This window comes from Acomys russatus, chromosome 8 (assembly GCF_903995435.1).
Source record: "Acomys russatus chromosome 8, mAcoRus1.1, whole genome shotgun sequence".
NCBI classification, from domain to species: Eukaryota; Metazoa; Chordata; class Mammalia; order Rodentia; family Muridae; genus Acomys; species Acomys russatus.
This window is the reverse complement of record NC_067144.1, coordinates 51,835,149-51,979,327: the sequence shown is the minus strand read 5'-3', so window position 1 is coordinate 51,979,327 and position 144,179 is coordinate 51,835,149. Positions and strand designations below refer to the sequence as shown.

Genomic DNA, 144,179 nt, shown 5'->3' with positions numbered 1-144,179 from the left:
AAGAAAATAAAAGAAAAATATAATTTCATAAGGCAAAGCTCCATGAATTTCAAACTGAGTCGTTTCTAGGCTAGTGTCCCTCAGGACTTTTCAAGAGCTTGCAGGTACAAAAGAATAATTCCACCCTGAGTTATTATCATTATGGAGAGGCTGTTAAATCCTAGAGGATCAATTGTGTCTCTCTGGTGTACATGGATGTTTTGTGTGTGCGTGCATGCATACGTGTGTGTGCGCACATATATGTGTGTGTCTACACAGAGGAAGGCTGTATTTTGAACATATATATATATTCAATCTACAAGTATAGCATTATGTATATATATATATATATATATATATATATATATATATATAACATTAGTCATATTTTCACTATCTGCTATTAATGGCCAACTGTCCATAAACTCTAATGTAGGCTGAATGTATTTCATAGTGAAAGAAAAGTTATTACCTCCAAATGCATATTAGAAACAAGATCTCAGTGTCAGAATTTCACCTCAAAAAAAAAAAAAAAAAAAAAAAAAAAAAAAAAAAAAAAAAAAAAAAGGAAAAAAAAAAAAAAGCCGCCTGCCAATGGGGAACTATCATTTGAATAAGGATGTGAGATATAGCTCAGATAACACCTGAAGAATTCAAAATTACTCCTACAAATTTTGTTTCACCATTTCCCCAGCACATCTTTCAGGCAGGACAAATTGTAGGTCAAAGGTGTTGTGGGTTAGGCCCTGTCTCAGTGCCTTGACTGGCTACAGAAGATACCCTGCTCTGGCGAACCAATGACTGGTCCACCTTGAGACGCATGCCACGAGAGAGATCGCTGAAGGGCTAGAAACCAGAAGCTAGATATCCCAGAGACCTGTGATAGACTCAACCACAACTAGCTTAAACAAAGAAGTCAATGAGATGATTCCTAATGGTACTCGGCTATACTTGTAGACTGTAGCCTATATTATCGTCATCAGAGAGGCTTCATCCAGCAACTGGTAGGAGCAGATGCAGAGACTCAAAGTCAAATATTAGGCGAGCTCGGGGAATCTTATAGAAGGGAGAAAATACTGTAGGAAACAAAGGGTTCAGGAACACTACAAGAAAACCTACAGAATCAAATAACCTGGGTTCATGGGGGCTCATAGAGACTGAACTGACAACCAGGAACCTGTATGAGTCTGCCCTAGGTCCTCTGCATATATGTTGTGGTTGTGTAGCTGTTCTTACGGGACTTTAACCAGTGGGATCAGAGCTGTCTCTGACTCTCTTGTATACTTTTGGGACCATGTTTTCCTACTGCGCTTCCTTGTCCAGCCTTGATAATAGGGGAAGTATTTAGTATTATGGTTAAATTTACATATCACTAAGTATGAGTTTTATCTCAAAACCTACACTCTGCCATGGAGATTCCCTGCCTAGAAGGTTTTGTTGTTGTTATTTTTACCCTGCATTGTGGTGTATGGAAATCCCTATCAGGCTATTTAAATTCCCCATATGAGGTAAAAAGCAAAGGGCTGAGCTTCAATTAAGACTTGTTACTGCACAGCTACTTGACAGAAATACTCTTTCTCAAGGAAAAATGCATTATTAGTTTGAAAGGAATTGTTCTCAATTGTACAGAGGACTGTATTTCATCAAAATGAGGACAAATTTAGGAGTCGCTTTTGTGTTAACATTCACACACACTCTATTTCTCTCATTTCTAATTGTCCAACATTTTTACTCATAATTTCTCCTTCATTTTGTGCTGAACCATTGTTAAAATTATGTCAAGTTTTATTATATGAAGTAAGTAGATGAGAAGAGCAAAGTACACATGCACACTGTCTGCCACTAGAAATGAATGGGTGGCATTTGGCTCTCTGCTAACTAATTAAATGTCAGAGTCCAGAGGCTAAATATGCATCAGTTGATGATTTGGGAGATTTCACTGCTGCATATGTAGATTTAATTATAGAGCAATAGAAATTAATAAAGTAGCAGACCATCCCAGAAACATATTTTATGGCCTATGATTTCTCTATGAAAGAACATGCTAACCATTGCCCTTTGTACAATGTTATACTTTGCCAAGTTCATTTGAAAGACCATGTTATAGCAAATTCAAAAGGATTCACCTGAGTATTAACCACATGCACAATCCTTTAGGAGACGCAAAGTTAGCATTTTGTTTCCTTACCTAACCAGTGTCAAGTATGTTTCTATAACTAGGTGGTCCTGAAGATTCTCCATTGTGGGGACCTCCGCCTTCTCTAAGGAGATGGAGAGGGGGGAATAAGGAGGAGGTGTGTGCAAAGGGGGACTGGAAGGAAGTGGAGCTGCAAACTGGATATAAAGTGAATAAATTAATAAAATTTAAAATGTAGAAAATAAGTTATCATACTAACTCTAGTCTTAAGAGTTTGAGTATCCACTTATGAAGAGAGTAAATTTGATTTGGAGAGTATATCTTATTCTTTTCTTTTATTGTTTAATTTTTTATTGGACATGATATTTAAGAATCAGCTGCAGTGTCCCACGAAAGTCTTCACTTACCAGGAAATTTAGATAGATGTGAGGACATCTTACTGAAGTTCTAGGTAAGAGAAATATAGGATATTGGGAAATAGAAGGACCCAGAGGGTTCTAGAAACCCCTACTCTGATGTAGTCAATGAACAGGACATTCTCCACAGTTATGTGGAGAGCGGGGACCAACTTTGACATGAACTCTGGTGCTCCATATTTGACCACCTCACTTTGGTGGGGAGGCCTGACAGCAACTAAAGAAAGAATAAGTAGGCTACCAAGATGAAACTTGATAGCCTATGACTATATAGTAGGGAAGGAGGTCCCCATCGGTTTTAGACCTAGGGGAGGGGAATAGGGTGAAAGAGAGAGGGAAGGAGGAATGGGAGGATACAAGTGATGGATAACAATTGAGCTGTAATCTGAATAAATTATTAAAATTAAAAAAAAAGAATCAGCTGCAGAAGACAAATATTCAAAATTGAAACTAAACACATCATTGAAATATAAATGTTACATATTGCATATATATAAACTGAAAAACATGGCATAGCTGTTAATTCTTCTACTTCAAATTATTTTAAAGAAACTTTGCAATACAATGCCACAGAATTTTCTTAGGCAAACACAAAACACAGAAGAGGATTTAGAAAATTCTTCTAAAGATGTACATTTCAAACCAAAGACTTCTTTCTTTCCATTTTCAATCAAATATATATATTTTTAAAAATTAACTCTTAGGACTTGAAAGCTCCAAATCTATCAGTCTCCATATTTATGTTCTCTAGATGCTATAAAAATGTGCAAATATGATTTGAACATTTATTGAATGGAAGACATGGCTCCTCAGTAAAACTGAATTTACCTCCCTCAGAAGACCAGTGCTTGGTTCCCTGTATTTATGACAGATAGTTCATTGCTGCCTGTAACAAGCTCGGGAGGATTGGGCAGCCTAGTCTGGCTTTTGGTCTCTGTGGGAACGTCCACTCACAAGGCATATACCACCAACCCATAATTGAAATAATTAAATGAATATTATAAATACAACTGGCTCCTCCATTCAAGATCCAATGGCCACTCTAGAATGCTTTGGATATTTCATATTTTGATAACACTTGGTATAATCTCTGACTTTTCTGATGCAATGTTTGCCTATCATATTTCTCCTATGTTTCTCTAATCATCATTTGAAACTTGATATTCCACTTCTCTCATGGCAAATAGTCAGGACTGAAAGCATACATAAAAGTAACATCACACAGACTAAGCATGTTATGTTTAGGAATATATTTGTATATAAACATACGCATGTAGAGAATGCATACTAGTAAAAAAGGAGGGCACAAATTAAAAGAAGAGTAGAGGATTAATATATAGAAGTGTTGGAGGAATAAATGTAATTATATTATAATCTCAGAAAGAGAAAGGTAGTCCAAGACCACCCTTGTGCCTTTGTATTTTATTTCAATCTTGAATAACCCTCTCTGTTAGTGCTACCATTTCTCTGCTTTAAAGAACATCTACATGGACGACACCCAATCTGTTTTGTTTCCCACATCTCATGGAGTTTCAGACATCAAACCACCTTTATTTTACAGAGCCAACCTATAATTAATAACACAACAGCAGCCCTCAAGAAACCAAGCACACCAAGAGATGTGTTTGTACTTTTCCAGGTAAGGCACATTCCATTGTGTTGCTTGACTCGAACAGCTGAGGCATTATCCTTGAGCATTTCTGCACACCCAGTTCAGTCAGTCTGTAAGAGGCTACAGCTCACATTTAATAGAGTATGGACACATTTCTTCAAATTTCCATTAAGTCCAATTTCCATTACCCGGGCCTATATTATTTTAACATCATCATTATTTTCTTACTATCTCTGATTCTTAATAACTGGACACTAATAAAAAGTTGACCTTACAAACATTTATTCTCATTTCTACTTCTGTAGGTCTTTATTTATCAAAGGTATAGGATGACCCTGTTTCTGCTAAGGATAAAGAGTCACCTTATGTGAACTCCGTACTCATCTCTTCCCAGTTTAATCTGTTGCACTGCCATTTCTTTCTGCTGAAGGGACGCTAAAATGAATCAGAAATGTTAAGTGCCATATATTTATTTCTTTATCTCTGAGCATCCTTTTATAGATTCCTTCTGTCTTCATGAGCTGTTTTTAATTCATTTTTTTTCCAGAAACATTTCTTGATCAAAGAGTGATAGAGCAGATGTGGCTTTGGTGCACTGTCATAGTCTCTGTACCTACTCTGTCATATTACTGTCACATTGGTTTGTGTGTCTCTGCAGGTTTTTTCCCTGTACTTTCCATTTACTCCACATTCCCATTAATATCATACATAATTCATGTCTATGTTGTCACACATATCCAATTATACCCCTTTCTCTCCATATAAAACACCATTTATGAAAAAGTCCTCCTTATCACTATCATTTAATGCTGCCTTTTGTAGTTGACTCTCTTTTTTTATAATTTTTACTTAGGCTAAAAACAGTCACTAGCCTCTCCTGTGTATTCATTCAATCTTTCACTTATTTATTAGGCATATGTGCTTGTGTGGTGTATGTATGGGGGGAGTATACATGTGGTGAGAGGGGCGAGTAAAGTGTCTTTTTCTACTGCACTGTGTTTTATCATCTTGACGGGAGTTATCTCATTGAACCTGGATTTAGGCTGATAACCAGCCTCACGCATGTTATAGTATCACCAGTGTCCCAGCACATGCATCCACTGCAGCTTTTACACAGGTGCTAAGGTTGCACTGAGGTCCTCATGCTCACACAGTAAGCGGTGGTGCCCACTGAACCATCTCCCACAATCTCACTAGTCTCTCCGACGTAAACTTAATACAAAGAGAATCATACATACAATTCCATGGCTGCGCTGCAAAACAACCTACCTTCTTAAGAATTGGATCTCACTAAACATCTACACCATTTTACTTATTTCCTTTTGTCTTCTCTTACTTTTACTACTTCTTGCGTTCCAACTCTGCTACAAACCAGTGCAACTTCAGCATTGCCAAATGTAATGGGCATTTATCTTCACTGTTTGGCCTATGTTTTCTAAAGCTCTTCCTTAGATAGTTCTGAGAATGTGCACTGGATTACTATTTTCCTGTTCACTAAGCTTAGAAAATAAGACTATACAAATGAATAGACTAGTTTACATTTACTATTACTATATATTAATAATATAGTACATATATTATTATTACCATTATTATTAATGTGAATCGATACCATGTAGGGATTTTTATATTTAATTAAGTCTGGGCTAGATCCTTAACAACCTGCTGTAACATCAATATTGCTGGCCTGTCAATTACACATAGAATAGCATGCTTCTGCTACTATGAACACAATAAACTAACTCAGATGTTTGGAATAGCTATCACTAGGCATCTGAGGACTGGTTAAGCCAGTTTTGTGTGTAGAATGGTTTGGGGGATTTTTAAAGTTTACCAGAAGACTCTAAAGTGCAGCAAAATTCAAAAATCATTGTTGTAAGATAATGTGACCTGTTCTTTCACTACAGTCATGCTTCCAGTCATGCAGAATGGTTTACGTGATTAGAAATATAAATTCGTTTCATCTGGGAGATGTTTCTCAGAACATATCTCCATCTCCTGCCTCACTGGGAAGAAGGCACGCTTGGACAGCTTTGGGAGGCCTGGGTACACACATTCAGGCTGTGAAGTACATTTAGGAATATAAAATCTCAAGTTACACTAACCAGGTACTGAGTGAGGAATTCTTTGGTTAATTTCATTTAGAATAAAACAACTCTCTGCTAATTACAAATTTTCCTAATTTCAATACATGCTGATTCTTATTTAAATGAATGTCTGGTTGGAAGCATGGTGGCGCAGACACAGAATGAAAAGTATTCCAGTGAGGCAAACAGACAATGGCGCCAAATTATTCCTCTTTTATTCTAAGGAAGTCCTTAGCTAAACCCCTGTATATTCTTTTCCTTGTGTTCATTTCTTTTTCTTCAAAAACAAAACAAACAAACAAACCCAACATTTTTGCTGAGTTCTCTATTCTGGCCTCAGCCTCCTGTGTGAACAGCTTATAGGCATGCACTGCCATACACAGCTTTTACATCTTATTGCCTTTGTGTATAAAGTAAATATAATTCTTGAGGACACACATGTTGCCAATTTATACACTAATTTTAATAAAAATATGCAATCAGTCCTCAAACTGGTCATCCAGAGTCCTCTATTGGCTCATCCTACAATTATTTATAGAGCACTTAATACTAAAATAATGTGAATAAGAAATAGTAAAAGAATATGATTTAATTGGAACAACATTCCCATTCAAGTGTATGAGTGTGTGCCTGTGTGTGCATGGGTAAAATCAGTAAATGGAATAATGTGAGTAAGCGAGCTCAGGCGCTGGATCAGCGATGCCTTCTTTCTGAACTGCATGATGGGAGAGTTCTCCCAAGAACATGTGGAAAGCACCATTCTAGGAGTACAAGGCTGAGTATTTCCAAGAGACGGGAAACAGGTGTCTGAGAATGAAACATAATGAGAAGACAGACTGGTGGGGATGAAGCCAGCAGGCCTAGGAGTGCTGTGCTTTCTTTGAAAGACAATAGTAAAATGTGTGCATTTTATCCTGAAGGTAGAGAAGATAGGTGAGAATTTCCAACTGTGCTTAGCAATTGATCTAGTCCACTTGATGATACTGTTTACATTCTAGAGTGGGAATTTACTATCAAGTGAAAGAATCTACTTGAGGGAAACTAGCAGTCTTTGATTTAAATAAGTCTATGCGCTATTAATTGGTAAGTCATTAAAGATGAGTTCCAAGTGGTTCCTTAAATGCGTAGCTTTGTCTTTGTGCCTAATTATATTTAGGTAAATTACTATATCTGTATTAATTTTGTTTTCTGATGATTTGTAGACATAATCTTTATTTAATAATTACTTCTGGTAGTAGTTTCCATTACATTTCTGCTCATAGTGACTACCACAAGCTTTAATTACAATCAATATTATATAGATTAAACAGGTTGTATTTTAAAATATATGTGTGTACATATACAATTTATATGTGCAATAACTTGGAAAAAAGAGACTATGTCTCTGAAGGGGAGTAGGAAACATTACATGGGGCTATCTGAAAGGAGGAAAGGGATGGAAAAACTCTATGTATTATTTCAAATGTAAAATAAAAAAAAATTGTTTTCCTGGTCATTGAAGCAACATCCTAACGAAAATTCAGTGGCCAGGACACATGGTGATCACTGTCATTGGATTTACTTTCACTGTGAGACAATAACCAGGATATAGATGACGCCAGCAAATGATGGAATGGAGTGAATGCCTTGCGAACAAGAGGAAACAGAAGTTCAAGTGTTCTCTTAATTTCCTTTCCTGTTGCTGTTACAAAAGATCATAATGAACGATCCACAAGAGAGAGGTTTTACTCAGTGCACAAGTCCGGGTTAGAGTCTGTAATTGCGCAGAAGTCTAGAGAACAATGTGTTCGCTCAGCTCTGGGCTCAGGCCCTGAAGTGCTGCTCTCTTCAGCCCTACCACTCCCACCATGAGTAACAACATTAAGACAATTCCTCACAGCTGTACCCTTAAGTCAACTCATGCTAGACATTCCTCAGTGAGACTTCCTTCTCAGGGGATTCGATATTATATCAACCGGACAAGCAAATCTACCCATCACAGTTTCCTATAGACAAAGAAAAATAATCTAAGTATGCACAGATCATCAGGAAGAGAAGAAATGACAGGATCCACAATTACAAGGAGCCAGGGCATCCATGATACTAAATGCACGTATAGCTATCTCTACAGCTTAAATGGCTGATACTCAATCTCTGTCTTGTAATAACGCAGGGCAGACAAAATTAATTTGCCCATATCTCCTTTCAGCAATTGTGATTGAGTGCCAGCAACAAAATTAGCACTTAATAATAGGAAACAAGGCCGTGAAAAATAGGAAGCCAATTTCCTTGCACTTACGTTTTAGTGGCAACAGACACATAGGATGCCTTTATTTTCCCAACTCACTTTTTAAAAATAAGAAGTATGAATGATAACAGATGTTCTTTGTTCTATTAAAAAATTCCCACCTGTGGGATGCCCTACAGTTTTTTTTTTAACAGTTCTGTCAGAAAGTAAGTGATTCATAAAATCACCTGGCAGAGCTAAGCACGTGAACCATTTGACAAGCCTGTCAGACTTTCCAGTTTACCAAATGATGAATGCCATAAGGAATAAATCTGCTTCAATTATTTCTCTCCGGCATCTTGGTTTAATAAACAACAAAAAAATCCTCATCTCTTTCAGCATTTGATTTTCATTAATTATTCCTTTTGTCATCCATCTTGTTTCCTCCAACTCCCATATTCCCCCTGGAAAGTAGCCTCTTCGCCACTTGGTTCATTGTTTTCATTTCTGCAAAGATGCTGCGGGGTACTGTTTATGCTTCAGAATACACATAAGTTTAATACAACTGATATCATCCTATCAGAAGAATCTCTAGAATAATAGAGTAAATTTAACACTAATACAGGATTAGTTTTGCATTCAATTCAGCAGTGTGCTCTCTCAAAATAAAAAACAAACAAACAAACAAAAACCACAATAAAAGACTCTCTGGCAAGTAAAGAAACAACTTACTGATTTTTAAAGAGAATGTGAGGAAAAGAGCCCAGAAATTCATTAAAAATTAACCAGTGGTTTAAAAATCACAAACAGAAGTGCCAAAATAAAATCTGAATTTTCCCAGGCACGATACAGATGTGATGCAAATCAATGGTGCACAAGAGATCTTTAATATCCTCACCACTTTAGCCTGCAGATCCAATTATCTACCAACATTTTCTGTTCAACCATGCTGAGCTTATTCACTAGCCCTCCGGTTAGAAAATAATAAAAGGTCTGCAGGTGCATCAATACTCATAGAGAACGGTATAGGTGTGAGAAATGTAATCATTTTCTCCCAGGTTAAAAAAATAAAGTATTCGGGAGTAGACTATCTATTCACAGGAAGTTTGACTTATTTCTATTATGTCATTTTTAGTTAACATATGGATTGATATTTTCCAATGGAGTTTTGTAATAAAACATTTAAGGCAATTGTACTAGGTGATGACATTTAGAATTTTCATTCGTATAATTCATTTGCTAGGACATAATCCTCTGCACACTATATTCTGAGACATCAGTTCACTGACCATTAGTTACTCACACTCTACTGGAAAAGAGACTTCCAAAATAAGGGGAATACAATGTGGCCTAAGATATTACTTTATACCACTTTTCCTACTGGAAATGAAAGGGAAATGCTTAATTTATTCAGGATTTCTGTGTGAGTGAAGTGGAAATTACAAAAATATCATGTCATAATGACAATGATAAGCAAAAAACACCACTTCTCATTTTCTCAGAGTCCTTTAGAGTGTAAAGGAGAGACATACACAGAGTCTTGTTTGGTAACAGTATGCATTAGTACTCGAGGTTCATAGAACTGAAGTAGAAAATATAAGGTCTTATTAAAGACATAAACACCGTTCATTTCCTCATGCTTTTCCATTAAGATTACTGGCTTCTTCTACACCTTCAAGACCTGAGATAAAACATGGTAGCTTAAAACAAAGGCCTTGTGGGCCTATTCTCACAGAGTAAGGCCTCCCTTATGATGATGAGGTTGAGGATAAGGATAAGGATGATGATGATGATGATGATGACGACGACGACGATGATGATGATGATGTTGACAGACTACAAAAATTTCTAGATCAGGACATGTTTACAGTTCTAGACCAATCATCCATCTTGTCTTTTTTCAAACTGACCAACCCTACATTAGGGAAGGAGGTCCTTTAAACACATACACCCTCAAGGAGAGACTAGAGTTCCCCCTCTGCTTTGTTAGGGGCATTTATCCTTGTATGCTTGCTGTATGTATTTTCTCACGACTAAAAAAAGCCTTTCCTCAACTGAGGGGGAGGGCAATAGGAAATCCTAGAAAGCAAACCACTTAACAGTGCTGCTCCCTGATTTCTGCTTCAGTTCAGGCCTGCAGATTTGAGTCTTGGCTCCTACTCATGATGGCCTGTAAGCTGTAAATCGAAACAAATCTTGTCTTTCTAAGTTGTTTTTGGTCATGGTGTTCTGTCATGGGGATAGAAACCTCACTAAGACAAGTATCATGTTAGACATTGAAAATTACAACATCAAAATGCCAATCAATTCTGGAAAACAATGAGTACACTCTGTGTTTGGCATCATCAAATATTCAGCTCTGTTTTTTTATGTTTGTATATGAATAAACAATTACATCCATTTTGGTAGTGTGCAAATTCATGTTTGTTATTAATAAATGTCTTTAAAATTCTGTCCATACCAAGTTGTTTCAAAATAAATTTCCAAACTATTATTAGCCTTGTATACCTACAATCCCTGCCTATGTGCCTGGGGACATGAACTGATTGTTCAAACAAACAGGGTTAAAATGGAGTAATCTGAAGACTCACTGTCTCAGATAAGCACTTGTCAATGTAGTATTTCTAGTAGTATCAGATGCACTTCATTGTAATATTGGTAAAACCTTTAGTGAAGTGATCTTATGGGATTATTTTCTTCCTTGTATTTCACTTTTCATATCTTCTTGTATTTGGGTTACATCGTTCTGTAGCTCTAATTTGAAATATTATGAATGGACATTTTTTTCTATATTTAATCAAAGTGTTAGACAATTCTAAAGATGTTTCAAAACTTGCAATTATTATATTATTTCCTATTTTCTTCTTTATTTATTGTTGCACTTGTAAAAAATTTTAAGGAATTTACCTCTAACATAGACATATTGGTTAAATATTCTCTTCACTGGACATTAATAATAAAACACAAACTGAAGTCTTGCCAGAGGAGTGGTTAATTTCTTAAACAGTCACATGGCCTACTCAGACAATATCATATTTTTACACACCACTAGAGCTGCAGACTATGCTCTTACCTTCTATAGCCAATATTTTCATTTATTCTAGCCAATAAATTCCTTAAAACTTACTTTATCTTTTTGCAAAAGAATCTTGTATGTTTATGGCATCTATGTGCTCATTTATTTGTTAAAGGTAAAATCTTTCTTTTGAATCAATCAGAATAACAAGACTTATTTTTAAAATATATTTAAACAAGGCATGATATGGCACAGCCTTAATTCCAGCACTGAGGGATACAGAGACAGGTGAATCACTATGAGTTCCAGGCCAGGCTAGTCTACAAAGCAAGTTCAGGACAGCCAAGGCTACACAGAGAAACCCTGTCTCCAAAGAAGCTTTAAAATTTTTTATATTTCCACCATGAAAGCAGAAGTTTTATTTATTTACTATTCAGAATATAATTCAGTTTTTAAGAAGCGTATGTTGATCTTGTTCTTCAACATTTGGTAAAGTGTGTACTTAATGTGTAACAGCACCTTTTGGTGTTCAGGTATTAAATGAATCACAAAATTGCATCAATGGATTACTTTCTTGCCATCTTCTCCTGTTTTGTTCCAAACTCATCGATAATAACTTGTATAATTAAAAAATATTTTTTTTAAAATACATTTATTTTTAACAAAATATACAAAATGCTCAAAGTATTTAGGACTGGGATGCTGGGTATTCAAGGAATAATAAGAAAACTGCTTAGACCAAGTGTTTGCATTGTAAATTCACATGGTGAAACCATAACCCCAATGCATTGGTAATTGGACATCCAGTCTTTAGAAGAGAGTGGGGTCTTGATAGTAAAAGCCTTATAGATGAGATTCATAAACACATAACAAAAAAATCTAGGAAGCACTTACGTCCACAGGTGCCAGATGGCTGCCTACAAATTAGGAGGATTGCCTCCACCACAAGGCTGGCCCTGCTAGATCCTGACTTCAGATTTCAGACTCCATGACTGGGTAAAAGAAATATTGCCTAATGTACCAGTTTATTTCATTTAGTTATGACAATTAAAGATGACTATGAAGCATTTCTCAATGATAACTCATATTTTTCATCTCTTCCCCCTAACATAAAGAAATAAAAAAAGAACAAGTAACATGTGGATAAGAAATAATTAGCAAAGGGCCTTCCATCAAAACTCACAAGATTATGACATCATGAATCTTGTGGCTTCTGAAATAATGGGAGAAGGAAAATCACAGTATGGAGAACACACCCACATATTTATCCACAGACATATCTGAATTAAATTGCTTTAAATACCTGTACTTTTGTTATCCTGGATATAAGTTTTACATAATAATTGTTTCTCAGGTCTCAGCCTCCCTGAGTGCTGGGATTACAGTCATAAGCCACCTGCAGCTAAGCCTTTGTTTCTTTATATTTCAGAGTGGATGTAAGAATATTTATCCTTGTAGGTTTCTAGGACCCTCTGAATCCTTCTATTTCCCCATTCTCCCATGCTTCTCTCACCCAGAGTCCCAATAGTATGTCCTCCCTTCTGTACCATTATGATGGGCAGATCTGGGCCCAGGGGTCCTGCTCAAACTAGGGCACCAGCCAAGGACTATACATGCAGTAAACATTTAACCCCTACACAGATGTAGCCAATGGACAGGACATTCTTCACAGTTGAGTGGAAAATGGGGACTGACTTTCACACAAACTCTGGTGCCCCATATTTGACCACGTCCCCTGGATGGGGAGGCCTGGTGGCACTCAGAGGAAGGATAGCAGGCTACCAAGAAGAGACTTGATACCCTATGAGCATATACAGGGGGAGGAGGTCCCCCTCAGTCACAGTTATAGGGTAGGGGAGTAAGGGGAAAGTGGGAGGGAGGGAAGAATGGGAGGATACAAGGGATGGGATAACAATTGAGATGTAATATGAATAAATTAATAAAATATATTTTAAAAAAGAACCATAAGCCATGTACCTAAAAAAAAAAAAAAAGAATTTTTTTGTCTTAAATATAATGAGTGAAAGTTAAAAATGATGTTATAATTGCTACTGTCAAAAAAAAAAAAAAAAAACACAAAAGCAACAACAAAAAGAATATTTATCCTGCATCCTCGATGAAAGAATACATGAAGCACTAGAAAAATCAACAGACCTCATGATCCTCCTCTTCCTTCGTAACAAATGTATGGATGTAGTTTTGATAATTTCATAATGATAAGGAAAATAATTAGTCCCCTAAGGTTTAATTGAATATGAATGTAATTGTGTTAGGATGAAATTAGTTTATTGTTTAATGCACAATTTATCCTTCTACCTACTTTACAGTGATGCTGCTTATAAATCCGGGGTTTTTGTATCAACCATAGGTTTTTTCACCCCTTAGAATTTACACAAAGGGCTAATTCTTTCAATAACGTTAGTTGTCTGACAGATGCACTGGTCACCGGACATCAAAACGTACTTGAGGAAATGACGACAGCCGTCAAAGAACAGAAAAGCAATCATGTGAGTGGATATCGAGTGTGGGCCATGCTAGAGCTGGCATAGACCTGTTCTGTGGAAATATTTTAATTGGTCGGTATTCACTCAACCATTCATCAACTTACCTGTGAATAAAATTCTTTAATTCGTAAATGGGGATATGATACACATGCCTTCCCCAGGGTTTAAAAACACTGGTATTGGAGTGATAATGTGTTAGAAATACTTATGTTACTTTCAGGAAAGAATAAAATGGATCCATAGGAGACGGCAGAGTTATGAGTTATAAATAACTAACCTGCTGCGCAGATGTCATATTCATCAAATTCTGGTGAGTTTAGTGCTTAAGTTCGGAAGCTTCACGGCCTGTTTTATTTCTAATTTGGAATTCTAAAATTTTCAAAATGCACTTTAATCAAAGATCTTTTAAAATGTAATTTCGTGTGTGAAAGGTAAAATTTTTAATGGACTTATGCTTACGTTCACTGATTTTCTCTGTCTTTCCTTACTATTTTTTGCTTCATCTTTCTTCCTTTGATGCCAGTTCCCACTTCTGAGTCTCTGATTTGTAAAAATGTTCTGAACTAAAATGGTAGTAGAGATATACTCTGGTATCTTTTCTTTCTTAATAGTTAGGATTTTGTAGCTAATATTTCTTTACTAATATTCAACAAAATTCAGAATACATCTAGGGCTCAGATTTCCCTGAGATAGGTAAGGCAGCCATTTCAGCAGATACACCATTTTTTATAATAGTTACATCATTACATTATAGCATCATTGCTGATAGGCATCATGCAGACCCTAGATTGTATTGTACCATTTTTAATATATTTTTTTTATTTTTTGAAGTTACAGTGTAATTACATTATTCCCCTTTCTCTTGTTTCTCTCTAAATATATCTTATACCTTTTCTTGTTATCTTTCAAATTCCTGGCTTCTTTTTAATCTTGCTTGTGTATGTGGGGGTGGCAGCTTGAAAAAACCCTATACTAACCCTAATCCTAACCCAAACCTAACCCTAACCTAACCCTAACCCTAACCCTAACCCTAACCCTTTTAGGGTTGATCATTTGGTATTCGATAATCAACTATTGTGCACCAGAAAAGGTTATTTATTCTGTTCTTAGCATTCAATCGCTGCCTGCATTTCTTTCTGTTTGGAGGAAATCTTGTGAAGTGGCCTATTCCACATAAGCATGTCTATTGGTGTAGTCATTCTCCGTCTCATGTTTAACCAGCCATATGTGTAAGCCTCTGTGGGTATAGGTTCTCTGATACTTCTAAGAGACATTTTCTCTCAGGTAAGAGCCTGTTGCCTTGGGCTTCCAATGTTTCCACCAGCTCTTGCACAGTGATCCCTGAATCTTAGATGCCTGTGTTATGTTGTAGATGTAGCCACTGTGACCAGGCTCTACAGCTGCATTTGGACATTTGTGGTTTTCGGTAGTAGTCTTTGTTCATTGCGAAGTAAAGTGTCCACAAAAGAGGCGATTCTTATCGCTGGGTATAACACTAAATATAAAGAATTTAGTCATGGGCTATGTTGGTTTAGTAAAGTTGCAGTTGTAAGTTCTCCTTTAAGGTCCATGACTTCACAAGATCCAGGGAGTTGCCTATGTTTCCATTACTAGGCTTGAGTCCCCTCATGTTGAATGGGCATGAATCCACCTGAAGAGTGTAAATGGACTGTTTAATGGGGAACAATAGAGAGGGGAAGAGCAGGAAACATGGGTCTTGAAAGGGGAGATGGAGAAAATCAGGGAGTCTTTAATTATTGTTCTGCCTGCATATACACCTGCAAGCCAGAAGAGGGTATCCAATCACATTATAGATGGTTGTAAACCACCAAGTGGTTGCTGGGAACTGAACTCAGGACCTCTGGAAGAGCAGTCAGTGCTCTTAACCTCTGAGCCATCTCTCCAGAAATCAAATACTGATTTAAAAAGCGTATTGGACTAATAAGTTTAGAGACATTAGGATATAACATAATAGAACCATGTAAATCATCTATAGGTGAATGTAACACTTCTAAACAAGTGTGTAATGGAAGAAACAAATAGTGAAGTAGAAATTTTGTATAGTAAATGTAACAAAGGTATAATTTAGTGACTTATAGGTTATGGTAGAAACAGACAACAGAGTAGGCACACGTCACACCCTATATCCTATCACTCAGGATGCAGAGGGAGGAGGCTCTCAGAACTAGGGCTGGAGAAATTGCTCAGCAGTTAAGACTATGTACTGCTCTTGCAGAAAACCCAAGATCAATCAGTTTCTAGCACTTTCAAAGGGGGATCAAACTTTAGGGATCCCATGCTACCTTCTAAATACCCAAGAACCTTTACAAAAATCTGTGTGTGTGTGTGTGTACATATATATGTACACACACACACACACACACACACACACACACACATATATATATATATATATATATATATGAAAGTCTTTAAAAGATGGATCCCAATTTGTTCTATGATGGACAACAGAATACAGAGTCCTCTGAGAAGGATATTTTACATATTCCTCAGATATCAAACTTTCAATTATTTATAGCTACTGTGTGATCAAAAGTGCACCTAACTTAAATTGAGAATGGTAAAAATGACTCGCTGTGAACTGGGATTAAGATTTGAAAAATATGTAAGACAGATATTAGTATGATTCAATAAAAATGCCTGTATATATGAAAAAGATCCCTATGACACATAATTGAGATCCATATATGTATATATACACAAATATATGTGTACACACACACACACATGTAACAGCAAGGAATGGTAAGATGGATCAACAGCTAAAATTTTCTATACAGATTTCAAGTATATATGGAGTAGAAAACAGACTTCACAATATGTCCTTGATCTACACACACACACACACACACACACACTTTTTAACTGAGGACAGAAATTGTACTTCATTAAGAATCAAAATTATATACAGTAACATTTGAATTATTAATTTAAATAAACATCTGAACATAAAATATTGATAAAATTGTTAGAAAATGTAATTTTCCTTTATATGATTGTTTGTGCTTCTAATTGTTCATAAAACATATAGCCATTGACTAAATATTACAGAATTTCTTATATTCAAGCATACTTGAATTTCTAATTCTAAGACATTTTATGAATTCTTGTCAAACAAACACACACACACATACACACACACACACACACCACATATACCTGCATGCCTCCGTGTATGTATATATGTGGATTATATATATATATATATATATATATATATATATATATATATATATATATAACAAAAAGTAAGTTGAATAGAGTAAAATTTTCTGTAGATTCCCATAATGAAAATGAACGACGAGCTAACTAATTAACTGACTACCGGGGAAATATGATCTTGTATAATACCATTTGAAGTACTCAGATACTGAGATTTAGAATTAATAGCACATATGTCTTAACTGACATTTATGTAAGTATAAACACCTTAAATATTTTTAAAATAACTGAGTTATAGAAAAACATTTTACTACATTAAAGTAGATGAAAGACATTGACCATCTTATATTTGTGGTTTATTCATCATCACATCAATAGTAATTATATTGCATACATGTATATTTTCTTTCAACATTATATGGTTTATTCCAAATTTCTCATTTAAAGTAATGAATATGCATGCCTTTAATTCCAGCTCTTAGAAGGCAAAGACACATAGCTCTTTGTGGGTGCAAGGGCAGTCTTTTCTATATAGTAGGTCAGATCCAGTCAGGGCTACATTATGAGGCTCTGTCTCAAAAAGAAGAAGAAGAAGAAGAAGAAGAAGAAGAAGAAGAAGAAGAAGAAGAAGAAGAAGAAGAGAAAGAAGAAGAAGAAGAAGAAGAAGAAGAAGAAGAAGAAGAAGAAGAAGAGAAGAGAAGAAGAAGAAGAAGAAGAAGAAGAAGAAGAAGAAGAGAAGGAACAGGAGCAGGAGGGTGAGGAGGAGGAGGACAAGGATGAGGAGCAGGAGAAGGAAGAAACTAAATGGCACTTTGGAACGATTAAAATACAAATACAGTGAACTATTTATATACTTAATAAAAGTAATATGACTAAAGTCAATCATCTGTATTTTCAATATACTTAGTTCAACAGTTCACTATGAAGCAAACTGTATAGAGACATAAATTGTCATAAAGTTCCAACCTATCTGTTTACTTTAAACTTGCTGAACAGTAGCTAGGGGATATATTCACTCTTATAACAGAAAACAGCAGCTAGTAGCACGGTGAACACAGCTGTGGGGATAGCCTCTTTCTTCATGCCCCAAAGGAAGAGTAAACAAAATACAGTCTTGTCGGAGACAGCGTGCCAGCCTTATAATTGTGAGGCTCACATAAGAACAGGTTTTTGTTGTTGTTTTTTGCTGTACATCTCAGTATTTTATTGTCCTTCAGGTATTTATTCTTTTTGTTTTGTTTTTTTGTTTTGTTTTTGGAGACAGGCAGGTATTTATTCTTTATCATAAACCTCAGTACACAGGAAAATCTGAATCAATCATTAGTTTTCTGTACTTAAATAGAAATTTCATATGCTATTCATGATTTCATTGATTATCATTCTTAAGTAGAAGAGTTATTATGCTATGTTGGAACAATTCACTATTAGGGTAAAGACATTTCATGTCAAATGTATAATAATCTTTTAGTGCAACCATCTACATATAGGGCACTCGTATTAATTAGTATAAAACTAAAAGGTCAATTTTTAAGTTCATCTTATTCAAAGATAAGAAATAATGTCGATAAAATTTAACAGGTAAAATTGATTTTTATGGTTGAATATTTAGCTAAGTATTATAGTGTAGGCAATCTATAAATTATAACAAGGGTTTGAAACGCATATGAGCAAGGTAGACTGTAAAGTGAAAATACTTTGGGCCCAAATGAATATTTACTGCAATCTACCTCTCCCCTCACTCTTTCCCTTCCCCTTCCGAAACCAGACTGATTACTCTCATTCGGGTTCCCATCTGCCGTCAGTCCACCTGCAAACTTTACTCTATTTCCCCTTCCCAGAGAGGCCCAGTCATACCCCCTAGAGCCGTCCTCTTTGCCTAACTGATGGGATTGGTTATCATTTATTTAACAGCTAATTTATGCTTAGAAGTGAATACGTATTGTATTTGAAGAACCAACAGTCAGAGACTTGATAGCCCAGAGACAAAGAGAAGAACCAAACATGACTAGCAAAATTAGATAAATAAGTAAACAAACCAAGCAAATACATAAACAGACATCAGTGAAACAATTCCTAGCAATACTCTTCTGTACTCATAGATGTGTGCGTTGTCCAGTCATCATCAGAGAGGCTTCCTCTGATAGTAAACAGGAGCCGACACGGAGACCAACAACTACTCATGTGGAGAGAGAGTCTAAATTGGACTTCTTCACCAGGTCCCTCTATGTAGGAGATCAGGGAAGCCTTGAAGAAGAGGAAGAGGAAAGGGTGTAGCAATCAGAGGGGATGGAGGGCACCTGGGAAACATGGCCCAGAGGAGTCAACTAAGCAGGGATCCATGGGCTCATAGAGACTGAAGCAGCAAGCACTGGGCCTGCTTAGGTCTGCACCAGGTGCTCTGCAATATAGGTCATGGCTCTTATCTCGGTGGTTTGTGCTATCGTTAACAGTGGAAGTGGGTATATCTGTACTCTTCAGTCGGCTCTTGGGACTCTTCTCATCCTATTGGGGTTCTGTCTTGTCTTATTGTTTGACCCTGTTCTCTTGGAGACCTGACCTTTTCTGAAAAGGAAACAGAAGGTGGAGTATCTCGGGGAAAAGGGAGGTGTAGAGTACCTGGGAGGAGAAGAGGGAGAAAAACTGTGGTATGGATGTAGTAATTATTATTGAACCAAGTATGAATATGAAAAGTAGACTAAGACGTGTATAGGACTATCGCACCCAAATGTATAAGTGAAGGATACATATCATTTTTTTCTCAGTAGATAAGGCAGAGAAAATTAAAATTATTTCTTATATTTGGGGAATTTTTAACATAATCATGTAAGTTTAACTTTTGCTTTCCTCCCGGAAAACCTTCTCCTACACTTTGTCCTGCTGTCTTTTAAATCCATGATCTTTATTGTCATCATCTATAGCAGTGTAGTGATTGTACTGCATTTTTGTCTGTTGTTTTTTACAGCAATGTGGATGAGGTTTTCTTTTTGTTTTTTTTTTTTTGTTTGTTTGTTTTTTGGGGGTTTTTTTTCCGCTGAAAATTTGATTATCCAGCTTTCAAAGTACCTTTTTCCCTTTACTCCTGGGGTCACTACAGTCTTCCAGAGATTTAGACTCCATTGTATTTTCCCTTTTATTTTTTCCCAGAAGAAAGCTACACAGCCTCACTGTTAGAATATAGTATCTGTAATATTGGCCACAGTGCTTGAAACATTCAATAATACAGGAAACCAGTCATCCATTCAAACAAAGATAAGAATTTAATTATCACCTGTGTGCCAGACAGTGTCCTATGTGCAGAGGTTACAAATAGAAATGATCCGTGCTTCCTATTTTCCAGTAAGTAGTCTTAGCTCTAGGGGAAGTCAATAATTTCTTATTTGGTATAAATTCTTTGGCTGTATAAACAACATGTTGAGAAACCCTGGATTCCGTTTTGGTCTGGCAAAGTACAGAAAAACTTGATATGCATGCCTCACATTAAATGTATTAGCTTTCCAAGAAAAATGGGAATCAATGGGTATCTGGTTACTCTATTCTGAGGGAAAAATACGAAATGACATAGTAGTGGGAAAATATATATACATATATATTCCACCACATAATCATTCAACACTGTAAATCACTCTGCTAACAACAGGAAGAAACTGAACAAGATAGCATTTTTTTCCCTTGGGTATTAGCAGCTCACTAATGAGACAAATATAGAAAAAAATATGTTGAGTCTTTTCTCAGAAGGAGAGAGAGAGAGAGAGGGAAAGAGAGAGAGAGAGAGAGAGAGAGAGAGAGAGAGAGAGAGAGAGAGAGAGAGAGAGAGAGAGACTAAAAAACTAGTACCAGGGCCTTGGAGGGATGTGCACAGTGTTTCACAATACAGAGAGATTCAGCCAAGTCGGGAAATGGGATGAGAAGCAAATCTGGGTTCAAGAGTTGGAAAAACTAAAACAGTTTATTAAATTGTTCAAGACAAGCCCCCAAATTACAGAAATGAGGGTATTGACATAAAAGGACAAGTCAGGGTTAAAGGAATTTGTAGAGCTTGCTTCCAGACATTTAAAAGAATACGGAGAATATTAAAGAAACTGTGGTACATATACACTATGGAATACTACTCAACTATTAAAAACAAGGAATTCCCGAAATTTGTGGATAAATGGATTGAGCTAGAAATTATCATAATGAGTGAGTTAACCCAGAAGCAGAAAGACTTAAATGGTATATACTCACTTATATCTGCATACTAGCCCAAGGGGCATGTCCCTCGAAAGCCTTCACTTACCAGGAAACTGGGACAGAGGGGAGGACATCCTATTGGGACTCTAGATGAGAGAAGCATGGGAGAATGGCAAAGTAGAAGGATCCAGAGGGTCCTAGAAACCTATAAGTAGAACATTATGATAGGCAGATTTGGGCCCAGGGGTCCCGCTCAAACTAAGGCACCAGCCAAGGACATTACAGGCGGTAAACTTTAAACCCCTACCCAGATCTAGCCAATGGTCAGAACAGTCTCCACACTTGAGTGGAGAGTGGGATATGACTTTCTCACGTACTCTGGTGCCTCATATTTGACCATGTCCCCTGGAGGGGGAGACCTGGTGGCACTCAGAGGAAGGACAGCAGGTTACCGAGAAGAGACTTGATACCCTATGAGCATATACAGGGGGAGGTAATCATCCTCAGGAACAGTCATAGGGGAATAAGGGGAAAAGGGGAGGGAGGGAAGAATGGGAGGACACAAGGGATGGGATAACCATTGAGATGTAACAAGAATAAATTAATAATGATAAAAAATAATTTGGTGACAATAAAATTTATATTAATAATAATAATAAAAAAGAAACAGGTCTCTGATACAATTTTGAAAATTTTATAGATTGCCAAACATGAGGGAGTGAAAGTCTCCCAAATATAGGTGTGGTTCTGCATGCTTAGCTTACAAGATGGGAGGTGGGAGAGCAGGAAAAGGCTCAGATAACATGGAGCATTGACCACTCCTCAGGCCCTTTGGCTAAGATCAAGTGTAAAACTGATGATTGGTACTAATGTATACCAAAACAAAGTGATCAGGAAATAGGACATTTTCAATAGACTGCCTTATTAAATGCAGACTGAAGAACTCTTTTGTTCAAATTTTTTGTTGAATAAATATATTCAATAGAGCACAAATATACCAAGGATCCACATGATTTCTTCATTCACTGGCCAGTCAGTAATTATGAATTTCCTTTATGAACTTGATGGTAGTCTAGTGACAAACACATTAAATTCCAAAGCTTTAAGAAAACCTAACCAGGGAGAGCTGCTTAGGAGTGAGTTTACTTGGGATGTTTCATTACAACCTGCTGCTGTTGTTTATATGCCTACTTGGAAAACCATGGGTTTGTTGCATACAACTCACCTCCCTTGTGTGTTGCGCTTGTGGTTGTGTGTTGTGCTCATGTGACTATTCAACCCTCAGAGGAGAAACCGTCTGATGCTTTGAGTAAAGCTTGCTTTTGCATCAGAGTTTAGTCAGCCTCATTTATTGAGAGGTATCTCACCCGCTCTCTTTCCTCATGCTGGCCTGTGATTAGTACTATTCTTGTGTCGTGCACTAAGGACAATAGATCTCAAGGAATTTTAAATCAATTATCTGTGAAGGAAAGTGTCTGTAAAGGTTCAATGGCACTTGCAGTAGAAGGGTGAAGTAGAGCAATGTCGTGAAATGCGAATGATTAAACCAAGGGGAAAAGGGAGAAGAGAAGAATAGATGTGATTGCAGCATTTAAATCTCCAGCACCAAGTATGGAGTTATTATGTTTACATACAATCCCTGCTTGTCATGTCCCACTCCCACCACCCCAGAGGTGAGCAGAGGAGCAGATGCGCCATAATCTGCAATTCCCGATATCCGCATACATTTGTGTCAGTGCAGTAATCCCATTAGATTACAGTCATCTTTGATCTGCCAGCTTTCTTGGGCAGGTGGCTAAGGCATTCCCTTATGGGCTACTTTGTGTCAGACCCAACAAGAAGTTCTCCTGGGGTCTCAGGGCTACTTCTCTATCTTTAACTTTGCATTTCGCTTGTTCCCAGACATCTTGCTTATTCCTAAAACCCCCATCTGACTTTAGCAGTTCCTGCATGCAGAAGAACACTCTTGCTTCAATTCATCCCTTCTACTGGATGGCTTGTTTAGCCCTGTCTATTTCAAAGAGCAGATTTTATGTGATTCAATTTTCATAAAAAACCATTATTGACTTAATGCATTCATCTTAATATTAGTAGGCAGAGTGATTATGGTGCTCTCTTTAAAATTAACATTTTAAAAGGCCTCGAGGGGATGTACTAAAATAGAAATTTTCCTAAAGGAAAAAGAGCACCTAGTAAGTTTTTGAGAAAGTTGGTTCTGTTCTAGAAAAGTATATAATAGCATGAAACTCATTCTTGTTAATTGCTGATATTAACCGCACTTATGTGGTTGTATAGTCGCCATCATATTTTTCTTCATCATCCCAAGCCAAAAGTCTATATATGTTATATAATAATCCTCTGGAATCCTCATCCATCTACTCTCATCAATTTATTGTAATTTGTGAGTTTTATTATTCTAAATATTTTACCAAATAGAACCACACAACATCTGTCTGTAGTGTAATATTTACATGTTATAACAAGTATCAGAATTTCACTCCATTTTAAGACTGAATAAAATTTTCTGGCATGTAATATACCCTGTTTTATTTATATGCACAACATGAGTAGACATCGGTTCTGCCTATGGACTGTTATGATTAATATGCCAAGAGTGTCGGTACATTTCTGTGCTTCCAGCCTCTCAGGATACTGCAGCAGGACAGTGTCAATTATAAAGAGAGAATGCCAACATAGGTAGGCTTTATTTCTTATAAGAATACATGAAGGTTGCAGCATAGCTCAGTACCACAGTGTATGTTCCAGGCCATGATGTTGACAAAAGAAAAATAAAAATGGCAAATATTTATGAGTCATGTTTTAAAATTTTAAAGAAATAGCTTGTTTAGTGCCTATTAATGTCAAATAAAATTTAGATTTTGAAAAAGTGAGTGAATTTGGTGCTTTGTCTAACTGTATCTTTGACGAACCTGATATCACTGGTAGAATCTTATTTATTGCATACTTTTGTCTTAAAAGATGATGTAAGTTATCCTCTAATTTTGGTAAGTGTAGATGACTCATCGATAATACACTTTCAAGGGAACCTAGTAGGCCGCCTGCAGATCTATACCTCCCCTCCTCCCTTCCAAATCCAATTCCCAGCCTCATTCCTAGCTGTGTAGCAAAGTATCTGTTGTGGCTGCTTCTCACTCTCTGCCCCCATTCCTAGAGGACTTACCAGATGCTGGTGGAACACCCCGTATTCCTCTCTCCATTGGACCCACTTACACACACACACACACAAACACAGCACACACACACAAACACACACCCTCTACCCAGCCCGTCTTGGTCCCTAAGACTCAGCTCCCTAAAATTTCCAGCAGGATTATCACTAAATTTTTTTTTTTTTTTTTTTTTTTTTTTTTTTAACCATGAAACACAGCCAAAATACCCCTCTTAGAACCAGAGAGGGTAACAGAAACCAAGGGAGAAAACACCAAACAAACACCAGCCTGGATACCAGCATGTAGAATTACAATCTTCCCAAACACAGATGCCTAGAAGCCAGCATGAAATGAGAATCAAAAGCGCCCAGGGCAATAGTCTTCACTAGAGCCTGGCAAATCTACCACAGCAGGCAATGAGAGCTGCAGCAAGCTGAAGCACAGGACCAATATACATAGCATTAGAATAGCACGTTCAGGTGTTCTCAGCAACAGCAGCGCCGCCTCTTGCTTGCCGAGTTCCAGCCGAGGGAGAAGGGGGTTAAGTGAGGAGGTGCCTTTACCATGCTCCTACAAAGCAGACTGCCCGCAAATGCACCTGTGGTAAAGCACCCAGGAAACAACCGGCTACAAAAGCCGCTCGCAAGAGTGCGCCCTCTACTGGAGAGGTGAAGAAACCTCATCATTAAAGGCCTAGTGGCACTCCTTGAAATCAGACGTTATCAGAAGTCCACTGAATTTCTCATTTGTAAGCTCCCCTTCCAGCGTCTGGTGTGAGAAATTGCTCAAGACTTCAAAACAGCTGTGCTTCCAGAGTGCAGCTATATTGGTGCTTTGCAGGAGGCAAGTGAGGCCTATCTGGACTTTTTGAAGACACCAAACTGTGCTATCCAAGTCAAATGTGTAACAATCTTGCCAAAAGATATTCAGCTAGCACACTGCATACGCAGAAAAGGTGCGTAAGAGTCCACTATGAGGGGAAACATTTCATTCTCAAAAAAGTTTTTTCCTCTTCCTGTTATCAGTAGTTCTGATTGTTAGATATTTTTCCTGTGGGGCAAAAGGTACCTAAGTATGTGATTGTGAATGGAAAAATAGGGGACAGAAATCAGGTATTGGCAGTTTTTCCATTTTCATTTATGTGTGAACTTTTAATATAAATGCAAGATGTAAAGCATTAATGAAAGTAAAATGATTCAATGAACACATTTTCAACAGTACAACTTTATAACAATTATAAATAAACCTGTCAAAATTTTCTGGACAATGCTAGCATTTGGATTCTTTTATTATTTTTTATTATTTTTACTTTTTAAATTTTATTTTATTAATTTATTCTTATTACATCTCAATGGTTATCCCATCCTTTGTATCCTCCCATTCATATTACATCTCAATTGTTATCCCAAACCTTGTGTCCTCTCATTCCTTTCTCACTCCCATTTTCCCCTTATTCCCCTCCCCTATGACTGTGACTGAGGGGGATTTTCTCCCCCTTTATATGCTCATAGGGTATGAAGTCTCTTCATGGTAACCTGCTATCCCTCCTCTGAGTGCCACCAGGCCTCCCCATCCAGGGGACATGGTCAAAAATGAGGCACCAGAGTACGTGTGAAAGTCATACCCCACTCTCCACTCAACTGTGGAGAATGTCCTGTCCATTGGCTAGATCTGGGTTTGAAGTTTACGGCCTGTATTGTCCTTGGCTGGAGCCATAGTTTGAGCGGGACCCCTGGGCCCAGATCTGCCCATCATAATGTTCTTCTTGTAGGTTTCTAGGACCCTCTGGATCCTTCTACTTTGCTAGTCTTTTAAAATAAGTAAATATCTAGTTGACAGCAACTAAATGGTGTTTGTAGCATTTTTATCATACAGCAGATTCCATCCATTCACTATACTTTTCTAACTGAGCTCTCCCACATGCAAGTACCTGTTTTTAATGTTGCCTGTCTTCTGTACTATTCCTGTAAGTTTGCTATTAAAATACATTAAACTATATAAAAAAAAGAATAGCATTTTTGAATATGTGAGGGCCTTAAAGAGGAAAAAAACCCACAAAGAAATCTATAGAAAAACAAATGAACAGTGGAATAAAATGAACAGACCAATGAAGGACATGGCAAGAAGAGACCCTAGACCCCCTGTTCAGACATCGCCCTTGGACAGTTCATTCTCCACATGAGGAAGGGGGTGAGAAGAGAGCAGGAACTGCCTCTGACATGAAATCTGGTGCCAGTCCATTGGTGGAGAGGCCCTGTGGGACCACAGAGGAGGGGGCTGCAGGCTATCCAGATGTGACCTGATAGGCTGTGGTCAGATGCTGTGGGAGGAGGAGTTCTAGGGGAGGGGAATAGAGCAGAAAAGAAAAGGAGGATGGCAACGTGAAGATACCAGGGTAGAGATAGCAATCACAATATAATCTGAATAAATTACAGTTTAAAAAAAAAAAAAAGAAAAAATAGTTCAAGACCGGAAAGTCAAGACAGATTAAAAAGTAAAACAAAACAAAACAAAAATCCTAAGGAAAATCTAGAAATGAAAACTTTAAGAACTTAAACAGGAATCTCAGAGGCAAGTCTAACCAACAAAATACAAGAGATAAAAGAGAAAATTTCAGGTATTGAAGACATAATAGAAGAAATGGACACTTTGATCAAATAACATGTTAAACTTAAAAACTGCTGTTTCACCTCTGACAGACTTTGGTGCCCACTCACAACGACTTTCCCCTGAAGGGTCCACCTTGGCAGGCTCCAGAGGAAGAGGATGCAGGCAGTCCAGATGAGACTTTTTAGGCTGAGGGCAGATGATCGGGAAAGAGGGCTCCTACTTTCTGAAGACTAGGGGAGGCAACAGGGGAGGCAGCTATAATCAGAATGTAACACGAACAAATTAAAAATATAAATAAACAAAAACAAACCAAAAAGGAAAAAAGAAAAACAAACAAACAAAAGAAGAAACCTGCTGGATCAAACATGCAGGAACTCAGAAGCAGTATGAAAATGCCAAAGCAATGAATAGGAATAGGGGACGGAGAAAAAACCCAGGTAAAAAGCACAGAAAATAATCTCATGGGACAGACTGAGGGTGGTCCTAAGAGGCCAGTTAAAAGTGCTGAATCCCTACTGTTAAAGTAATTGGAGAGATTTCATAATATCCTGAACTCTTAAAAGAAAAAAACAAATTAGTATCTGTGTTCTCTTAGAGTTTGCAGGGTGCCTGGTGGCACTCGGAGGAAGGACAGCAGGCTACCAAGAAGAGACTTGATACCCTATGAGCATATACAGGGGGAGGAAGTCCCCCTCAGTCACAGACATAGAAGAGGGGAGTAGGGAGAAAGTGTGAGGGAGGGAGGAATGGGAGGATACAAGGGATTGGCTAACAATGGAGATGTAATATGAATAAATTAATAAAATATTTTTTAAAAAAAAGAAAAAAACAAAGAATGAAAAAAAATTATACCCAAAGAATGAGACAGAGATACATAATTAAACTCATGCCTTAAATAGAATAAATATAATCAATCAATCAAATAAAAATGATTCAAAGCATCAATGAAACAAAAAGTTGTTTCTTTGAGAAGAATCAATAAGATTGATACATCCAAAGCCACGTTAACTAAAAGGCAAAGAGAGAATTAACAAAATTAGAGATAAAAGGGGGACATAACTACAGATACTGAGATAATCCAGAGAATCATATGGACAAACTTTAAAAATCTGTACTGCATCAAACTGGAAAATCTAAAAGACACAGATTATTTTTGTGATACACACCACTTATCAATGTTAAATTAAGATTAATTAAGTAACTTAAACAGATCTATAACCCTTAGAGAAATTGAAGCAGCAGTTAAAATCTGCCAACCATAACAAGTTCAGGGACAGATGGTTCAGCTCAGAATGCTACCAGACTTTCCAAGAAAAATGAACACCAGTACTCCTCAAATTATTCCACAAAATAGGAACATAAGGAATATTTTTGCATCTGTTTAAAGAGGCATAGTTACACTGATACCCAAACAACATAAACACCCACAAAGAAACAGAACTACAGATCCATTTTACTTATTGAAGTATGGGGAAGAGGGCAGAAAAGGGAGGGAGGGAGGGAGGGAGGGTGGGAACTAGAAGATACAAGTGAGGGGATAACAATCAGGATGTGATATGAATAAATTATCATAAATAAACAAAGACAATTGTAAAAAGTAGATGCAAAAATATTCAATAAAAAAACTTGTAAATCAGATCCAAAAACACATCAATAAGATCATCCACAATCATGAAGTAGTTTTTACTCCAGAGATGCAGGAATAGTTCAACATATGTAAATCAGCAAACATAATTTGCCAATTAAGCAAATTGAAAGCAAAAACAAAACAAAACAAAACAAAACAGAAAAGTCTTTGCCAAAATTCAATACTCCTTCATGATAAAAACTCACAGGGAGGTTTGGAATACTAGGTGCATACTTCAGTATAATAAAGGCAGTTTACATCAAGTCCATGGTCAACATTAATTTTAATGTAAGAAAACTCAAAGCAATTCCACTAAAATCAGGAGCAAGACTAGGTTGCCCATTCTCTCCAAACCTACTCAATAGTATTTGAAGTCTTGGCTAGAGGAGTAAGATAGTGAAGGAGATCAAGAAGATACAAAAAAAGAAGGAAAGAAGTCAGGGTATTTTAATTCACAGATGATATAATAAAATACAAAAATTATCTTTAAAATACTAACAAAAATCTTCTACTGCTGATAAACACTTTCAGCAAAGTCTCAAGATACAAAATTAATTAAAAAAAAAAACTCAGGAGCCTTCTTATACATATAATTGACAAATGGACTGAGAAAGAAATCAAGAGTTTTCACAATTTTCAATGTTCAATGTTTACAATAGCCTCAAATAATGCAAAATATTTTGAGGTAACTCTAACCCAACAAGTAAAATATTTGTGTCATAAAATCATTAAGACATTGAAGAAAGAAACTGAAGAAGATATCACAAGATAGAAACATTTCATGGATAAGTAGGATTAACATAGAAAAAATGGCCATCCTATGGAAAGCAAATCTACAGATTTTATACAAATTCCAACAAAACTACAAGACAATTCTTTGTGGATCCCTAAAGAATAATATCACCTTCATAGAGAAACACAAAAACCACAAGATATATAAAATAACCAGGAATAATAAAAGAACCTTTGGAAATATCACCATCACCATCCTTGACTTCAAATTATTGTAGAGGCGAAGTACTAGACATAGAACAGTAGTGGTATGCAAACAGGTATCTCGATCAATGGAATTGAATTGAAGACCTAGATTAATCCACACACCAATGGACACCTTATTTTTAATAAAAAAAAACAAGATACATACTATAAGAAAGGCAGCACCTTAAACAAACAGTGCTGGATAAACTTGATGGATACATGTAGAAGAATGCAAAGAAATCTACGCATATTACCCTACACAAAACTCAGTAGTAAAGGGATCAAAGACCTAACTTAAACCAGACACAGCGAATCTCATAGAAATGAGAGATAGTCTTGAACTCATTCACACACACACACACACACAAACTTTCTGAACATAACTCCATTAGCACAGGCACTAAAATCAACAATTAATAAAGGGGACGTTGTTAAGTAAAAAAGTTCTGCATTATAAAGAATACTTAGGTAACATGGCAGTCTACAGATACAAAATGATTTTTACCAACTTACACATCCACTAGGAGTTTAATATCCAAAATATATAAACAACTCAAGAAATTAGACATCAAGAAAACAAATCACCCAATAAATTTGGTGTATAGATCTAAACAGACTATTTTCAAATGAGGAAGCCAAAATTTCAAGAAATACTTCAAGAAATGTTCAACATCCTTAGCCATTATGAAAATGCATACAAAAACTACTTTGATTTTTTTTTTTTTTTTTTCACATGTCAAAATGGCTATGATCAATAAAGAAAGTGACAGCTCATGTTGATGAAGACATGGACAGGTAAATAGCTCCAAATACAATCATTCTGAGTGAGGTAATCCAGTGATTAGCAGGTTACAACCCATAGAACCATAGAGGTTTAGGTATAGAGGAAGAGACTAAAAGAGACAGATATATCTCCCTAGGAACTGGAAATAGAATAGTTACGAATGGACTTGTATAGGAGGCTAGAGCAAGAGAGAGGTAAGAGGAGTATAAAGGAGGGAGAGAGAGAGAGAGAGAGAGAGAGAGAGAGAGAGAGAGAGAGAGAGAGAGAGAGAGAGAGAGAGCACACAAAAATTAAGGGCCTTTTGAGAGATAGTCTGGAAAACCTAACAGAGTACAGGCTTCCTAAAATGTGTACATATATAAAGGCAATCTAAAATAAATTGCCAAATAACGGAAGATGGAGCCTTAAATGAACATCTCCTGTTACCAAGTGAAGTTTCCAAAACCTGGATAGGGTTACATCTAATTGAGATGTTGGCCAAAGTGGTCCCATGAGTACCCCCCAACTAATCCAGGCTGTTGGCTAGACTATAAATTGATTTTCACAAACTGATGGCAATGCCCTAAGACAACCCACTGAACCTAGAGAAGTCAGGCTGGTGCTTACATAGAGCCTTCTCTCCAAAGTGCTAGGGTCTTTGGTGTGGGAAGGTATTCTGCCACTAACAAAGGAGAAATGTCAATAACAACCCAGCCACAAACCCTTTGATCTACAATCGTGTCCTGCTTGGGAAAAAAAAAAAAAAAAAAAAAAAAAAAAAAAAAAAAAAAAAAAAAAAAAAACCAAAAACATGCTAGTGCAAACGTGGCTCAAACTTTTGGGAGTTTCTAACCAAGACCTGATTTGATGTAAAGCACACTCCACAAGATAGAACCCATACGTGACACTGCTATGCTAAGCACAAAACAAATAATAAATAGCCCAGGTAAAACTCTTTCCCAAAGGTAAAACCAAAGACTACTGTTATTCTCCTCCTCCTTCACCTTCTCTTTCACCTTCTCCTCCTCCTCTTCCTGCTCCTCCCTACTACTACCACCACCACCAATAACAATAATAAAATTAATCATAATGACATTCTGCTGTACTTACTGGGCAGTGCCCTGCCTAGTGATCATCAGAGAAGATTCCCTCTGCAGCAGATGGTAAAAAATACAGAGACCCACATCCATACAATTTGCATAGAGTGAGAGACCTTGGAACAATCAGTCTTAAATGAATTGCCTCAGTCAAGTCCCTCCCCTCATGGACAAGGGACTCATGTAAACAAAGGGTGGAATCTAACAGCATAAGAGTGAAAGGGTAAAAAATTAATTAATTGATTAATTTTAAAAAAGAATGAGAGGTATGGAGAACACCAAAGAAATAAGACCCTCTGAATTAACAGGATTGATGCACATATGAATAAAATATAATAATATAGATACATATATTTTATATATATTTCCACTCCTAGGAAAGGGATCAGGGTCCAGAGAAGATGAAGAGGAGTGGAAATTATACATTTCTCTTATATGTCATTCTCATAAGTGAAATAAATAACCATGTGAAAATAATGAAGGACTGTTAAAGCTCTTCTGGTGTTTTGTTTCTCCATATGAAGTTGAGAATTGATCTTTCAAGGTCAGTAAAGAGTTGTGTGGCTATTTTGATGGCAATTGCATTGAATCTGTAGATTTTTTTTGGTCAAGATGGGCCATTTTTACTAGGTTAATTCTCCCAATCCCGAGCATGGAAGATCTTTCCATTTTCTGATATCTTCTTCAAATTCTTTCTTCAGAGATTTGAAGCTTAGTTGTTTAGGAGTTAAGATGTTCTTATGTCTAGATAGATGTTTTAAGTCGATAATGACAAGATATGACACATACTGATTTACATTCAGTTTTAGACACACCAAATACAAACAGCCAAAACATTAAGAACATAACAGTTATATAGTTCCTGATTGTTTCATGGTTCTTCTTCCTGTAGGTAGTTTATTGTACATATGTGTAATAATATAAATGTAGATGTAAAAACTAAGATATATTTAATAAAACCATTTAAAAATAAGATATATTTAATAAAATATTTAAAAAACTAAAGGACAGATGTACTTTTGTATGTCTGAGTTTGAAATCACTAAAGCCATGTTTTAAATACTTTGTAAAGTAGAAACATTCAGAGCTTGAACCAAGGAGAATTAGCTCTACCAATGCAGTATCCCACTAAATCCTTCATACTTGAGAGGACTATGAGAGTCAACATGCCCTTGAGGAGAGAAGACTTAAGTGGAGGAATCCGGGCACCATGGGCAGGATTCTATAGGTAATCTTTTCCCAGATCCCTATTTGTGGATTGTTTTTTTTTTTCCTGGTTAGTTTGATGTCAGTGGCATTCTCTGTGATCTATTCTACTGTCATGATGTATGTCATAGCCGTCACCTGGTAGAGTAGACCCAGTTATGAAATCTTGAGCCAAAATATTTCTTTCTGCCTCAGACTGACTTTTTTCTTAGTACTTTGTCACAACTATAAATAGATGAGGCCAAAGGTGGGGGATGGGATCTGGGAGAGAGAGTGCATAGACAGGTAGGAGAAGCTGGGAGGAATGGAGGAAGAAAAACTGTGGTCTAGATGCTTGCATGAGAGAAGGATCTAGTTAAAACACAAACAAAACCAAAAACTTGAGGACATTACACATACACATAGCTAAGTCATTTCAATTCTAGATGCACCTAGGAAAATGTTAGGCATCTGCATAATGAGATGTGTAGGAACATTGTTACATCAATTTCCATACAGGGAAATTCAAATGTTCATGAACAAGAATAAGAAGCACAAATTATAGTACTTGTGTCATGCTCAATACTATAGAGTAATGAAAATGTATGAAGTAGGGTCTACCTAAAACAACTTGGGCAAATTATGAGAAAATATTCACAACAGGTGAAGCCTAATTAAAAAGTGACTTAAAGTTGTTCTTGGAATACATAGATCTCATTACATAACATCTTATAGGCGATTATAAAGATGGCTCTGTGGTTAAGAGGGCCAAAGTGGTGTTCCCAGAAACTCAAGAAGGAAAGCGCACAGTTGTCTCTCAACTTCAGCATCAGAGGATCCTAGATTTCTGACCTTCACAGGCACCTGTTTGGTGTGCACATACCCACATAGAGATACACATGTTTACACATAACTAAAAACAATAGCAGTGTAAATATTTGAAATACAAATCCCTTTAGAAAAAAAATGTATCATGAGCTTCCTGTTAGAAGACGTGTTCTAGAAGAGTGAACAGGAAACTTGGTTGTATATCTCATATCTTAATGCTTAATGAGGATGCTAAGTAGAGCCATGCTTTACCTCTGCGTTTGTAATCTAGATGATATGGTTATAAATGTTCCATAAACAAAGCTCCAAATACACTGGCAGCAACACCTGGACTCAAATGCTCCTCCCAGGGAGCCACAGAATCCCTGCCATTCATATGTTTGCCTTTCTAGTGAAAGACCTATGCCAGCTCACACCATAAATCCATTTTCATCACATAAAGATCCTCTGAGAATAAGCAATAATGTTGCTCTGAGCACTAAATGAGGAAGGGAGTGAGAGCCACTTGATGAAGATGCTCTGACATAATCAAAAGCAGGGAAAATGAAATATCCCAAATATTTAAGTCAAGGAAACAGACTAAGGGTGAAGATGAAGAGAACCATCCGAGGTTTAGATCATGACATCTGAAGGAGTTTATACACCACCATTTGTGCAGTAGAATTGTAACTCCTATAAATGCTGGTGACATAATGCTGACTATGGAGGAGGCAGCAGGGGATGGAGGTGCCACCATGAAGCAGGACAACCCATAATGATCTGCACTAAAAGACAAGGCAGAAAGAGATTTGTCTGGGTATGTGATCAATTATTTAGAGCCTGGAAATTCAAGTAGCAAATAAAATTTGGCAAGAAGAATAATGGACATCACTTTAAGACTAGGAAGTTTCAGTGAGCTTCCTTTAAGTCAGCTCCTTTAAATTACTTGAGGTGCTCTTAAATATGGAGTTGATAGTTCGGAATATAAGTATGGCAGAAAGAAGGAAAGCACAGATTAGAAATAAACAGTTTATTTTGTTCTTGAAGCACAACAAACATATTATTACATCTGGGTTCCTATGGGCAACCATGAACAATAAACTCTAAATACAGAATTATGATAAACAAATGAAAAATTATAGCTGATCATAAATCAGCATAATAATAATTGATTTAGAAAATCAGAGGTCACAACATGTGTGATTTCGCACAGTCAGAAAAATCTTAGTGTAGAGGAAGAACATACACTAGTCCCAGCTAAGCAAAGAATCCTCCATATCATTGGATCCAGTGCTACAGTGGAAAATTTCTCATATGATCACGTATCTGGTTGGTTTGAACCTTTAGAATCATATGGCCAGGTAAATAGTATGGCAGAATTTACCAGAAAAGTAGCTGACTATCTATGAGATCTTGGCAATGTCATTTCTAATAAAAGTTTGATTTGACAGAAATGTAATAATGATCTATAAATTAAAGGGCATTTATGATATCCTGAATTGTCAATCATTAGAAGAAATATATAAACAATCACCAAACATTTTATTGTCACCTGAGGGAAAATATGTAGGTACAGTTAGTTGAATTGTGGATTTATTTGAAAGCCATGTTGCCTCTTGGACAAATAGAACAAATCAATCATCTTAGCACCTCTGAAGATAGGAGAACTGTGACTTAGAGAACAGCGTAGGATATGCAGAAATTTGAAGGCCAGCATGGGCAATAGTGTGAGTCTCTGTCTAAACAAAATGACAGCCAAATAAACAGGACAATATTTATAATCATTCTTTGATGCCCACATGGGATTATTTCCAAGAGTCCTCTAGATTCCAAAACTCACTAATGCTCATGTTTATAAAATGGCATCCTATCTACATATATATATATATATATATCCTTCAGGGACAGATTTCAGAAACTAAGACAAAACTACATTTTGTCTTTTGTCATTAGGGAAAAAATAGTTTTCACTCTTAGATAAATCAGCTACTGTCCTGAGCCTCTATTCCTTACCTCATTAAGAGAATTAGCTGCCTCAGAAAATATTAAGATAGTTAGATATGTGTGTGAAGGGAGCAAAAATAAAAATGCTCATGTTAACAGAGAGTTTAGGAGATGAATGGTTATATAACAAGGTTATAATCTGACCTACTATAGACTATCATGTCTTGTTCTAAATTTATATATAAATTTATAGATTTCAGGAAGTGAAATGAGAAAAGTCAGTTGAGTGTTCTAGGCCAAAGCACCTTCCTTTCTGTGTGATTCGGAGAACTTCATCTGAATTACATTTCAAATGGTGCAATGCACCTGCTCCTTTATCATGCTGCCAAGGCCTGGTGTTTGTAGCCTTGCTTTTTTGTTTTTGTTTTTATTTTCCCTTTCTTTGCAGTGCCAGGAGATTCTGAGCCTCAAAAATGAAAGTAACATATTAAATCTTGCTTAAATAAAAATACCCCTAATATATCAAATATTGATAGGTGACAAAGATGAGACTTCTGAGCACAGCACACAGCACCAGCTTCCAAATACTGCACACTACACAGGAATGCATAGCTCCTTTTCATCTCTTATCAATGCTATTGCGTATTTGAATTGATTTTGCTATGCTGTAAAATAAAAGACAATTATACAGGAGAAAATGCTTGTCTTTGGGGAGACATATTTATTCTGTATTTTGTGCAGTTTGGGGTAAGAAAAAGTCAGCTTTTAAAGCTATGTGACTCCCCAGACAGCTGTTGTATGACTGCCCTCCTCCCATGATTAGCACAGAGCTACATCACTGGAAGCAGCCCTGGAGATGGTACTCTGGGTTCAAGGACAGGGAAAGGGAATGGAAGCCAAAGGGAGGAAGTGGGGGAAATGCAGCAAACCTGTGATTAAAAACTGTTTGCTGTAGCAAGCCTCCACAAGGGATCTGCAGCTGGGTCTCTATGCTTCAGTTTTGCAGATTGCACAAGGATGCACTGAAAGACACATGGAGCAGGAAGATGTGCAGAGAGATGCTAACAGGAGTCCAAACCCATGGCAATAATGTGAAATGCATGCCTTCATTCTTGTTCGCTCCTCATCTTTAGTCTCTTACTCATCTTTGGGTACACAATAGATTCTCCAAGAGTAAGCTCTTAGCAACTTAATACTGTTCTGGATGGTTCTCTCTTCTCTTCCCTCCCTCCCTCCACACCTCTCTCTCCCTCCCTCTCTCTCTCTCTCTCTCTCTCTCTCTCTCTCTCTCTCTCTCTCTCTCTCTCTCTCTCTCTCTCTCTCCTCTGTAGGGTTAAAAGAGCACCATACATGTGCTTCTGACATCAAGGCACAAAGCAAACAGGTCTCATATGGCAAACCCAGTATCCCACAAAAATGTACCGGAAGCTTCCAGGTTGAAAATCTAGTCACCAGGGTGCTAGTTGGTCTCCAGATGGGCCAGTGGTTTCTCTAATCATTGCCTCTAATAATATATCCTAATTCTCAGGTGGCCAAAACAAAGAGGACACAGAAATGAGGATAATCGCAGTGACAATGTAATCCTCAACGTGTTCAAAGGAATGTGTTTCTTCTATGTGTTCCTTCTAAAAACTGTTTTATAAAATACTTCATTCAGGTTCCCCTTCAGATTCTTAATGTTCAGCGAAAGGTATTGGCCAAAATGCTCTCTGGTATCTCTCTCTCTCTCTCTCTCTCTCTCTCTCTCTCTCTCTCTCTCTCTCTCTCTCTCTCTCTCTCCCTCCCTCTCTCCCTCTCTCCTTCTCTCCCTCTGTCCCTCCCTCTCCCTCTTTACCCCACTTTTCATATACCTTTGTAAAGCTCACAGCTTCAGAAAGATTTTTTTTTTTTCTAAAAACTAGACAGCTACACGGGGAGTTTACAAGGTTGGGCACCCCCTAGTGAGGGCGTGAAAGAGTGGGAGGTGCAGAGGTCAGGGTTAAATGACACTGCAGAATGGAGCCTCTTGCTCTGCCCTCTCCTTCCTTCATCTACAGAAGGAGTCTCTAGTGAGCTCCCGCAACTGGAAGCCTGCCTCTTCAGTTTCCAGGGAGGGCAGGGACAGTGTCTCAAAGCCCCACAACTAAAACCATCCATTTGAAAGAGCCCAGAAGCATGACCAATGACCTGAACTGTGTTCTTTCTCCTCCTAAAATCTCGGCAGTGTTTTCCTTCTTTCCTCTTGGATCATTCCCCTTTTGATGTGAAGGTCTTCTAGACTGCTTGGGTGCAATCTAGGAATCTTCGCATACCAGTGGATTTCTCGCATCCTCAGAATGAATAGAATGAATAAGAGGTGAAAGCTTTTCATCTCTCCAGAAGCCCCTTCTGCCCAGCAGCAGTGACCTACTACAATGGTAATCAGAGATCTTTATGCTCAGGTGTGAGCTTCGGGTGCTTTTTTTTTTTTTTTTTTTTTTTTTTTTTAATAGTGGAAGGCTGCTGAACCAAAGCAGTTTTCCAACGCCAAGAGCAAAACAGATCAGCAGTCCCGGCTGCGGCAGAGAGATTTTCACCGGAACCTCCCCGGATTCCGCATTGGCTGCTCACAAGCCTCTCCCTATTGTGTCCGCAGAGCCGCGGGGGCCGGCTAGCCCACTAGCGCACAAGCGCCAAGCTCCGTTCTCAGGTGGGGATGGGTCAGAGAGAGGAGGCAAGAGGGGACTGGGAGTAGGAGCTGGAGGGCCCAAAAGAACACAGCGCTTCATCAATAATACAGAGCCTCCTGGACCTCCCTGTAATATATTTTGCGGATAAACGCCACCAACTGGAGCGAATTCCTGGCATGTCCCGCGAGTGAGGTTTTTGTGTGTGAAAGATGGGGTGTATCCTGTTCCTTCATCTATCAGCTCTCTTTTCTCCCTCCTTTGCCTCTCTCTGATTATGTGCTCTCTGGTTTGGCTGTAATCCCCATCTCCTCCTCATCGTCACTAGCGCTTCCAAGCAAAAAGGTCCAGGTTAGAGTGAAAGGTCTCGATAAACTCCATTACCTACATATCTCCAAGAGTTCAGCACAATCCCACCTAGCAACGCATAGTTTCAAAGTACCCACTGGCACCTATTCTCGGGGAATGCTTTCAAAGTTTGAGAGCTCCCCGAGCATGCTTTTTTTGCATCTTTCCATACAGTGCAAACCCTTGCGCTCAGAGATCCTCGGACTACGCCGCAAACTTGCCCAGTCCGAACCCAGCAGGACGCTGAAAATCGGAACTTCCCAAAAGGCAGTTCCCCCTGTGTCCCCGAGAAACCCAAATGCTGCATAGAACTTCCATAAGTAGAGATTAACCCAGCCACACAACACAGGCAAAAATCCAGAAACTTCTTTGTTAAGCAAGCACAGCTCACTCAAAAGAGACACCTGGCCCAACTTGCAGGGCAACCAAACAAACATCACATCTCTGCGGGGAAACTTGTTGAATCCCGCCAGAGCTTAAGGCTGCAATTTCCCATTCAGCCTGAAGGTTTTTGATTCCACCCTCCCCAAATCCCTGGTGCATCCCTCACAATTTCTGGGCAAATGCAGAGTCCTTTCCGCACCCACCCTCCACTCCATTGACCAACACCGTACAGCCAAGCGATCTCGTTCACAATTCCATAGCCTGAGCCTCTTCTTTTGTAGTCATTTGCAAGACTTACCCTTCCATAAGACTGTTTTCAGAAATCCAGCAGCTCGGTGATGCCGGCACAGCCCTCCAACTTTGCTATGCAGGGGAGAGCCTCCCGAGTTTAAACCCAGCAAAGGCCGTCTGAGACTTTTCAGTAGGAGTGAGGAACAGGCAGAGTAGAATCAGGTTTCTTCTCAGTCTCAGTACCCTGGAAAAATATTCAATCCTTCTTCAGTAGAGAATTCTTTCATACCCGTTATCTGTATTACTATTAATGCGCAGAGCACACGGCATTGCATACAAATAGGTCCAAGTGTGTGCTTCTATTGGTGGCTGCGGAGGCCCCTGGGTCCTAGCTCCAGCTCGAAACTATACAGCAACACTCCACACGCAGCTCTGGAGACGCCAAAGGGAAAATGGATTTAATTGATTCGTTACCTCTGGTATTGTAATGCCTGCTGCGATGTTTAAGCAAGGGGGGGAAAACCTTTACGTTTAAACTCCGGTCATGTGATCTATCATTTTATATCTGCTTTTAATTGCCTGTGGGGGTGGCTTTGATAATACAAAGGATTTTCAAAGAACATTTTCTGAAGGAAAAAAAAGACTCACACGGATATTTTGGCAAGAAAATCTCCCTCCTGCTTTCTGTAGTGCACGATTCATATGAATACAGGTCATGTTATTTGGTCAAACATTCTGCACTTCCCAGAAGTAAAATAGCACCCAGGTTTATTCATGAAAATACATGGCTATTCCAATAACTTGACTTAAGTGGATTAAAATGGTAGAACCCAAAAATGTGTGCACCAATTGTTAAACCAGAGAGATTTACACAAATAGTTAAGAGGGAGGCATTAAAGACAATGGCATGGGCATCACTTCCACTTCACAAAATAGGAAATAGAATTTTTTTGATTGCCTTGGTATGCTGGCATAAAATATTCATCATCATAAATATCAGTAAGGCTACAATTTTACAAATATACACTATTAATTGCCATGTTTTCTCCCGCATTTACCCCATTCCCCTAATCTATTAGAGAGATGAATGAGCAGTACCAGGGGAACTGCCGTGAGCCAGACCCCTGTGACTGGGGATTTGAAGCATTTTAACAATGCCAGAAAAGATTTCAGTATATCATCATGAGAAAAAAAAAAAAAACCTTCTGAATTTTACTTTGTGTACACTCACTTTGGTTTCAAGTTTTTCCTTTTACACTTGAAATATTACACAATTTCCCTATCCTTTTCCCTCTCTCTAAGCCCTTCTAAATATACATTTCATATATGGTCTTTCCTATCCTTGGCTTCTTTTTTCACTGTTATGTATAGTATGTATATCTGTATATATAGATATATGTATATGTGCCTACACATACATATGTACAGGTATACATATAGGTTTATGCATATATAATATATACGCACATAATATAATATGTATATGTATATACAGCACATATATGTATATACAAATAGTATTTATATGTACGGCATATATAATGTATATACGCACCTATCCCTAAATACAAAATACTACTTGCTCACTCTTTATAATATTGCTTACCAGTGCTGACCCTGTGATACTAGGTAACTAATTTGAAATATAGCAAGTTCATAGCCGAAGTTAAGCTTTTAAACATAGTACTATCTCTGGGCTTTATTTTTGCAAGCAAATTTTCTACAGTGAAATGACCCAGACTTTGCAGCAAGGCCTGCTCTTTGTTGTTGTTCTTGATGATGGTGTTATAATAAAGTAGAAGACAAGGCTTTCTTGTACTTAGATAGAAATACTGAGTATACAAATTTGAATATAGAATTATGAGATACACATTTTTTTCTGCTGAGTGTTAGCAAGTGATGCACAGGAGCGCAGGCAGCTACTATAAACCCACAAATCCACCAGTCATGTGTAAACTAAATAAAGATGCAAAACAATATATACAACAGAATCCAGGTCTTATTCCAAATACAGGTATAACAATTGAATTTATGTAGTGTGTGCCAGGATTCTTCTTCATTTCCATAACTCTTTCCTTTACCCTCCTCCCTTCCCCCACCAGTAACCCTGACAACAGAAGTGTTACTCCAAGACCAGGTTGCCTTTCCTGTCTTGCAGACCTGACTTACAGATTGCAGCCTGTAGGAAAGAGATTTAACTATTACATGGCAGTGAAGTGCAGCAAGACTTTTTTTTTTTTTTTACAGCTTAGTAAATCCAGTTTCCATATATGTGCATTTTCAATACAAAACATGTACCCTTAAAAATATCTAAATGAAAAAAAAATATCTAAATGGCCAGCAATTCAAAGGAAAAAAAATCATGCACTTTGGTAGTAAATCTTTATCAATTCCTTAATTGATGTTTTATTTCTGAAACACCTTTGGCTGTCAGGACCATTGAACATATTGTATACTCTATTTTTTAACTTACACTAGTGTTTACATGAAAAAACCATATGCCCATATACAGTAAGTAATTTAAAGTGAATTCGTTATCAGTTAAGGACAACTAACTACAAGAAAAGGAAGAAAGGGATAATGTGCACACATATTGAATGAAAATAAACAGTCAATTTTAATAGTTATATACCTGGTTGATCTTTCAATTGGTTACTATATGGAAACCTCAGAAAATAATAATTTGCTACATAATTACAAGTTGAAGACTCTGGTTTAAGTGGCTCTTTATAAAATTAAAAAAAAAAAAAGATATGTCCTACTCATGTGGATTTGTTTCATGGAAAACTATTCCAGCTTACATATAAGAAGTATGAAAGTTGAAGAACAGAGAAGTAGGAGAATTAAAAGTAAAGGAACATAATCTTCCTACTTGTCTATTCTGGTTCTTGTGTCATTAGTCACTTTCGAGCTAAATTCTGGTGCAGCCCTCAAGCAAGTAAGACTGAATCTTAAATTGAATTATTTTTTTTTCAGACTAAATATTTTACATTTACTTGTTAAAACCCTTCTATTTGGCTAAATGACTTTTATATAAAACATATACTACAAGAGATAGCATATGATTATACATGCTATACTATATTAATTCCTAGTAAATAATGATTTTAAAGCCACAATAGTTGTTATGTTTCAACATCAGGAGGGATGCCTTTGGCATACTCATTATTATATGAAGTGCTGTTGAGCCCCTCATTCTGTCCATTCAGTTTTCAAGGACAATACGTGCTTGTCAGAAAGTGGTTTCCAATATGTCCTTGGATCATGATGACAATGTCTTCTTCCTGTCACTGGTGTGAATACCTACAAAAGTTAAAATGCAAACATACCTGGACTAACTATCTCCATGTGCCATTAGTAGTATCAGGTTGCTTTGTAAATGTAGAAATGCTACAATAGAATGTAGTGTTTGGTAAAATTTAATGACCTCTGACGGAATTGTTACTATTATCACACTAAGTTTACATTTCCAAAACTCTGTACCTATTTTCGTGGCGCGACCTCATGTTAAGATCTCAAAATCCTGGCTGTATAACAACATGTGTTAAATATAATAGATATGCAAACTTACTTTCTAATAAGTGGGAATGAAAATTATTACAGTAAATGTACACTTTGAAATAGACTGTGAAATTAAGGGTGAGCCTAAATGACTGAGTGATTTGTAGGCATGATTTGACTATTAAGTAGCAATTATTTGCCATAGTTTAAATTGAGTTGTGATTTACTAAACAACAGACTAAAATGTTTTTTGTTGCAAAAGACCATGTTTAAATACTTAAATTAAAGATGACTTTGGATCAACTATAATGCAACCACTGTAAACATGCAGGCTAACTATTTTGAAGAGTAATACAGAACTTAAGCTGGATCAAGTATGATACAAAGAGAAAAGGCTAAAGTACTATATGGAATTGTTTTTTTTTTTTTTTTTTTTGTCACCATAATTGAAATATTTATAATATTGGAAATTCTAATAAAAATTCACGTAAAATGTCACATGGAGTGGACTGTTTTATACTATATAAAACAGGATTATAAAGCTAGTGACATAAAAGTTAATCGAAAAGGGTAGATGTGAAACACTTTGGCAACGGATTAAAGAAAAATCAACAAAACAAAAGACACACAGGCAGGCATCTGCAATAAGCCTTTGAAATTGGAGAAAGAATTAATAGAAAGTTTTAATTCAAATGCTAGTTTCTAAAGGCGACTTCTATTACTCCTGTTTGAAGCTTTAAACATTTTGTCAACACAGAGAATTAAAATTGCATGCTAAAATTTTTATAGAATGTAATATAAATTTGAATTACAGCAAAGGAACAAGTGGGAAAATCTTGATTTTAACAACAGTATGCACCAACTCTAAGGGCACAGACAGAATCAAACTTGAGTTACTCTTTGTCTAATTATCAGCACAACACACCTTTCTTTTCATTGACTGATATGTTTTCGTCATAAGCACAGTCTCATGAGTCACTTGGAGATAGTACTGGTTTGAGATAAAAAGAGGTAGAGGTCATATCAGCAGTTAGAGCTGAGAAGTGATACTAAGCCTAGATTTTGACTGTGGAGCTCATCTTGGAAGCAGAGTACATCTTCCAGACATGATAGGACTTGGTCCACTCAAGCATCAGGCCTGTTGTTTTAAGAACCTTGCTTCATAATAAAACATAATTTCTGAAGGGCAGAATATTGCCTCGTCTAATTGTAATTATAAGTTCAATCAACGCTTAGAAGTAATAGAAAAATATATTGAGAAAAAAATTAAAAGAAAGATTGGTTGATACTAAGTGAGAAGTTTCACAAAGAAGACCAGGCCTATAGATGAGGTTTGAACTATCAGGAACCTGCTTCTTAGATAACTGAACTACATTGACAGATACGTAAAAAATGAAAATATTTAGATATTTAATTTTATTCTGTTCTGTCCTTTGAGGTTATGTATATTCAAAATTAAAAGTAAGCAATATTCATCATTTGGAAAGTATTAAACTTGTTAATAATATTAATATCCATTTTGTGATTACTGTTAGATGTTTCTTCCTGTTGATAATAACTCACTGAATGCCACATGGTGGGAAATTCTTCCTATTGTAAAGCTAAATTGTGTGAATCAAATTTCTTAGGCTTCCTATTGTAAAGTATTTTTAATCACTATTTCAAAAGCATCTACATGTTTTAATGCTTTGTAAGTAATCCTAGGAAAATACTCATCCGTCTATGCTAGTCACAGGTGTGATGACCAAATTTCCCTGACATTAAAAGAAGTCATGGCGATATATAAAAGTGTTCTGATTTTCTAAAACAGAAAAAAAATTGAATAAATAAGAGTATTGTAAAACCTGGCATAGTTCAACAATAGGCTTCTTGAAACAGCTGGTAAAAAATTGTTAGATTTTTAAGGTGTAGATAAAGGGCATGTGTGGACTTATTGAAAAAGAATTACTTATATCAAACGTGGTGCTTTCTAAATTAGGTATTCTTTGTACTGTGACATGTCCCAAGCAGCAATTTATCTTGATTTCAGCTACGCATTTGACAAGGACTTTCATCCTTTCAGTATATTCTTGTAGAGAAGATCTGGTTGGATGCTAGTACACTGGTGTGGATTTGTGCCTAACTAAACAAGTGAGGTTTCTGTGTTGATTCATCAATGTCAATCTAAAGGACTGGGTGGTACCTGATACCAAGTGGGTTGAAAGGTTTATAGCTAAAGAAATCTTCCTGTAATGCACAACTGATACAAAGCTAAGTCAATATAGAAAGGAACCCAAAACTTACAAAAGAATAGGTGAACATATAGAAATTGAAATGTAGCATTTAGTAACAAAATATTTGGAAACTGGGTTTAGAGATCAATGTAAAACCACTTAGGAAGTTTGAGCTGACCACTAGCTCAATATAAGTTAATGGTGTGCTCTGAGAACTAATAAACCTGTTAGGGTGAAATTACAGAGTACTTGTGCTATGAACAAGACACATAGTGTTCATTCTGCTTTTTACAATTCATAACATATCAAATTATAGGCTTAATATTTAAAAAACAACCAATAACAGCAGATGGGAGAGACTGCTAGAGAACAAGAGCAAAACCAAATTATATATTTCATAATAGCACATGAAAATTAACTGAGAAAATAATGGCATTTACACAAGAGAAAGCCATTTTTAGAAAATATGATAAGTTTCACTAGAACTTAGAATTCCTTTGTAAAATTGGATACTGGACATGGTGGCTCAAGTCCCCAACCCTGACTCCTGGAGGATGGGGCAGAAGGAGTCCCAAGTCTCAAGACACCATTTGCTATAGAATCAAATCCTGTTACAAAACAACAGAAATAAATATAAAAAGACATACAAGACATTTTGACTCTAAAATTCTGTGAGCCTTACAGCCATGTTTTCAATTGGTGTTGCCTATAAACCTCCATCTAGTGTAATCCTGTGCATTTTGAGCTTAAGTACTATTTAGTTGATGGCAAGTTTTGTAACATCAAATTTATGTTTATATTATAGTAGGTCATTTAAATTAAGCTTATCTATGAAAATCTCTCCATGATAATTTTGCACATAAATGGTGAAAGGAAAAGATAAGGAAATGAAAATATTATGTATAACTCATAGTATTGACTCTACCAGTTGATAAAATGTTAAACATAAGCTAAATACATTCTTGGTCCAGAAAGTTCATGACAATTACATGAACTATGGCGAATTTCTGTGAATTCTTGGCAGATGATTAATTTAAGATTTGTTTACTCTTTTACAAAAGATAATTTAACTGAGATGAGCACAGTATACTTTACAAAATTATACACGTAACTTATTACTTTGAAGCTGACATAATTTCCCACTAAAGGAACTTGTGGGGTTCTTCATATTCAATCTTTTTTTGGATAATGGAAATAAGATGGCCTTTTGAAAATTTTACTTAATGAGTAAATTCTATAATTATTCATAAAGAATCAGCATTAATTTATCATAGGAAGGAAAAGCTGTAAAAGATGATGGTGTTTTTAGTCATGTTATTTTATGATGGAGATAAACCCAACAAAGGTTCAAAAAAGGAGTTTAATGTTGAGTCTTCACTGGGAGGCACAGAATTGGTGATTGACATCACTTTCAAGAACTAAAGCAAGAAACAATATATAGTGCAAAGTAAATTTGAAAATAAAATGGTTTAAGAAAGGGATAAAACTTTCATTTGTTGTTATATATGGAATAATATACTGGCTAAATAAAATTTATTAAATAAATAACAATGCTAGTTGTATTATCAAGAATTACACATTTATCATGGACATTAAACAAAATTATAAGGTGAATTAAGATGTAATAAATCATTTAGTTGGTCAACAGATATTAAATTCCACTTTTTTTGTTTTGTTCTGTTTTGCTTTTTCGTGACAGGGTCTTGCCTGTCCTGGACTTTCTTTGCTGACTAGGCTGGCCTGGAACTCACAGTAATCTGCCTTGGGGTGATGAGATTAAAGGCGTGCACCACCACACCCGGCTCAGATTCCACATTTTTGAGAGCAAAGGTAGGGAGGTGGGCAAAGGTCCTGAATGAATTGGAGTGAAAAGAATATGATAAAAATATATTGTGTGAATTTTTAATATAATACATAAAATCATAAAAGGAAATAAATTCCCTTGGTTGTAAAATCATTTCCAAATACAATTTAAAAAGAAGTTTAACACACACAGTACTGAAAAAATTGTATTGGGTACTATTCTTACACAGAGAGAGATATATATCATTAATTTAGTACAGTACATGTGCACATACATATACAAGTGTATGTGCTAAGTGATGCTGAATTCAAAAGTTCTCTCTCTCTCTCTCTCTCTCTCTCTCTCTCTGTTTGCCTAAACAGGCTCTTGCCTGTAATAGCCACTTAAATAGTCCAAATACCTGAAACATATGATGAGGTATATACAGCTAAAGTCTGAGGAGTAGTCAAGGTGACTCTAAACCTTTTCAAAACACCATACATCCTTGTGTATATAGCTATAGCAAATAAAACTTTGTTAGATAGTTTAAGAGCAATCCTAAGAGCTAATCATGCTATTTTCCTATCACTTGATGATGATATGGTTTTGTTCTTAATATAGATTACTAGGTCCACTGGGGTTCTGGTTAAGACTTGAAACCACAAATGTTCCAAATAGGTCCTACTGGGTGAGGGAGCTATGAACTGTAGTATGGAAAGCACAGAGACTTCAGGATGTTTGAAATAGAACAAAACAGGAATCACTAATGACTATATTATGGAACTGAAATGTCCTCCTACTGTCATTCTTTAGAATGATTTCTTTGTGATACGTATCTCAGTAATTATAAGTGACATAAGGCATATACATTCCTAACAAAGTCTAGATATCAAGAGAGCATTGCATGCTCTAGATCAATGGCTATCAACTTTCTTAATGCTACGACTCTTGATACAGTCCCTCATGCTGGAGTAGACCCCCAATCATAACATTATTTTTGTTTCTACTTCATAACCATAATTTTGTTACTGTTATGAATTGTCAGGTAAGTATCTGTGCTTTCCAGTGGTCTTAGATGACCCCTGTGAAAAGCCCTGGGACCTCCAAAAGGGAAACCACTGTAGGTACTCTAAGAAATATGCTGTAGGGTAGATTTCTAGGACTTATTCATCATACTTGACAGAAACATGGTACTTATTGAGTGACAACTTGGTGTTCCATTTGCTGTCTGGTTCTATGAGTTCAGCTTCATCAGAGCCATACTGAAGAGGTACCATGCAGTATTTATCCTATATCTGGTGTAAATTTGGCTTAATGTTGTTAAAGGGAGAATTTCCTTGTTTTTGCTTTTAATTTTTATTTCTGAGATTATGTTACAATCACACTTCTCCCTTTTCTTTCTTCCCTTTAAATCTCTCATACACCCCTTTCCACTCTTCTTCAAATTAATGGCTTTTATCCACTAATTGTTGTAGGACACATATGTGTGTATGTACACACACACGTACAGACACATATAATACATATATATGTATGTATTCCTAAATATAACCTTATTGGTCAGTATAATGTTACTTGTATATATGTCTTCAGGACTGACTGTTTGGCACTGGACAACCAACTGGGTATGGTTTTTCCTTGGAGAGGGCCACCTCTCATGCTCCCAGCTTTACTCAGTATCCTGAATGTCTTTATGTAACATTGAGACCTGTTTATTGGTGTCATCCTTGTTCAGTTCATGTTTAGACAGCTGTGGTGGTGAGACTTTATGCATGAAACTTCTGATATTATGAGGAAACAGTTTCAGCAAATTTCCTGATCCTCTGGATCATCCATTTTGGTATTCCTTCTTCTACAATGTTCTCTGAGTGAGGACCAGGACCTTTAGTCTTTGATCATAGAAACTAAAAAGGGCTATGTATACCTGACAAGTACTCGAATGAGAAACTATATTTTAGTGACTCCAGTGGCTAGTTATTCAACAAGGGTACATGCATATGTTGTCTTCAAGGCTGCACATGCATAGTCACAAATATAGTTGGCTCAAAGCAAAACAAAAAGAAAGCTTAATAAAAGCTTAATTTCTTTTTTAAAAAGATTTATTTATTTATTTATTATTTGTACAGTATTCATCCCACATGACAGAAAAGGGCACCAGATCTCATTATAGATGGTTGTGAGCCACCATGTGGTTGCTGGGAATTGAACTCAGGACCTCTGGAAGAACAAACAGTGCTTTTAACCTCTGAGCCATCTCTCCAGCCAAAATTTAATTTCTATTTTAAATCATTTTACAGTGTGAGGTTCTTGAGTATTCTATTTGGACTCTTGTTTAAAAGGGTCACATTTGCTGTAGTTGCACTGATAGAAGCCATAGTAGTCATGACAGCTTGACCTCATCTTGAGTAATTTTATAGACTATATTCAATGTTACCAAAAAATAAAGAAATCAAGCAATGATAATATTACCATTAGTAAAAAGGAAGTTGATCTAATCAAACATAATTTGTATGAAAACCAAATTTGTCAATTATGGAATTTTATACATTTCAATGTCCCTTTTAAAAAAAATCACTAAATTGCTGATAATGTAAGTTAGGTATAGAAGCTTGGCTGTAAAGCATGCTTTAGATACCAGGTTAACCTATCCCCAATACAGCATAGAAGTCACTACGTTCAACTGTTCAAAAGATATGGAAATGATCACTATAGTAAGGCAAAGATAAAATTTACAAAAAATTAAAGCACCTCATATATGACAGAGCCCTGCATAGGAACAGGTGGATCAGATGAACATATCTTGAAAGTACATCTTGATAAAAATTAAAAGAAAACATTTTTAGTAGGCACAATAAACAAGGAACTCATTTCCATTTATATGTAATTATTTCTGGAAAATTTGTTTTTAAATGAATACAGGTTAGCAAAATTTGTAGGAACTCAAGGGTAAGATACCTCACCAGAGCCTGGTACGTAGAGAGGCACCACAAGTGTCCATTATCAGCTCCATCCTAATGCAGGCATTCAGTAACCATTTATGAAAAAAGAAAACCTTGTTGAGATTAACAAAAGTCAAATGGCTATCTTTTTGCTCAAACAATCATATTTATGGTATTTAAGAGCAAGGTAAATAAACATATAAACATATGTGATTTTGACATCAAGCTCTGTAGTGAAGAGTCTCAGTGAACTTGGAGAAAGAGTTTTTCAAGATTCTTTGCATTATCCAGTGTTTTTCTTTTTTCATATTCTTGGACATTTATGTTTTATATGCCCATTTTCTCATGTTTTTGACATCTCTGCCATGCTTATATAACTTTTGGCATTAGATATGGATAACAGCTTAAGAAACTTCAAATTTTGATTCATCTAACTTTACACCTTGATAATGATATTGGTGTTAAGAAATCAATTAATATAAATATGGAATATGAGAAAAAAAGAGTTTTTCAAGATATAAATCATGTTTAGCACTTATACAGCAATTCAGTAATAACATCTGGAATCTGGCAAACTGTGTTACATTATCCCTCTTGAGGTTACTTGGCATTCTGAAATGAATCATTCATGCATGGAAATAAATTACTACCTTGAAATCCCACTATAGTAACTTTTATCCTGCCTGTGGCTTTCCTTAGAGGGAACTCTATTTTACAAAAAGCTACTGTAACACCACAGAAAGAACCACAGCTCCATCTTCTTACGTCATTAGGGAAGGATATAGCACACGCTGCAGCTAGCTTCAGGTTGAATTTCTATATATTAAACATCTCTATAGATCTACTGACAGGTGTGCCATTTACTGAGTATTTACAGTTCACCAAAACCAGCGTGTTCAGTATTTTCTTTAGGTTCTTCATTTGTTATGGATTTCCCTATATTTTCACCACTGCTTCTGTAGGATGCGGATTTAGAGGCTGAGCAGGAAAGGAGATAGGCACCACTGCTCTATGCACAACTTCAGCACTTAGGACACATTTGTTCTCCTCCTACCTTCTCAGGCTGTGCAGGGTACCTTGACCAGAATGGTCTAATCAATCTACCATTTTTCTAGATTTTTTTTTCTCCTCTTGACCTACCTTAACAGATTTCTCCACATTCTCTTCTTAATGTGAACAGTAAGCTTTTTCAGTCCACTTCCAAAAACTCTGCTTTCATCTGGGTCTCTCATCTTCATAGGACTGTATCTCTCTCTCTCTAATTTTAAGGCATAATACTTGGTAACATGACAAACAGTGCTGGGGTATGCTTATGATTGTCTTTAAATCATTATAAATTGAAAAAAAAAAAACCAAAAGCATATTTGGTGAGGTACAGGTCAATGTTATAGAGTAAATTTAGAAAAAATAAAACATGTGAGGTCTTCACAATAGAGGATGACATTTTGAAGTTTATATGGTGTCTGGCTACATAAAGGCATGCATGGTCTTTAAAGTGAAGTAAATATAATAGTTTAGTGATGCAGTAGGTGACAGAAAGGATGTAATTAATCCTGTTATAAAACTTGGAAAAGTTGTATTACTAATGGAAGATATTACACATTTAGGAGGACATAATTAATTATATAATTAGAAAAGAGAAACCTTGGCAAAATTGCTCAAGGAAGTATATCAAAAAATCACCTCTGGAAGGTGAGATTAGACTGGGCAAAAATAATGCCAGTTAAGTTTTCTTTTAAAAAAATGCTCAAAAGTCAGGGAAGAAATACTGATTTCTCAATGTGAGAAAAATGTGGACAAATGAAACTTCAAGAAAGAACAATAAAAATGATTAAGAGTCTAAATGGAATGATTAATGGGCAGAGATTAAAAAGGCAGTATTCATTTAATTTAGTGAAAAGACTAATGGGTAATTCAATCACTTGAAAGCATATGTAGAATAAAAAAAAAAAAAGTGGAAAGAGGAGCAAGTTTTAGGGTAGGCAAGAGAAAATAGCCAGAAGTAATCACTGAAATTGAGTATAGGAAATTTGTGAGTGATCATAGAAAAGGCAGCCTTGTTAGGTTAATTAGGCCGTGAATTGTTTCCTAGGAATGTAGTAAAAGCCCTTTGCTTGAGCCATTTATGTAGGCCAGACAGAGAAATTGATAATGGTATAGAGACCAATTCTATATTCATAAAATTATGGACATTATGATCTAGTGTGCCTATCCTACCTGCAAAAGAAAAGTCTATGCATACAATCCCTTATCTTTTACCTTTTATATATCTTGTCTTTAGAAAGACTGACTGTAACACTGACAAAATACTCCAAATGAAATATTCAATCATATCCTTCAATAGCTTCTGTAACTGTATCACTTTTGTTCCTGTATTATTTATCTAGTAGTTTTATGAGCCACAATACTTTTAGTAAGAAGGATTTTTAAATAAATTATTTATAATATAAAATTATAAATAAACACTTTGTGGCCATATAAAGATCTTAATGTCATATTTAGTTTTTCTAGAAAACTATTTAAAACTCATCAAACACCACATCTCTCACCTTAGTTTGATAAGCATTTAAAGTTACCTTAAAAGTTTACTAGAGCTTCAATGCATACAGAATACAACCACCTGAAACTTCATAACACATAAAGTTGGGCTTGTGTATGTTCTCATTAAATTTGTAATTATGATGCATACAAAATATTGTTTTCATAATAATTGTATTAACAAGTCATTGTAATTTGGCTTATCCTATTGGATTCAGAAGAACTGAAAAATAGATTTTAACAGTGTGATGCCTGCTATTTGCTATGAAACCTGATCAGCTGAATGTGTAGTGACAGTGACCATGTCATTTACCAACTAGTACAGTACAACGGTGTCTCCAGCAACACCCTTGCTTTTCTATTTCCCTGCCGCTCAGGGTACCTTTATCAGGCTGTGCAGGGTGCCTTTACCAGAATATTACAACTATTCTATTATCTTTCATTTTATGAAAGGCAGTTTTATAAAGCTTCAGGAAAAAGAAGCATTGCTTTAAATAATGTGTAAATATATCGTCAAGAAAAATTTATATTGAAGATGCAGAAATATTTACCTGATCTTATTAAAATGAAGTAGACCTGGCCTTCTAAAAAGCAAACAGATTTCAAAAACAAACACATAATAAAAACTAGTAGTGTACATATATAAAACATTAACAAATATACGGTTTCATATGTATTACCATACTCTGAGGAAATTTTATTCCACAAAATTAAATGGCTTATTTATAATACTCAAGGGTAGAAAAGATACTGGTTCATTTATTTGGCATTGTTACATTTGTACTATGCTGTATTTTCATGTTTTTACTGAACTAGGCAGTGGGTTTTTTTTTTTCAGCTTATAGGAAATTCCTTCAGTAGATGAAATGAAATAATGTAAATGACCGTACCCATGATGTAACTGAGAGACAGTACCCATGATGCAGCTGAGAAACAGTATCCACAATGCAACTGAGAGATAGTACTCATGAAGCAACTGAGAGAGTAGTCAAGATGTAACCGACAGACAGTACCTATGATGCAACCGAAAGGCAGTATTCATGGTGCAACTGAGAGACTACTCATGAGGCAACTGAGAAGCAGTGCTCTGCCATTTCAATTCTTCCCTTAGTTCTGCTGCTGAGTTCTTAGGCAAGCGACTTAATCTCATGAGTACATTAGTCATAAGTTGCACATTGTGTTGCATATGGTTCAAAAATGTCAACCAGGAGGAATGACTATGCCAGTAAGAGCATTGTATGCTCTTTCACAGGTCCTAAGTTCAATACCCAGCACACACATGGCTTACAACCATCTATAACCATAGTCTTATCCAATACCTTCTTCTGGTGTGCAAATAAACATACGGACAAAAGACTCAGATGCATAAATTACACACTTAAATATAGCATTCCCTTCTGAAGTCAAACTTAAAACCGCAAATGGCTAGTTGTCAAATAACGTGACATCATTTTTAAATGTATGCAACAAAGTATGAGCGTCTAATTTTACGTTTAATCATTTAACTCTGAAAAATATGCAACAAAATTAATGAAGTACCATGAAATCATAATTAGTGTGCCTATTTAATGGGGAAGAAAACAATAATTTATTAGATATTGGAGATATTAGTGTATAATATTGTTTACTTCACACAAAACTACCACGAACCATGTATTTTCATTCGTGAAAATTCCATTCATTTTATTTTTGAACTGCTCTTTGTATATTAAGAAAAATCACCTGGTGTTTCCTGGAAAATTAACAAGTATATAGAAAATATATAGAAATGTCACCTTAGTCTTGGGGACTTTCTTCAGATGCAACACCAATGAAAGACACACATTTACTGCCTCCAAAACTTATGCTGAATTTAGGCAGGCCAACAATAATGAAGCAAACATGTAAAATGAAGAGTGATTACAGAAACCTAACAGCTGTTTTAAAAAAGAATTAGAGTAATATATAAAAGAAAAATGCAGTAAGTAGGCTTTGAGATAAGAACTCTATGAAGGAGTGACATCCAGGAAACCATCACAATTAAAAACAAATCATATCCTTGAGTAACATAAATGCAAACATCATCACTAAATTACTACCAAATGTAAGAAGACTTTAAAAGATCATATATCATCAAGTTGATTTAATTCTAGAAGTGAAAAATACAGTTCAAGTACATTGAAGCCAATAAATACAATATGTCATGTACAAGGACAAAAACAGCAGATGATGAACCCAAATAGTGCAGAAAAAGAATTTCAACAGTTCTTAATGGCAAAACTCCAGAAGAAAATAGGAAAATAGGATAATTTTTACACAATAAATGCTAGATAACCACAGACCAATAGCCTCCATAATAATGAATTTTCAAAAAGGAAGACACTGTAAAATCAGGAGGAGGTAAGGGTTACCACATGTTCAACTTGGTTTCCATTCACAGTTTGAAAATTTAGCCATATACAAATGAAAGAGATAAATGTGGTACAGGAAAGGTAGAGTTCTAACTCTTTCTGGATGGGAGGGTGCTAGACATAAAGGACCTTACAATCTCCAAAAGTTTAGTTGCTATCTTCTTTCTGGTCTATTAATGAGGGTCATCTGGTTTGCTGTGTCATCAGGATTAATTCCTCCCAAGTTCTCTTTTTTTTTTTTCCTTTATTCTTCTCATAAAAGTGGTTGTTTTCTGTGATTCAGACTCTCTTAGTGCTCTGTGGATATGTTATTTTAAGTATCTTTGGCAGTGTTAGCTTGGTAGTCATATACTACTTTAGTTTGTATCTGTCTGGAAATATTCTATGTCATCATTAATTTTAAAGAAAGCTTTACTAGACATAGTGATCTTACTTGGCTGATATTTTCAGAGCTTAAGACACACTATTCCACACATTCCAGACATTTACAATAGCTGATGAGAGATTTGAAGTTATTCCCAAAGCATTCACTTTTGGAATTAATTGGCACTTTCCCCTCAACAGTCTCAGTGCTGTTTCTTTGCTGTACATTTTTTTGAGATCTTGACTTCAGAGCCAGAGGTTTTCTGCTCATATCTAGTTGGTATCTTAACTGCTTTCTATATTTGGATATACATTTCCTTCTATAAATTTTATTTTTTCAATAATTTATCGAACTGATTCTCTGAACTATCAGGATAGAAACAGAAGGCATAGAGGTTAGTTAATAGAGAGTGGTGAATAAGAGAGAAATATAATTATAGATGTGGATAAAATCTTTATATTAAAATCCTATTAATTTTTGTTTTAATAAGAAATAATAATAATAATAATAATAATAAATACTCTGCAAAAAGAATCTTTGATCTTTGTGACACTTTTAGCAAAAGAAAACAATACGAAAGTCATGTAAAATGTAGCTTTTCAATACATTGATGGAGAACAGGGTAAAAAGAAACTAAGAAATTAATTCTATTTATAATAGTTTCAAAAATACCTATGAATAAAATTATTCTAACAATAAAAAGAGTTGTCCAATCACAACTACAAAACCTAAAATAAAGAAAGTGAAGAAGACATTATAAAACATGGAATAACTTTCTATGTTCCTGGCTGACAGAATTAATACTGTTAAAAGTGCCCAACTAATTTCATGTAATTCTCATCAAAATTACAATATCTCTCTTGACCAAGACATAAAAACACTAAAATATTTATGGAATCATGAAGAATTTTGAATATTCACAGAATTATAGAATTTAAAGAAATAGAATCAAACTAAAAGTTAATGCTGTAGATAGTAACACAGATGTTGAACTTCAAACAACTTTACAGAACTGTATTTACAAAAGCTGCAACATATCAGTTCAAAGCAGACATGTAGACATGGAGAACAAAAGAGACCACTGAGAAACAGCATATATAGCTATAACCTTTGATTTATGACAAATGTGCCAATGAAATACACTTGAAAAATATCAACTTTTTAAATCATTTATGGAAAATTGAATAAACAAATACTGATGACTGGAACTCAACTCCTTATACCTACCCTATATAGCAAACAGCATAACGTAGATAAGAACCTTAGACTTCAAACTTGAAATAACTGTGCAAATATATAGAGGAACATTTCAAGTTATGGGTCAATGTAATGGCTTTCTGAAGAAGAGGTTAATAGAAAGTTCTGGATGGAAGAAAGAAACGAGGGAAATGATGTAGGTATAGCATAATCTCATAAAATAAACATAATAAAATTAAATTAAAATTAGATTTCAATTATTTTGGAGAAAGGGTGAATTGAAGAATGAGATTTTAATCAAGTTTCAAAGCTTCTCAACAAAGGGAGACAATGTACAGCGTGGGAGAAAATCTACGCCACACATTCATTTAATAGAGGCTATATTCTATGTTATGCAAGGGTCTCAAAATTGCACCACAAGAAAATCAAGTAATTCTGCCAAGAAATGGGCAATGGATGGAACAGACAGTTCGCAAAAGAATTGCAAGGGGTAATAAAAGTATAAAGATAATAACTAGCTCAACATTTTTAGCCATTAACACAACTCAAATGAAAACTATTGGAGCCCCATCTCATCCTGTTATTAATAAAAGAGCCAACTTTAAAAAAAAAAAAACAGCATCTGGAAAATAAGCATCTCACAGTGTATGAAAAGTGAAAACTAGACAAATGATTTAAATGTTAATATTTGTATGTTTATATGTAAGAAATATAATGTATTATTAATATTTTTTATATAAAGAATAGTGAGGAAAGGATAAGGGAATTTCTACTGAAGGAAGCAAACTCACAAGCTGAAAACAGAAAATGTGGGGATTTGATAATATAAATGCAAAAAAACTTTAAAGTAAAATTAAGAATAGAATTTTCAGGAATCAAAAGAGAAAATAAGCAAAAGAATAAAAATAAAATCATGATAAGAATATCTATATAACAGTTTAACACAGTACTATTTATTTATTTATTTTTTGAGACAGGGTTTCTCCTTGTAGACTTGGTTGTCCTGGACTCACTTTGTAGGCCAGGCTGACCTCGAACTCACAGCAATCTGCCTGCCTCCCAGAGTGCTGGGATTAAAGGTATGTGCCAATACACTCAGCTCATAGCACTATTTATAATAGACTAACAATGGGGTAATAACTTAATAATGTGTCATATAGTGGGTGAATAATAAAAATAAGAAATGATTTCTACATGTTTACCATTATACATATGTATATAACTGTTATTCACAAAATGAATAGAAATCATGTCAAGCATGATAAGAAAGACTCCAAAAGGACAATATCTTATGCTTTATTATATATGTAGAATTTAAAGAGAAAAAAAAACATCATGAAAGAAAAAAAATATGAAAGATTGGGAAGGGCAATATTGTTAGTAGACAAAAAATGAGAGAAGGTAATACAGGATATGAATTTGATGAAAACATAATGTGTGCATTATAAAAGTGTCACAAAACACTTTACCTCTTAACTAATACACACTAATGGAAAGGACAGTTAGATGTACCAACAGGAGTGTGAGGCAACCTAGGTACAACGATGAAAGAAAAGAAAGAGGACTTTAACAGCTTTAATGTAGAAAATAAATAATGCCAATAAATAGGGAGGGTTGGGCTAAGTATAAGTACATGAAGATGAGGCACTAGTGACAGAGATATAGGTTTATCAGTGAAAAATAAACATACATGTATAATAACCGAATGGCCTCTGATACCCACTCTTAAGCACAGACTAGCAAAGAATTTAAGAATGTTATTAAGTCTTGAAAGCTTAACTCAGAAACACACTGGACTTCGAAATAGTCCTATATCCTTACTTTGTGCTTCATTTGCGGTTATTCAGAAAAGTGAAAGTATGAGTGAAGGCATAGTCCCATGGGCTGCTCAATTCTTTGCTATGGAAGGTCAAGTTTAAGGTCATCTAATTGGATAGTCATTCCTCTAACTGATAAGGAAGTTGTTAAGTTTTTACATCCGCTGAGGGTAAGTCATGTTTGGCCCACTTATCTACACGGGTAAGTGCAGAGCTGGGTGCCTGAAGGTCCACTTTCAAGAGGCTGAAGCAAGCCTGGCCTAGATGGCAACTCTTTTTCTCAGAAATAGATACAAATGTTTGTGTATGTCTGTGATGCCACTTTTTGATGAGAAACATAGATGAATCATAAACCCAAATAGATTTCTCTCTCTATTGTGAGTAGCTTTTATATAATATCTGACTGTCTGTCTATCATGTATCTATATACCTGTAATCTATATATCTGTCATCTATCTATCCATCTTTCATTACATGTTATAATTAATAATATTAGCTAAAATGGAAGCAATATTTTGAAATGAAATAGTGTTTCTAAATGACCGTGTCTTAAGTGTACCTTGGTCATCCATTCAAGATTTATTGCTTACTTTTTCTTGTTTGCTTTTTTTTTTCCAAAGGAAAGAAAATAGGAGGCCTGTTTCATTTACGAAGTTGTATATTTCGGTGGAAGAAACAGACAACAGCAATTTAAAAATCATGTCCTCAAGCGGTGATAGGCATTTCCAAGATATATGTCATATATATTTCATATACTTCCTGTCCAACCTTGTGGATCAGGTCATTACAATCCTATACTTTCTAAACCTCAGTATTTTACTCTTCCAATCAAAAGGCTCTGACCACGAGAGAGGACACTCTGGGATGTTTTCTTTCTCTCTCTATGTTTGGAGGCTTCTTCAGCAGCAGCTGTGCCTCCTTCTTTCTCAGACTGTGACTCTGCCTTGGCAACCCCTCACAGAGATGCAAATTAAATGCAAATTAAATGCAAATTACAAACATAATGAGATGCCATTTCACATCCAAATTGACAAAAATTTAATAATCTGACAAAACCAAATGTTTCAAGGATTCAAAGACTTTCACCCTTTTGGTGGAAGTTAAAATTGGTAAAAACACTTTCAAAAACAAATCTGAATTTTAGAGAGTAGTTAATGATAAACAAATCATTCATTTTCCTAGTTGTACTTTCTAAGGGAACACTTATACACATGAAATATGAACATAGAGAAATGTACAAGAATGTTTCTAACATTATGTCATTTGTTATAAAAGAGAAAAACCTGAACACTACCTTTAAATTTTTCTGAGGAGAATTAATCACTGAAGTTTCTGAAGTTTGTTTTTATACACACAGTAGAATATTATTTCAAAGAATAATGAAGTAGTGACTCTTAAATGAATGTATGCATACATTTTCTAAAAGATTGTATTGAAAGAGAAATCATCACAGAATACATTGTCTGCATATATATATAAATATATATATATTTATATATATGTAAGGATGTGTACATGTAATATAATTCTATCCATATAACAAAATGTATAAGTGTAAAAAGCTTATATGGTATTCTCATGTTTTAGAAAGGTTTTAGGAAAGAAAAACATTTGAACATATAAACTCAGAAATATGCAAAGCAACTGATGATGCCCCTCTTAAGGTGCTAGGTGCACGTCTCCTTTTTTTTTTTTTTTTTTTTTTGGTAACTTTTCTTGTAGTTAGACCTTATCTAGGTATTATTTTGTATCTTGTTAATTTTTATAGTTGTTTTTAAAAGGGAACTTTAACACAAACTCTCAGTCCTATAAACTTAAGTGTCAACAATCTGACATAACAGTCACAATTAGTTACATGAAACTATATTTGCCAAATATAACAGTGTCATTGTGCATAGAAACTCTCAGCAGCTGTGGCTGCATCACAGAAAGATCAGGGAGGCCAAAATTCCAACGCAACCAAGGAAGGCTCTCAAGAAGTTTCACCTCTAGTTGAGGAGTTATTAGCAATTTCTGCCTGATGGGGGTGGGGTATTTTTTCCTCACAGATGAAGCAATGAGAGGCTAGCCATGTTTTCTTTCTTTCTCTCTCTTTCTCTCTTTCTTTCTTTTGTATAGGACTGGACTCTGATGCATACACAGGCAACACTGTATGGATTTGGAAGATTAAGACAATGAATATTGAAAGGAAAAGTGCAGATGCATAAGAGAGGAAATGAAAGAAAGAATAACAGGTTTGGAAATGATCATGTAAGCATGTATGAAAATTTCAAGCAGCAGTAGACAGGGATTGTTACAATAAAGCACAAGTGATCAGTGCAGAAAACAAAAAATCCTGGGGTCCCCACCCCAATTAGTACATTTACAGCTCAACCTCAGAATCTAGGCTAAGAAGAAGAGGGAGAGATAATAAGAACCAAAGAACCAAGATAACAGTCTAAAATTGGGTCCTTTCTTTCTAGACAGAATGCTATACACATGAAGTTTCAACAAAATAGGGGCTGGACAAGACCTGAAACTTGACAATACCAGTTGAAATGATGTCATGAATAGGTGAAATCTCAATGGGTCCCAAAGCTACATAAAGAGTTATAGACTATTAAGGACTGATGAGAGAGGGAGAATTGGTCTTCTCCATGGACAAGCACCTGACTGGTTATTAAATACCAAGTGCTTAGCCCTCAGATCTGTACCTTTTAGAAAAATTGAACAGATTCACGATGTGTGAAGAAATTAATAGTGAATGATTTTGCCTTTTCATTTATTTCCTTGTAATATTCTGTATATGCTATTTATTTAGCAAACACTTCATTTTTACCAATATTCAGTTTCAATATTTGCATCACATGATCATCCTCAGTGAAACCTTGTAATTATTCATTAATCCATTTATCTATGTATTTAATAAATACTTTTGAGACATCTGTGAATTTTTTCTATTAGTTTCTTTCTAGCCTTTACACAGGTATCTCAGGAATACTGAAAAGAGTAGGGGTTTATACATATTACAGACCATGGGATTTAGTCAAGGATTTTGATCTTGGTTACTTTTCTATTGTTATGATAAAGACCCAAGGCAATTTATAGAAAGAAGGTATTAGTTAAATCTTAGAGTTACACAGAAGTTTATCACTATCAATTTGGGGACATGACAACAGGAGACAGTTTTGGGGCAGAAGTAAAGAGGGTATTTGTTGTTGTTGCTTTGTTTTGTTTTTAGATTTTTTTTTACTTTTTATTGAGTGTAGTTTTTTCATACAATATATTTTCATTATGGGCCCTTGTTTATACTCCTTTCAGTTCCTCCTCACCCATTGAGACCAAATACTTTCTGTTTCTCATTGGAGAACAAACTAGGATTTAAAAAATAATAATAAAATAAAATATCTTGTCCATAAACAGAAACAGAGAGCACACTGTGAAGGATATAAATCATTTGAAAACTTAAAGCCTGCCAACAGTAATACAACTCATCAAAAAAAAGGTACTCCTTGTCCATCCCAAACAATTCTACCAACTGTGGACAAAGTGTACAAACATTAGCCTAAGTGATGCATTTTCATTCAAACCACCACATATTTACTTAGTTAAGGATGAATAGTTGAAAAGGAAGAAATTAATTATATTGCAGTTGATCTATAGCACTGTATTAGGTATAGGCCCAGGGTTCCCTGTAGAGAGAAACCGTAGTTAGAGTTGAGTGACAGTCCTTCTGTCCTAGGATCTGACTGCAAAGCCAAAAAGATTGACAAGCTATATCAAGACTTGCCATTTAAGAGCCTTAAAGAGAATTTTAAAAGTTACTGGATACAAAAACATAATTTTAATAAATTTCTTTGTTAATGCCCAGAGGATCTTCTTTCTTTCTTTCTTTCTTTTTTTCTTTCTTTCTTTCTTTCTTTCTTTCTTTCTTTCTTAGCATAAAAAATATCTGAACATGAACTGGAAGAATAGAAAGAAGAGATAAATTAGACAAAGGACAGGAAAGAGAATTCCCTGAAAAATTACAAATGCAAAGAACTTTGTAGAATGATATAGTAAAGTTCTTACATATATAGGACATCCTTATGTGGTAAGCTTTGTTCTATGGTTAGAGATTCTGAGTACTTTTTGGAGAGAATTTAGGACAGAGCAGGAGAATTTCAAATCCCTGTTAGAATGCTGAGATTTCTAAGCCACAGGCATGAATTTTTAGTCTACTACTAACTTATTCAGTCTTCATGTGAAAATTGTGTATTATTCCTGTGAAGAATAACATTATTCCCAACATTCCTTCTAGGGATCATTTTGAGGACTATGAGACCAAATTAGATGGAATCACCAAAGGCTTCTAAAGATGTTATTTCAAAAGCCACATCCCTGGGAATATCACATATTTTATGGCAATCTTGCAATAGTGATTTAGATAGTAATAAATGTGCTAGGCTGTTCAAATAAGAATTGTGTGATAGAATATTTCAGACAAGCTTTCTTTTTATTTATAGTGTTTTTGCCCTAGATTTCTGAGTTTCATTGCATGGCATTCATAATCATTTTATCTGAGTTTCTTAATAGTTATCCATTTTCAATTTTGCCCTTGTTGTCATTTCATTTTCTCAGTATTTTAGCTGATCTTCCAATAGTTTTGTACTGGTTGGTGCTGGTTTGTACTGGTTCTCTTCTTAACAGTACTGTGCAGTTTATTAAGCGTTCAAGTACAGTAGCATCTGGTAATACTGGGACAGTATTGGGATGCCAAAGTAAACCGATATTCAGCATCTAACAGGTTGGAAGAAGCCACTATGTACTTTTCACAAACGTCTTCTACAGTTATTACAGTACTAGCCATTAATTAGGACAGAGGGTGCTGAAGTCGAAAAGATGCAAAGAGAAAAATAGCTACATTAGAAAGACCAACCGTTTAAAAAAGAGTAAAACTGTGGGGAGCTATGCCAAAATCAGCCATGTTAGAAATCCCTTGCTTAGGCTGCATGCTGTGGCCTTCAAGTTGTTGACCTTTTCTGAAGTAGGTCCTGTGTTTAGGCTATCTTTGTATTGTTTACCTTTGAAAGAAATAGGGAAGTTCTTACAGGGAACTGACCAGAGGACTAAGGAAGTTCCTACAGGGAACTACCCAGAGGATTAAGAAAGTTTTTACAGGGAACTATTCAGAGGATTGTATTTTTGCCTTGGGGCTAAGGGCAGTGAGATTATAATAGAGCTTGTGTTGACCTTGCTATATAAAGTCTACTCGCCTGCATTAAAGATAGTCTTGATCAGAAATCTCCAGACGTGACTCCATTTTTCTCGTATCTCTGTCCCCTACTTTCAATCCACACTCCCTCTTCCAGAGAACCCTGTTTCATTTGTCCCACGGGCTGGCCGGGACATAAAACACTTCCAGTCTCTCCCCTCGAGCCCCTAAAACTTCTCACGGTCTTGATCTACCTATCCACTCCTACATCAGCTTCTAGAACAGTTGTCAGGAGTGAAAAAGCATATGACACTGGCCAGTACAGTCTTTGGATATTTAGGAAGGGGTCGCAGAACAGATTAGTCAGCCCAGGTCTCACGTGCAGGATTTTTGCATTCTTTCTTCTTCCATACCTCTTCAACGTGCTTGTTCTTCTTTCACAAACGCTCCAGCTGGCAGCCATTTGCATCCCCTGCTTCTCTTTGTTAGCCTCCATCTTGTGGGTCAGACTCTCCTCTGCCATTTTGCTGAAATTGTTGTTGTCATACTCGATAGCGTTCGGGAGCACTTCTTTTTCATGCTCCCGTTTCTCTGCAAGCTGCTTCAAGACTTCCTCTTCATGAGGCTTGTGTCTCTCTTCTGCAGCTTCTAATTTCTTCTGAGTTTCCCTCGGGGAAAGATCCTTCTTCTTTGGGAGAGAAAGGGAAAAATCAGGGAGAGATTCTTTTGACCGAGGGCCGAGGATCAGCTCAAAAGCCTGGCCGGAAGCAAGCTTCTCCAGTTCTTTCCCCTGAGTGTCAGAAGATGCTATGATGGAGAGAAGACAAGAGACTGGCTGTGCACTCTACACAATTCACTGGCCAGGAAAGCCCTGCTCTGTCCCAGCCGCCTGGCCACACTCTTCTCAGGTTTTCTTTATCCTTGTTTACAGGGATGCAGTCTGATCCACAGATAATTATGAAAATTTTATTTTTTGTAATGACGTTGGAAATGTTTAGTCATGATTAGAAATAAGCTACACTGCAAAACGATGACTGTCTTAGGATTATTATTGTTATGATGAAACACCATGACGAAAGCAAATTGGGAAAGAATGGGTATATTTTGCTCTTAGTTTCACATACAATTTATTATCAAAAGCAATAAAAACCTGAACTCACATAGGATAGAAGCCTGGAGATAATGCAGAGGCCGAATAGGATGCCGCTTACAGGCTTGCTTCCCTTAGCTTGCTTAACTTGCTTTCTTTTAGAACCCAGAACCACTAGCCCAGGGGTGACACCACCCAAAAGTGACTGATCCCTCCTCAGTCAATCATTACATAGAAATGCCATACAGGCTTGCCTACAACCTACTTTTATGGAGACATTTTATTTTTTTAATTTAAAAAGTTTATTTATTCACTTTTCATCCCCTCCTTCCTCTCCTTCCAGGCACACCCTCCCACCCTCTTCCACCTTGGAGACATTTTCTTATCTGAAGTTCTCTCTTCTCAGATAACTTTAGTTTAAGTTGACATAAAGCTGTCTTACAAAACAACTGAGGTTTCATCTAACAAATTATTCTCACACCACCTAAGAATTATAACAGTATTTTCAGTGTAAAAAAATCAGCTTTGTATTTGTTTCTAACTAAGAATAAAATAAGCTAATGAGCTATAAGAAGACAATACCAGCTCTGAACTATCAAAAAGTTTAATGACTCTCAAAATGGCTAAAATATCCAGCTCTAGGTATTAATTAATTGCTAGGATTAACTGATAGTCAATTGCTAATTAGCTGCTTCTTTAAATTACTCTCAAAGTCAGGATATAGGAAATATTAAACAGAGGATGCTTTTAGGAGAATTGTCTTAACTCATAGAGGAAAGATATTTTGAAAATTTAATGGCAAGGGGGCTGTTGGTCCTATTACTAGCAGGGTCAGCAAAACATGGAGTCAGAAACTCCTTCTGATTCATTTTCTGTTGTTCAAACTACTTACACCATCATTCATATTCACTCAATTCAATATATTATAAGGCATTAAAAATTATGTATTGCTTCCTTAAACGCTCCGAAAACATGTTTCATGGAAATGTTAAATACTGTCTTTACTATTAGCAAGAAAGATTAGGTAGAGCAATTTGCCTTATTATATTAAACAGAAGGTGAAAGAAGCAAGAGATTTATCTAGGCACAATATCTGCAATTTCTTCATCATCTCACAATGTACACAAACACCATAGAACAATGTAATTGCTTGGATCTATTTAAATATGATAAAGTTACAAATGTCATATTATATGTATCAATAGGAAGATTAGCACATTGCACACTACAAATTGTTTAAGCAAAAAGAGATCTGGCTATGGCTCCAAATAAACAGTGTTCAGTAGCTAAAACTGAGAAACCAAAAATATCATTCAATAGCTGGATGATAGAAAAAGTGTTCATAGGTATATGCAAGTGATCTTCTCATTGTACTTCTAAAAGACTGAAAACTTTACATGATCATGAATCACATTCCCACTAACAAGAAGGAAAAATTACCACCTACATCTATTTTTATATTTTAAAATTTATAAATTTTTATTAGTATGGCTCATAGGTTTAAGCATATCTACATGCACCACATATGAACAGGTATCCAAAAAATGCAAGAGGACTTGGAATTCCTTGCAATCATAGCTATCAGTACAGGCTTCTGAACTGAGTGCTGAGAGTTGAATCTGAGCCCTTTGCAAGAAGACCAAGTGTTCATAATCACTGAGCCACATATCCAGCCCAACCTTTACCACATATTTTTATAACGCCTTATAATGATGCACAGAAAACATCTCTTGAGAACTTTCCTAGTATGACAGTGACTTGAGTGAACATTTTAAGTGAGGACCTTAAGAAGATCTTTTGCATTGCCTCAGAAAGTTGACTTTTATTTGATTATGATGGCCCCATAATCCTGATAACAGGCTGGGGCCATGTATGGAGAGAGCAATGAACAAAATAGACACCAGTCTCAGTCTTGTGGCACCTGTGCCACCACGGTACCAAGTTGAAGGCGAGGGACTGAGGATTTAACTCATGCATGTGCGTGCGCGCGTGCGCAGACACACACACACACACACACACACACACACACACACACACACACCAACACAATGGGTCCTTCATGCTAAGAGAGCAGCAGCCACAGCAGTAGCTGCAGCAGCGGTTTATTATTCTCCTCCTCAGAGTTCCAAAGAGCCTTCTTATAGGCAGCAAAACAGGAATCCTCCTCCCAGGTGAAATCCCTCAAGAGGTGATTGCACAAAGGAGGTAAAGTCTCAAGGAAGGGAGGGGTGCGTTCTCAGAGCAGTAAACATGACTAGCTAACGAAGATAAACACAGACGTGGAAGCTGCTAGAAATAGGACATGAAACAGCAAGACAGGCAGGCAGCCCAGTCGGGCCTGGTTCCTACAGGTCCCCCCTTTATATAAAATACAAATGAGCTCCTGTCTTAGGTTGCCAGGACATTGGTTTCCTATCTTACCCATCATGGAAAGGCTTTGTGCTTCAAAACCCTCCTGTCTTAGGTTGATAGGTACCTCCATGGTCTTACCTGTCATTGGATACTCATTTATCAAGGCTCAGCCAAGTAAAGTACAAATGAGCTCCTGTCTTAGGTTGCCAGGACATTGGTTTCCTATCTTACACGTCATTGGAAAGGCTTTGTGCTTCAAAACCCTCTTGTCTTAGGTGGATAGGTACCTCCATCTCTGTCTGTGCAGCCAGCAAAATATCATCCATATAATGAATGATATATATGGCAGGGAAATGCATCCTGACAGGCTCTATGGCAGATGCCACATAATTCTGACAAATGGCGGGACTATTAGCCATACCCTGAGGAAATACTACCCATTGATATCTTTTATAAGGTTCTCGCAAATTAACAGAGGGAACACTAAAGGCAAACCATTGTGAATTATTGAGATGTAGAGTAATAGTAAAGAAACAATCTTTCAAGTCAATTATAATCATATGCCAATGCTTAGGAATGGATACTGGAACAGGGAGGCCAGGTTGAGTGGCCCCCATAACTACCATGTAGCATTGACAGCTCTAAGGTCCTGTAACAATCTCCATTTTCCTGATTTCTTTTTGATAATAAAAATAGGTGTGTGTACCAAGGGGATGTAGAAGGTATAATATGACCTAGAGCGAGCTGCTCTTGTACAAGCACATTGGCAGCCCCCAACTTCTCTTTAGCCAGGGGCCATTGTTCAACCCAAATTGAGGTATCATTTTTCCAGTTAATAGGAATAGCGGGAATTGGAGGCTGTTGAACAATGGCCCTTATGGAAAAAACCCTAGCCCCTGTTTATCAGAAGGGTGGCGGAGAGTTATCTCTTGGTCTGAGACAGGACAGTTATTGCCCTGTAGGTTTTTGCCTAAACCTTGTCCTGGACAAAATCCTTGTTGATTTAACATTCTTTGTACTGGCTGTGTGGTCTATACAGCCCCCATTCCTTCCAGTATATCCCTTCCCCATAAATTAATAGGAATATGAAGGAGGACATATGGCTGAAATATTCCCTGATGTCCCTCCTCATCCTTCCAAGTCAACATCTTAGTACTATGAAAAAGGAGTGTTGGCTGTTCCCACTCCTTGCAATTGGGTATTTGTTTGTTGCAATGGCCAGGCCATAGGCCAATAGGAGAGAGAAAGGACAGAGGTGTCTGCTCCCTGTCCAGTAGGCCTTTAAAGTCTCTGCTATCAATTTTCAGTGTAAGCATAGGGCGGTCATTAGGGTTGCACTCCAATAAGCCACTGACCCAGTAGAGCCGAACCCTCCTTCACCTCTTTTTTCCTTTAAAAATGGGTTGGTTGTTCCGAATTGAGGTACTAGGATTATTTGAGCTATACGGCCTCCTTGGGGAATCACCAGAATACCCTTAGTAGTTTCCACTATAATTTTTATTTCTCCCCTTGTATCAGCATCAGTGACTCCAGGAATAACTTTAAGACCTCTCATAAGGGCACTACTTCGACCCAGCAACAGTCCCAATGAGCCATCAGGTAACGGACCAAAAATTCCTGTCCCAATGGCCTGGGGGCCCATCTGAGGTGTTAATATGACTCTGATGGAGGTACAGAGGTCCAGTCCTGCGCTGCCTGCTGTCCCCCGGGTGAGATCTCAGATAAAAATGGGTTTCTTTGGGGGATAGAATGCACAGGTTGAATCATTTGAAGGGCAGGTGTCTGCAATGCTCTGCACACCTGTCTTGAAAGCGCCCGGAGCTGACCCCAGGGCACGTTTCCCTGCAATGGCCTCCCTTGCCTGTTTGTCTTAGAGCAGCGCTCATTCCCCCAATGATACCCTCGTTGGGAACAAGGACACAAACCTGGCTTAGTTTGATCAACTGTATCTTGAGCTTGTCCCAGTCTCCCTTCGAGTACATTTTCTCTTAAGGTGTCCTATCTGGCCACATCTGAAACATGCTTTCGGCTGGACTCCCCCAGAAAGTGACCATCCCTGAACAGCAGAAGCTATTACTTGTCCCATTATGTGAGTAGTATCTATACTTGGGCAAATTTTCAGATAGTCATTCACACTTTTATATTCATAAGGCCGAAGGGCTTCCTGACAATACTTATTAGCATTTTCAAAGGCCAATTGTTTAATAATACGCATGGCTCCTTCCACATCTCCAAAAATCCTTCCTGCCAATTGCATAAGGCAATCAACAAATTCGTGGAAGGGTTCCGAGGGTCCCTGGACCACTTTAGACAGCTGTTCTCCTGCCCCCTTATTAGGTAAGGACTTCCAAGCCCTCGTGGCACAAGTTGCAATCTGTGCATACACAGCTGGGTCATATTGTATCTGGGCACCAAGTTCAGTATACAAACCCATGCCTGCTGGCATATCTACGTTTCTCTGTGGAATCTCAGCTGCCGCATTACGTGCGGCGATCTGAATACACTGTTCTTGATAATCACTGCGCCAAAGCAAATAATCACCCCCACTGAGGACTGCTCTACACATTTGTTGCCAATCACTAGGTGTTAAGAATTGTCCTGTGAAGGATTCAAAAATGGCAATAGTAAAAGGGGCATGTGGACCATAGGCCATAACTGCCTCCTTAAGCTGTTTTATGTCTTTAAACTGGAGGGCTTCATGCTGTCTCTGCATTTGCCCTGGGTTAGTTGGGTGAGGCACTTGGACTACTGGAAAGACTACTCCCTGAGGGGGAGCAGAAGGCTTTGCCAAAGATAATTGACTTTGATAATCTGGGTTATACGCCTGGGGCCGCTCTCCTCTAGTTTCTTTTTCTTTCAATCTTACACTCCTTCAACTTCTTCTGTAGGGCCCGTATCTCAGAGGTTAAAGTTGTCTCAGAATTAGAAGATATATCAGAGGCAATCTCAGACGGGGCCAAAGATTTTACAGATTGCTCCTCCTGCACTTCATTTAGGGCAAATTCCAAACTTCCCAGCTGCTCTCTTATTTTCTCATCCTCGCTCCTAAGCGCATCTCTAACAAGACTCCATAACGAAAAGGTAGTGATAGAAACACTGTTGGACCCTTAATTTCGTAAGTCCTCTGGAGATCAGACTTCACCTGATCCCAATCTTGGATATTTAGCTCTCCCGATACCATAAACCAAGGACTACTCAATTCTATTGTTTTTATAAAATCTTTAACACTCTCACGATTAATCCCGGTGCCTTAATCCTCTAACAATCTCACTACTTGATCCACCAGAACTGTGGATGAACCTGCGGCACCCATTTTAACACTTTCATACTTAATCCCGGTGCCTTAATCACTAGTCCACCAGAACCGTGGACGAACCTGTGGCACCTATTTCCAATACGCCCATTTCCTACCTCCCTGAGGCGCTGGCCAGCTTCCCTGGGCAATCCGTCAGCTTCCTCCCTTCCTTCCCTGGTCTCGATGGGACCTCCATTTGTGGTGCCCATACTACCACGGTACCGAGTCGACTGTGGATTTAACTCATGCATGCGCATGTGCGCACACACACACACACTAACACAGCGGGTCCTTGGTGCTAAGAGAGCAGCAGCTGCAGCAGTGGTTTATTATTCTCCTCCTCAGAGTTCCAAAGAGCCTTCTTGTAGGCAGCACACCAGGACTCCTCCTCCCAGGTGAAATCCCTCAAGAGGTGATTGCACACAGGAGGAAAGGTTTCAAGGAAGGGAGGGGTGCGTTCTCAGAGCAGTAAATATGACTAGCTAACGAAGATAAACACAGACATGGAAGCTGCTAGAAACAGGACATGAAGCAGCAAGACAGGCAGGCAGCCCAGTCGGGCCTGGTTCCTACACAGTCTGTTTCTTATTCTATAATAAAATTGGACAGGGACATCAATCCTACTTTGATATTCCTTAATTACCCAATTGTCCCAATTGAGTTGTTATGGGGATTATTTCAATGTATTATATCAATGTGTTGATTATATCAATACAGAAAGTACTAGCCATAATGTACATACGTAGAATTAGTTTTAAACACTTAGATTTCAACATAAGTTTCAAAGACTCATGTAATAATATCAATTGTCTACTAAATTTTAAGAAGATATTTGATTTTGGAAAGGAAATAACGTTAAACAAAGCTATGAGATGTGCAGCAAACTATGTTAGTATAAAACTAAATTATTACCAACTGAAAATTGAGGAATTAATTATTTTAGATAATTCTGTCAATTTCCTGTTTGTAATTATTTTATAATATGTTTTACCTGAATAGCCATAGAAAACCCCATACTAGGAGGTGACTCTGATGTACTTTGCAATAATAGCTCTATTAACTTTCTTTTAATGCTATTTTACTTCCCAGTTGTTCAACATATGTCCCTGAAGTTTAATAAAGCAGAAAACATTTTATTTTATTGTCTCAAACTATTGATTATCTGTTTACTGTAATGCTGAAAACACTGGGATGTATGGCCTTTGCCACTCTGATTAAATCAATTATCTTAAAGAAATAAGAGATCTCCTTTAAAACAAAGAATCGTAATACAAAATAACATTGCTTCTTTGCTACATTACTTGTAGCTTAATTAGAATGCACACAAACCTTATTTTCAACATTGCAAAGAAAATAAATTTGATTGTTTCACAACTGATTTAGATATTCCTTAGGGCATGACATGACAATTTAGATTTCTTTTTTCCTTGTTTTACTGCCTGCATAATCTTATTTAAGGAGATAAATAACAGACTCACTGACTTCAGAGAAAGAAAAACATAACTAAAGGGAAAATACATGGAATTTTTAAAAGAATTTAAAAGCATTTAAAAAGCAAAAACCTTGAAGAGGTATAGAATTACTGAACAAAACAAGGATCACAATAAGACACTAGACCAATCCCAAGGTCATCGTAATTACTCTAGACATTGCAAAGGGAAAAGGTACTACCATATAGTTTAACATAGGAATGATGTCTTGAAGCTGTGGTATTTAGATATGATATTTGCAGGCTGATTTAAAGTCAATGAGACAATAGAACTACAAAAGAATTATCCTTTTATTTCCCTGAGCAAATTTAGACATTTTACAGGCTAACAATTTCTTTTTCCCCTATGAAAAACATTATCTTCTATAAAATATTTTTCATGCTTTCCCATCATACTTATGCAAGTCACATAAATAGGAAGACTGAATGTTTATATCCATTATATACATTGACTATGATGACTATTCTAGGAACAAGTATTTAAAATAATTTATCCCATTATACTTTTTGATTCAAAGCTGTGAGAGCGAATTTGCTTTGCTCAGAATGGAAACCTGAGCTCAGAAATTTCAAATTCTCCTAATTCAATTCTAGGAAAAGACACCTTAAAATCAAAAGGACAGGAAAAAATCTTTGTTTAGGTAAGTAGATTTTAGGAGTTACAAAAACATATCCAATTGAGACAGCATGGCACTTATAGTTTCATTGTACGTCATTAGATCTTCTAAATAAGATTTTCCTAGTTAGTCTGAATGGTGAGTATCCCAGTGTCCTCTGTATGGATGACTCAGTTGGAGGAAAGATTATGAGTCACAGGATGGTGGATATTGAGAGTGGTGTCTTCATAATTTATTTGTTTTTAGTACAAACTTTCATATTGATTTTTTTAATTCCAAAATTCAGCTCTGTTACAAATTTTATTTCCTCACAATAACTAATTTAAATAAAAACAACAAAACAAAAATACAAACAAATTTTAAAAACCAGTCATGTCGCTTTAAACGTTCCCGTGTGCTACAAGAGACCAAACAGATAATGATAACAATTTGGCATTTTACTTAGCTATGTTCCAGTCATTCTACAAAGGAATCATGAGCTAAAAATCAAATTTAGGAGCAAAGAACTTATATAAGATGGTGATTTTCTAAAAGACAAATGTGACATAAAAAGTTGCATGATTTGTAGGAAATGATGATTTTCCTGCTAATAATTCTACTCATGAAATATAGTGAAATTTAACAGATACAATGACCAGTACAATTTTTAAAGGCAGATATATCCTAAAATATTTAAGAGTTTTATTAGTTTTTTTTTAATTTTTATTTATGTAATTTATTCAGATCACATCCTCACTTGTATCTTCCCATTTCCCCTCCCTCCCCCTTCCATCCTATTCCCCTCCCCTAGGTCTGTGACAGAAAGGGACCTTGTCTTCCACTATAAGATCACAGCCTATCAGGTCTCTCCCAGGTATCCTGCTTACTCTTCCTCTGAGTGTCACCAGGTCTCCCTACCAAGGGGGAAGTGGTCAAATAGGAGGCACCAGAGTTCATGTCCACAGAATTGTGGAGAATATGCTGTCCACTGGCTAGATCCAAGCAGGGGTTCTAGGTTTACTACATGCATTGTCCTTGCTTAGTACAGTTGTTTGTGCTGACTTACCTGGGTCCATATCTGCCAGCCTTAAGGGTCTTCTTGAAGATTTCTAGGACACTCTGGATCCTTCTATTTCCCTATTTTTCCTTACCTCTCTCACCTAGAGTTCCAATAGGAAGTCCCAGTATCTATCCCAATCTCTGGCTAAGTGAAGACTTTCAGGGGACAGCTCTGTTGGGCTAGTGTGTAATTATAAGTGAGTATGTGTATCTTTATAATATAAATAATGTATTCATTTAGTGATACCTGTGTGTAATTTATTAGCTATATATGTGTGTATATACATATTTTTACATAGTCAACATTTTAATAATACAGTATGCAATCAGGAAGAACTATATGCAAAAAGATATTAAAATAAGTCAATCTTTGGGCAATGATACACAACTTGCTAACTCATCTTGCTTCATAAAATATAGAACGTATTCAAGTATATCCATTTCATATGTACTAGTTTTTATAAAAAAAAAAACCAAAGCATTTATTTTTTTGTATACTAGCTGTCCTAATTAAAGTTAGCATTGCTATAATGGATGACACACTATGATGAAAACCATGTTGGGGAAGAAAGGTTTAATTTGCTTATACTTCCACATCATAGCCCATCACTGAAGGAAGTCAGGACAGGAACTCAAGTAAGGCTGGAACATGGAGGTAGGAACAGATGCAGAGGCCAAGGAGAGGTGCAACTTACTGGCTTGTTCCACATGGATTGACTGCTCAGCCTATTTTCTTATAGAAGTAAGAGCCAACAGCCCATGGGCAGACCTACCCACAATAGTCTGGATACTTTCTATCAATCATTAATTAAGAAAATGGCCAACTTGGCTTGTATATAGCTTGATCTTATGTGGGAGGTGGGGGTGGGCATTTGGTCAATTTAACCTCCCTTGTCTCTGATGTCTGTAGATGGTGTCAGGTTAACATAAAACTAGTCATCACAGTAGCTAAATAAAGATAATTAGACAAAGAATATATATGACAAGAATAAAATTTCAAGGCAGCCTTTTCACTAGTGGTTCTTAATAACATATATCAGATACTTTAATCCTAAGTGAAGCTCTAGGAAAGCAATTTCAAATGCACCTCCCTGCTGTTTCAGATCAATAATGCCCATGTATAATATTATAAATTATTTAATCATATATTTCATATGTATTGATGTGCTCTATTTTTTTCTCTTTTTGTCTTTGTTCCTCCCTTGTTTTTTTTTCCTCCCTCCACACTTCCCCTCTCTGCTTCTGGAAAATTCCACAGAGAGATCTGGTATGGCTTTATCCCTTAGAATATAGTAAACCTGCATTCCTTATTCTATTTGCCTCTTCGAAACATGTTACTATTTTACCACTTAATAAATATAATCAAACCAAAATAAATCGATTTTAAAAACTGAAATGACTTATAAGCATAGTTATATGATTCTCCTTTAAAACATCATTTGCATTACAAACAAGAACAAAGTAAAGCTTTTAAATTATGAAGGCTTTAACTTGTTATAGTTGGTGCCATTAGTTTATATTCTCTTCTTCCTTTAGGCAGTACATAAGTACAATGAACTGAGAAAAAATGAAGCCATGTTCTCATAATTTAGAACAATTACTGAGAGGGAAGAGTTGAATCAGTTCATCGATACTGGGTAGAATTTGTTATTTTCAAACAGTATTGTGGGTAAATAATGCACATCCTTCTGTATCTGAATAATCTACATCAGTATAATGCTGATCTCTTTGAGGAAATAAATGTCTCATTGTGTCAATTGAAAGAAGCTACAAAAGAAGCCACACCAATGATGACAAAGTACTTAGTGCTCACTTAAGGAAATGAAGACTTCTTGAAATAATGGATTTCAAAACTGGGACAGAAAATATAAGGCAAGGCCTGAAACACCATATGTCAGCAATTATGTGTGAAAGAGAAAGTGTTCAAAAGTGTTGGAAAAGTGTCAAAGGACACAGTAATTAGTGAATGTGTTCTCCCTACCCAACTACTAATCTATTTGAAATAACTAATGATAGTAACAGAATATTACTTATTTCAATACAAATTAATACCAGAGTTATTACTGGCATACAGATTAATATATACATATGCGAAGGCATGCTACAACTTTAAATTATTTTGAAATAATTAATAAATCTAAATAGAGTGATGGAGTTTGAAAGTCACCTTTAGCAATCACCACAAAAATAATGCTGGCAATAAACAGTAGCAGATGTAATGCTGATTGGGTGAAAATATGATGAGAAGCAAGATAATTTTAAGCTTTTAAAATATCTCCTACAAATATACTTAATAATTACAAAGATGAAGTAAACATTTTGTACAGAAACCTGGCAGTCACATCTATATTCACGTGATTAAAAGTTGCTTGTGCTGGAAGAAGTAAGGATTATTTATTTCTTGATGGAATTCAGAAAGAAACGCACACGATCAGCGCTCTCAGTTTTCTTTCAAAATATGAAACAGGAATCTAATTAATCATTGTGAAACATGAAACAGACCCAAAATGGGCACAATCTGACTATACCCCTGAAAAAAGTGTTAAGAAAATGGTAGACCTTAACAAATTTCACAATAGAAATTCAATTATGCTATACACATGAGCTTCTTAGATTTGATGTTTTGATTGCACCCCAAAATAGGAGGATATGATTTAGCCCTGACATGTCAATAAGAGAATAAAATTGTGATTTTAGTGGTATACACTGGCAATGTCGAGGAATTTAATACAACATAATGTAACTGACTAAAGATCTACCCTGAATTATATACTTTTTAGCTACATATCTACAAATATATCCATTAAAATATATTTGCTTAGGTTTGATACTGATATTATTATGTCAGTTATCAATCAAGAAAATGCCCCAGAGACATGCACACAAGATGATGTTTTCAAGGTGATTCTTCAATTGAAGTTTCCTTGTTCTGGGGAATTCTTTCTGGTGTTGACAGTAAAAAATCTAGAGTTCATCCCCACTCCAGATATAATTTCTTTCTATTTCACTATCATCTTTAGGCAATCTTCTAAAAGGTCCTTATTCTTCTACCACCCAGTGTTAAGATCCAATTAATGACTCTGTCACTTCTTTGACAAAACACTTATTTTATATTTAACATTATGTCTAACTAGAAGTTTTTGTTTTTTACTGTATATATTCCAAAATGCATTTTTATTTTCAAGGGGAATCTTGCCCATAAATGGCCCACATTTTACATAAGATAATATAACACGTAAACAAAGATTAAGTAGACAAATGATGTAATGATGTGAATGGCATTAATCTGATATGATCAATACAAATTGAATGAGTTTACTATTAACATGTAACACACTGATAGTTTTTAATAGATTGAAAATGATAAAATATAATAAAGTGAGAGATACATAAATGTGATACATAGCTTACTTGGAAGTTAGGGGTTAAACCTTGCCTTTTTTGTATTTGGGCCTCTGTGAAGAAATTCTTGAGAAGTTTCTTTCTTTTAAATTAATTAGCAATGATGTTAATGATTTGTTTCAATTTGGAGAGTATTCTTTTAAGTTGTATACAATGTTTTCAGAATTTCTGTATTCTTTAGAAGAATCTCCTTCATATTGATGTGACAGTATTTGTTAAATATATGATAATTGCCTTAGTATGCATTATGTTACATTTTTGAATAACCTTTAGTTTGTCTGAAAATAATTTAAAATGAATATTCCTTCAAAATTCTTCAAAATCTTCACCAAAGCTATTGAAATTTTTCTTTTATTTCTGAGATTATAATGCAATTGCTTCATATCTCCACTCTTTTTCCTCCCACCAAGTCCTCCAAAAAGGTAGAATATGCCTTAGCATATGGATAAATTTATTTGACAGGTTGTATAATAAAAAGGTATGTATTTATCTAGATTATTTCTTTAATTAATAAATATTAGAAATTTTAAAATACACACAATTTAAGGGACAGATTAAGCACATTCTAGAAATAAATGCCCTTCAGATGTTATTTGAAAGAATGCAAATAATAATGTGCTAAGCTCACAAATTTTAAACGTTCACTTCATATTTTGATGCTATCTCCTCATACATTATTAGCAACCATGGGCAATGTAAATATGTCCACAAAGAAAGGGGGTGTTCCTTCTCTTACCCGTACAGTGGCCTCAGATGTCATTGTGAGTAGGATAATGAAGAAAGCAATCTGGCCTCATACTCCTGAGGGCAAGACTTCAGCTGAGAGCACGTTTCTTTTCTTTCTTTCTTTCTTTCTTTCTTTCTTTCTTTCTTTCTTTCTTTCTTTCTATTTACGTAATTTATTCAGATTACATCTCAATTGTTATCCCCTCACTTGTATTTTCCCATTTCTTCCTCCCTCCCTCTTTCATCCTATTCCCTTCCCCTAAGTCTGTGACAGAAGGGGACCTCCACCTCCACCTTATGATGACAGCCTATCAGGTCTCATCCATGTAGCCTGCTTACTCTTCCTCTGAGTGCCACCAGGACTCCCCACAAATGGGAATTGGTCAAATAGGGGGCACCAGAGTTCATGTCAGAGTCAGTCCCTTTGTAAACCACTTTCTCACTGGTAAGGCCTTTACATTGACCAAATTTCAGCACTGACTGGTCCAGATTCAATACGTGATCTCTACAGAAATGATCAGATTCTCTCCCACTTCCTCTTTTAAAGTTCTCATCTGAGGGCTTCAGCAGTGTTGCTTCTATTTTCAACTTAACAAAATGTCTTGAAATTCATTTTGTCTTGAAATCCATGGATGTACAAATCATGCTATGGAGTCCAGTGTTTTGTTTTGTTTTGTTTTGCTTGTTTGTTTGTTCTTAGGTCAAATTTTGCCTTTGGCTCTCTCTAGCCCACTGCTTTTTTCATGAATTCATTGTGTCTTCTACACACACACACACACACACACACACACACACACACACACACACACACACATACACATAAAATATTTACAAGAACCAGACCACTTTAACACTGTAAAGAGGGTATGGCTTGATATAGTGGAAGTGTGAAGGGGATGGGATAGATGAGGACTCTTTGAACATGAGACACCCAGTCTTGATAATGACTTCTGTTCTGGACAACTAGTTAAAACTATGAGAGTATGTATATAAACTTCAACTTAAACTAGTTTGTCCCCAAGCTTTAAAATCAGGCTATTGTATGTTTAGAGGAATATCGAGGAAAGTTGAAGAAATCTAGTGTTTTAAGGCACTATAACATGTACATGGTTCTAACATTTAATCATTGGTCCCTTTAAATTAAAAGAGGGAATATATATAATAAATACTAGTAGTAATAAAAATATAAAAAAAAAAAGTTCTGGGAAAAATGTCTAAGAATTTAGGAAAAATGTAATTTACTTTGTTCTTAATTTGGTATGATTCCAGGAATTAAAGCCTCAAATAATTAGGATAAATAATCACATACTTTAAGAAGTTTAAAATAAGAGAAAATCTTATTTAAAGAATATTTATTAAAATTAAAAATGTGTGAAGAGCATAAATGAAACCCTGAGCTTGATCCAAGCACAACTAAACCCAGGTGGTGACAGACATACCTGTAGTTTCAAAATTTGAGAGGCAGACTCTGTAGTTTCAGAAGGTTCAGTGATATCCTAGACTACATATGGAATTCCAGGCCAGCTTGGGATACAATATACCATGTAGCTAAACAAAAGACACAAAAGAATTCAATGATATCAGTCTTAGTAAATATATTTATTTGATAAAAAACCTCAGTACTAGCATTGACCTTGAGAAGTGCTCATGGTCTCTCCATGTTAATTTAGAATTAACAAAAAGAAGTGGGGTTGGCAGAGATAAGCATCAAATAAAAACATAAGTATTACTGCAGCCGTATAAAGTGGATATTGAAGTCTGGGAAATGAGCCAAGATAAAGGTTATAGTTAGTATATTTTTTAAAATGATGGACATGTTAAAGAAAAGTTTAGTGCCAAAAAATACTGTGGCATTAATTCTTAATTTATGACTTTATAACATAGGGAAAACTTACAAAAAAATCACAGTTGGCGTACAAACTGATTTAGAATTCGCTATTAATTTAACTTTTAAAGTAAATATGTAACTATTTTACTAATTAAAATATAAGTATAATCTTTTTATTTTAAATAGATACACTAACAATTCTGCATCAATTAAACTAATTTAATGTGTTAATTACTGTGAATTAACACAAGCATCTCTAATTTACATTTTAATACATAAGTGTGCCTATGCTGGACTCCTCTAGATGATTCCAAGATACTCCGTGAAAAGGAGAGCACTCATCTTAGACAAGAGAAGTCTATGAATATGTTATAGCACAGGAGGATTCTGAATGAACTAAGAAGAAATGAAGTATTTACACATCCCAGTTTGTATACACCAAAAAGGGTAAAGTCAAGAGTAAATAAACTGGCAAGAAAGAGCCTCCACCATGATATAAGCATTTTATGGGTATGAGATATATAAGAAAAAGGAAAATTGGTTATTAGTTCAGTAGCGAAAGGTGCTTTGCACCAAGACAGAAGACTTAGTTTGACCACTAGAAACTGTGTGTTCGAACAACTCTGACATGCTGTCTTCTGACTTCATGATAAGTACATGGAATCATGGGACGTGTGTTAACACCCACTCATTCACACATGCCAAATAAAAGTGTACTTAATGTATTAACAAGGAAGATTTTAAGCAAAAACAATCCCAGGAGAGTTTACAGAAAGAAGCAATTTAAATTTTACTTCTGATATTACTTCTGTCCCACAATGTTGAGTCTGAGATCTATTTTTAAATCTACTATCTTTCTAACTAGCTACTGTCTGTCTGTCTATCTATCTATCTGTCTATCTATCTATCTATCTATCTATCTATCTATCTATCTATCTACCTAATGATCCCTCTATACATTTCTATCATTTATCTATCTATCTATCCATCCATCTATCTATCTATCTATCTATCTATCTATCTATCAATCATCTATCTTTCTATCTATGTATCTACTTAATCGTCCCTCTATATATGTCTATATATTACCTGTCTATCTGTATCCCTATCTTTATCTTCTATCAATCAGCTATCTACCTACTCATCTAAGTATCTAAAATATTCATTTAAAATCTAAACATATTTAGATTTTTTTTTTTTTTTTTTTTTTTTTTGCTTTTAAAAATTCACACACACAAAAAGAGGCCAGGGGCAATGGTGTATGCTTGTAATTTCAGCACCTAGGAAGGCTGAGGCAGGTGTATCTCTGTGAGTTCATGGCCAGCCTGGTCTACAAAGTGAGTCCAGGACCACCAAGGCTACCCAGAGAAACTTTATCTTAAAAAATTACAAAAAATTATAAGAAAGATACAGTGAAATAGGCTCTGGAAAATTGTATTGTATGACATGCCTCAAATAAACTTTTAAAGCTTTTATCTAAATCTGGCAATGATATTCTAAAACTCTGTGACTGCCTTAGAAATTGTGCTCAGAATTACTTAAGCTCTGAATCAATTTCACTGATTGATTTTCTTGGTCCTCCACCTGCTGAATATGATTAGGCAAAATAAAGTATTAGGTGAATTTTTCACACCGAATGTACACATCCCTAGCCTTGTAAACTCAACATTGATCATGCATGTTTTCCAGTTCTACTCAATATCTTACTTAAGGGGAAGAAATGTTTACTAGCTTAAAATATGTTACTGTGTAATTTTATGTTTAGTATATACTTTCTTATTATAAAATTGCAATTTAAAAAATGGTTTATTTATTTATTTATTTATTTATTTATTTATTTATTCTTGTTACATCTCAATGTTTATTCCATCCCTTGTATCCTCCCATTCCTCCCCCCCCCCATTTTCCCATTATTCCCCTCCCCTATGACTGTTCCTGAGGGGGATTACCTCCCCCTATATATTCTCATAGGGTATCAAGTCTCTTCTTGGCTACCTGCTGTCCTTCCTCTGAGTGCTACCAGGTCTCCCCCTCCAGGGGACATGGTTAAATGTGAGGCACCATAGTACGTGAGAAAGTCATATCACACTCTCCACTCAACTGTGGAGAATGTTCTGACCATTGGCTAGATCAGGGAAGGGGTTATTTTTAATTGGTATGCATATGCATGAATATGTATGTGTATACATATGTATGTACATACCATGGCATGTGTATCAGCAGACAATGATTCTCTCCAACTACCATCTGGGTCCTTGGGGACCAGATTGTCAGGATTATCAAGAAGGGTCCTAACCCACTGAGTTATCTCACCAGCCCAGTATTCCAGACCATTAATTAATTATATTAGTGTTGACTATAAAGCAGAATCAATTGATCTACAATTGAGAAGTTTCATTTCTTAATTTAATTACTTAAGATAATTTAGCATAGAGCAACATTCTAACAATTACAGTCAGATCTTTGTCATGCATGAGTTTGTTTATTGAAACTGAAAACTCATTCTTGAAAATCACTTCACATGGATTGTATTGGGTCAGTTGTTAGCCTTGCCATTATTCATCAAAACCTCAGATTAGTAATATTTGTCCTCTCTAGTTGTAGCAAATATATATATATATATATATAACCACTGGAAAACTAACAGTAAATAATTCATATACTAGTAAGTCCACAGATAACTGCACAAGGTGAAAATGTTATAGGACATTTAAATTAGTATTCAAAGGGGTTTTAAGATTAAGAAGAAAGATAAGAATGAGAGTGAAGAAAATAAAATTAAGAATCATGACCATCTGTCAGAAAAAAAAAGAACTTCTAGACATGATCTTCATTATTGTGTACAGACAGTGAAACCTAAGGGATATAGCACATGGCCTAGAGAAAAAAAATCTCCAAAGAAATCTCCTTACTTGCAGTATAGCATTGAAATGAGAAATTTCCTCTCAAGCAAAGAAATAGAAGAAGAGGATGTTCAAACATTAAAATCAGAATCTTTCCTAGAAGGCTTTAAAAAAAAAAAACCCAGAATAAGAGTAGAAAAAGAACAATGGCAGAAAATATACATGGATAGACACTTAAGGAACATATTGTAGAGTATATTACGTTTAAGTGTTTGGCTTACTTTTCCACTGCAATAAATGGAAGAGAATATATACTACATGGGAAACATAAAATGTTTCCTATGTCCAGCCCCATCAGCCCCACTAGGCAGAAGTTGTTTACCATGATGACAAGCTTGATAATTTGAGTTTACTCTGACCATCAACAACAAAAGAGCTCATAGGGACAGAACCCCCAACCATACTAATTTCTTCCCAAAAAACTCTCAATTCTTGATGTGCTTGGTATTTGTAAGGTCATGATCTCTTCTAGGGACCATGAGGTGATACTTAAAGAGGACTTGGATGTGTAAAGCTATTGAGAATTCTGGATTGAGTAATATAGGAAATGAAAATATTGCAAGGGTGTTATTGTACTGCATGGCAGGATGGAGTCCAGCCATTTCACAAAGGTGCTATTGGCCTCTAAGAAAACTGGCACACAACATGAATGACAAATAGTTAAGGTAAATGCTCACAAAATTATAGTAGCACTATAAACCTTTAGGAGAACAAAATATAGCACGAGTTAGTGGCAGGTAGCAAGGAAAATCCAAGTAAGAACAGAAAATCTTTGTCTTGAGTATCTTTGCAAGACTCACAGTTAATTACAACCAAAGTCATCTCAAAGTTCTTTCCTAATCGAGATTTGAGATAGGCTTATTAAGACACTTCCATCTTTTTTCATCCCTTTTACATTTTATTTATCCTAAGATCAAGAGTGTGTCTTATTAACCAGCCTTGAAGGGGAAACAAAGAAAGCATAAAGCAAGTCAACCACATCTTGACAGTATTCTCAATAATGTAATCTCCAGAGCAAACAAATCTAAAAATAATTTCCCAGGATGCTGGAGCTCTGAAAGTCCTTTAGGAAAGACTTAGCAGCATTTTTACCTTGTTTGTTTATTTATTAATAAAAGGATGTTTTCCTATTGATTTTTTTCTCATCACCTGACCATGTACTCAAATGTCTATGTAGTCTTCCAAATATTCTATATTTCTTTTTTGATAGAATCATCAAAAGTTATCAATCACAAAAGACTAATTAAGGACAAGATATATGCCTGTTTTATAGGGAATAAAAAGTATGTGAATAACATATCCATTGACATAAAACGATGAACCTATATTTTACTATTACAACAATAATACTAAAATGACAAACAAATAGAATGCATATACTCTTGTAATAAATGTGGGTTTCTAGTTGCTTGCAAAGAGGATACTAATATTAATGCTAAATATGGGACATTTGTTTTAGGGGATAAATAAACTTACTACTAAATATATTTTAAAAACTTTTACATTTATGTAATTAAACTCTGTAGGATAAATTCCACACTACTTATTGCTTACTTTTTGGGTGACATTGATGTTCTGCCTAATAATTTAGAATGTTATTTCAAGTACCGTGTCATTTATGTGACAAATGAGCTATCAGGTCTGATATTTTTATGATAATTTTCTATGTCTCTGCTTTCACTGCAAATACAGACACACATACAGACACACACACAGACACACACATAGAAACAGAATCAAACTTAATCATTGACACTTTACAAAATCATAAAGCAGAAATCTAACTGTGAATTCACTGTCACCCTGTGTTTGGCTGTGTGAACATGGAGGTAAGAAGCATCATGTCACAGGAGCATAGAGTGTGATTTTGCGTGCCTTCTCAACATTAGAAACCAAGGATTTTAGTTTAATGGCAAATCTACTATGGTCAGTATTCTCCTATTTCTCCAAATATGATGAATGAATTGTCTGTAGTGCTCCTAACAATTATTCATATTCTTGTGTGTTTATAAGCTTTAAATCGGCAGATGTTCTAAGCACATACTTTTCTGTCTCCACGGGTCATGTTGTCTTGAAAAAAGATTTAAAAAGTCATATGAAATAAAATAAAATGAGCTTTAAAAGACAATAGTAGACTCTATAGTATACTTTAAATCTACCTAGCTTATCTGCTCCAAATATGCAGATGCATGCTGCTATGGTCTTTCTACGGCTTTACAGTGTCATTGCATAAGTCTCTCTGACTGGAAACTTGGACTCATACTGGCGCTTGCATTTGAAAGGTAGCAGAATTTTTAAGAGATGGGTCTTAGTGGAGATCAGGAGACCAGGAATCAATCACCAGGGATGTTCTCTCAGATGTAGTTCTCTTTTGATATCCAGCCAAAGGCATTAAAAAGCTCCTGCCTTTTTTGTATATACAATAAGAAGAAACAGCCAAAACTTGATGCTGGCCATTAGTAGATGCTGTACCATCACAGTGGGAAAGGATGAAGATGCATAAGAAGCTGAAAGACACTAAGTGTGGGACCAGCCTAGGATACACCTCAGGCAGGATACGCATCATAATATTAGAGAGCTTATCTTGGATGTTTTAGGCTTTGAGTTCTATCTCCACACTACAAAAATAAAATGAATTTTTTGTAGAAAAAAATCCCACATAAGAATAGCCCAAAGCTACAAATAACATTCAACAGTATGTCTTCAGTGACCAAAAACCTCCCATTAGACACCATTCCTAATAGCTTTCTGGGATACAGCCTGGGTACACAGGCTTTGAAACCACATTCTAGAGCCACATTATGTTTCTATAAATATAAAATAAATTATATAGAATTATTATATATTAGCATATTAAATACTGTATAATAAATATGCTGATGCATTTAGCACATGTAAAAATCTATACTATATAAATATATGTTAATATGTATGAATATCAAATTCACACAAAATCTAATATATTATATTATATTAGTCCATGGAATTCTGGTAGATGGGTTGTCTTTAGTAAATTTTTTCGGAGACAGCTTCAGATTATTGTATCAACTCCAGATTATATGGTAAACTATATAGAAATCTAGAATTCAAAAATTCACATTACTCTTGAGATATTTGTTGTAGCTTTCCCTATAGCCTTACATAGGACATAGTGTGATATTTATAGCATACCTCATAAAACTTACTTGTCACAGAATAAAATTATTCCCCTTAGCTTTTTGTTCCTGATCATTAATAATCCTGGGTAATACAGAATTTCTTGGAGCTATAAAGTAACTATAGAATTTTAAGTAGTCTGTATTCTTGGCAGCTAAGATGCTATTGTTTAAAAAAGTATTTCTGTGCTGGACTTTGGAATAACATGGCAAGAACCCCATGCAGGGCCATCTGCTTAGCATGAGTTTGAAGCCTTATCTTGCAATCCATAGTTTTACAATTTGTTTGTAGTTATCTCTCATAAAGCTCCCTCTCTACTCATTTTCTCATTGGATTAGAAAGACTAGCCAGGCTTTTTCAAAGCCAGATGCTGTAGACTTTATTAGTATTATCTTGTGTACAGTTGAAATCTTCTAAATAATTTGATAACTTCTACAGTGCTCATGACAATTCCAGCTACAAACAGAACTAATTCCATTTTTGGCACAGAATCTAAACTGTAGCATACGCTTATTTAGAAATGTCTCTATTATTTCTTATGAAGTAAAATAAGTATATTTCTTGTCCAGTGAGATATCTCCATGGATAAGGGCACTTGCTACCAGTCTGAGGACCTTAGTTTGATCTCTAGGATTCAGATAGAGAAAAGAAAACCAACTCCTGAAGTTTTTTCAGAGGCAAGGCATGGAGAGGCCTGAACACACATATACACATGGATAGGACATAAATTAAATGGGAGGAAGGATTGAGGCAGCTGGAGAGGTTAAGGACATCACTAGAAGACCTACAGAGTAAACTAACCTGGGCCCATAGGGGCTCATAGAAACAGAAGCACCAACCAAAACATGCATGTACTGGACCTAGGGCCCGTACACATCTGTAGCAGATGTACAGCTTGGTCGTCTTGTGGGACCCTGAACAGTTGGAGTGGGGGTTCTCTCTCATTTTGTTACCTTCATTAGGACCCCTTTCCCCTAGCTGGGCTGCCTTGTCTGGCCTCAGTGGGAGAGGATGTGACTTGTGGTGTCAGGGTGGGTTGGGGCCCATTGGGAGCCTCTCCTTCCTTCAGAAGGAGCAGGGGAAGCAGGGAGGGAGGCATAAGGGTGGGACTGGGAGGAGAAGAGGGAGGCTGCAATCAGTCTGTAAAATGATTAAGTAAATAAATAAATAGAAAGTAGATTAAAATGTAATTAATATTTTAAAAGAATTATTATTGATTATTTCTTATGTAAACTAGACTGGTGGGTACAGAAATTACAGATCCCACCTTGCTATTATAGAGCTTATATCATACTATAAGGGATGAGACAATCTGTCACAGAGATAATGGCAAATTGTAAGGAATTTACACACACACACACAAACACACACATACACACAGAGATGTGTGATCTAAGTATATTAGACCACTTGTCTGATATGTGTGGTGCCCTGAATAGGAAAAACATGATGAAATCCAAGTCTACCTGGATATATATATGAAAAATTTCCAAAGTCAAGGAACATAAAATCTTGTATATACATGCACACACATGTAGAAAGTAAATTAAAATGTAATTAAAAATTGAAAAGAAATATTTTTGAGTATCCCAAATATAAGGTATAAACTATATATGTGTTGAATGATTATTAATATTTAATATTGATTTTTATAATTATTTAGGTGGTGGTTATTCTTTAACCCCTATTATATAAATAAGTAGACATATAATACTGTTAAAATTTTGAAAATCCTTAATGCACTAGGACTGGGCAGATATTAATCCTCTAAACTATCTTGTCTGCTTTCATTCTAAATGCCCATATATACTTGCACATGTTCTCCTTTTGGTCTGCTTCTCTCTGTAATGCCAGTCCTCAGCCTAAGTTCCTCCTGACCACCTGCTTCTAGCTACTGCTCTCCCATGGTGACCTGCTCCTCTGTCCTCCTTCTGTTTTTTCTCTGCCACTCCCAAGCCCACAAATGTTGGCTCCACCTACCTGTGTTCTGCCCAGGCTTCAGACAACTTTATTTAGTCAAACAGAGATAACATAACAGGCAAAGTTCATATCACATCATTTTGGATATGTGAGAATTAGCGCATAAGGATCTTATGGGGCAAGCAATTAACATTTGAATACAGAATAGCTTCAGATCAACCTCAGCATATGTATGTATGTATGTACACATATATGTATGTATGTGTATAGATAAAAAACATATATGTGTGTGAAACTATATAGTAGCAGGCCTTTGATCAAATAAACAGTCTTGTACCATAGACAACAGAGAATAAACAGAAACTTGGGAAGCAATGACACTAAAATTACTGTGTAACATAAGACTTAAGAAACACCTTTGAAATCATGCTAATATTTGGCCTTTAACTGTTAAGGGAAGTGAATAAAGTGTCTCTTGAGTATGAATGTGGGTGGTAGGGGAAACATGACTGGTATTAGTTAACACTAGGTTTTATTTGGAAAAGGGCATTTTAGAAACATTTTTGAAAGGCAGAATCCATTCAAAGGGCAAAGAGAACAACTAGTGGGTTATTTCTGAAGTCTCAAAGAGCAAAAACTATATATTGTGTATATATTGACAATAAATAGAAATATCCCTCAAAATTTAATACAGTAAAACTGACAAATTTTGGCAAACTAGAGTATAGAGAGAGTAGACATAAAATATGTCAATAACGGTTTTAGCTCCTGTATTTAGTTTTTTGTCTATTCCACAGGCACCCACACCTGCACACATATGTGTGCATATATTTACATAAATGTATAGGGTCACACACACACACACACACACACACACACACACACACATATATATATAAAATCAAAATTTAAAAATATTTAAGTACATGAAATTCAGGGAAAAGTCTGCAGTATATATGTGGCTTCATATTCATAAACAATTGTTGAAAATAAGCAACTTATATTATCTAGCATATTAGTCAAGGTTTCCTAAGAAAATAGAGCCAAGAAAATGAGTATACATCTTTAAAATTTTTATTAAATAGGCTTATGAGATATGAATAGTACAACAGTAGCTGTCTTCACATGGAGCGGGGAGAAGCTATGCAATTTGTGAGGTGTTAGTCTCATCTTTCAGCAGTACCAGTATGATTCTGAAAGCCTGGGGACACTTGCAGAGCCTCTGAGTTTTAGTACACACTGGAGGGTTGATAAGGCTTTCTTCTGAAGTTAGCTATGAATGGAGGCAGGGCTAGCAGCAGCAGCTAAGCAGATGTGCTCACCAGTGCCATGCAAAGACAAGCACACATAAAACAAGAAGTTCTCTCTTGGACCCTTCTGTACCTAAGCTACTTGAATTTATCCATCCACTTGAATTTACCTAATCTATACAATGTCACAGAGGTGTACTGAGAGATTTGTCTCATATTGATTTCAGCATGCCTGGGAAAGAGTACAGCAACAAGGAAACATAACTCAGTTAAAAATCTCAAAAAAATTATCAAGATATATGAAATAAATTGACAAGAGTGGATTCTCAGATTATTTTTAAAAGAATGGCCAGAAATACAAGGAAACCATCAAGACTATTTAATATACAGAACAAGACAAGAATTGTACTTGCTGAAAGACAATGCCAAAACCCAAAACGTAACAAATAATATAAACAGTTCAAATAATATGGGGAGTATTAAGTTTCCACTGCTTTTTGTTTATATATAGGAGCCATTTCAACCTCAACAAGACCATTTACATTGGAATAGTACAAGCAAATGCCAGACTGGAGAAGGCTGAAAACATCTTGAGGATATTCAAGGACTACTATGCAAAAGAAATTTGATTTTGAAGAACATCACAATGATAGCATATTATTACTTTGAAGACTTGAAGCAGAACCGTCACCTTGAAGTGTGAAGGGAGAGCCAGCTGCAACTTACTTTGAGGGGTATATCAGAAACAGAATTTATTTATGCTGACATGAAAACAAGCAGCTCTTCCACTTTTCCTTAAGCCCAGCAAATAGCATGTGATATACAGAATAAGTTTAGGAAGAATGTGGCACGTCCTTGGATTTCATTTCTTATGTTTTGAAAGAACAAAGTCTGCTTTTCTACTTGATTCTAAAGAAACACTCCTTTTGGTTTCTGCAAATCCAGTCTTGCCTAGAGGAAAGGAAATGGAACAGATAATTATCTTCACAGCTTCCTTTCCTATTCTCCAGTTCAAAATACCAACATGACAGTGGATTAGTTCCTTATGGAAAAAATGTACAATAGACAAGCTGTATTATGTCCTTATTTTATTTTTATAAGATTTTTGCTAGATGTTTTGAAAGTCTTTTGCAAGGAGTTAAATACAGAATTTATCCTTCAATAATGTTCTTTAAATTATATGTTTGGACGTGTTAATATGTGGGAGACTTAGTAAACAGAAAACTTGTTGTTTGTTTGTGAATCACCAAAGAAAATGCTTCATTATTGTGTCTGTATTTTTCCTATTTCAATTAAATTATTTCCTGTTCTATATCAATTCAGTTAGTGATGCCATAGTGTTAAAAATTAAAAGTTGAGTGATCAGTCTTTCCTTGTGCTCATTTCTTAGGGCAAATGAAAGTCAGATTTTTTGCCAGTAACTTGATATTTCACACAAGAACAGACCTAACATTAGTTACTCATTTCAAAGTAAATATCTAATCAACTACTTAAAATCTCTATCTCACTTTCTACTCATGCTAGTAGTTCTTACTATGTGGAATAAACTTTTTCAGTATGGCAGAGCCCATCTTAGAAAAATGGAACCTGAATACATAAGATATGTAGACTCTCTAAAGGATCTAGATTTCTCTGTCTTGATACCTAAATAGGTAACAGTGGCCATTTTATTGCATTGATAACTTGTCCATCTGCCAGGATAGAAAATACTACAAGGTCCTTCTATCTCCCAACTCTTCCATAAGACTCCCTGCACTCCACCCCAAAGTTTGGTTGCAAGTCTTAGCATCTGCTTCAATCCCCTGCTGGGTGGAGTCTGTCAAAGAACTACCTTCCTGTTCCTCCTCTTCATCTGCTTTCTGTGTCTGTTCTATTTGACCTTCTGTATAATAATTACACTCCGGAGGCAGAGGCAGGCATGGACCGCTGTGAGTTCAAGGCCAACCTGGTCTACAAAATTAGTCCGGGACAGCTAACCATGTCTCAAAAAAAAAAAAAAAAAAAAAAGATAGAGAGAGAGAGAGAGAATATTAATCATCTTCCCTAGAGTCCTCCTTGTTATTTAGCTTCTTTAGGTCTCTGTGTGATAGTGTGGTTATTCTGTATTATGTGGTTAATATCAACTTATAAATGAGTATGTACCATGTGTGTCTTTCTCAGTCTGGGTTACCTCACTCAAGATGATCTTTTCTAGTTCTATTCATTTGCCTGCAAATTTCAAGGTTTCCTTATTTTTAACAGCCTAGTAGTATTCCATTGTGTAAATGTACCACAGCATCTTTAACCATTCTTTGGTTGAGGGACATCTAAGTTGTTTCCAGATTCTGATTATTATGAGTAAAGCTGCTATGAATATAGTTGTGCAAATGTCTTTGTTTTATCGTGGAGCGTCTTTCGGGTATATGCCCAGGATGGAGACTAATGGAGTCAACAAATCCAGGCAGAGGAGGGGGCGGTGCTGCAGAGACTCATGTACAAACCAAGGACCGTGCATGGTGAGGACCTAAACCTCTGTTCAAAAGTAGTAGATAGGTAGCACAGTCTTCTTGTGGGTCCCATAATATGGGGGATAGGGACTACTTTTGACATGTACAAGAGTGCTCACTTGTTGATTACTTCCTCCTGGAGGGACAGCCTTGTCAGGAGACAGAGGAAGAGGATACAGATGGCCCAGATAAGACTTGATAGGCTGAGCACTAGGGGAGTCAGGAGGGAGATAAAAGGGATGTGGAGTCAGAAGGCAGGAAGGAGGGAGCTACATTCGGCATGTAAAGTGAACAAATTAAAAAAGTTAAACTAAAAGATATCATTTTTAAAAAGGAGAATCCTACAAGGAAACTCCACTTTTCTCTTGTTCCTTAATTTTCTCCCAGATTCCAGACCTATAACCTATATAAGTCATATAGAGTCTTGCCAAGTCAGTTTTAGATCTCATAAGGGGAAAAAAATAAGGTCCTGGTGTTATTCATGAGATAACACTGATCCTGAATGTGTTCAATTAAGACATCCACAAATATTGCAGCATGATAGTGCTCACCTATTATCCCATAACTCTGAGAGGCAGAGAGAGGTAGATCTCTGTGGATCTCTTGTCTAAAAAGTGAGTCCAGGACAGACAGGGCTACACAGAGAAACCCTGTCTCAAAAAACAGGAAATAAAAAGAAAAGAAAAGAAAAGAAAAAAGAAATCCATAAATTAAGACTCATCTGGGGAGCATTTATTGACTTAGGCAAATCCTCTGGGATGTAGGAATTGGTCTCTGCATACAACATAAGGAAAAGAACGTAAAATAAACTCAAAGTCAGAGCATGATTTGGAAGTTTTGGGAAAAAGTGGTATGTCCTGAGAAAGCAAGTAAGATTGAAAAGTCTTTGTCATAGGGTTGAAGAGATGGCTCAGATCAAAGAGAAGGACCTTCTCTTACAGAGGACAAGAACACAGTTCCCAGCACCCTCTGAAAATGGCTCTTAACATCTATAACTCCAGCTCCAGGAAATATGACAACATCTTCTGGCTCTGTGAGGATAAACATACATGTGTGCATAATGCATAGAAAGAAATATATAAATGACTAATTATATATTTTAAATAAAACCTTTGTGGGAAGGAGGGTAGGGTAAAATTTCATGAATATGCCTAGCTAAGTTAGCTATCTTACTGTAGATCAGAAGTATTGCCATGCAAAAATTTTGAAAAGTGTGAGGAGACTAAATTATTTTCACCTCATCCATGAAAGATAAGTATTGGAGTCCATCTGAACATCCTTAAGTTCACGTTTTTTATTTTTTCATTCACATGATAATATAGCTCCTTGGCTATGGAGATATTAATGTTTCCTAAACAGTGAAGGAGGACAGCTTCCAGTGCTAGGCAGACAGAAGCTAAGCATGGGAGATAATACTCCTGACAGCTGAGGATTCAGATTGGCAACCAGGACTGCCTGACCTGCAAATGGCTGTGAAAATGCTTAGTAGAGATTGGTATGCCTATAGATAAAATAGATGGACAACAAAAGAGAGGAGCACATCATGTAATTATCCATGAGGAACCATTGCTGGGTTGGGAGATGAGCAAAACACCTTGACTAATTTCAGAAATGAATATAGCTCTTAATTCTAAATTCACTGATGGAAAAAGTTCAATTTCCAATGAAAAATCAGACAGCTGGGCCAATACAAACCATAAATGATTTCTCTAATTACACACACACACATACACACACACACACACACACACACACACACACACACACACACAATCAATGTTCATTAGCTTAAGCAATATTGAAACTCGAAAATGTAAATATCTGTCACTTCCTGCTTCTCCCCATGGGGTATCTAGGTTTGTTGTGCAGTGAACTGGGCTGGGCCCAGTTAAGCCTAGCAGGAAGTGTGGATGCCATGCAGACTCTCAGTCAGGGTAGTGAGTACTTTGGGGAGATAGCTTCAGTGAGATGGCTCCTTTATTTGGGAGGAACAAAAGCTATTTAAATTTTGGGGACTGGGTAGAGGCTTTCGGGGTGAATGTACACCATTGACAGGGGCCAAGGTTCTGGCAATGTCTTATTTGCAGTAAGAGGAATTCCAGCTGCTTGATGGGTTTGACCTTAGAAAGAGAGAGGAAGTTCAACCTGTAACCTAGCCTTCAGGCTACATGACCACCTCAAGGATGGCAAAGATAGGGGTTGTATGGATACAGGAAGGGAGGGAGGAGTCCTCCTCTTGTTGCTATCAAGATGAGATTGTCGGGGTTGGGGAACACCTTGACCTCACTCTTGTTCCCAAATCACTTGGCTCTCTGACCTCACAGATACCCGGGCATTTTTCTGTTGGATGCCAACTCGGAGAAGACTTGATAATCAGGGCATGAAACATCACCAAAGCTTCCCATTTAAAGGGTCAGTGTATTCAAATATAAGTAAAATCTCAATTTTAGCCTCATTTCTAGTCTTTCTGCCTTATTTTAATGTGGGAAAAAGCAATTCATGATAGTCAGTGGCCAAAAAGAACAAATAAGCACTAATATATTGGAGCGGAGAACTGTCAGACATTAATACAGCTATAAAATTGGTAAATTCCGATCATGTGTTTCCTTAATTACCCACTGCAGCTTCTGTAGCAACCAGATGTTTCTTATGAATGGCTTTTAATTATTTCAAGCTTAAATTTATAGTAAAACACGCAGTTTCTGTTTGTGGAATGATACCTTAGCAAGAGGATGTTAACACAGCCTCAGGTGTATGGTATGTGCACATTGATTAAGTAGATGTGGCTTTCCATCTTTGAACCAAGAAAAAGAATGATGATCAAATCACATTAAAAATTCATGCATGTTAACATGATAGTATTTTATCATGCTGTCATCCAAGATATGTATATGAACTATAATACAGAATATCCTGAATATATTTCCAACATACTGTGAAACTTTAGTGATTATATAGAAAGACCAAAAGGTGGCTAGGAGAAAGAAGGTTCAGTATGACATACGTGGTCTATGGGGTAGAAAATAAATTCTGCAAAAGCTGGAATCTCTTTTACTAAGCATTAGAGGTCCAAGCATATAGGACATACAAAACAGCTCCTACAAATTAAAATTTAATATTATTACAGCATAAGAAATATTTTGTCTTCTTTAAGGATCCATATTCAAGACATTATAACTGCCATCTTTTCATATAATTGAATAAGGTAATACTGGTTGAAAGGGAGGCTAGTCTCACAATAGGTACCTGATAAATATGTATGAAGTTTGTGTTAATTTGCTATCACAGTCAAGTGACATCCTTGTCATTAATGGAAAAGCATCTTTTGTGCCTTAAAAGGATGGTTATTTTGTCTCCTACTAAGACACTTCAGAGTTACTCCTTTGACATAAACTACTGCGGCAGTGAGAAAAGAGAGCTAAGCATGTAGATATGCAGACAGAGCCATTGAAAGCCGCTTTCCAAAGAAGGACCAAAGGCCCTCTGCAACACAATGTGTTTTGTTTTCATTCACCGCTCTCCCCCTTTACCATATCCCATCATCCTTACCCTCTCTTCCTAGTCCACCTTGTGGCCCTCAGCAGCTCCTCCTTCACTCTCATATCACCTGTAAAACCTGGGCCAGACACTGAGCGGATATGGATAATGACTTACTGTGTCCAACACATCTCCAATAGAAATCGTGCTTTGTCCACTTAGAACATTTTCAGCCAGCGTTATAACTAGAAGTAACTAGAGCTGCTAAACCTAGAGTTGCCCATGAGGTGTCCGTTGCCTACTTTTCTTTTTCAGCTAATGTTTTGCCAATCATGTTGGTGAAATGTTGTGTGTGACACTGACTTTCTTAAAAGACACATGTGGGACAAACTCCCCTTTGCAATCTATCTGCTTACTCTTCTGCAATGATCCACAAGGCTTGGGTGAAGAAGCTGAGTTATTGGTGTATCTTTTGTGTCTGGTTCTACAACTCTGCACTTTGACTAGGTGTGGTTTTCTGTAATTGTCTCCATATGTTGCAAAAAAAGTTTATTTGATGAGAAGACCACATGATAGATCTAAGGACACCCACTTAGAATATAGTTAGGTACAATGCTGGCTTACTAAAGTTTCAGCTGTAGTTACTCCTTCAAGACCCATGACTGGACCAGCCCTAGATAATTTTCTAGATTATCAAATGGTCAGCCCTGAAAACATATACATGCAATAACCTTGTATACAGACTGACTAAGTTGTAATACAGACAATATTTGTATATATATGAATATATATGCACATGCATATATATGTAATACATACATATATGTGTGTAGCAGCAGTTAATTTAACAAAAGACCTTGAGCTTTCAAGAGAGCAAGGAGGCATGTACGGCAATGTTTGAAGGGAGGGAATGGAAGGGGAAATAGAGACACTATGGTTGTGCTACTAGAAACTTTAGCCTGTAATAATCCAATGTCAATCATAGGACTCAACTGGTTTCTATAGAGAGTACAATGGGTAATTAAAGTTAATTAAAGTTAAAAATGATGTAAACTTGAAATTATCCTCATATATATGTATATATGTATATACATATATATATATACACACACACACAAAGGATATATGTCTTAGTCTTTTAAAAAAACGGTATTTCAAAAATCCATATTAGAATGCTGGCTTGCTGCTGCCAAGGAGCACATCTAATTCATCTGGGCACTCCCAGTCCTGCAAAAGGGTGTATCATCCTGACCCACCATTTTTGCCAGAATAGTCACATTAATATATAGAGAAAAAATCTTGAAATAGTCAATTATGACCTTCTATTCTGATTTTATAAACCATTAGGGCTGAGCATCTGGTGAGTTTCCTAAACCTACCATCCAGGATAGATTTACCTAGGAAGCAGTATTAAAACATCAGACTCACGATGGCTCATAATAATGATTTGGCTTCTGGACCATGCCTTACCTCTATCCTCTATCATAATTCTCAGGATTTTTTACTCAGTATAATCAGTAAAAGCCCTAAGCTGATGACAGTGGCCAACAGTTTTACAACTGCTTATTGCCATGCAAGAATAGAAGGGAAAGGATGCTTTCTCAAATAATGGCCTAAAGACTTACTCTGCAGTGACTAATAGCACTTTATATTTCATTAGGCAAAACAAATGACAAGGCAAGACTTGACTCCAAAAGAGAGTTAAATCCAAGAGATAGTAGACCATCCTACCACATGACAGAAAGTGCAACCATATTGCATTTGGCTAAAAGTACAGAAAGGCTTTATGAAAAGAGATTATGAAGATAATATAGTAAACTTTAATATGTCCCAAATTGGCAAAATGTGTATAGAGGTGATGAGGATAGGAATAGTTACTTTCTAACGTGAAAGAGTGATCATGATTTTAATGCTGGAACAATCTGAACCAGATGCAAAGATGGTTGCCAATTTTGTAATGGATACCACATGCACTCCAGTAAATTGAGAATTAGAGCAAATGGCAAATCCATGCTCTATATATTCATGTTTTACATTAGAGTTGCACTATGAAATGCTCAAGCTTTTGGATTTAATCATCTGAATTATATTTCCTATGAAATCCCTGCAGAGGAGACAACCAGGATAACACATGGTTGTGGAGATGAGGTTTTTGTTTTTCTTAGTCTTATTGGTAAACTGAATCTCAATCATATTTCACCCCCCCCAATTCTTTGCTTAATCTTAAAATAATATTAAACACAATGTAGGAGGTGTTTTATTTTAAAATCATTACTTTCATGAACAAATTAATAAACTTAAGATTTTTGCATTTCACTTGAGAAGAAATATAAAAATAAACATAATAATACATAAAAATTGTACAAAGACAAAACTTCAAATTATATTATTAGAACAATAAAATAATGCAGTTCTATTAATAATTATTTTTATCAAGTATGTTTTGTATTCAATTTGCTTAGATAGTTAAGGAATTATTTCATTGATTTTTTTCTTTTACCTTTAAAATGCCTAGAATTATGATTCTGAATTGTGGAGCTGTTCTTAGGCAAAGTATACCTGTGCATGCAAACACCTTGCCAAAGTGAGTTACATTCAAGGAAAGAATTCTTGGGTCACCTAGAGGTCAAGTCCCTCCTACATGCATCATTGCAATCAAACTTTCATCATAACAAAGCACTCATATAAGTGCTGGCATGCAGCCTAAGTTAAAAGAGTCTTTCAGTTTTGGCACAGACAACAGAGCCTGACATTAGGAGTAGAAACATTTTAGCATCTTATTCTTTAGTGTCAGTTCTTTGTCTAATAATTTTATTAAGGTATTGAGTACATCAGTGTTTTCTGTATGGAAACACAAGTGAATTGTTTCATTTCCAGCACATTTTCTTCTTTCTTTTTAAAACATTTCATACTCTTTAGATCTCAGAGGAACATGGAAGGGCATGTCAAATGACTGTGACCTAGAAAATGGACAACGTCTTCTCGTGGTCAGCTTACTCTTTAAGGGATTTATTCATTTCCTCTGCAAAGGCCTCTATCATCTTTATAAGGTAAATTTTAAGGTCATCTGTTTTTATGCTTTGGCTCTGTTAGAGCATCCAGAGCTTGTTGTAGTCAGATACCTGGGCTCTGGTGATGCCATATTGCCCTGCCTCTTGTTTGATATGTTCTTCTGCTGGCCTTTAGCCAACTGCTGGTCCCTGGTCCTGCCTGGACATCCAGTTGGCAGGACTGATGTCGGTGATGCTGGTAGGACTCCTCGTGGAGGCAGGCAGAGCCTTGGGCCTGACAATAGACTTCAGGGAACATGCCAGTCTTTACCTCTGCTGGTTGTGTCCCAGGTGGACCTGAATGTTCCTGGGGTCCTGCAGCCTTCTGCAGGCCTTCTTGGGAAGAGAGGCAGAGCCCTGGATCTGACAATGGAGTTTAAGTGACAGAGCACAGCTCACCTCCATTGGCTGTACCACAGGAGGACCAGGCAGGCAGGGAATTGGCAGGAAGGGGTTGAAGCTAACTGTTTCTAGGGTCCTGCAGGCCTCTTCAGGAAGGAGGGAGATGGGGCTCGGAGGGACAAGATGTAGATCACCTCTGATGGCTATGACTAAGATTTCTCAATTCTTCATATTTCTTTCTATATGTGTGTTCTTATATTGTAATGAGTAGGTAAATAATTACCAATGCAAACTTATGTTAATTTCAGAGAAAATTATATATTTTTCCTGGTAAGCTAAGCCCTAATGATTAAAGATGGACATGAGTGACGTATGAGTTATTTGAGGTATTAATCACTCTGGCCTCTTCCCTTATGAGAATTATCCCTTCTGCCTCTGTCCACTTGACTTCCGCCCTTTCTTGCACCTGGGAATTTAGATACTCATTCATTTTAGATAGTATTGTGGTGACATGAAATGCTGTCTTAAGATATTTTGTTCTAAAACAGGGGCACACAGAGTTCCCAGAGAACATAATGCTTGCAGAAAATATTTGAGAAGAAATAAATAAAAGTAATTCTTATTTCTTATACATCATGCTTTTTTTTTTCTGTTCACCCATTCTACCTGAATTTTTTATGCTTTACCTGGACTCTCTTTGCCTTCCGTCTATAATTCCCACCCATCCATGGGTATGCGTGCTTTCCCAAATAGAGACTACACCTCAGGGATCCAGGAGAACTACCGTGGTATGGAATTTATATCTCCAATTCCCCTTTCTAGTTGCTTGAGTATAATTAGACAAAGGATTTCATGCAATAACATAGAGATTCATATTAACCAGGCACTTCACAGGACATGCGATCATATTTTATATAGTCTTCATGGTTAACATTCTGAGGAAAGCCCTGAGGAGATTGAAGACAAATGAGCCTTTGATAAAATGCTTGATTTGCTAACCCTGTCAGTGGCTGATCAAAGCTGTGGGGACAGTAAGTCACAAGATGAGGGTGGCGAAAGAATGTAGACAGAAGCCAGTTCAGAACTGGGAGAAATTTGAAATTTCACAAAATCGTGAGGATGGCAAAGATGAATTTCATGAGACTAGGGGAATGAAAATGCTGGAAGATCAGGACAGGAGATGGTGATCTGCAAATGACCTCTACACCAAGGGCACTGAAGTGCACACATTCTACAGGAATCCAGGGCAGCAGGGCAGCCCAGCAAGCAAGAGCTCAGCAGTGAACAATATAGAGAACACTGCAACTGGGCAACTGAGAGCTCACAAGAATTGATGATAAAAAAAAAAAAAAAAAAAAAAAAAGCCCTGGAGCTATTGTGCAGAAGACTGGTGAAGTCATTAAAGTAAATAGTATTTGGAAGAAAGATGAAAGTGGAAAAAAATTAGGCAGAGTAATTATACTCACATAAACCAAGCATAATTTGAAATCATCTTAAGTGTCTACCCAACATTAATTCTATATGCTTCCATTGCATAAGAACTGTGATTGAGTTTTGGGTAGCAGTGGTCCAAGGTTCCTGGTTATATAAGCTCACAGCTAGGCCTCTTGTACAGTTGGCTGTGTAATTTAAGTCCTTGCGACAGAGCACAAATTCACCAAGCAGCTGGACATTCCAGAAAAGAAGGGATGTTTTTGTTTTGTTTGTTTTTAAGGAGAGTCCGTGCTCCACACTGCCTGGATGACCAGAAACCAGAAGCTGAACTGCTCAGAGACCGAGAATAGAAAATAAATAAATAAATAATAAAATGATTCCTGATGATATAATCAGTGCTCGGGCCAATCTCATCAGAGAGGCTTCCTCTGGTAGCTGATTGGAGCAGATGCAGAGACCCACAGCCAAATATTAGGCCTAGAGAGAGCCCAAATTGGAGATTAGGAATCAATTAAGTAGGGTTAATAAAAGCTCAAAGAGACAGAAGTGGCAATGGAAGAGCATGCATAGGTCTGTACTAGGATCTCTGCAAGTCTGTTGTGGTTGTTACTTTCTTGGTTTTGTGACAGTGGGGAGACTCTGATTCTGCCAGCCCTAGGAATCCTTTTCCTCCTACTGGGTTGCATCACCCAGTCATGACTATGAGGTTTTGTGCCTAGTGTTATTGTGACTTGTTATTCTGTCTTCTGTTGATATTCCTAGAGGGTGTTCTCGTCTCTGAGGGGAAATGGAGAAAGAGGAATGGATCTGTGGGACAGGGCAGGTGTAGGAGAAATTGGGAGGAGTGTAGGGAGAGGAAACTGCACTTGGGCTGCGTTGAATGAGAGAATAAAGAATACTGATTTAATGGCTGCTATGGATTGCATGTATGTTACTCCACCTTAGATGCTTTTATAAGGTGAACTTTGAACAACTAGATGGTCTTAGGAGGGAGAGGGAGATTTGGTGATTGTGTAACAGGAATTTGACCTTGTACCTAGCATTAGTAGCTTCATAATAGAGCCTCAGAAGATGTTTCTTCATCATGTGAGGAACTTGTACGCTTATGCCTCTGTGAATAAGGAAGCCATTCCTCATCTTAGTACGTCTGCTCATCCCTTAGTCTATGGCTTCCCTAGACTTCAAAGTTGTAAGCAAGAGATATATACTGTTAACTTATTATCCAGTCTGCAGCATTCTGCTACAAAATCCTTAACAAAATAAGACAGTGCACTTGATTGATATTATCCTTTCATCCCCCATCTTACCTCTCTTAAGAATGTAATAACTACAAGAAAGGAAGTCATATTTTAAACATGTAAATGAAAGTGTATTAAAAATATTTCTTGACTAGGATATATATGGAGCTCAGACTCTGAGACTTTAGAGAAACTGTTTTATTACCCATCCTCTACATTCTTTCTATGCGACTGATCAAATTACTTTGTGATTAAGCCACAGTAGAGGGATGGCTTGTGATAGGTAATCATGATTCTTTAAAAAAAAAAAAAACTTTAAAAATACACATAGTTAAAATGTTATTTCAATGGAAAAGTTAGAACTTAAGAAAGACTGAAGTAACCTAGTGACGAATTCATTGGTTAAGAAGGCAGTGTCCCAAATCTGCCTATCATAATGTTCTACTTGTAGGTTTCTAGGACCCTCTGGATCCTTCTACTTTGCTATTCTCCCATGCTTCTCTCATTTAGAGTCCCAATAGAATGTCTTCCCCTCTGTCCCAGTTTCCTGGTAAGTGAAGGCTTTCGTGGGACATGCCCCTTGGGCTAGTATGCAGATATAAGTGAATATATACCATTTGATTCTTTCTGCTTCTGGGTTAACTCACTCATTATGATCATTTCTAGCTCAATCCATTTATCCACAAATTTCGAGAATTCCCTGTTTTAATAGCTGAGTAGTATTCCATAGTGTACGTACTCTGGTGCCTCACATTTGACCATGTCCCCTGGAGGGGGAGACCTGGTGGCACTCAGAGGAAGGACAGCAGGTTGCCAAGAAGAGACTTGATACCCTATGAGCATATACAGAGGGAGGTAATCCACCTCAGGAACAGTCACAGGGGAGGGGAATAATGGGAAAATTGGGGGAGGGGGAGGGAAGAATGGGAGGATATAAGGGATAGGATAAACATTGAGATGTAACAAGAATAAATTAATAAAAAATGAAAAAAAAAAGAAAAATGAAACAGAGAAGCACAAAAAAAAAAAAAAAAAAAAAAAAAAAAAGAAGGCAGTGTCCTACCCTAGTAAGTCTTCCTGTTCTGGCGTGCTGGAATGTTCAAACTTGTAATCCAAAGAACGTTAATTCATTTATGATAATCCATTCAGTGCTATTCAGTTTTGGTAATATGTTATTACTCTGGGAAATGGATCCTTAGCTTAATTTACAAGAGAGGTAATGCTTGCCAGGTCAAAGTTCGAATAAATCAGACGGTAAAAAGGTGCAAGAGCTCTAAAAAAATTCCAACATCAGTGGCGAAATCACAGTTAATTTAATTATGTGATCAAACTTCCTCAGCATAAGAATACAGAATGACTATTATAAGAAAATTAGTTCACATTGTGGGTCTTTAATCTTAGCTCCTCCTGCTTGTGCAGAAAGAACTGTTAGCCACTGAGCCACCTCCCAATGCTGCTCTTTAATCTTAATGACTTTCTGTAGTCAGATAATCTTGACTTGTTATCAGTTATTTTTCAGCGTATATAAATTTGGCAGAACAATTTCTACAGCAGTCTTAAGATATATAATCATTTCTTTCAGTGGTGTATGTGAAAAAAGGATTTCTCTGAGTCACGTATTCATTGGTTAAAAACCTAGAGATATATAAAAAAAATTCTTCTTTATCCTAAAAGATCACATGTGCTTCAGGGACTGAGTCAAAATACTTTGAAAACACCTTTCTTCTTTTGAAGAAAGAAATATGTAGAAAATGTTGACCTCAGACTCACAGAGATCATCCTGCCTTGGCTTCCAAAGTCCTGGGATTAAAGGTATGTACCCTAATATCTACCGTGCAAATATATTATGTTAGCAACAAAACCTTTTATCTTCATCTCTAAACTGAATCATGTATTCTTAATGAAATGTACTTTTTATTAGGATAGCTTACTCAAACTTATTTTAAAAATACTGTAGATAAATATAAAGTCTCAAAAACAATAGCTTTAGTAAAGCATGTTCACGTAAAATCCACTTGAATTTTAATAAAATGTGCATATATATAGTGGTATATATATTCTGTGGTATTTCATACTTTTATTACTCAATAATTCATTTTCTACTTTTAGTGTCATAAGCATGAATCTATGCTTATGTTCTTTTGTTTATTTTTGAGATTATAGTAAAATTACATTATTTTCTCATTCCCTTTTTTCCCCTCCAAAATTTCTACATAACTTTCTGGGCTTTTTTTCAAATTAGTGGCCTCTTTTTTATGAAATGTGTTGCCTGCATATATGCATATGTGTGCATACATATATTCTTATGCATTTGTTTGTGTATATACATATATATGCATATGCTTATTTGCATATATATGTATATATTCCTAAATGTAACCTTTCTATAAGGTATCGAGGCTGATGATTTTTATTATGTTACCAAGATCCTTCTTGTATTTTGTTATTTATCTATATTACTATTTTAGCGGCATTTAAGTCTGTATATCACATGTGCTAAGCTGTCTTTGGAGGCCAAGAGAGGATGTCAGATCTCCTGATGTTGCAGATTGTTATGAGCCCTCATGAAGGTTCTGGGGATCAAAACTGGGTCCTCCAGAAGTGGAGCCTGCACTCTTAAGTTTTGAGTTAGCTCTCCAGGCTCTCATTTCCTTCTTACATGGAAGAACTTACTGCCCCTGTAAACCTAATGACAGATTACATATTAAAGTATATTATGGGTGTATATTCTTACATTGCTTAAAATATATTTTAGAAATCTTCTTCTCAATCATAGTGTGCACTCTTAATCCCAGCACTCAGGAATCAGAGGCAGGCAGATATCTGAGTTCAAGGTCAGCTTGTTGTACAGAGTGAGTTTCAAGACAGTCAGTGAAATACAGACAAACTCTGTAAAAATATTTCTCTCATTGTCCCAATAACATCATATTCCTAAACGTTTTCTTTTTCCTTTTATATTTTCAAATTGGAATAGATAATTTGAGTGATATATTCTGATTATAGTTTCCCAATCTGCAAACTCCTTCCTGATCCTCCCTTTTCCCCCCACACATCCGAATCTATAGGTTTTCTTTCTCTATTTGTCAAGACAGGCTTAGATTTTTCTCTTCTTTTTAAAAGCTTTTTTCTTATTTCTTTTATCCTTTCCAATCTTAGGCCAAGGTCTCTCTCTGTACCCCTGACTTGCTTTATGGTTACTATGTAAACAAATATGGCTTCAAACTCACTATCCTTCTGATTGGATTTTCTAGCGTTAGGATTACTGGTAAGAATAAGCTGGGCAGCATGCCTCTATATTTCTGTGTCTCTCCTTTCTGTGATGCCAGGAGTTGAACTTGGACATTGTGATTGCTGTGTGAGTTTAACCCTTGATGTATGTCCTCACTCCAGTTTTGATTATTTTTGAGACAGACTCTTCTCCGATTGCTGATAAAACACCATGATCACGGCAACTTGGGAAGGCAAGCATTATACAGAGAAAAAGCTTTCGGCTCAGCATAGGAGCTGGAAAGCAGACATTGCAACAGAGACCATACGGAGGGTTGCTTGTTGGATTGCTCAGGCTGCTTTCTTACATCACCAAGGACTACTTGCCCAAGGGTGGCATGCTCCCAGAGGGCTGGACTGGGCCTTCCCACATCAATCAGGAATTTAAGAAATACTTTATATACATGCCTATGGGCTAATTTAATGAAATATTTTTTTCAACTGAAGTTTTGAACCAGATTCTCTTTTCTTAGCTTCTATTGTGGTTAAGAGTACAGACCATGCTATTAAGCTTGGCATACCTCTGCACTTCTGAATCCATGATTTTGTTTCCATCTCCATCATCAGGTCTAAGCTAGATGCTCTCTTTTGAATGCTACCCTGCTTCCTGTCTTTGTGAAAGGGCAACAATGAAATAGAAATAGAATTCAAACACTGATAAGAGGCAAAAGAATGTTAAAAATGTGACAAGGATAGAAAGTTAAGAATATGGAGCCACAAGAGGCTGAATGAAAGGGTGGAGATGTAAGGTGACATATGTATGGCCCTGGGGACTAACAATGTGCTGATCTATGATTACTGCAAGTGATAGACAGCTGTAAGCCATTAGGCAATGATCACTTTCCCAAAAACTGAAAACATCCTTGAGGGGAGAGTTTCCTTTTGAATGATGAGTCGGTGAATCCAGACAGCTAATGAGTTATAAATACTGACCATACAAGTGGTTGTACAATTTGTACCCATGCACTAGGGTTCACATGCAGATGTTTGCTTGGTACTTTCACTTGGGGTCTTACTAAACTATCATTGTGTATGTGTGTGTTGGGGGGAGGCAAATAAGATTTCTTTTTCACCAAGTAAGTTCTTCCCTAATTTTTCCAACCTAACTGTTCTCATCAATTCAGTGTAAACTAAATTATTTTATTTTGAGGACAGTAGTTGAAGATTTATTAAGGAACAGTGGAAAAGAGTTCTCTGGAGTGGGAAGAGTTCCTAGGAAGAAATGCCTTAGACCAAAACTGACAGTGACTTTCTTGTTCTCTCTGACATCTCACTGCCTTCTCGCCTTCATTTCATCTTCTCTCCTTTATTGCTAGGTTATAGCCAGAATAAGATTATTTCTTGACTCTGGCCACGCTTCATGGGAATATGTATCACTGTTTTTTCTCAGAAGGAATTTGCTAACCTGAAATCTCTAATCATCTTTTAGTTCCACACAACACAAGATACTTATTCTTCATAAAATGAAGGAAATTCCTTACACTATAAATTGGATATTATTAGTTCCTTCACAAACTTTCAGTGGATTTTACTAAAGTGATAGTATAACCCAAGGCCATTGCCAGGTTCATGCTAGTCAATGCGAATTGATCTTGGCTCTTACTCCTCCTATTTTACCCATTTCACTACCCAGACACTCGAGGATTCTTGTTCATTAAGAATCACGTTTGCACCTAGAGTCTCAATAGGATGTTCTCACCTCTATCCCACTTTCCTGGTAGGTGCAGATTTTGATGGGACCGGCCCCTTGGCCTAGTGTCCAGTTAAAGTAAGTGGATCCAGAGGGTCCTAGAAACCTACAAGAGGAACAGTATGATGGGTGGATCTGAGCCCAGGGGTTCTGCTTGATCAAAGGCACCAACCAAGGACAAAACATGGAACCATCATCAAACCCCTACCCAGATCTAACCAAGGGACAGAACATTCTCCACAGTTAAGTGGAGACTGGGGACTGACTTTCACAGGATCTCTGGTGCCCCATATTTGGCCATGTCCCTTTGTTGGGGAGGCCCAATGGCACTCGGAGGAAGGATAGCAGACTACCAAGAAGAGACTTGATACCCTAGCACCATATTCAGGGGGAGGAGGTCCCCCTTGGTCACAGTCATAGGGAAGGGGGATTGGGGTGAAAGTGGGAGGGAGGGAGGAATGGGAGAATGTATGGGATGGGATAGAAAATGAGATGTAATATGAATTATTTTACCTTTCAATAAAAATGTGTTAAAAAAAAAAGAATCACGTTTGCTTGAAGGGGAAAAAATTAGGTTCATTTTTTTGATAGAAAGAAAAAGAATAGATTTATATATCAACAGAAGTATAGAAAAACTCTAGCAATAAAGATAGCATCTATTATCCATAAGACAGAGCAAAAGCAATAAAATACAGAAAAAGTCTCAACAATGAATTGAAATAACTGAACACACACAAACTCACACCCACACCCACACACAAAGTGAGTACAGACAGTGGCTTTTCACACTGTAGAGTTTTTTCCTTTTTACTTCAAATATATCACAAATCTAAATATAAAATGCAAATATAAATTTTTTAAGGAACAACCTACGAGAAAGTTTAGATGTCTTAGGATGTGAAGAGACATTATAGGTACAACACTGAGTAAAAAAAGTCTGACTCCATTAAAATGAAAAGCCTCTGCTCTGCCACAATGAGTGCCAAGAGTATTCAAACAGAAGCACCACACATTATGGGTGAGATAGTTTTAAAGGTGAATCTGATAAAGAATGGTTATTTAACATGCACACACACATTTTGAGCTCAATTAAGAGAATGAGTAGCCTCATGAAAAATATGAGCCAATGATCTGAAAGAACAGCTCGACAGGAATTGCATACAGACGGAGAAAATTATAGGAAAAGAAATGCTCACTACCTTAAACTCATTAAGTAAGTGAAAATCCAAACAATTATGGAACACTAAAACATAAATTTTAGGATAGAGAAAATCCAAAACCATGACAAAGCCATTCGTTGCAAACACGAGAGACGAGAAGAATGCTAATTCATTGCTGGTAATAAAGAAACAGAACATGAAGCTTCTACCTAAGAACGACGTTGAACCTTTTACCAGAACTAAATATGGAATCTTGACAAAATACAGCAATCACTATTCTTTATCTTTTCCCAAATGTGCTTAAAGTGTGCCTGTAGTCAACAAGTTAATCACTGGTGCTGTAGTAGCTTAATTATTAGTTTATCCTGATGTGAAACCAACCCATATTACTTTCAGCAGGTGACTGGAAAATCTACTTTATTCAGACAATTTAACAATATATAGTACCAAAAGGAAAGTAGCAATGGTGGCCTGAAAACAACAGTGGAACCTTAGAACCATGTTCATGAATCACCAAATCCAACCTGAAAAGCTAAAAGGTATGATTCAAATGGAATTATACATCTGTCTAGACGATTCAGAGTATCATGTTAGTGGTTGCTAGGGATTAGCCTTAAGGAACCCACCACAGACGAGTATTAGACCAGTGAAGCTTTTATGTACAACACTATAATTCTAGATATGCTTCATACATTTATCCATACCAATAGAATTTTTCTTATCAGAAATAAACCCTAATAGAACAATGAACTTTGGGTGATATTGGTACAAGCAGATTATATTTATTAATTGTACAAAACACATACGAATCTGATGCATTGTAGTGGAAGATAGGAAGTATTTAGGCCATTTTTGTGCCTGTGCTTGATCTTTCTGGCAACCTAAAATTGTTCAGAAAATAAACCATTAAAGATTTCTCAAGGTCCCTGACTTGGCCATATGTTTGTTATAAAAGTTATAATAAAAGTGAAAAATTAGGGTAAACAATGTACAATGCTGAAAATCCAAACTAACAGAATTTTTTTTCTGCTGTCAGTAACAGTATCAAATAGAAACACAGGGAAGTTGAAAAATAAAATTGAATTCTCCCATATGTCATTACTTGGCCTGTAGTTCCTCACTCTATTGTTCCCTTAACAAAGCACACAACAATTTATAGTTAGTTATGTTACATTAATTTTATTGTTGCTGAGGTTTTAAGGTAGATTGTTCCTACAGGAGTCATGTTTTAAATGATTGTTCCAGAGTGCTGTGCTCCTGAGAGCTGAGAGGGTCTGTGAGAAGGGGAACAGAGTTGAAACCCCATACCATTAAAGAGCTGACCTGTAGTCAGGTGCTGAAATGGTTATCATTAGGGAGTGGTTATAAAATAGACTGGCTACTAGTCAGACTCCTAGAAACCAGTTCAGATGTGTCATCTGTAACTTACAACATGCTGATCTGTTTAAACTTGAATGAGACTGGAGTCAGAGGCCAGGTTCAGTAGCAGCCCTTGGTGAGCTAGCTAGCTAACTTCTCAATTCCTAGTGATGATTTATTGTCTCCTAGATAAAATCAACCTCCCAGGTACCTTTGCTATCTGGATCCAGGGAAAAGTAACAAAATCAATTCCCATTGACTAGTTTTCATGAATAAGCAGAAAGCATCAAATAATTTTTTATGTTGATGGATGTATGCAGCAATCAATACAATTTGGTAAGTGAATGAACCCAGATGTGATTTTTGAATTGCTTGAAATTTTGAAGACTGTTTAGAGTTATTTAAAGATTTCACTCAAAAATACTGAAGCATTTAAATGTTTTCATATTCATGTTTTTTCCTTCCTTCCTTCTTTTCTTTCTTCCTTCCTTCCTTCTTTCCTTCCTCCTCTGCCCTTCCCTTCACTTCTGCTTCTTCTGTTTTTGCTGTTTTTGATTTTTCTTCCTCCTCCTCCTTTCTTTCCTCCTGCTCTCCTTCTTTCTTCTGCTTCTTCTGCTCCTCCTTCTTCTTTCCTTTTTCCTCCCCTCATTTTTTGCATAATAGGTAATACTTAGCTCTGAATAATTAAATGCAACCATTTCTTAAAATAAACAAGTAAAGCAAATCTTTAAAAGATGTTTCATTGGAATAATTAGCCAATATCATTTAAAGAATGTGTTGAAAGAATTTGTGGCCCAGATCTCAGCATCTTGTACTCCAATTGCTTTTTTAAAAAAAATGTGATTCTGATGTTTATTCGTCCTTTAGGTTTGTGTGCACATTTTATACATTTATTTATTTTTACATATGCATTTATATTATTACACATATATACAATAAACTACTCTTCTGGGCATATATACTGTTTTTTTCTCCCTTAGCATGACAAATAGATGTTCATACCTACACATGGATTTAAAAATTCTATGGTATTGCAATCATTTATGATTACATAACATCTTTAGAAATTATATTTTAAGAAAAGAAACACATTCCATCCAAAAATCTAGATATTATAAGCGAAATATTTGGCTAGTGTTTTCAAATTTATTTTATGTACTTTCTGAAATAAAATAAAAAATATGAAATACATCTCCATTCATAGTGACTGAAATTCTGCCTTAGAAATTTAAAGGTGATAAAGAGAGCTATGATTAAAAACAAATAAAACAGCAACATAAAACCTGCCTGCTCAAGCATACTCATTATTAGGGTCCTTTGTTCTAATAAAACAATTAATATTCTTTTGGTTAATGAAGACAACCCTGAAGATATCAAAAGCATTCTCACCTATGAAAAGCCGAGGTACATATGCTTTATTCTTCACCACTTCACTTAAAATTACCTGTAATTGTAGCACTTGGGAGGCAGAGGCCGGTGGAACCCTGTGAGTTTGAGGCCAGCCACTTCTACAAAGTGAGTCCAGGACAAGCAAGGCTACACAGAGAAACACTGTTTTTGAAAAACCAAAAACCAATAAAACAAAACAAAAATAATATTCAGGGAATCATCATTCAGCATCTAAGGCCAGTAGCACTCTGGCAAGTTTTTGACACCAAAGATGTCCTCATCTCTGGAAAGACAGAGCAACATATTTCCTCATAGGCTTTCTGTGACACCTTTCATCAAAGAAAATTTTACAATCCTTAAAGAAAACTACTGGCTGTAATCAAAAAAGAGTGTACTACTTTAGTCCCATAATTAAGTTATCAACAGTGGGAGACATTTTACTTCCAAACTGTAACATGGAGCTCTTCCTAATCTACGTTCTGTCTGTACATCTACATTTTTCCATGTACCACCAAATTAAACCAAAAAAGTAAATGAATAAGTAACAAAAGTTGGTCTTGGAACAGATATGAATTAAGGTTATCAGACATAAGACATAATGCTGGCCATCTTAGTACCTCTGAGATACAAAACTAACTAGAAATTAATATGTAAAAAAATAATCTGATCTAAAGACCTTGTATACATTTCTTAACCTTGTATGGAGGCACATAACAATACTCAGCTTATTTTCCCACCACTTTTTAGTGCACACATTGAAGAAGACAGTGTCTTGGAAGGAACTCAGATGGTATTCTGAATGGCCCAGGGATGATAGGAGTTGGGAAAGAAAGAAAGTTAGCTACCCGCAGAAAGATTCTTCTGCAGTTCAGCATTAGAAACCCCTCAGTCTTCTCCCAGTCTATAGGCTGTTGCTTTGTTCTGTGTCCTTTGTCTTACAGAAGCTTGTGAGTTTCATGAGGTCCCGTTTATTAGTTGTTGATTTATAGCCTGAGCTGTCGGTGTTCTCGAAGTTGTCTCCTGTGCCAATGAGTTCTAGGCTCTTTAACACTTTTTCATTTAACAGATTTATTTATGTTGAGGTCTTAAGTCTACTTGGACTTTAGTTTTGTACAGGGTGATAAATATGGATCTATTTGCATTTTTCTACGTACAGACATTCAGTTAGACCAGCACCATTTGTTGAAGATGCTGCCTTTTTCATTTTATGGTTTTGGCTTCTTTGTCAAAAATCAAATGTCCATATGTGTGTGGATTTATTTCTGGGTCTATAGTTCTATTCCATTGAGCCACCAGCCTATTTCTATGCCAGTGTCATGCTGTTTTTATTACTATTGCTCTATAGTACAACTAAAGATCAAGGATGGCATACACTCTGGTGCCCATGATTTGGTCGGTGCCCATTGGCAAGATGGCCTAGAGGGTACACAGAGAAAGGGGATGCAGGCTATCCAGATGAGACCTAATAGGTTGTCGCCAGACAGTTGGGGTAGGAAGGTCCTCTCTTAGAGATCTAGGAGAGGGGAATAGGAAGAAGAGGGAAGGAGAGTGGTAGTGGGAAGATAAGAGTGAGGGGATAACAATTGGGATGTGATGTGAATAAATTATAACATAAAATATAAATTTAAAAATCACTTAATGAAATCAGCACTGGCAAAACTGAGACTTATTAGATCTTATTCAGCCTACCTAACCAATTTATAGTGACTTTATTCACATGTACTATATATGAAAGTCTGACCACAAAATACTTTCACATCAAAGGTAACTTAGAAAAAAAACTATAGTGGAAATCACACAATTTCATTCTAATGGCAGTTCACCCTTAAAGCATAAACATAGCAAGTTGATTTAAAGCAACAGTGAAATTCTTACACTGTAAAATAAGAAACCTTAAACAAGGTGTATGGGGAATTTAGTGCAGACTTCTGTGTTTCATGCTATTTAGTTGGTCATAGTGAACACCATATTGAATATCCTAAATTGGTATGAGTTTCAGGTAAAACAAACAACTACAATTTCTTCACATTTCTTTATATTATATGTCTACTAGAACTTAAGTGACAAACTTGTGTTCATCAAGTGTGATGTCTACAGAGTGCAAACCTTTTTGCTGGATATTCTATTTGCTATAGCATTAGCATATGGGAAACAAGAAACCTTAGCTCACTGTCAAATATTGCTGTTGTGCTGAAAATGTCAAAAACAAATGCACTGGAATACAGCATCCCCTGAGATATCAGTAGGACCTGAGGAGAATTATGGCTTCCCTCATCACTTTACTGCTCTATTACTTGAAGCTCCAATGGACCCTAAGGTGATATATCAGAACATTTAAAACTGAATTACCCTTCATGAAATGTTCTAAAGAGTTCTGTTTGGCCCAATCCCATTAGATCTAATATTTTCCCACTGAATTATGTCTTAATGTCACCTTTACCCACTTGCTGTCCAGTGTGGATTTCTGATGGGCATGGAATGATGTGGCATATTGTCTTCTGAGAAAGTCCATCCCAAGGGTCTCGCCCATCATCAGGAAGGCAGGGAATTTAAGAAGCACAATGATCTACATGTTGATGAATAGATCTCAAAAGAAGAGGCTTGGTGGCAGCTGACAGTGGTGGTTTTACTTAACACCATGACTTTCAATATTTATTTAGATGACTGAAATTTACGGCAAAGTGTTTATCCGTAACAATGAAAATGAAAATACAAGAAAAGTAAATGTCTAAATATTTTAAAGGAATATGGACATACATGGGAAACCGGAAGGAATGATGTTTTTTAGTGGGGAAAATGGAAATTCAGGGCAAAAATCTTTTTTTTCTAAGATAAGACAAGATGAGATAGTGCTGAGCCCAGGACTGGGTCCAGATTCTTCTACGTAAGTATTTAAAATCCATGGATAATCGTATGGTTTTGAATTTCCTGAGCCATTGACTTTCACTTGATTTTTGCCAAAGATATTTTGGAATTATCTTTTTATGTGAATTCTTCCAAATTTTACGTGTAGATGTTGGACCTATGTTACTGCCTTGCTTGTTTCATAGATTGCTGACCTCTTTGCTTTCTAGCAAGCAGTTTTAATTGAAAGCTTTTAAGTATTGTTCTTTTGAGTGGATCATTGAATCACAAAAGAATGGGTCTCTTGCAGTTCACAAGCAGAGGCAAGCCTATGAAGCTTATCTTTTATGAAGGGAATAGATTAGAAGATAAAAGGAAAAAAAAAAAAAAGAAATAGTTTATGGCCTAAGATGACTTGTCACAATAGCAGTTGAAAAACCTTTAACTCACAGTTCCCTGAGGGTACTTTGTGGAGCTTTGTTCTCATAATCGTTTGAGGGAGTGATTAGGATTAAAACAATTTAAACTATGTTTTCATGGGGCAGTTTTTTTTTTTCCATTTCATTTGCTTCCTTTCATTAATAGAAAGGATTTTGCTGCCAACGGCTCTGTAATCTGTGATACCCTAACAGACTGAAAGGAGAAAGAAAACAACAGTCTTATTAACTAAGCAGATAGTACTATAGTTTTCCAAATAGCACTATGCCATACTTTTAACAAATTTACTAAATAGAACTAGCCTGAGCCCAGTAAGTTGTATAGGTGCAATGCAAAGATTTGTGTCGTGAGGTAAGAGGATTGGCACAAGTTTGAGGCCAGCCTCAGCTACACAATGAGTTCCAGGCAGCTGGGCATAGAGCAAACTGTGTCTCAAAACAAAACAAAACAAAACAAAAAAACAACAACCAGCCACACAAAAATAAAGAAACAAGCCAAAAAGGCATAAGTTACTTAATATTAACATGTAGGAACTTGAGTTTATTTTAAAAGTTAATTGTACATAAATGAGCTTTGCATCAAGTTTAGTTTTGAACCAGCTAATAAATTCAAATATACAACTGCACTTCAGTGTTCTAAAACAAACAGAGAAATAAGAAAAAAAAAAAAAAAAAGCTTGGACCCGAAATATTGAGAACTGCTGTTTTGTAGAATTACAGGTGCTTAGAGACATCCAGAGCCTCAAAAGTCCCTGGAAGATGAGAAACTCCCCAGAAACGTACAGCAGACAGCGACCATCTTTATTCATGCAGCATACTCCCGAGCATATTAAACTAAACAAGTTCTGGAGTAACTGAGCACTGTCACCCTTAGTATACATTTTCAGATTTAGGAGACTGCATTGGGCTTTCCATATCAGCCCCAGCTCTCCCATATATGAGCTGCTGACCGTTGATAACTGAATTCTTGTATTGAGATTAATACTTCATGCTTTTTGGGCTTGATAATACCACACAATAAAATATCCAATTAATCATCCCTGCTTTATTCCCACATTAGCTATGAAATCATATAATTATAATTTAACTTTCCTATAGGGGGAAAATACGCTGATCAGTAAATAGAAGTAGTCAGTCCTCTCCATAGCTATATACTTTATTTCATAGTTATGTCTCAATAGGTTGCCTTATAAGTTAGATTTGAAGTGTGGTCAGTTTACTTTCACCCACCAGAGACTGATTGATTAGGATACATAAAGATTCATGTTTTTAACCTAAAAATCTGAGTACCTTTGGGGAGACGAATTTCTGGCTGGCACAAACTTGCCGTGGGAAGCTAGCTTTGCATTCTGCCTTAACAATGTGCCGTTTTGATATCTTCACTATCTAGTTAGGATTACTTTTCCTTGGCTAGGAACCTATTAAGAGACCGCAAAGGGCCACCAACCTTTTAAAAGCCCACATCAACCTGCCCCCATAGTACACATTCAATTGTGAAATATTTGTTTTCTGGACAGATTTGCACGAAGAATTTTTATGTTTCTTAAATATTATGGGGAAACATACCATCATTCTTCCTCATATAAAAACAATAAAATGCAACTAAGGCATGAATTGCCCCATTAATCTCCATAAAAATGCTTTTAGGCTGTTTGAGCTATAAACACTCTCAGAAGCATATTGACCTTTTGAGCTGTAATGTTGGATTTGAACTAACACTTTACAGCCATGATTTCAACCAGCGAGATGAATGCTTCACATCAGTAGTACCCAAGCCCGAACGATACAACAGGAACAAAGTGCCGTTCATATTTTCAGGTAAATTATATTTTTTCTTAACTGTGAAAAAGAAAACAGAGAAAAATGTGGACACATAAGAACGATGCCATATCTAGCCCACTGTTGCGCAGTTGTATGCAATGGACTGGTGAATTTTTGTTGAGGCTCTTGTAATCCTCACAGAGCTGCCCCCAGCATGTGCACTTCACTGTTTTTCATTAAGATAGCAATGGCTTCTATTAGTTTGTGTTAACACAGACAAATGCCCATAGAGCCATAGAATCACCTTTTTAACCCACCAAGCTAATACTGGAAGTTTGCTTACTTGTCTCACAGTTGCAGTCACTTCAATGAAAGACTCCTCCCCAAATCATTAGCTTGGTCTATACTGTCAGAATGCCTTACCATCAGTGATGTAAGTCAAATTCATCAAGATTCTTTAATTTTATCTCAGTTTTCCCAGTTAACAGAGTTCAAATAGATAGTCTCAAAAGTGGAACAATTTCCTCAGTGACTATTAAAACATGTCGGCATCAGCGTCCACTCAGGAATGAAATAATTAGCATAGAGAATTCTGCCCTGAGTTGATCTGAATATGTCTGGGCAATTGATAGTTGTTCATTTATATGAAAAACTTACAAACATCATTGTGTCTCCCATGCACATTTTTGTGGTTTCATTAATAGGATATGTTAATTTTATCAAGCGGAAAGTTATAAAACAAACAAACAAAAAAGTGTGGGGCCCCTAAAAAGAAAGCCAAGACAGGGCAATGAATCCACAACTCTGCCTGGTATATGGAGAGGGAAATAAAATTAGCCTTTCCCACTGTTCTCAGTGGGACTGAGAAAGCACTACACTGTTTGAAAATCCTGAATAGAATTCAAGTCAAATAGAGCTAAAGATAGAGATAGAAGGACAGGACACCTCTCTGAGCCCAGATCACAAGAACTGCAAAGTTGCCCTCTCTCTGTCTACTTTCTGCTCTAGGCTCTTGCCCAGCAGCAAGTGTTAGCTACTGAAATAAAAAATGGTTCCAGGGCCTGGGCTTGGCAATGTCCTTTGACAGCAGTGTCACCTTTAGTTGTTGACAATATCATTCAAAGCACTCCTTCGGTTTACATTTATCTGAATCAAGAGTTGCCATTTATACAATTTATGCAACATATATGAGTTAGAGATATTGTCTCATGAAACAAAAATATTAAGGTGAATGTTAGATCTTTGTAGTTAGGTAAAAATGTTTCAGGGAAAACCTGAAAATAAAGACACTGAAAATGGAAAGAAGCAAGAACTGGGCATATAGCTCATTGCCAGCATGTGAAATGTCATAGACTCATACCCCAGCACTTCAAAAATGTCCAGATCTACAGAACACACACACACACACACACACACACACACACACACACACACACACACACACAGATGCACAACTGCACACACGTGCATGCGTGCGCACACACATACACACACACCCTCGCAAACACACATGCCCACACACATAAATTTAAATAAGCAATATAATTAAATAATATAAAGACCTTTACTCTTCCCACTGAAATAAAATATAGATTTTCATTGTCTAGTATGAATAATTGAATAATAAATATTAGCTGAACCTTTGTGTGGGTTATATATTAAATACTCCATGATAATTGATAAAAACATAAACATATTTTGAATTCATAACAAGAGTGTAATGAATTACTCAAGTCACACAAACTTTTACATTATTAAAAAAATTATTAAAGGCATATTTGTCATTTATTTGCCAGAAAATAGGTTGCATGACAAAGATATAAAGATAGAATAAGTTTTATTTTAAAACCTTGGTTATCCAGCTTTTATGTACTATAAACAGGAAAAAAAACGTTTGGATTAGACACAATTTTTATTGCTTGGATGTAAACCCTGTAAAATAATGAAGAATGTGCTATATATGAATTTTGGCTGCTGATCCTTTGCCTGTGGTGAGCCATTTTAAGAGAGCTGGGTTTGTTAAAGTAACCCATATACTGGAATTTTGTATTTTGAGGTTCAAATCAGAACTATTATGATACTTGATTTTTTTACCTATCCAGAAGCTGGGTTCCATTGGTCACTTTGGCTCCCACAGAAAGAAGAGAGAACATTTGACTCTTTTGGTGGACTTGCCTCAGTGATGGGACCCTTTCCTACTCGAATGTTCTCAGGGAATGGTAGTCTCACCTTCCCAGTTTAGGAGTATTAACATACGAGAATTGAGAATTCATAAATCTCTTCACTTGGTTCACCTATTTATTACTAGTTATAGCAAACCAGGCCAGAGGTAGCAAGGGGTTGAGTCTCTGAGAACTTGAACTCCAATTAATACTATTTGAACAATACATTAATGTTCTTTATCATTGTTCCCTGAATGACAGTTCTTTTACTTTTACCCTCTAATCTGGTTTCCCTGGAACTGGATTTTCACCACATATGAGTGAACAAAGAATGTGTCAGTATTGACTCTCCTGCAACATATTACATGATTATTTCCTATCTTTGTAGTATAGAGAAGGTTTCATCCAAACTGACATTTTTTATTTTTCTCTTGTTCCTTTGTGTTTCCTTTTATTCAGTAGTTAATATAATAGCTTAAGAGATAATATGTATGCCTGTCTTGCTTACAGTAACCAAGTATTGTGCCAGTGCTCTGCATCTTCAGTTCTTCTTTCATCATTGAACACTTGAAAAAAAAAAAAAAGGTAAAGTACTTGAATTTCCACAACATGACCCATATTCTGGCTGATGCTGTTTTGCTCATTTCTGATTTGTATGTAACACCTACTTATGTATGTATATTCTTTGCCTCTTGTGTTTTTTACTCCATTGAAATATATCTATTTCTTGTTCATAACTGTGCACCAAAAATTTGAATGCTGCATAATGTTGCATTTTAGCATCATGCCACTATTGCTTTATTAATCTTTCTCATGACAAGTATCAGATGTCTTCATTATTATAACTAACTCCTATGATCAGTTATGTACTTATCTTTGTTAAAATGTATTATTGATTTTTATTAGATATGGAAATAAACTGCCTGAACCTGTGTTATAAGATAGGACAAGTTTCATAGGTTAATGTGTCTCCCTTGATATGTAGAATTTATATGACCTAGAATTTATATGACCCTACGTATGACCGTTACCTTATTTATTTATTTATTCATTAATTTATTTAAATATTTAGTTTCCTGTGAGGAGTGCTGGCTACATTATTTTTGGTCAATGAATGTGTGACATGCCACCACTAGGAATCATTGATAATTTATTATTGCCCCTTCAACTCTTACATTTGTTAGCTTCTTTTTCTCTCTTATTTTAGATTAAAAACAATGGTACTTTTAAATGCTATTTATTGAATTGTGAAAATCAAGAAGGATATAAATTTTCTTAATTCCAGGAATTTCCTTTATTCCCAGTATGATTCTTATTTCACATATGCATAAAATAAGTACATGCCTTTCAAATATAGATAGATAGATAAATAATAGATAGATAGATGTGGATATGGATATAGATATAGATATAGATAGCTACTGGGTGATCCAATTACTCTTTTTATCTTGTATGACCCTCCGTTTCTTACACAATTCATTCTGTTAAAGAGGATCATAGAACAGGAGAGGTGTAATGGAGGTTACGAAGCACAGTCAGAGCAGAGGGGGAATATAGAGTATGATCACAAACAGTAAAGAAAATTTGAAAAGATGTCATACATTTTGACAAAGAACTTGTAAGATAAAGATGGAAGTAAGCTGGAGGCTTCCTTTTGGAGGAGTAGCTCCCACAGTATCTGAAGGTGCTGTGTAAACTGCCAATGGCAAAAACCAAAACAAAACAACAACAACAATAAAAACTATGAACTCCAACAATGACTTGCACAAGACAAGCCCATGGGTGAAATAGTGGCACATTTATCTTATAAGTAGCCAACAGCTGTTTAAATGCAATTAAGAATTGCTCGTTATGAGTAGACCTGCAGCTTTTGATATACGTTCAGACAAGTAAAAATGGCTGGTGAGATCACAAAATCAAAAGGAGAATGTACTACTGCCACTTTACTAAACTAATGCAATTTTTAGTTTTACTCTACATGCTTATTCATATCCCCAGAAAAGAATATCTTCCACCATTCCTCAAAGAAGCATCCTTTTGCAACAGGCAGAGATGATCAAAGAAATCCATAACTAGTCAAACATTTGACTGTGGGTTACTCAACCAAAACTGGTACATTTACAAGACAACACCTATACCAAAGGATCACAGAATGTATTAGAAGAGCAGAAAGAAAGGTTATAAAAAACCATAGGGCTAGGATATTTTCTGTGAGATAGTGTCTTCTATATACAGCAGAGACGCTACGCCCGTGGAATCTCAAGAATGTGCTCATCTGAATAAGACCTACACAATAGTAGTACCAGTAGATATGCCATCAGGGATAAAGAAAAATTCTCAAATAACATATATGGGAGAGAGAAAGAGAGAGATATGAAAGTTATAAGGAGATACCCTATAATGTGGCAATAATGTTCCTACTAGACAGGAAATACTGTGTCTGAAGTAGGTTATATATTTTGGAGTGGCTTTCTAGTGAGGTGTCATAGACCTCAATGGCCAAGAAACACTTAAAAATGCCAAACATCCTTAGTCATCATGGAAATGCAAATCAAGATGACCCTCAAATTCCATCTGATACCTATCAGAATGGTAAAGATCAAAACTTCAAGTGACAGCTCATACAGAGGAGAATGTAGAGCAAGGAGAACATTCCTCAATTGTTGATGGGAGTACGAACTTGTACAACCACTTTGGAAATCAATTTGGCACTTTCTTTTAAAATTGGGACTAGATCTACCTCAAGTTCTAGCTCATCCACTCCTGGGCATATATCCAAATGTCACTCCATCTATCACAAGGACACTTGCTCAACTATGTTCATAGCAGCTTTATTTGTTGTAGCCAGAAACTAGGAACAACCTAGATGTTACTCAACTGAAGAATAGATTTTTTTAAAAATGTGATATATTCACAAAATGGACTATTACTCCACTTATAAAAACAATAATATCATGAAATTTACAGCCAAATTGGATGGAATTAGAAAATGTTATCCTTAGTGAGGTAACTCTGACTCCAAAAGACAACATAGTATGTAGTCACTTATAAGTGGATATTAGCCATAAAGTACAGTATAACCGTGCTACAATCCACACACCCAAAGAATCTAAATAGCAAGGAAGACCCAAGGAGAGATGCTTGAATCCCACTGAAAAAAGAAAAATAGAATACACATTGCAGTTGATGGAAGAAGTGGACTGTTGTGAGAGGATTTGGGAGGAGAACAGGAATGATTAATTCAGGGGAGGGCTGAGGGAGAATGGACTGGGAAAGAAAACTTGAACTGGTTGGGAGGGGGAGATTTCTAGGATGAGCTAGAAACCTAGGACAATGGAGATTCCTATAAATCTATATGGATGACCCTAGGTAAGACTCCTAGCAATGGGGCATATGGAACCTGAAATGATCATTGCATTAAACCAGAAATGACTGACAATGGAGGTATTGGAGACCAACCCAGCCACAAAACCTTTGATCTTCAGTTTGTTATGCCCACAAGATATTCAGGGATCAATACGGAGCAGACTTTGAAGAAGTGGTCAATCTATGACTGGCCCAGCTTGAGAGCCATGCCATGAGAAAGAGCCCATCCCTGTTGGTCTTAATGTATTATGTTATACCATACCTCCTAATTCATTCTAAACACGTTCTATACTTGGGGACCTCACCAAACATATGGCGGCCAAACTGTGGGGGCTGTTCTCATTCAAACAACCACCATTGGGACAATAGGAAGAATCAAATGGATTAAAAGGGATTTATGGACAAGTCCAGTAGTCCAAAGGTATAAACTGAACATAAATTAAGTAGAACAGGAAATATTAAGAAGAATTAAATACCCATTACAGAAGCACATGAGTGTAAATTCCCAGAACATACATAAAATTCCTTAATACCTGTATGTGTCTGTAATCCCAAGGTTGCAAGGCTCAAGAAACCAGCATCACATGGCAATACTGGCCAATCTTGAAGAATACATGAGTTTCAGGATATGTGAAACTCCCTATCTCAAAATATAAGGAAAAACAGCTGAGAAAGCATCCATTCAAAAGTACGGAACTCCATATGTGCTTGTGTACCCATACACAAGTTTACAAACCCCCTACCACCATGCCTGCCATAAACACAATTGAGAAAGAAGAAAAGTGACAAGAAAGAAATGTGACCATCCCTAACGACGTGAGTCAATGAACCTTGGTTATTAATGAAACACACCATTAGACATAAATGTTAGGTTAGATAATGAGCTCCACTAGATAAAGAAGTAAATTGTGAGCTGGGCATGGTGGTGCATGCCTTAATCCCAGCTCTCAGAAGGAAAAGGCAGGAGGATCACTGTGAGTTCAAGGCCAGCCTGGTCTACAACAGAGAGACCTTATCGCAAAGAAGAAGAAGAAGAAGAAGAGAAGAAGAAGAAGAAGAAGAAGAAGAAGAAGAAGAAGAAGAAGAAGAAGAAGAAAAAGAAGAAGAAGAAGAAGAAGAAGAAGAAGAAGAAGAAGAAGAAGAAGGAAGAAGAAGAAGAAGAAGGAAGAAGAAGAAGAAGGAAGAAGAAGAAGAAGAAGGAAGAAGAAGAAGGAAGAAGAAGAAGAAGAAGGAAGAAGAAGAAGAAGAAGGAAGAAGAAGAAGAAGGAAGAAGAAGAAGAAGAAGGAAGAAGAAGAAGGAAGAAGAAGAAGAAGAAGAAGAAGAAGAAGAAGAAGGAAGAAGAAGAAGGAAGAAGAAGAAGAAGAAGAAGAAGAAGAAGAAGAAGAAGAAGAAGAAGAAGAAGAAGAAGAAGAAGAAGAAATTGTTTTTATTTCCGTAGTTGTTTACAAGTTAGAATTACCAACATATGGTAGAAACAAGAAATGTTTTGATGAAAACCCTGCAGAAGATTCAATCACTTGTACAGAACCATCGGAGGAGATGGTAAGCTAGGCAGGATCACAAGCTGTCCATATGTTGTTCATACTCATGAACAGGATTACAAAATGCAGTAAAAGTCCTGAAATGAAAGGAAACAGAAATGTAGACATTTCTTCCTGAAAACAATATAAAGACACCCATAGCCTCCATTCCATACCCACAGGTCGGAGAAATTTGGCAAAGCCTTCTCTGAAAGAAGTCCATCTTATTGTTAAATCAGGTAATTGGAGGATTGGCTTCTCCTGAAGAAGCAGGCAAGTGTTAAAGCATCATCCACTGAAGATGGGAGTCTCTGAGGCTTTGCTTAGTGTCCTAACTCAGAATATGGCTGTGTTCATTTATGGGCAATTTAGAACTTGAACTGTAAAAATAAAAATTCTCAGATCACAGACAAGTGGCACCTACCCCATGAACTCTGTGGACTGCTGATCAATTCATATTTATTTTTTGTGTTATAGTGGCACTTATTTTCTTCTGAGACAGGGTTTCTTTTCTTTTCTTTTTTTTCTTTTTTTGTTTTTGTTCGTTTGTCTGTTTGTTTTTGTTTTTCGAGACAGGGTTTCTATGTGTAGTCTTGACTGTCCTGGAATCACTTTGTAGACTAGTCTGGCCTTGAACTCACAGAGATCTGTTTGCCTCAGCCTCCTGAAGTGCTGTGACTAAAGGCATGCACACCACACCTGGCTATTAGTAGTACCTCTTAAAAAGGTTTTGCTTTGTTTTTTATTGAAAGTAGAGCTTTTCCAAAGGACATTGTCAATAGAACAAAACAATGGAACATAACGAGGAAAAGATCTTCACCAACCCTTTATCTGACAGAAGGCTAATATCCAAAGTATATAAAAATAACCCAAGGAACTAAACACCAACAAACCAAATAATCCAACTTAAAAATGAAATTCAGAGTTAAACAGAAAATTCTCAACAGAGGACTATCAAATGGCTCAACATCCTTTGTCATTATAGAAATTCAAATCAAATTGACTCTGAGACTCTATCTTTCACCTATCAGAATGACTAAGATCAAACACTCAAGTGACAGCACATGCTGGGGAGGATGAAGAGAAAGGGGAACATTTGTCCATTGCTGATGGGAGGGAACACTTGTACAACCATTTTGAAAATCAACCTGGCACTATCTCAGAAATTTGAGAGTAGCTCTACCAAAAGACCCAGCTATACCACTCCTGGGATATACTTGAAAGATGCTTCACCATACAGCAAAGACATTTGCTTAATCATGCTCATAGTGGCTTTACTCATAATAGCCAGAATCAGGGAATAACCTATGTTTCCTTCAATGAAGAATGGGTGAAGAAACGGTAGTACATCTACACAACCGAATATATTTCAGTTATTACAAACAGGGACATCATGAAATTTTCAGATAAATGGATGGATCTATAAAAGATAATCCTGAGTGAGGTAAATCAGACCCAAAAGGGACTCATGGTATATACTCATTTATAAGCAGATATTAGCCATGTAATACAGGTTAAATATACTGCAATCCACAATCCTAAAGAAGTAAAATAACAAGGAGGAACATAGGAAGGATGCTTAATTCTCGCTCAGAATGACAAATAGAATAGACACTGGAAGTGGTAGAAGAGTGGGAACATGACAGGAGCCTATCATTGATGTCCTTTGAAAGACTATACCTAGCAGGGGATTGAAGCAGATGCTGACACTCCCAGTCAAACTTTGGGAAGAGCCCAGGGAGACTTACAGAAGAGTGGGGGTGGGGGATAGAAGGACCTGAAGGAGAGCTCACAAGGAGACCAATGGAGCCAACAATCTGGGCCCAGGGAGGCCTTCAGAGACTGATTCCCCAAGTATCATGCATGGAGAGGACCTAGGCCCCCTTCTCAGATGTAGCCAATAGTCAGCTCAGTCTCCATGTGAGTCCCCTAGGAAGGGGAACCTATTCTTAGATCATTTGCCCCTGGCAGAACGGCCTTTTCAGGCCACAGAGGAAGAGGATGCAGGCAGTCCTGATGAGGTTTGATAGACTGGGTTCAGTTTGTAAGGTAGGAGGGCTCCTCCTCTCAGAGGAGTAGAAGAGGGATATTGGGAAAGAAGGAGAGAGGGTGGGACCAGGAGGAGATGAAAGAGGAGGCTATGAACCAGGTGTACAGTGAGTAGATTAATACATGTACATGTTCTCAGTTTCCTTTCCTGGCTGTCATGCCTGTCTTTGCAGCCATGCTTCCCAGACATGATGGGCATTATTCCTCTGTAATCGTAAGTCAAAATAAACTATTCCAATAAAAAAGAAGAAAGCAGAACTTTACATAAAATATATCATTTCTCCACACATCTCCATCCAGCAAAATTCACATCCTTCCTTCCTTTTTCTTTCTTTAAGAACATAAAGAGATATCGAAATTACACGATGATGATTATGATGATGATGCAATACAATAAGGTAAAATCAAAACAAAAAATCAGAATAGTACAAAATGAACAAACAGAATAAAAACAGTCAAAAAGTTCAAGAAACATAAAATGCAGATACACACAGGCTTTTATATATAGGAATCTCATAAAAACACAAAACTGGAGACCATAATATATATGCAAAGGACCTGTAAGGTTAAAAATCAAAAGCCCTGACAAAGAGAAGTAGTTTTTATATACATAAATATTTACATGTAAAGTAGTTTTATAAGTTTTTTAAAATGTACAAAGTGTCTGAAAATACTGTGACAACTTAACAGCACATAAATTATTCTGGAAGAAATGTTTTTTGCTTCAGTAATTTATTTTCTAAAATTAATATAGAATTCTCTTCTACCTATATGTCTTAAATTCTCTGAAAACTCAGATTCCTTAGAAAGATAAGCATTTTGTTAGATAATCACTATGTTGCCTTCAGGTTCTTAAGTTGTGCATTTTAATTAAATGTGACTTCTGGTAGCTGAGTTTCTCACATCAATCTGTAGACAAACAGAGCAGAAATACTAGCTAAAATCTTTAATTTATGACTGTATTGTAATTTGTGTTGCTTAAATTTAAATAAAGAAATATATTGTGTACAAAAATAAATTCTCAAAATGCAACTTTAAATTTTTTCTTACTCTACTAATCAAAAATGGTGAATTAGAATAATCTTCAAAATATTATAAATTAACAGAATGAAATTGTAATTACTTTAAAATTAGAACACTACAATGGCCTCAGCAACTATTTCTTTTTTTGCCCAAGAATATTATGATTTTGAATCTCTTTTGTCCTACATGACAAATATTCTAGAGATAATTACAACATGACATCATAATATTTTGTCATTCAAACAAAAGAATTGTATATAGCCTCTGAGATTCAGGTTATTAAAAATACACACTATTGTAAGGGACTTTGCAGTCTACAGGAAGGTTGTGCATTAAGAAAAAGGGCAATATTAAAAATTTGGCTGAAGTGATGACTCATAGCTTTAGAACACTGGCTGTTCTTCCAGAGGACCTGGGTTCATTCCCCAATACCCATATGGAAGCTCACAATTCCCTGAAACTCAAAATTCAAGGGACCTCATGCTCTCTTCTGTGTTCCACACACACATATATTTATCTCAGTGTAATCTTGTATCCTACTTTATGTAAATTCAACTTACTTATTTTTATTATTATGAATACACTCAGGATTGGCCCATAATTTGACTTGTGGCTATGACAAAAATATCTGACAGTGCAAATATAGGGGGAGGAAGAATATTTTGGCTCACAGTTTGAGAGTATTGTACATTATGACAAGAATTTCTCTAGGCAAGAACTTGAGGCATATAGTCACTTTGCATCTGCAGATACAAAGGAGCAGAGAGCAATGAAGGCTTGTGGAAAAGACTGTAAGCTTTGTCACAGGTAAAAGCGGGCTTTCCCTTTGGGCACCCCATGAATACCCTGTGATAGACTGAGTGGAGCCATCCTGGGCCTGAAATTCAGGAAGCAGAACTGGGGACTCCACCTGGACTGTTGTCTTTCTAATCGACCCTCAAGGGGAGAAGAAGACCGCCCTTCGCATGTGACACAGGCAGGCAGGGAGGAGAGAGCAGCAGGAGGTTCAGAGAGGGCTTGAGAGCATGTGGATCATCGAACAGGCTGGACCAGCACGCAGGCCAGAGACACCTAAGGACTGGTCCGTGGAGCTGATACCGGAAGGTTCACTCTTTTTTCCCCTTTAACCTTTTCTCCCTCTTGTGTAAGCTAGTTGGGTTGTATAATAAAGTTTAATTGTTAAGAAACAGAGCCTACAAAGGCTTGTTGTCAGATGTTTTCTCTTTTATAATTCATCCTAGGAACTAACCCATGAAATGACACTGCTTGCTTTTTGAGGTGGGTCTCGCCACTTGAATTTAGCTAATCTAAATAATCCTTTACATACATGCCCATAGGTAATTTGTTTTCCATGGTGACAATAAAACCCCAACACACTGACAAAAAGAGCTTTCAAAATATGATTTTACACATATATAAATGTGCATCCCTGTGGTGGTAAGAATATTTACACTGGTATATCATCATTCACAAATGTTCAGCATCAGACATTTTAACCTTCCTCAGCTAAGGCTGTGCAATATCACTTAATTCCAGGCTGATATGATAACTCAATTGGTAAACACAGTCGCCTTCAAGCCGGAAGACCTGAACTCAACCCTGGGACTTATATGATAAAAAATAGGTCTTCACACCCTACATGTGTGTCTTGCTATGAATGAGCTCATACGTACACAAGTGTGCATGCATACACACACAACTAACTAACCCACTGACTAGAATAAGGTTAAGCACTAATTGACCGTTATTTCCTTTTCCTTCACCAGACATTCCCCTTATTATTTCTGTTGCTATACGTACATTTTAAACATAACTTTGCTGGTATCATGCATCCTTTTTTATATAATTAACCCAGTATCTTCAAAATATCCATTTTTAAAAATAGAAAACAGCCCAAAGTCCATCTTTATAACTAATAACATGTGATTATATGTCTGTACAAAATATTGTGTATGCCATAATATGTCCAATAAGCACTTGGGTTTCCCAAATTAAACTGTTATTAATAAATGCACATGAAAAAATCATAATCTGTTTGAGAATCTACTTTCAATTACATATATAAATAAAGATATGCATATACAAATATGTATATATGCAGAACTAAGCTATGTAGATCATGTGTGAATTCTAGGCTCATTTTCAACATCCTCTTCAATGCTCATTACTTCTTATGGTTTTGAAAATAGCTATCTTAATGCATGCAGCATTTGCTTTGATAGATATTAAATATTCTCATTATGTCATATCTTCATTATCGCATTTCTCACAGAGTAATTGGAATGAAAATACTTTTATTCTTCTCTAATTTGTTTGTTACAGAACACTGGTGCCCACCGTTCTTGTTAATGTTGTTTGCAGACTATTATTCTCTTAGTTTCTCTTAGTTATCAATGCTTGTTTCATAGAAAAGGGGAAATGGCAAGGTTTAAAACTGCCTATTTGTAGTCTATTTTATAGTTCTACTTCACATATAAAGCAGTGAGTATTTTTCTATGTGACTTTTGGCATAAAAGGGAGACATGCTTCCCACTTACTGAAAGGATGAACAATTTTAATTATTGTTATACCAATCAATATTGATTAACTATGACTTGATCACCTGGATTTAATTAGTTTTCAGAATACTTATTTATCCAAAGGAATTAAGCTTCTGTCCAGTAAGTATAGTTAATTCATTCAGAATTTTAACTTAAATATCATAAAACTGTATGAAATGCACTGAGGCAAAGACCCCATAGATAATTTATTTAGCCAGCTAAAAATCTTCAAGTAGATTACCAATTTCATTTATTATTATAAGATTTATTGTGGTTGTGGTGTCTTTTCCCAGCAATAAGACATTGACTAAGCCACTTCTCTGGGGAAAAACAGTACATCAAAGTGGTTAAAATTATATTTGTTAATGTGACAAATCAGGAAGTGAGTCATGGAATTCCTTAGCAATATACATGTAATTACTGTTTTGCATTTTCTTCAAAGAATTTCATTGGAAATGGTGTTCTGATTCAAAGCAAGATGCTGTAGCACCAAAAATGTGTAATAATTTTGTTTTTAGATTTCTCAGACAAAATATAGTATATCAATATTATGTGTATAATCTGCACACATTTACACACACACATACTCACACATACATACATATATATATAAATATATGAGGAATTTGAAGGCAAGCAAGGGTAAGTGGAGGAGTACAAGAGAATAAATAGAAGAAAGAAATAGAGAGGTAAATTTACATAATCAGAGTTTAATTTCAAAAATTAATAAAATAATTCAAATATCTTTCTATGATTTCTCCCATCTGGAATTGTTTTTGAAATTTTTGTTTGCCCTCTTGTATCTATTAATTTGTCTCTGTTTACATAGTGTTCCTTGTTTTAATGCTTTTGTGTAGATATGAGACTTTCTCCAGTGTAACACTTCCTTTACAAGTAGATGACTATCTGGACTTACAGTTATTCCTCAGTTTTCACATGCTCAACACTCACATTGATATTAACTCTCACAACACTGACTGCAAGAGCTTAGTGTGTCCAAGGATGCAGTTTTATGCTACTTCTCCTCATTCTGTTAAAAGAGAGCAATGGAAGTCATTGATCTTATGAATTGATACTATATTACTAATTACTTAGGGCTTGTTGTCTTAAATCAATTTTTGGTCATGTTGAGCTAAAGTTTCAACATTAACATAGGAAAATATTATAGCAGATTGTTTTGTTTAACATTCAATTCATTACCATCAAAAGTGAATTAGCACTATTAAACAAACATAATAAACCAAGACTAACCAATTTCATTGCCACCTTTTACTATTTGAAAAAATAATCTTGGAAAACAAATCATTATTTGTGGAAAATATTTTTCTTTAAAAATAAAGTAAGAAGCCAGCATGTACATCTCAGGGTTTAAAGGGATGGTATTCATTTTCTTCAGGAATTTGCTTCGACACTCATCTTAGAGGAATCCTCATACACAAACGTGTGCACTGAATCCAATGTTATTTGAGGAAAGCCGCTTCCCTATGAGAATTTGATGGCCCATCTAAACTCCAGGGGATTTTATACCTCAGTAAACATCAATACAATGCAAATGATGATTTACTGGTTTCCTTTTATCTGTGATCTTTTATTCATTGCCTCATGTAGAGCAAATGTGAAATCCACTCTTTGTTCCACAAATACAGAGAAAGGGTGTAGAATTCTTATATCAAATTTTTTTAATGAGTTGGCAAGCATTCAACATTTTTTCTTTTCATTTCATGGCAAAACTCTCCTACTATTAAAAATTTATTGTAGAAAATATTTGTCCACAGGAAATGAATTTGATTTTTATTTTAGTATTACTTTTAGTATTTTCTTATATAAAAGTATTTTTGCTAATAAAATCAATGTGTTTTTTAAAGTTCAATTTTAGAGTGTTGGCACGCATAAATTCACCTTAAATTCTCTTCATGTAAGGTGTTATGGTGTGGTGAGTTTCAGAGAAGCAACAATTAAAGAAGGCAAACCAGGATTTATGGTACATGGTAGAATCTGCTGCTCTTAAATGTTAGGTTTTCTAACATCTAATTTTAGTTTTTCAGCCTAAACATGAGCTATACGACAAGGATAATTTCTCAGTTAGTGATATTCTTGCTTATCATAAAGCCAATGGGCTTCTAATGAAATCATCTGCTTCGTAGAATGGTCTCCTAGAAGATTCAACATCTCTCGGTGCCCACAGCAAACATATCCATTCCATACCAGGAAGACTGTTGTCTTGTTTTGAAGATGTCATGGTTGCAGTTCTTTGCTTTTGTTAAGGGATATAGATCTCTGATTTCTCACCACTCATTTCTTCTGCACTTTTCTCTGAGTGCGTACTAAAACGTAAATTCACACGATGGCACAGAGAAGCCAGGCAGACATCCTGAACTCTTAGAGCCCGCTGATCATTTTCATGTCCCAGCTTGTCCATACCCATTTCCCCTCAATCCTTCTTCATTTCTTTCATTTCACTTTCCCCCTATCTTGTTATTGGTAGCCATCTAGCTATAATCCAGTACTACCTGCAAAGAACTTTAGTAAACGGCTAATGTGGAATACACAGCTGATTACAAGCCCATAAGACAATGGCTTGGGTGAAAATACGTGGATTATTAATGAATTACACATGTCAATCATACTCTAAGCACTGACATTATGGTCATTGTTTCTCTGTTGTGAAGATAGCATGTGCCATTTACAGAAATATATGAAATAGTTATAAAAATTCTTGTTACTAAGTTAAAAGTTTTGTATTTGTTTAATTAGTGTAAAAAATTTGCTAGTTTGTATATACTATTTATTAAAACATACGTAAAAACTTTACAATGTTTTCTCTATGTTATTGTCAAATGTAGAATGTTAGACATGGTAATATAAAACATACTATCTCAATTTTCTTGTAGCAGTCCATAAGGAAAAACAAAAGTGAACGGAATGTTCAGATGTTTCACAAATGACCTTCAACTACATGCACAGGGAATGATGAATAATTAGAAAAATGTCAGTCATTCTACAAGTTTCTGTAGGAAACTTTGCTACATGTAAGATGTGACATTCTGCTGTTTTGACATGATTTAGTGCCAAGGGAGTAACATTTGTGAAGTTATGCAAGGTTGAATTTCAGTGACTACAAAATACAGGTTTTGATGACCAGAACTTGATGGTACAATATTTATGGCTCTAAATTAATGTCCAGTTAATGTAAGTAGATAATTTACTTTGAACAGTGTAGCAAAGAAAAAGTCAAATCCAGGCAGAAAAACCTCAACCTAAATAACATAATATTTTGTCAGAAATACAATCCACTTAAAAAGGTCCTAAGTTGATAATTTTATACAATAACTTCTGAATTTTTGCCTTCTTTCAATATTTGAAGTTACTATTACTAGCTAAACATTAATATTTCTGCATTGTTTTACATGTTCAACAAAATAAAATACACAAAATAATTTCCCCCTATTCTATTTTGTTTGGATGAAAACTATTTCATATAAGGTTCTAGGAAATTATTTGATTCCTAAAGAATGCTTTGCTCTATCTTTTCACAACTAAAACTATATCAAGTATTATGAAACCTATACAACACATGTTTATAGTCACTATCTAAATTTTATTCAATTATGATTATCTAAAACTGAGTTATTGGTTATTTTTAAACAAATAAAATGTTAAAAATTGTTTTTAAAGCTCAATTAAATTCATCACTACTTGAGTTTTTAAAATGGCATGAAAATTGCTTCTGAAAAATTTCAATATAACTAAATATACTAGCCTTTCAATGCAATTTGGAAGTAACTGCTTTAGAAGACTGAACATGGAAATATGGGATAATTCTAGCCTAAGAAAAAAAATAAAATCTGAAATAGACCTAAGATCACAACAGTGGTGAGAAAAAAGATAATAATGGTGATTACAAATGTCATTTAATCTCTATCCACTAATATATTCTTTCATCAAATATTTAATATATGCCCACTATGTTATATGCAGTACGACACCTGCAAAGGCAGAGAATAAACAAGGTTATTTGCTCTTGTAGAGATCATAAACTAGAAGAAGCAGTAACACTTATGTAATACTAAGTAGCTGCACACATTACCAAAAAAAAAAAAAAAAAAAAAAAAAAAAAGGAGCTGTATATACTACAGACAAAATAGCAGTGTTTGGTGACAAAGAATGACATCACTATTATTTCAGATATAATGTTATGTGTATCATAAAGACTTTAAAAATATAAAGGAAGATGTGGATAGGAACCTGGGGTGGAACAGTACACAGAAAGAACACACATGAGAAATTATTGAGAAAGAAAGGGTTAGCTTTATTAGAATATAGTTGCCGAGTCTGACACATCAACAAATTGGAGATTGAGTTAGCATGTAGGAGGTGGGGGCCATATCAAGGAAATGCGATCGGAGAATGATGCCTGGGATTTTGGTGGAAACTTTGGTATTTATTCTCAAAGATGTGATATAATCCTTTAAATCAAACACATACTCTAATTTGACTCCAAGATTTTACAAAGCATACTGGAGAATATAGAGTTGATTAAGAGATCCCATTTTTCATTCTTAATGAAGACATTCATAGACGAAATAGAAATAATGCCTCATTAAACTTTCTGTATGTAATCTGACCTTTGCGTGTGGACAGTAACTCCTTCTCTAATTAGTTCATTTAACAGTGGAATCCGTCTGCCAAAGTTTTATTTCACTTAACTTCTTTTCCCATCACACTCTATTGCTATTTCTTGATAGCTCAGTTTCATCAGTTTTGCAAGGAGAAATAGAATTAAACATCACAGAGAAAGTAATTTTCCCTCATTGTTGGCATCATGTTAGGAAAAAAGGCAAACTTAATGTCCATTAGCTGGTAAATTTCTGAATTAATGAATCACAGTGTGATTTAGCCTTTTCCCAGTTGCTATAAAAGAATTCCACAGAAGGCATGGTATTTTTAAAAAAGACATTTATTTCTTATTACTGTGGAGGCCGAAGGTCTAGAATTAGAGAGATGTTTGCTCTGAAGATTTTGTTACATCAGAGAGGTCAAGATGCAAACATGAACCATCCTAAGAAAGCTGAACTCAAAAAAACAAAACAAACAAAACACTATTTTCAGAATGACTGAACCTTTTTCACTATCAAAAAAACCGCACTCCAGTGCTAAGTTTATTAACACATTTTGAGGGCAGAGTCCCCATGATATTTTCACATTGGAAACTAAATTTCAATCTAAGTCCATGTGTTGAGAAAGACAATCCAGCCCTAGCTAAAGAGAAAATGCGCAAATTCTTCAGGAAGATGTAGAGACCACCATAGATGAAACAGAAATTCTGATACAGCAATGTGTCTATTTGCACTTCAAAACTGCAGACCCGAAAGCCTAACCAGATCTAAAATTGCTCATTTACATCAAAAGCACATAGTACATGTTTTTATACATAATGAAAAGAAGCTGCTTTAAATGATCTGATGATAAATTAGAGGTAGGAGGTAAACTCTAAAACCACCCTGACTTTTTCTTTTTAACCTCATAGGAAAAGCAATTGTTTTAAGGATAGAACATAAGGGGGAGGTAACATGTTAAAGGCGCATGTTCAATTATAGATAGAGATACACTGGACAGAAAAAGTCAGAGAATCAGCTAAAATGTGAGGGTGACACAAAAGAAATGCATTTTTCTCTTATATTAAAGAGCGTCAAAAATGTGCAATTGAGGAAATTATTAATACAAATAAAAATGAAACGGATCCCAAATAAACCTGATGTCTTAAGTAACATTATTATTCTTTATATATATATATATATATACATATATACATATATATATATAATTTATTCATATTACATCTCAATTGTTATCTCATCCCTTGGATCCTCCCATTTCTCCCTCCCTCCCACTTTGCCCCTACTTCCTTCCCCTATGACTGTGACTGAAGGGGACCTCTTCCCCCTGTGTATGCTCATAGGATATCAAGTCTCTTAAAGAAGTACTTCTTTACTATTCGCTCCATGTATAAAATAACTATTTTTCACATTTAATGTATTTGCTTACTTAGCATACTTTCTGTATCATTGTGTTGCTTAATTTGAGAAAGTAAAGATTAATTGTATTTTATGCTACAGTATATCAACTTTAAAGGAACAATTGCTTACCTATTATTTCCAACAAATAAAATATTTTATTATTAATAATAAGAATCAAAGTTTCTTGTGATTATCAAGATTTAATGTGACCAAGGAGTGTAATATGGGATTTGCCTAGTGATTGAATTGACACACATTCTCTAATGTACGGAGCTGTGCACACATGGTGTTGAGTATGCTAGGCATGTTTCCTGAGATCAGTATAAAGCCATGATCAAATGGACTTTTTACTGATTCTTTCAGGTTTGCAAGTAATCACATCATAAAATGAGCTAATTTAAATAAAGCTTTAAATAAGAATACATTAAATGGATGATAATTATTGAAGAGAAAATCTAAATGAAGCATTTTAATTTACATCTACTTTCAATTATAATTAAAAGAAAGCTACTAAATCTATGAATAGCCTCAATATATTCCTACAGTATTTGTTTATGCAAAACAGTTTAAGTAGTTGTTTTATATAAAAGAGCTCCAAATGATATATTTCAAATTTTAGGAAAAATGTCATAAAATACATATTTAAATTAAGTACTAAAAATGAGTCATAGATATAAGTAATAATGCAAGTTAAGCCTATAAATGAAAAGGGTTGAAGATACAAATCATGTGTAAACATGTCAATTTTTAGAGGATTTCATGATTGCTGAGTCATATATTGGGACACTGATTTCTTATGTACAAAAATGACTGTTATTTGTTAGCATATTTTATATTGGCAAATAAATTATTTTGCAGTATTCTTCTTTTCTTAAGCATCTTTGTACTTTTGAGTATCTGAGTACATTATAATCAAGTTTAGGGATTATATTAGTAGATAAGTATTTTTGACAAGGTGTAATATAAGAAACTGAAAATAATACATTAACTTAAGAGATATATTTTAGGTTTCACTATGACACTTTATAACTGTGAGTCTATAGGATAAAATAGAATATTCAATTATTAGGTACAGACTTGATTAAGTGTGTTCTGAAGGTATGTAGTATGTTTTACTTTCATTAAAAGTTGATTTACAAAAATAACACTTTAAAGAAAGAATGGAGGTTAGAAATTTACGTTTTCACGTATGTCAGGTGGAATTTTCTGGGTGCTATTTATATGTTATTTGCAATGTGCTTTTCTTTGTTAGGACCTTTTCTCACAACCATCTCAGAGACGAGGCACTGCATTGTCAGCCAAACTCTATAACTCATTCTTTTTAGTTTCTGAGATGTGGTTAGTGCTGAAGCATGGGAAGACCCCGTTTCATCAGCTTTTATCTGGAGAGAAAATATGTTCTATATGAGCACAGGAATATTCATATGTTGTACAACTTACAGCACAGACTCTAGTAATACCAGGGCAGGCTTGAAAAATTGTGGTATAAAGCTTAAACTTCTCCTTCTTTGCTATTTCCTTAACAGAAATTATGGCTTAATATTCTCTTGATGTCTTAAAGTAATCATCCAAGTCTATGTTATAACTAGTTTACATTTTCACAGATGTAGTTGTTTACTGAGATCAGGAAAGTGTAACCATGACTTTGTCCCTTTTCGTGGTTCAGTCCCCTGTTTTCTTAGATCTTCGTTAATTTCCCTGTCTTTGTAACTCACTACAACAGCAGCTCAGGGCTAGAGCTCCTGTATTTTGATTGAAGAGTGGGAGAAAATGGAAAGTAATGTAAAATGCAAACCAAGCGTTACTCACAAGAAATCACAGGGACAGTATGTCATCTTTAGAATTCTCTATCGATTTGCTTTATACATCGTCAGATACTCACAATGACCTCTAAAATAGTAGAAATTTCCCCAAACACTGGTACCTGAACAGCACACCAGATGTTTTATAGAAGAGACTTGAAGCTAAAATTCAGTTATGTTGTCGTTCATTGCCCTTTTGAGGATTTAAGAAGAAAATGAATCAACACAAAAGAGAAAACGGAGACAGAAACAAGATTTATTTTAAATTAGATGTAAAATGGAAATTTACATTACAAGTCTAATGCTTTCAAAACGTTTAGAAAGAAGGGAATTGTCATTGCTTATCTTTCATAGTACTTGTGATTCTGAGAATTTTTTTTTTTTAAGTAACAGACCACCTAACTGCAGTTCACCTGTCATTTTTCTGTCACTCATGCTGATGGCTGACCTTGTCCTTTGTATTCAATTACTCTGTGTAGTAATTACATCAGTGCCACATTTATTCCATGTATGTTCCTCTTGTTGACCCATACTCACAGCATGTGTTCCCATGAGATGGAATTCTGCAATCTATAGACAGAGCCAAAGGAGAAGGAAGGTTAAAATGTACTGTTATGTACTTAGAATGCCTTTAGGTAGAGGTTCCTCGACAGAATGCCTGTCTTCGTTCTTGCTATGGCTAACCATCTCAAACATGTCTTACTCTGATCCTGGGATTTATCAATGAATAAGAAATATAATCTTTGAGGAAAAGGAGAAAATAACATCTAAAAGTGATCTCATTTTCAGGCATTTTCCCAGATATATATGATCCATTTGTTTATTTATCTACAGTTTCCATTCTCTCATTTGTTCCTCTTCCTATTTCTCCTTCCTTCTTACCGTTCTTTCCCCTTTCCTTCTTCTTTTCTTTCTCCAATCTTCACTTTGTTCTCTTTTTATTGCTCTTTTTTACAGAAATAAAAACTTGTGCGAAGTATATTATTTATGGTAATGACTATAAACGAAAGAATAATTTGACACATTACAGCTGTTTTTACTAGCTATAAGTGCTCTCCAGTTTTTCTTGTCACCACAGTTAATCAATTCATTTATCTATTATTTTTACAATCAATTTGCTGTTGTGAGGACAAAACACAGAACAGAAAGAGCATGAGGAGAGAGAGAGAGACCAAATTATCAGTCAAATGGACAGTCAAATGTGCAGCAATTGGCCTGAACTGCTGTTATATAAAACAGCCAATCGTTGTCTTTCTGGCTTTTACTTTCATCTTCAAAGTTAAAGATACAGATAGAATATGCTTGCAGATCCAATGTGGCTGGCTGCCTCCACGTCCTGCTACTAGGATTTCTTTGTTGGACAAAATAAACCCACTCTCCCCTAAGTTGCTTTTTATTATAGATTAGTATAGTAAAAGAAAAAAAATTAACTAAAACAGTGCTGATATCACACGAACTCTGGTGCCGCTTTTCTGACCATGTCCCCCAGATGGGGAGACCTGGTGGCACTCAGAGGAAGGATAGCTAGTTACCAAGAAGAGACTTGATATTCTGAGAGCATATATAGGGGGAGGAGGTCTCCCACAGTCACATACATAGGGGAGGGAGGAAGGGGAGAATTGGGAGGGAGGGGAGAATGGGAGGAAACAGGGGAAGGGCTAACAATCGAGATGTAATATGAATAAATTAATAAAATAAAAAAAATAAAGCAGGCATCATCCATGCATCTCTGAAAAAAACCTTTGTTGCTGATCAAATATTAGCATTCCCAGAACATCCTGTTCAGAGCAGGGTCTATCTTCAGCAGATGGTAAACTCTTCTCTGAGGGATGAATCTTTGTTGATCTAATCACAGGCAATACATCTATGACATTTGTTCAGAAGTTGATCTCCAAGTGATAAATGAAGAGACATGATTAGAAAATAACATCTTCCAAGTAGTATTGTACTATTTAGCCGTGCAATATGAATCCTGATTTTGGAAGGAGTGCGAAATATCTTTATAGTTCCAAATGAGTAATCTGTGTCCTTGAAGCTTTCATGAGGCTGGTGTACACACTGCTTGTACTTCTCCCTGACTGATGTCTTATGTAGCTTTTGTGAACTTCCTACTAAGTACAGTAGACATATTGAAGTCATCTGGACACTCGAGAGCTCAGTGGGAAAAAATTATACTATGTTTATAAGAAACAGAAGTGGTGTGAAGCATAGGACAGTGCTTCACAGATCACAATACAAGAAAACATTCTTTTAAATGCCAGTTGGAGAATTCAGGCAACACTTCAGTAAATCAGCTGCATCATTAAGTATTTACAGCTAAAATATTATTACCCTTTCTAAATTAAGAATATTTAAATTTTCATTCAAGCTAAGAAATATACTTCCAATGTATAAAGGACCATTAAGTCGATGAACAGTTTGAATGGAAAAATAAAATATTTTTGAAATAATTGTATTTTAATTAGCTTCATTATGAAATTACAGAATTCAGCAGTATTTTATATTATGGAGAAAAACCACTGAATGCATTATTGTTAGTTATCAAGCAATGAAACTGTAAATCTTCCTAAAACACAGGGCAGTAAATGCAATGTGTTTAATATGTATAAACTAAAATCATAGATTTAATCCAATTAGCTGTTTTTTAGTTAGGCAGAAGAAAATAATTGAACATTTTATTATCATCTTATTCAAAAATAGAAATTCTGCTACATCTAAAACATTTGTTAATTGATCACAAACATTCTTTAAATGAGACATTGCTTCTTAGCACACTGTCATGATGATATTGTATCCAACTCATTTCAAGCCAGGATTTCTTTTCCAGCTTTGATAAACACGTTTAATAATTCACCTCAGGACATGCGCTGCCCTCGGGGCTGTAGCGTTGACTCCTGTCTCCCTAGCTTTACTTACTGCTCATAGTCCTGCTATTTCTGTGGCTCTGTTATGCCTAATCAAAGAGATTATTAGAGCACGGCTTTGTCAATTACCAACATCTGAGCTTCCTGCAACCAGTTTTATTTTTTAAAGCAGAGACCAATATAGAGAGTGGAGGAGGCCTCACGATAGATTTATGCCCTATGAGAATCATTTCATCTTATCAGAAGCAGAGTCCTTTCCTGATCTCGGCCTCTCTCTGAGTACCTCAAGTCTATTGATGGATAGCCACTGCAGTGGGTTAGAGGCAGCTGTTTATTTAAATGCAATAGCCTTTCTCCAATGTCTTCACACTCCTAAGGCAGCCTGTGATTTATCTAAAGTCTAGACTTTTTCTAAGTTTAAGTCTGTGCATGATGCTTCGTTACTTATATAATCCTTTATCAGTCCCCCTCCCCACCTCAAGGAGCTAACAACAGAGGGAAGAGAGAATATGAGTTTTAGCAAGAAAATATTTTAATAATATAAACATGGTGAACTAACAATTTAAATGCAAACAGAGGTTAAATACAGTCATAATAATAGTAACATGTTAGTAAAGCTAATTAACAAAGCTTGGTCTCCAGGTGCAGAAAAATCTGTTTCATTCGTAAGTTATTTTTCTCTTCCAGTTTGTTTTTCTTTCCAACCAAATGCTACTGTGAATAAAGTTCTCTTTAATCAGAGGTGATCTTGCCTGTCAGCTGACAAGCATCAATAACAGGGCAATTTAAGAATGGAACTGAGAAGGTTTAACATGCTGCCCTAGCATAGACCTTAATTTAAGCCTAGACTCTGATTTCGAAAAGGTTTGACCTCAGTTCTTCCTCAGAAGCATGGCCCTGGTTTTCTAACTAATGTAGGGCCGCATACACAAAAAAAAATTAAAAAAACAAAATACAACAATGTTTTCCCAGAATGTGGAAATGTTTAAATGGAATAAGAAACTGAGGATAGAAAGTTGTATTTTTACTAAAAATATAATCATCATCTTATTCTTTATTTTGTTGAAATTATAGTCATATACTTTTACTTAAAAATCTTTTGCCTTTTCCCCTGAGGCCTGCCAAGGCAGTCCTAGCAGGGAGAAGTGTTGAAAAATTAGGCAACAGAATCCATGTCAGAGGCAGCCTTTACTAGTTTCCCTTACTAGAGGAGCCACACGAAGCCTGAGTTGCCCATGAGGTACATCTGTGCAGGGGCCTTAGATGCAGTCCATTCATGGTCCTTGGTTAGTGCTTCAGTCTCCACAAGCCCCTCTGGGCTCTTGTTAGTTGGTTCTGTTGGTCTTTTAGTGGAGCTCCAATCACCTCCAGGTTTTTCTCCTTTCCCCCACTTTCCCACCAGACTGCCTAATCATCACCCAATGTTTGGCAGTAAGTCTCAGCATCTGTTTTAAACCTTTGCTGGATGAAGCCTCTCAGAGAACACCTCCACTATCTGCAAGAATAGCAGAGGATTTTCAGTGACAGGGCTTGGACCAGACATTGTTTGGCCATTTCCTCAATCTCTGCTCTATTTGAGAAAGGCTATTTTTCATTCCTGCACATCTTATAGGCAGGGTAATATTTGTGTCAATGTTTTTGTGGGTGTGTTTGTGTTCGCCTCCTTCTACTAGGAGTCTTGTCTAGCCTCCATGGCTCTGCTACTAGGAATCCCCCCCCCCATATCCTCCCAGAAGCCTACTCTGACTTAGGTCTCCAGTTTTTCACATTGATGCCCCTGCCCACAATTTCTCTTTTCTCTACAGGCCTTCTGTCTGCTGCCCTCTCCCCTGCCAGGTCTGATTTCCCCTTTCCTGAGGAAAAGGAGAAAGAGTATGGGGAAAGAGGGAGGGGGCTGGGACTGAGAGGAGAGGAGGTAGGGGGCTATTGACTATGATGTAAAATGAATAAATAAGTGAAAAAGAAAACTCTTGCCTGGATGGAAGTAGAAAAGATCATCCTAGTGACAGAACCCAGACCCAGAAAAATATCCGTGACAGGAGTCAGGCATACCTGTTTTCTGAGAGGCTTCATCCAGCAGCTGTTGGAAACAGATAAATGGAGCCACATTCAAACAATAGGCTGTGGAAGAGTGGGAAGTAAGGATAGAGGGAGCTGGAAGTGTCAAGGACACCCCAAGAAGACCTACTACGTGTTCTAACTAAATAACTAAGTTAGTTAACCTGGGTCCATGAGGGCTCCCAGAGATTGAACCACCAACCAAAAAAGCATGCATGGGCTAGAAGTAGACCCCCTACACATATACAGCAGATATGCAGGTTGGTCAACATGTAAGTCGACGAACAATGAGAGTAGGCACTGTCTCTGCTTCTGTTTCTTGCTTTTAGACCCCTTTCTCCTACTAGGCTGCCTTGTGAAAAAGGATGCACTTAGCCCTGTGTAACTTGAGATGACAGGATGGATTGACACTCCTTGTGGGCCTCCCCTTCTCTGAGGAGGAGATGGGAGTATGAGGGGAGGACTAGGAGGACAGTAGGGAGGGGCTAGAATTAGGATGTAAAGTGATTAAACAAATAAATAAGAAAAATAAGAAAGAGGAACATTTGCCTTGTAAAATAGATGCTATGTAAACTGTCCCTTGCTAAATGTTACCCTTTGTTCAAGCAACAGAAGCAGTATCTGGTCTCCTTTGTACTTTCTATGCAATGGTTTTCATACCTGGCATCAAATATCTATTACATAGATAAGCTTATATGTATGTACACTAAAGATAGCATAGAAATTACGTGAGATTGTTAACTAAATGCATATTTCAGATCAATCTGAACACTTGTTACAGTTAAGCTTTATGATCAAGCTATACTACTCCTAGACATATAGCCAAAGGACTCTATCTCTTCTACATCCTTCTGCGTGTACTTGTTCATCTTTGTTCATTGCTGTTGTATTTATGATGGATAATAAATGGATGCAGCCTAGATAGTTACCAACTGATAAATGGACAATAAAAACACACTACATATTCTCAATGGCAATTTATTCTTTATCAAGTAAAATGGATATTAAAAATGCATTACCTATTCCCAATGATATTTTATTCAACTGCAAATAAAAATATACTATTTGGTGTGACACAAGCCAAGGAAGCCAGCTGTCACATGCTCTTTATCATGTGTAGATCCTAATTTTTAGATTCTTGTGTTTGATTTAGAAGACATATAGCTGTTCAGAAACTGGAAAGCAGACACTAGCTGTGTGAGGTTGGACGTAGCAAGGAAGAAAACAAAGTAGAAGATAGGTGAAGTTAAAAAAAAAAAAAAAAAAAAAAGAAGATTGGTAAAATAATGTAGAGTGAGAACTGGGAGTAAGAGTGTTTAATTGGGGTGGAATGCTGTGTAAGACAAGAGGATAAGTTCAATGGTTAATCAGGCAGAAGGGTATATGGAAACCTACCAGTTTTAAGCCTATTAAAACATTAGTAAAGGGAAAATAGCTTGAAATGAGATGCCGAGCATGGCTGGAGAATGCCTTTCTTAGAAGAAACAGACTATCAAAGAAAAAGCCCAGCGCCAGTTTAGATACTACTTTCTGAGGTGTTGGGTGTCTCCCAAAACCAATCCAGGATTTAGCTAGAAGCTTCCTCATTGCTGGCTAGTTTTCAGAGTTCCAGGCACTGCTGTGAGCCTGGTAGGTGAGAAAAGACATCAGCAGTCTTACTCAATTATGACCCATGTGAAATATAATACCAACCTTTGTGAAAAGGAGGCAAGGCAACTTCACTGGTGTTAAAGCAAATAGTAATAATAAATGCCTTGAGTGGTATAAGAGAAACCAGCCAATGATTAGTACTATACACTTGGCCAACACCCAGGAAGGAACCTCCTATTGTTCAGCTAAATGAATATGTCAGACTGTCCCATACATTTTTGTTTACACCTACAGATCAGTGCTGCTTTCTGCCTTGGTGAAGACATTATTACCGTTTCCAGTAGGTGGAGATGAGTGCAGAGACTCAAGACTAATAACTGGGCAATGTGCTGAGAACAAGCGACCTTTATGGTCAGCCCTACACGAGACATCTATTTTACTTTTCAAAAGTGCAGAGAGTATTGCAGAAGAGGGGGCTAAAGAAAAGAGTACATCTTCCAACCTGACACGATGGCTGCACAAATGCACTTTCAATGCATTTGTGCAGTTGCAATGTGCACAAGACCAACATCAGACCTTGCCCATCAGCATTCCCTCGTGGAGGAGGGAGGGTCTTAATAAATTCACCTTTCCCAGCTGTGTGACAAGTAGTCCTTTGCTCTGACTTGAACATTAAGTCCTCATCCTCCTTCAGGTTCAAGGAGAGGAGCTGACTCTGTGAGCATGGCTGAGACTTCAGCATCACACTTGCTGGGTCCTATGCTATTTCTACACCTTGTCGAATTTTTTTACAGTGGGTACAGAAAAGAATCCCAGAACTTTCATTTTCTCTTCCATTCCCCCACCTTCTGTCCTAGTTGCTGCACAGCTTTGGCCTGATGGCCTACTGGGATTCTAATCCTTGAGAGAGCCACAGAATCCCTAAGGCTGCCTGAGGCTCAGGAACCTCCCACTGGGTTGTTAACTGTCAGCTTCCCTTTGCTGCTTATATTTATCTTCCAGCATCTTGGTTTAACTTTCGGTCTTATTACTTTGTTATAGCTTCAGCCACATAGCTTTGTGCCAGAGTTTTTCTAATCTCAAAATGTGATGCTGTCACTGCTTGGAAACCCTCAAAATTTTCCAGCACCCTGCATTTTCACTGTCTGTTTGCTTGTCAGCTTTCTTCAAAATTTCTGTCTTTTTATGTATAACACTTAGCATAATGGCAGGTCATAATTATGTACTTGAAAGGATGAATTATTTTAAAAATCTGAATCTTGAATGTTTTTCTTCTACAAACATGTTCTTCACTTTTGTGGGTGAAGAATACAAAAAAGGCAGTCATGGACAACACAGAAAAATTTGAAGCCAGAAGATCCTGTAGCTTATATGTTTAAGAGTTTTATGTTCATCTACTTAATGCATACACTGAAGGGTGATCCAAAGACTTACTATGTAATTTGCCAATGTAGCTGCTTAGTCCACTGACAAAATACATTTTTAAGCATTAAACATTGACTAGAGGAATTTTTTATGTAATTCTTGAAAGCAATGAATTGAGGTATAGAAATTACTCCAGGGCCTTCTTTTATACAAGACTAATTTGAAAAGGGTTGGGATAGCATGATTTATTTCTTACAGCAAATGCTACTGACCATATAGAACACACTATGTGTGTCCCAAGGTTTAAGTGACACTTGCATGTTTGCAGATGCATTAGACATTCAGTTCTTGTTATTATTAGTGGAGGAGACACACATTCACATTTATGTGAGAGAAAATGCATTCCATAAGGACATTAATGATTTACACAACAAACTTTGAGTGCATCGTTGTATAATTTAGATGACTGCTATTTTCTATGCTGATGTAGGTCGCTGCTAGTGTGCTAGAACAACAGACATAATAAAAGCCAAGAAGCACACACTCATATTCATAATGATCTTTATCAGTTTAACTCAGCATTACTCTTGTTCAGTTAAATGCATCTTAGAACCCAGGGAAATGAATGTGATCACACAAACAATCTCTCTGGCAAGTGCTGCATTGCTTCTGCTTTGACTCTCTGTGGCTTATTCTACCATTATATCTTGAAATCTTTTCTTTTCTTTTCTTTTGGCCAGGAGAATTCTATATTTCAGTATTGTAACAAGTAGTACTTTGCTCTTCTGGAGGACAATCAGTGGAATGACAAGTGACTGTCTTGTTTTGTTGATGTGTGTGTGTGTGTGTGTGTGTGTGTGTGTGTGCACGCATGCATGTGTGTATGTGTGTGTGTGTGTGTACATGCCAGATTCTGTCCAAAGCTGTAAACTTTCCAGTGACAAAAAAAGACAGCCAATTTATTATTACCCCACCTACTGAGGGAAACAGGATGTGGTGCTTGTATGTGTGTATATGAATAAATGGAAGAGCTACAGTTTAGCTCAAAACCTCCACATGGTTTTGCATTCAGGAATTCACTTATGCAGACTTTACAGACTGTTTTTAGGCTTTCACTTCATTCAATTTGCTCATGTTCACTTACATGTATGTGCTCATCTGAACACACAAATTCTGAATTCTTACCTTGAGCTAGGCAGTACCTCAGCATTTTAGGTACTGGATCATTCTACCTTGACAGTTGAGAGAAGTCACCCATTTGGAGAATAAACTAATTTTCTCCTCTAATATTATGCACTGATGAAAAAATTCTCTCCAAGTCATCACTGATAATTATGTTTGATAAGACATTCAGTTAAAAAATGAGAGTAGCTTTTTGTCAGAGGTCTAGGGTAGGGGAATAGGGTGGGAGGGAGGGAGAGTGGGAACAGGAAGATACAATAGAGGGAATAACAATCAGGATGTAATTATAATAAATTAAGAGAAAACATGATGAAAATTAATATGAGAATAGCTAAAATATATTTTATAAAAGTGATCTATATGAAATGTATAGAGTCTCATAATACAAATGATCACAAAAATATAAAATCAATTAAATATCTAAGATCATAGTATTTCATAGCAGATACCCCTGGAATGATGATAGTCTCTTTGTATAAAGAGTAGAGAATTGAGGGTGCTGGTACATCACTAAGTCTTATACAGAATATATAGTGCCTATAACTTTCTAATGATTGTGACTAAAAAGAAAAATATTACCATAAAGTAAAAGAGAAGTAATACTACAAATTTTTTTCTTTAAAGCT

The 144,179-nt window shown here is 36.2% G+C and overlaps 1 protein-coding gene across 1 annotated transcript; it reads right to left on the bottom strand.

Annotated features, from left to right (window-relative positions):
• Positions 1-63,373: 63,373 nt before the first annotated feature.
• Positions 63,374-129,100, bottom strand: LOC127193008 (stathmin-like). The gene is given in 3 exon segments (XM_051150367.1): positions 63,374-63,468; positions 63,471-63,821; positions 128,965-129,100. Coding segments are annotated over 3 exon segments (582 nt in total).
• Positions 129,101-144,179: the final 15,079 nt, after the last annotated feature.